Consider the following 144179-nt stretch of genomic DNA (forward strand, 5'->3'; position numbering starts at 1 on the left):
ACACACATGCATATGTTTATACGCACTCATATATTTATCTATATAAAGAATGTGATTTTATCCCCAACATAATGCTGAGGAATAAAATCACATTCTTTCCTGCACTGGATAATCATCTGTCACTTTAATCCTGGTATCAGGTAAGAGCCTTTAATTATTGATTATTGTCCTTTGCCAGATAAAAGTACTGTATATAATAAGAGTAGGAATAATCTTACAGATTATGTGAGCCCTCTCCTGATCAGCATAGGATTACCCAGTACAGGCAATTCTTCAGTGATCTATCCTAGCTAAATTTGAGTGTCACTCTAATTGATTTTTTTCTCACAGGCTGTATTTCACTGTTGGTGTCCAACGTACCTTCCAAACTGTTTGTTCTGATGTTCGGTCTAAATATTCTTTTTTTGTGCCATGGGCTCACATACCTCCCACCTTACTCTAGGTCCCTACTGACAGACACACGCTAGAAATCTAATTGCCCTGGGCTCTCCTAGCAGTCAATGAGACAGTTCCAGAGGATGCAGAGGTTGTAGCTGAAAGTTCCTGCTCTCTACAAGCAATATTACAGCAACACTTCTAATTCAGGTACCTCACTGGGGGTGAGCAGAATCTGGGTCTGAAATATCATCCCCCCTCCTTTAAATAGTCACAGATTATTATCTTGTGATTTAATGCCTCAGCCTGCGGACACTCAGAAAACAAACACATCTTATGACTGAAACTCCAGCTTTTTACAACATTACTCTTGTTGCGTTTCTCTGGGCTATTTCCTGTTCTCCAATATACTTCTAGTACCATAATGTCCTTAAATTATTACAATTCATAGGGTATACCAGCAACACCATCTTTACAAATGTCACCAAACATTAAAAATGTTACTTTGCATGCATTTTATATTCCAAAATCAGATATAATTTTTTGTTTACTAACTGTGTGAACTAAGCAAATATACATCTTCTGGAAATGCTAAGTCTGCATGTTATTTCCTGGACCTGCCTGGTTTACACACCACCTCTCATCTTCATGTCTATGAATTTCATTTGTATCCTATTAACTTCCTCCTCTATGCACCAAGTAAAAAAGTACCATCTCCCGCAGCCCACGCGCCAACAGGGAGTTGTCAGAAGTCCTCTCACCGAGGATTCCCCTTTGGCCATCCTCTCTAGCAGCTAAGGAGGCACCTGTCAAGTTGAAAGCAAGTGTTCTGCATGTTTCTGAGCTCGATTTAGGATGTGCATTGACCATGATTTGTCTTTTGCTTCCCACAGATGGTTTAAAAAAGACAACTGGGAGACACTGGGGAGGGGGTGTTTGCTGCAGAAAGCAATTCCTTCTCTTATGTCACCATATTTTGTGTCACAGGACAGACACACTGACATACTGCCCCTTATTCAAGTAGGACAGGCTTCTTCATTGGCACAGTTTGAGGTGTGTTTTGACACTATTTCTGCCTTTCCTCATGTATTATCTAGGAATTCATTTTGCAGTGAGATGCGGCAAGTAACCCCAGTGGGTTTTAAACTCTCATCAGTGCTTCCATGCTGAAAGTACTAATATAGGTATTAAGACTGAGCAGAAATAAAACACTTTCTAATCAATAGAAGCATGCATTTTTATTTGATGCCTTATTTAAAATAGGGAATTTTCTAGTTTCTTACTAACAGCAGTTAAAATGCCTTAATAACAGGTGAAACTGGAAATGAGGTAATGTACCTTGATCCTCAAGCAGTGAAATACTGCGGGGCTGGCTTTTAAGCTAAGACACAAAGCTCCTATTAGGCAAAATGTCGGCATCTTTCAAAAAGTATTGGCAGCATATGGAGTAACTTTCTTCTTGATAAGGACTCAACAGTGTTACCAACTAAAGGTCAACATAATCTTAAACCACACCTTAGCACATACCTCATCTTTTTGTCTGCTGAGCCTACAAATATTGACACATTTAATGTTAAGTTTTTAGGGGTTTAGTGACTAAAAGTTAATAGTCAAAGGGACTATTCACATGACTGAAGTTAAGCCTCTGACTATGTGTTTGAACTGTCAGGACTTTGCACATCTTTTGTTCTACTGAAAGTGATAAAGGCAAATTTTTTTCTCATGCTTGAGCTGGAAATCCTAAACCTGTTTCCCACTGAATTTTGTCACAAGGACATTTTTAATGTGACTTTCTAGGGCTTATCAGTGTCTGTGTGCAGAACCAAAAATGTCATATACAGTATTTAAAATGCAGAGATAATTGAAGAGAAGGTGGCTGAAAAATCATAAAATAGGGAAACAAAACAAAGACCTCACAGAAATGGAAGAATTAAATTTACTGTTATTGTGAATGAGTTTGTATGTTCTTTAGCAGAGAAATAATATAGTATAGATGATTTTTTGTTATTGGAGTTACATACCAAGTGACTACTCATAAAAATTGTGTTTACTTCTGCTGTGCTCATGACCAGTCTGTGCTTGCTTTCAGTAAGCAGTTCAGTTACACTAGGACTAATGCATCTAAAAAACAAAGTTGAAGTTTGCTCAAGTACTGTCCAATAGAAAATTCTAGATTTCTGCAAATACTTGCTTCCCCAGAATATGTTTTAGATGGGCAGAAATAGTGCTGACACAGCCAAAAGGGAGATAAAAATTAGATACAAAAGATTCAGACAAATAAGTTCAAGAAGAATTTCTCTGCACCCTTCACAATTAGAACACCCTATCTGCCTCCAGTTACTGTGTGATAATATGACAAAACTGGTATGGCTGTGCTAAATACCAACTAGGCACACATCCTGCTTTTCCAAAGAACTCAGCATCAAAGAAGCCTGTCTCTTTGGGGGAAAAAAATTAAAATTATTTATTCCTAGCTTGAGATTTTAAAGATTTGTGTCTTATCACAACAGACACATTCACCCTGATCATTCAAGAAAATCACATATAAATTGCAGAATTTTTAGACATCACAGAATTCCCAGTGTAGTCAGGGAACACAAAGCATGTTCTTAAACAAAGCATTTTCCTAAATGCTTTCCTCTGTTACGGTTTGGATCAGTCAAAAGAAAACAATTCCACACAGTCTTTGCGACTGAGAACTACAAACTAAGAGCTCACATTTCCAGCTTTATTAAACAGTCTTATGCAAATCTTTATGATTAAATCACAAAAACTAAAACTAATCTAAAAAATGGTTGTCTTGCTACTTTGGTCATTGGATTTCAGAGGGGAAAAAAAAAAGGGAGGGTCTAGCTAACTGCTGCATCATTTTCCATTGATTTGATCATCTATTTTATTTAATCTTCAGGATAATTATATATACCATTTGGCTGACTAATCAAAGATTAAATAGTTAACAATCTAAGACCTGTACTCTACAAACACTTAATTAAATAAAATGATATCACACTACAGTGGTGCTGTATTCATTACAGTTGTAGGTAGAGGTATCCGAGAAATACTTTCCAGAACTTGATGCTTCTGTAAGATGCAAGTTCATCAGTTGACTGCGAACGCAAGTGAAAATGGAGAAGTAAAGGAGAGTAAGATGATAACTGTGATAAAATCACGGTGGTCTTTTCACTGTTAACTCATTAGTCATGGGCTGGTGAAGGGTTTACTTTTAACCCTCGCTCTGCAATATAGTCTATATAGTCCTGCACATAGTCTATGCACTTATAGTCTATAAAATTTAACATGATGATAAAGCTTCTAGAAGTCTTTCATAAAAACTAAATTTGAATGCAATCTCCATTAAAAACAAGACTACCTACATGGCCACAATCCCCAAGTGCAGGTAAAATGAATATTTTAAAGCAACTTTTCCAGATGATCTAGAAAGATAGGATTTTGAGTATACTGGCATTGGAGTAGACATGACTAGTCTAAAGAGAGCTGATATTTTCAAAAAGATCGCTAGATTTGTTGACTTCTACAAGCATTTATTTAATAAAAACTTGTGAAAAAATTTCCTTTTCCCAAACATTCAACATTATTTAATAAGAATTAAAATACGGCATGAAAAATGTCTCAGTAGGCGTTTTGGAATCAGTAAACTCAATCAACTCAACCAACCAGCCAACTAAAAACAAAACAAGAAAGGAAGATCAAGACTTGGCTTGAACTTTCTAAGAAAATGCAGAAGCAGAATTACCATATTTTCAGAGCTGAAAGGTGAGAATTTTCTTATGAGTACTTCTCTAAGAAAGAAGAAAAATCTGCATACATCTTTGCAAATCAACTTAGGGACTACAGTCAGCAACATTAATGAACAGAGAAAAGCCTTCTGTCTAAACCAACAATGGTAGCTTCTTAAGAAAAAATTTCTTTTCATTAAAGTTTTAAAAAATTTATTTATGAAGCAGTCACACAGGATTTAAAGCACACATCAGACTGATTTGTCATAATTCTGACTGTCTTGAGTAAAAACCCCATAGTATTCCTGTTTGTTGGCTTTAAAATTTCTCTGTACAAAGACATAAACTACTGCATATATGAATGCATACAACTGTGTAAAATAGTAAAGGAGCCAAACAAAGAAAATATTAAAATACTGCTTTTTTGGTACCCTTGGAGAATCTGTGGTAGTAACAAGGCTTGTTGTTTCCTGTCTGAAGAAATATTACATACATGGGAGACAGATCTCTAAATATTTACACTGTGAAGATCTTGTTCTCTTGCACTAGCCTGAATCATAAGATTTTGAAGTTGAAATAAGTGTTATTTCAGATATTCACTCTCCCTGCCTGGCAGCAAGGACTGCATCAATCTCATCTGTGCTTGCTCATTTGGGAAGCATGTATTCAGGAGATGCAATCCAAAGGGATTCCTCTATCCTGGCAACACTGCAGCAGTCTACCGTCTCCAACCGAGGTAATGATGGGATTGCAGGACTGTCTGCCCTGTAGTCATGAGCAGTGACCATGGTCAGCAAGGTGCTGAATCCATCCAATGATGACACAAGAACCTCTGCGTCCAGCTAGCTGGTCAATATGGTTAATTAAAAAATAGCAGGTGGACCTGTCTGGAATAACTATTGGGTAATTTCACTTACTGTCCACCTGTGGTAAGTTGTGTGGTGGCTGAATTTTTAAATATTTGGTGTTTTGTAAATCAGGTATATGATGAAATTTCTTTCCCCACTTTGAACAACTAGAGAACACAACCCATAATAATTATAAATTTCAGTGGTTTAATTTTAATTTCATAAACCTTAATGAGTATGAAAAAAATTAAAATAATTAATCTGAGAATCCCATTTGCATGCTTAGACTGAGGTTTACAAAAAATGAAAGCATGAGAAGTAAGTGTATACCTAAAGAAAACAGATAAACAAAGACAAAGGGTGTAACAGGGAAATGTTCATATTTACAGCACTAAAAATTAATTTCAAACATACCACTTCAGATGTGCTATGTCTAGTCTAGACCATCATTTGGATTGTTAACCGGTCAGTGACCACTTTATGCAGAAAAAAATAACACTGTTATCTAAATTTCATTTTTTCTTCAGTTTCCCTTGTATAAGAAGAAAACTATATACACCCCATTGAAAGAAACTTTCATATGCTGTACTAAAAAGCAGCCCCAAAGACTACCAACTATTTAAAATGAACGTAAGTTCGTTAGTGTGGGCAAAACAACCAATTCAGCAATAACAATACTACTATTTTAATTTTTTTTCAGGCTTGCTGATGTCGATTAGGTGCATTCAAACTTTGCAGCTCAATCCTTTTTGACTTGCTTTTGCACAAATTTTTAAGGCTAGAAAGCAACTAATCTGTATTCATAGCCTACGTGTTTTAAAAGTAGTTGGACTCTGTTCAAACATTCAAAAAATCATCTTTGAGCTGCAGCTCATCATAGAAGACTTAATTCCTCAAGGAAATTGTTCTGGGAAAGTTATAAGCAGATAGAACAAGAATTTATAACGGAAGTTGGCTTGCAATATCAAGCTCTTATCTAAAAAATGTTTACACATGTGAGTATCTCATTAAAGACAATCTAAGACTTCAGTAGTGCACCAAGCACCAAGATACAGACAGACTGTGGGCACCTTTGTGATTCTGTCCTGAAATCTGTGAGAGTTACACAAAGAGTTGGAGGGAGCTCACATTCAGCCAGTATTATCTTAAAATATGGTCTTCTATCTGATTATCAGTTTTTAAAAAATAATATTATCTGGCTCTCAGAAAAGGCAGAATCTTATTTAATTTTGTGTCAATTGCTCTGTAGTGTCTGTCAAAGGCAGTACAGCCATGGAAGAAGCCAGAGTTGCAAGTCTACCTTTCAGGTACCTGGAGACTTGAGCTGAAAGTCTGCATTCCAGATAAAAGGAATTAGGCTGCAAAAGGCAGAGTTTTCTCGAAAGCCACCCCTATCCCCCCACCAACTGAGAGCTAGATAAGCCAGGTTAGGAGGGAGAGGCAAGATGGTACGGTGAAATTCAGTAACAGGCAGCAAAAGCTCTCACTATGTGTGTGACCTTGAATCCTCGCCCTTTTCACAAAATGGAGCAAGAAAAGCAGCTTTTTAGTTCCTCAGTGATTAAACACCACACACTAAACATGGGAGACTCAAATCTCCTCTCTGCCTGAAGGAACTAACATTTACATCTCCCACAAGAACTCTCTAATGACTCAGCTATATGATATAATACCTTGGATTCTCACAACTTTTTTCTTGTTAAAGCTCTACTACTCTTCCTTATGTGCTTAAATATTCACTGCAGCAAAAGCCAAGCCCTGTGCCCTGTTGACTGTCCTAATCAGCAGGCTTCATAGTCAGATTACAACATTAGCCAGAGCCCATCAAGTCCTGCAAACAGTTTATCACTCCATGCAACCTAGGGCAGTTTCAAAGCTGTGATTTAAGACACCTCCACCAGCTCATGGCTGCCTGTGTTTGGAGACAAGGTCGTGTTGCCAGGAGGTGGGAAAAGGAGCTGCTCTTCAGGTACAATGCATACCCTACTACCAGGCTGCTGGAGCAACAGGGGAGAGGGTGCAAATCTGTCCCCCTCTCTGTAAGAACTCGGGACACCCAAGCTATCGTGCTCTGAAAGCACATCTGGAGAGAGTTCTACTGATAAGAGAGGGTTCCACTGATGGGAGAGGCAGAGTGACGCTGATGGTGCAGATCCATCAGGCTTGTGTGGCCATGAGATATCTGCCAGGTATCTCTGCAAGCCAACAGGCATAAGGATGCGAAGGAAAATCTCCTGGCAGATATATGTGCATCGAGTGTCTCCAGAGATCAGATGGCTGTCACTCCACAGAGAGGAGAAACTCCATTTGGGGTGGGATGAGAGCAGCCCCACAATGGCAGGTGTGCCAAGCTTCGCTGCCTGACTCTGAGGATGCTGGCACTGAGACATCGAGGGAAGGTCGGCTGATTTCACCTCAATCCCGTTTAGCAACTTAAAAATACTTTTGAACAGCACCTTTTTTTTTGGATCAGTGCTTCGGAGTGGTTCCTCTCGAGCTTTCATCAGCTCCCGCACACACATACACAGACACACACACACGTAGACACGCCGCTTGTGGATGCAGATGAATGATTCCACCTGACCCGGCCGCCTCCGGGCATCGCTCTCCCCAGCACCGGCGGTGCCGAGAGCGCCTGCGGGGTGGGCGGCGGCCATTTCGGAGCCTGCGGGGAGTCACCGGCGGCGACCCCCGCCAGGCTGGATGGAGAGGGGGCACGGAGCGAGCCGCCCGAGGCACAAAGGGGAGGGCCGCCCCGAGCAAGGAGGTGCACGCGCACTCCGCTTTCCTCCCCGTGCGCGGGGGGAAGAAGCGGGCAGGAATATTCTGGACCGAGGGAGGGGAGGAAGGAGAAGGGGCTGAGTAACTTGAATAAATCTGCAGCGGAGCTGAGGAGAGGGGGAGGGAGGCAGCGGCAGGTCATGTGAGGCACAGTCATGCTGCAGGCAGAGAGGGGGCACCTAGGGGGGAAAGGACACGAGGCAGCCTTGGGTGGCGGCTGCCCGCCATGGCCGGGGCCACAACCTCGCCCCTTCCCCGGCCGGGGCACCCCCTCCCTGCCCGCGTTCGGCGCCGCTCGCCCATTTCCGCCACGCGAGCCGAACCCCATTTCCGCCGGCCCCGGCCAGACGGGCTTTATGTCTGCTGGCGCAGCGCGCGTGCGCGGCGGCCGCCGCCATCTTACGTTGTCTCTCGCCCGCCCTCCCCTTTGGCGAGCTCTCCCCTCCTCCCCCCCCGCGGCGCCTCCTCCAGCGCTCCGTGAGGAGACGGGGCCGGCACGGCGAGGGAGAGACCCGCGGCGGCGGGGAAGCTGGGAGTAGACCCCGAGGGAAGAAAGGACGGGGCGGACGCGCACGCGGCAGGAAGAGGATAGATTCCAGGCGCGGTTCTGCGGAGGACCAGTGGGTGCCGCCTGTTATAAAGGGGGAGGAGGCGGCGGAGGGGGAAGGAAGAGCGTGCGGAGCGGAGCCTCCTCCAGAGACAGCCAGACACAGAGGGAGGAGAGAGAGAGGCTGCCTGGCTGGCTCCCCCTTCCTCCCTCCCTCCTTCCTTTTCATGGACTCTCTTGTCGGGCTGCTGCTGCTTTTCTTCCGTCCTTATTCCATTTGTCTAATGCCCAAAATGATTCAGCTCCATGGCTGCCACTGACGGGGATGTCCCTGCCCGGCTCAGCCTGCCGCTGCCGCCCTGCTGTGCGCCAGTCCTGTACGTATCCGCGCCTTCCTCCTCCTCCTCCTTAGCAGCGGTGATGGCGAGGGGCGCCGGCCGCCTCGCCGGGCTACCCTGAGGGCCCGCCGGCTGCCCTCGCCCCGCCAAGCCGGGGAGGGAGGGAGGCAGGCAAGGAGGGCGGTGCTGCCGGCGAGCCGCGGCGCCCGGCGGAGCCTCCGCGGCGAGGAGGAAGGGGCTCGCCCTTGGGGTGGCCGGCTGGCTGCTCCCCGGGAGAGGCGAGTCGGGGGGCTGGGGAAGTGTGTGTATGGGTGGGGGAGTAGGGGGCGGCCGAGGAGGGAGGTGGTGGTGGAAATCAAAGGAAGGGGGGGCGGGTAGGGAGAAAGAAAGTGAATGGCGGAGGATAGAAAGTGTCACATTCAGAGGCGGCGGAGGACCGGTGCTCGCCCCCTCCCTGTCTCGGAAGGGAGGAGGAGGAGGGGAGGGGGTGGTGGTTGGCGGTGCCGAGCCGCCTCAGCCCGTGCGCTGCGGGAGCCGGGGGGGGTGGTTGTGCGTGGTGGTGTCTCTCTGCCCTGCCTTAAGCGGAAAGCTAACTGTGTGTGTGTGTATCTGTGTGTGTGTCTGTCTCTCTCCATACCGGGGGATTGCTCTCTTAAAATACACCCGATACAATGCACCAGCCTGACTCAGCCGCAGACATTAGTGCTAGGAAGATGGCGCACCCGGCGATGTTTCCTAGAAGGGGCAGCAGCAGTAGCAGCGGCAGCAGCTGCGTTACTGCTCCCACTGCACCAGGTACCGGCGTTGGGAGCGCTGCCCTCTCTGCTGAGGATTATCAGCCGCCTTTGCTGGTCCAGCCACCGCCTCCATCTCCTGCAGCAGCTTCATCATCGGGTCCACAGCCGATACCCCCTCCTCCACAAAGCCTGAACCTCCTCTCGCAGTCTCAGCTCCAACCACAGCCTCTTGCACAGACTGGAGCTCAGATGAAAAAGAAAAGTGGCTTCCAAATTACCAGTGTGACCCCTGCTCAAATATCAGCTAGTATGAGCTCTAACAACAGTATAGCTGAGGATACAGAAAGCTATGATGATCTGGATGAGTCTCACACTGAAGACCTTTCGTCTTCAGAGATCTTGGATGTGTCTTTATCCAGGGCCACTGACTTGGGAGAACCTGAAAGGAGCTCCTCTGAAGAGACTCTAAATAACTTCCAAGAGGCAGAGACTCCTGGGGCTGTTTCTCCAAATCAGCCTCATCTTCCTCAGCAGCATGCTCCTCTTCCTCATCATCCACAACAGAGTGTTGTGATCAATGGAAGTGTTCACCCCCACCACGTTCATCATCACCACCATCTTCACCACCACCATCATGGACACCATCATCCGTCGCATCCTGGCGTAGGTAGTGCCCCTATTTCTGGAGGACCACCGCCCAGTCCATCATTTAGAAAACTATCAACAACTGGAAGCTCTGACAATGTTATATCAACTGCACCAGTTTCTGCTGCATCATCCACTGGTTCCCCGGCATCTGCTGTGTCTAATATACGCACTACAAGTACTCCTGGCAATTTAGGTGTAAGTCCTGCTACTGGAACTAGTACCTTAAATAATATGGGTGGTGGTAGTTCTAGTGTGGCAAGCAGTGTGCTTGGTACTATAAATTTAAGCAACATCATGAGTACTGGTAATGTAAATGCTTTGTCTGGAACAAGCAGCAATGCTAATGTGAATATCTTGAGTGGTGTTGGCAATGGTACGAGTGCTTCCTCTAGTGTCATTAACAATGTTACTAATCCAACGGCAGGAATGGCAGTGGGATCAAGCCCACAGCCGGCTGCATCTGGCACCTCAAGGTTTAGGGTTGTAAAATTAGATTCTAGTTCTGAACCTTTCAAAAAAGGTAGATGGACATGCACTGAATTCTATGATAAAGAAAATACTGTTGCAGTTTCAGAAGGAGTAGCAGTAAACAAAGCAGTAGAGACGATAAAACAAAACCCGCTTGAAGTGACTTCTGAAAGGGAGAGCACCAGTGGGAGTTCTGTTAGCAGCAATGTAAGCACACTGAGTCACTATACAGAAAGTGTGGGAAGTGGAGAAATGGGAGCACCTACTGTGGTACAGCAGCAAGCGTTTCAAGGTGTGGGTCCTCAGCAGATGGATTTTAGCAGTGCTGCTCCTCCAGCAATTCCAGCATCTAGTATACCACAGAGTGTTTCTCAATCACAGCTTGCACAAGTCCAGCTGCATTCTCAAGAAGTAAACTATCCACAGCAGAAGCCAGGGGTCCAACCCCCTGCACAGGCCAGTCTAACCACTGTTACTGGGGTTCAGCCAGCCCCGGTTAATATACTAGGTGTATCCCCATCCCTGGGCCACCAGCAACCTGCCATTCAGAGTATGGCTCAACAGCAGCTGCCATACTCACAGCCAGCGCAGCCTGTGCAGACTTTGCCAGTGGTGCAGCAGCAGCAGTTGCAGTACGGACAACAGCAGCAGCAGCAGCAGCAACAGCCGGTTCCTACGCAGATGGCCGCAGGTCACGTTAAGCCGGTGAACCAAAACTCTGTCACGGGGGCTATGCCGGACTACATTCAACATCAACAGATCCTTCAGACTCCAGCTCCTGCCATGCAGCCAAGTTCTACAGGAGTAGGAGCTGGGCAGCCAGTTCCTGTTGCCCAGGCACAGGGCATGCAGCCTTCAGTGCAAGCACATCCAGCTGCTGCCCCAGCTCAGCCTGTTGCTCATGCTCCAGCAGCAATACCAGGTGTAGCTGCCAGTGGTCAAATGCTGAATGTTGGGCAGCAGGGAAGCGTAGCTGCTGTGGTGCAACCACCCTCTGCTGCAAACCAAATTCCACCTCCAGTTATGCCGTCAACTGCTGCTCCTCCATCTTCCCAAGTAGTGCAGCCTGTGCAGACAGGAATAATGCAGCAGGGATTACAGGCTAGTGCTTCAAGCCTTCCTCAGCAAATGGTCATTGCTCAACAAAATACCTTGTTACCTGTACAGCCGCAGGCACAAGGAGTGGAATCTGTAGTCCAAGGGATGGCTGGCCAGCAGCTGTCTGCGGTTAGCCCTATACCCTCAGCTAGTACTGTTCCTGCAGCAAGTCAAGCTGGTTCAGCTGTGCCTCCTGGCATACCTTCTGCTTCTGTAGGTTTGGGACAGCCACAGAATATAGCACAGGCTTCGGCTGTGCAGAATGGCAGTTTGGCTCAAAGTGTTAGTCAGCCTCCCTTGATATCAACAAGTATAGGTATGCCAGTGGCACAGAGTATGCCACAGCAGATGCCACTAAGCTCTACCCAGTTCCCTGCACAATCACTAGCTCAGTCCATTGTAAGCCAAATTGAAGATGGCAGACGCCCTACAGAACCTTCGTTGGTGGGTTTACCTCAAGCTGCCAATGTCGAGAGTGGTGTTGGAGCATCAGCTGTTTCGGATGGGGGTAGCAGCAACATGCCATCTTCTGCATCCCTCTTTCCACTGAAGGTGCTGCCGTTGACAACGCCTCTCGTAGATGGTGAGGATGAGAGGTAAGACTGCCTGTAACTTTATTAAAATATGGACTGTCTGATAGTTTGATTTGCAGTAACTTGGAGGTCTTGTTACAGCCATTTGGTGAAATGAAGCAGAGTGATGTTTCTGTCTAATTAGAAATATTGTTCCTCAGGTCCCAGCGTATGCAGGTATTATATTAAAGAACTAGTTTTTCTCTTGAGGGGGTGGGTTGTATTGATTATGCTTTGAAATTACTGCGTGGGTAAATGGTGTTTAACAGTCTGTGACAATGTGTATATTCCCACTGCACAGGGCAAGACAGAAGAATACTGTGGAATATGGGTATGCTAGTGGTGGTTATAGTTTGATTTTTTTATTATACTGAAATAATATTTATTCTTAGGTAGATTTTTTTTTCTTTCCACAAGCCTAGAGTCCATCCTGCCTCAGCTTCTCTATTTTAAGTATTGACTTTACAAAGGTTGAACCAGTTGCGAGTCTGTGGTGTAAGTAAAGCCTTCTCTTTGACAGCCAGAAGATGCTTTAGGCAAATGAGTATGGTGGGGAAAAGGAAGTTCAGCAACACTGTTGTGGCTCTTTAAATTGAACTTAGGCCACTTTTGGTCTTGATGGTTTTGCTTCAAAGCATTAATCCATGGTGAGAGCTGCTCAGGCCTGCAGAGGGATGGTGAGCCTTTGAATCTGGTGCACCAACTCTGTGCAGTCAGAGTATGAAAACTGCTCTCTTTCTCCCACCCTCACCTATTCAAACTATGGGTGTTCTCCCACCTTCTCATTTTCAAGTAAATGACCACTGGCTGGTCTTAACAGTATGTACATGTGAATAGTCTAATTTCTTTGACAGTGTGTGCAGAGAAGTTGTATCAGTTGTGAAAGGCTATTTTGTGTGCAGGTTGAAGGAATCCAAAGATCAGTTTTGAAGTGTGATTTTTTTGATATTAATTATGTGTGGAAATTCCTCAATGTATTGAGGACCTCTTATGATATGGGTTTGCAAGTGGACAGGAAGACTGGTGCTTCTCCCAAAGAACTTCTTGTGTAAGAAACTACAATAAGGGGAGAAGTAACTTTTAAGATAAATTTTAAGATAAATAAGCAGCCTTTGGAATGTGTGGGAGAACAGAAAAGAATATTAGAAAAACCACGCGTCCAGTAAGGAGACAAAATAAGACACTAAACACAAGGTGGGAAAAATGCCTTAGCAATGGGAGGTGAAGTACTTCTTAAATGTCTTCTTGGTGCCATAACTTAGGAGTATTGTCATTGGCCAAACTTTATTTAAAAAAATAGAAAAAATAATAATAATAGGTTGCTGAGAAAGGCTGGATTATTTTCCCAATACTGAAGATCCTAACTCTATCAGCAGTCTCTGATTATGTTGATCATGAGGTGTTGACTGCCTTAGTGACTTTCATCACGTCTATCTAAGATACCAGAGAACTATAATGAGTAGCAACTTGTCTTCCAGGAGTGCTAGGAGACAAGTTCCAACAGTTTCATTCTGATTATGTTTTTTTTAGTCAATAAGTACTTGAAGGTGGTAGAAGACAGACTGAGGTGTTAAAGCTGACAGTATCACCATTGTGCTGCTAGCACTTAGTTTTCTCAGAAATGTGTTTTGGTTTTCTTTCATTTGAACTTTCTAAACCAAGGCTCTAATCCATTTGTTCATGGGTCCCACTTGTCTTTGGTGGTGTGATTTGGTTTTGCTGTTGTGTGGTGTTTGTTTTAGTATTTTTTTACCAAGTTAAAAAACCCCCTTAGCTTTCAGGGGGATCCCAGCTGAGTAAGGGAATCATAAGCTCATTGATACTCAGTATTTTGGAAATGACAGCTAGCATGTGTCTGTACCCTGATTTTAAGAGCATATGTTAGCAGTTCGTCATGATTGGTAGTTTTTCCAGAATGTTTAAATCCCTCAGGGTAACAATAGCCAGAAATACCTTCTTCCTCTGTTATTTGGCTAGCCAAAGATCATATCCTTTCTTCTCCCATACACATCGCCTCTTTGTTCAATCTGTCATCTCCAGGTACACTACACTTTTGTTTAGCTGCAGTTGGAAAATCATTTAGATTCTTTACACAGAGCAGGATATGACTCTGTTAAATGGAGACCAAAAATAATTGTGGCTTTTTGCATTACAGTAGTGGCCAGGTCACTTTTGTGGACTGTCAGACAATTTACAGCAGCACTTCTCCCTGCATATCTGTATGTAACATTAAAAACATAGTGAGATTGCCTCTGCTTCCACTTCCAGGGGATCTCAGGACAAGGTACTTTCATTGTCATCTCAACTGGAATTTTGATCTGCAGCTTAGGCTTTGTTACTAACTAAAGGTAGTACAAGATACGTTATTTTACTTCTTTGACCATCAGATATCTCTAATTAGAGGTTTTTTCCTGGTTTGTTGGATTATACTCTCTTTTACAGGAGGTAAATGGTAGTGTGTTTTAAAAGTACATAAACATTTAAGAAACAGACATATTGTAAATACTTGTGTTTAAAATCCCAATTTCCCTCTGTCTCATCTGCGCACACACATCCATCACTGAAGATTTCTATCAATACATCCCAAGTGATTCTAAAGCTGGCAAGGGAAAAGGTAGAAGAAAGAAGTGAGTGATGACATAATTGGGCCAGCAAAGAAGCTGTAAAATTCCATTTAGTGTGCCTTTGAAAAAACATCTGACCCCTGTAATGCCTTGTATAGATTAACTCCCAGCTTTTCTTAAACCTGTATATAATTGCGTTTAAGGACGCACCAGTATCTTTAAGTCTTTAGTCTGTTCAGTTTTTAGAACACCATTTGCATCTCTTTCTATGTTTGTTATCAGGGCATGGCCTTTTAAATATAGACAGTGTGGAGTGTATCTGCTTTGAGAACCAGAACCTTTTATTTCCCCAGTGTGAATGACTTTTATTTCAAGTCATAGTGAAGATCAGAAAAAAGAGATACTAAAAATGAACTGCTTGTCAGAATGCTTTGTGGAAAATTAATTTGGAAACTTTATTTATTAAAGAGAGGATACAAATAATACTCTGTATTTTCTGTATTTAAAGAGAAACAAAACCAAAACAAACCACCAAGCAAAAAACCCAAAACCCCACCAAACACTGGTAATTCTTCTGATTAGTCTTTCTTCGGCCTGTTGGGTATGCCATAGGTGTTTATATGTTGGTAGATTCGTCGTCTCTTTTAATTTTTCAGTCTACAAAAATGAAGATCAGGTTTTTGGTTGTTAAATATCTTTTTTTTTTGTTTAGCTTGAAGCATGATATGGCCTTAGTGCGTGATTCTCGTAATTTCTTGGATTTGCAGCAGTTACCTTGATTTATTCAGTTCAGTTATTAAATCCTGTCAATTTTAGACGTGGTCTTTTGAGCTTAGTATTTCATCTCTAGAAGTGTAGAAGAGGATTTCTTTTATTTTTATGCTTTTGAAACTTAAGCATGAAAAATGCATGTTTATATCACAATGAATTTTTTTATGTATTTATACTTAGTGTTTCAAAATAAGTTTTACGTCTTTGTAGACAATGCTCTATGCTTTACTATGCTATAGATGCTTGGAGTAAGATTTTGTACAGACATATTATTCTTAAATTGTCTATAAAGTGAAAACGTAAAAAGTCAGTTTATCTTACAGCATTTATAAAGGCTGCTGTAAGTGAATTTAAAAATAACTTAATCTGAAGTGTTGTTTATCATTACTAAAAAGCAGATTTTGTGAATGAAGGATAAGAGAACTAATAACTGCCTCCCTGTCCTTGATGGCATTTCCTGTAGAGTTGTTTGCATTCTTTAGGCTGGTGCAAGTTGTGTTCAACTGTTTTTTTCGTTTCATCCAACAGTGAAGCAAAAGAGAAAGGAGGAAAAGGCCATGCTAAACACATAAAAAGTATTCTTTATTATGTAACAATCTTGTAATTTTTTAAGATAAATTTTTATTAAAAGATCCCTTTAGAAATGTTTTCTGTGTGGGACATATGTTTTGGCTTGTTACCAAGTCTGTGGAGAGGCTGGAAGATTAGAGTTGAACGTGAGAACTGAATGACCTGTGAACAGCCTTTGAGAATCTCTGGTAGTAGCAATAGTCCTAGATTGTAAAGCAAGAGTAAAGTCAGGAAACTGGATTAATTTTCATCATGTATGCAACTATGTAGTGGGAAGGCTGATCAGGTACAAGTGAGATTTTTACAGATATAATTGAATACTTTTGGAAGATTTTAATAAGTAGCGGTGAATGAACGTATTAAAATAGAACTGCAAATTTCCATTATATTTTTGATGTGGTAACTTTTGCATACTTATTTTGATTTTGTAAGCAGTTTTAGAGTTTATATGGGCTTTTTCATTTACTGAAAGTTTTGCTGCTCTGTGTTTGAGAATGGGAAAAGATACTTTATGACAAAGGATTTAGGGTGGATTAGCATAGATTTATGGTGGTATTTTTTTTTAGTTGCATCCTAGGGGCAGTGTTATTTTCTGTTTTGCAGATTTTAAACTTGCTTCATAGTCTTGTCACCATTTTGAAAACTGCATGATTTGAATTCTAGGAGATTGACTGTTAAAAAAGTCTGTTCATATCTTCAGTGTAGCTTTTAAGGAATTTAAGAAAATTGTTAACCTCAGTAATGGCAAGTCAAATGAGTAAAAAAAGAGCACTTTGGTGAAGAAAATGTGCTTGCTGTTGTCATGCTGACAAGTCCAGTTTCTCATTTCATCTGATTAAATAAAATACCTACTGTTGGTGGAATTGACTTTGTTAGCTCTCTGCTCTGAGTAAAAAACAATAAGGAATTTAGGGTCTGCACCTTGTATGTCTGCTGACCATCTGTATGTGGCAATACCTGTTTTGATGGTTCTTTTCCTGATGTCTTTTATAGATGCATTTTCTGCATGCCATGGTGTCCTTTGAACTAAGGACTGCTACAGTGCTTGGCATTGAGTTGTCTTTCAAGACAGGAAGGACCAAAAGATACCAGAGGATTGTAAAAGCAGTAATTTAGCACTTAAGATAATTTCTCAGCATCTGCCTTATCTCTCCAACTGATAACATAATTTCCAGAAAACGTTCCTTAACACTACAGTTTTGGCTACTCTTTGGAGCAGTGCATAAGTAATAAGTCATCTATATATGCGTATGTCAAACAAACAAGGTTTTAAAATATTTAATGTTGAAAAGCAATCTTTGTTACTGTCTCAGGATTTGCATTCTTCACAGGCTAATCTGGAAATTAGAATTAAAAATACTGACAAATGGATTGGTAGTGAAATGTTTCAGTCTTCAGCAGTTACTGTGATCTAAATAATGCACAACAGAGTTGTGACTATAACTGTTTGTGGTAAGCTGGTAAAGAAAGGAGAATGGGAGGGGAAAATAATAAAAAACCAAACACCACCACCCATCCAAAAAAACCCAACCCAACATAGCAAACCCCAATATGTTAACATACCTTGCTTAAGCATAAGTAAAAACGTGTGCAGTTAGCACACCTATGCTACAAAAAGACCCCCTATAACTTGTTCAGTTTACAGAGGGTAATAAAGTAAATAAGCCTTTTCAGACCTGTCTCTAACAGCTTAGGAAGCAGATCAAATTGTAAACAGTAATGTATTGCTAGTATAGGCTTTTAAACAAGAAGCTATACAAACATGAATATCACTGATAATAGCAAGTGTATTCTCAATATGACCTCTTGGAGAATAATTTGTGATATGGGCTTGCAGTTTGATGTAGGTGAAACATAAAAATGACTAGAAAAGAATAGTGTGTCTTTGTTCTCATTGATTAAATGCACTGGTTCTTTTGCTGTTCTCTTGATTAATTTATGAGACTAAAATGTACTGTGTGTAATAGATATTACACTTCAACAAATGATTGAAAACTTCTAAAAGTGGGCCTATACCTTTCATTTAGTGCACTTAGGGCACCAAAGACAGTGCTATTAAGCAAAAACATTCTTCAACAACATGTTAAGAGGGACTAAGGGTAAGATTATTCAGTAAATTATGTCATGGTAAAGATCACCGTAAATAACAAACTAGTTTATTCTCAGCATGGTTGTACAGGAAACCATAGCCTAAAGCTAAGATGAAAAGAGCTCCTGAGTGACTGGAGATACCACTTTATTTATTTAAGCCTGTTTTAAAGCATTCAGAATTAGGAATTGCATGATTGAAGTGCAGCATAATTATGGTATCAAATTGGAGCACCTGATCATCCTTCTGGCTTTAATATCTGGGAACACTTTAACTCTTGTTCTGCCTTTGGAATTTGCTAACAAAGATAGTAATTGTGCTACAGTCAGTGGTGTAAAAATCCTTATCAGCTCATTTTGTACAAGCCTCCAAATGCCTGTTGTGCATTGTCAATGTTGGAAGCAGGATTTGGTTTGTGATTGCAGTTATATGCAAATTCTCCATCTTCCACTGAAGCTGGAGATCAGTTTTCCCAAGAGAGAGATTTAGAGGTTATAAATGCTTGGCAGGCAGGGATTGTAATGACCCCATACATGCCAATGGTGGGGCCGGGGATAGTTTAGGTATTTTATCATTGTTGGTTACCTTATGGTCTAAATGACTTGCCAGTACTAAATGAGGACTTCTGACTTGGGTGCTGTGCAGAGGTGAAGAATGATGCTCATCGCCATTCAAACACAACATTATGCTTTAATAATGGGAACTTGTTTAATTTTATGAAATGTTTTACACTTGCAAAGTCAGATCCTTAACACGTGTTTTGGTAGAGTAAAAAAGTTACAGTAAAGTTGTTCACCATTTTTCTTTGAGCAAGCAGTTAATTCCTTTAAATTATTTGGGCATTATTGTGTGCCAGAAATAACTCATGATTTTTTTTTTTTCCTACTTCACTCTGTGTTATGTGGATTTTGTTAATTGTTTGTCCTTTGCGTTTAATGTTATATGATACTATTTTGAGGTGTTGGTGAGGCTTCATATATTCAGTACCTTTGACAATTACAACATATATTTAAGAACTGTAGGCATTCAGGCTTGAAGTTCTTGTCCCCGTTTCTGTTTCTTCTTGCAGTACAGAGTTGGGGATGGTCCAGAACAGTAAAAGTAGCTTTCCTTTGTTCAACAGAGAATGGACACCTAAACAAACTACTCTTTATAATTAGCCTTCCTTGCTGGGGGTTGTAGGTGTTGTACAAACTGAAATGAGTACAAAATTTTGGAAATACATTAGAAGAACAGAGTAGGAAGTAAAGTAGTTGGAGGTTTTGGTTATTGTTATGGTGTAGAAATTTAACACACTTTTGAAGCTTACTGTAGTCCTTGAAGAGCAACAAATGCAGGTACCACTGATGTTTGGTTTTTGCCTCAAGGAAACTTTCTGAAAACAGCTTTGTATGTGTTTTACTTAAACTTAAGGGGTATCTTGATCATCTCATTACATACTTTTGAATAACAGATTCTTCTGAGTATAGTGGAGAAGTGCCATTTTATAAATGGCTAAAACAGGCAGCAGAGGATCTTCTCTAAGTTTACACTTGATGAACTTATACTAGATGAATGGGACCACAGACTTAAAAAAGTAGGCAGTATTTCTAGTAAGGTATAGATTGGATAGCAACTAAAAGTTGGTTGTAGAGTGTTTTATAACCTTCTGCTTTAGTGTGTTAAACGAATTGGCCAGCCAAATTGATTGAGGTCCTATGTGACTTAAGTATTTTTCCAGCCTTCTGTTTGTATGTCTTTTTTTTTTTTTTTTTTTTTTGTTATGGTTGTGTGTGTTTGGTTGTTTTAATTAGCATCAGGAAGTTTTCGGGGCTCTGATTTTTTGGTATGTAATTAATTGAGATTTGAACTTCTCCAGCAGCTGTTTAAGCAACAGTGTCTACGTACTATGCTAAGTATTAGGGACAGTGTTGAAAGCTGCTGAAAATGTGGATCCACATTCAACAATAGTCTTAGTGTCTTAATGCATTTAATAATAGGATGTTGGTTTTTTTACTACTGTACTGCAGTGTGGTTCTTAATGATGAGTTACACAAGTAACAGTAACAGGACTGCGCGCTGAAATTATATGCTTATTTCTGTATCCCCTGTGTTACACTTGTTTCATTTCTTCTGGTAGCATCAGAAGGTGCAAATCAAGTGTAAGATACACTATCTTTTTGCAGACATTGTTGGTCTTTTATTTGTAGTCTACTGTCTTGCGGGTCAATAACGGGCCTAGTTATTGGTAACTGAGTGTTAATCTTCTTTGGTGCTTACATATCTAGTCAGCAGTCCTTTTAATTGCATAAGTGTTAAGTTTCTGAATTTAGTATCTGTTGAGACTTGCTTGTGCTTGGTTTAGAAGTGGTATTTTCCTTTAAATTGTTGTAGACAAATGTAAGTTATAGAAATAACACTGAATGTTTTTCCAGTAACTTTGAACTCTGTGCAATGTAGAGGGATGAAATCCCTGTCAAGATAAGCGAAAACTTAAATGGCTTTTGAGCTTCCTCTGGCCTTCATTTCACCTAATTCCGTCACAGTTGTGTATAGATGACAGAGATGATGACTGACAGTCATAACTTACATACAAGAAACTGTGGAAATAAAAAAATTCAGAATGTAACCATACTAAATTTGTGTTTCTATATATTTAGTGCTTTTGTAGCTTTTAAGGAAGATTGTGACTAAAAATTAACCCAGTAACTCATGTATGATCGCTTTGCTGTCTGTTGTGGCTGCAGTTTTGAAATACTTCTCTCTTTAAAGAAAAACAAGCAAAAACTCAGGCGGAGTCTGAATAATGAGTGACTTGTTTGGCATATATTGCCACTGAGCTGGGATAAGCAAAGGAAAAAAAAAAGTAAAAGACTGCTGTAGATTTCCTGGAATATTATTTTCAGCTTGGTAATTTTACTGGATGTATGTGTGTAGAAGTATCATAATGTGTTTTTGTACCATATGAAACATTCCATATTTTTCTGAGGATGTCTGTCTGTGGACTATAAACAGCATTTTAATTCGTACTTCCAGATTGAGTCTGACAGACGTGGAATGCTATTTTTTCCCCTTTAGGATTTCATGAGGGATCATGCTGCAATTCCTGCTGTATAGGGGAAGCAGAACGACTTGAGATGTTTCATGGTTGTCGTGTGTGTCTGTGCGTGTCAACTTGTGCATGGTATTAATTGTCATTGTCCCTTGATGTCGCTTGCAGTAGAGGATTCTCGGATGCTGAGAATCTCCAAAATCTGACAAGGATGGATTTTGTAGTAATAGTTTATATTTAGCATTATGGTTTGTTATAATCTGTTCAGTGAAAAATCTTGGCCTGACCTTAACTTGAAATGTCTACTGAACATCTTGATTAATTTTTTTTAAATCCTTTGGTCTAAAATCCTTAATGCTGTTTATCTGTATATATGCAAATAAGAACATATAAAGTTTTTTTTTTTTTTTATAAAACAACCCTAAACAAACTTCCTGGTGAGAAAATGAGCAATTGCTGCTCTTACAGCTTCATTTTTTGCAGTCTTACAAAATAAGACCAAGTGAAAATAAAATAAAAGGAACCATGAGTTAATGACTATGTGCTTTAAGTACTTGTTAAGTAATTTACTGTTGCACTCAAATGAATTCAAGGTATAAATGTACCTCTTTAATCTGTTGAATGAGGTTATTATGTTAAGAATGGATCAGCATATTGCACTGCCAAGTGTTTCTTTAGTAGTCCTAATGTCCCAAATTGGGTGAAATGTCAAATTACTCATAAATGCTCAGGGATTGGTGTAGGATGTGTGTGTGCCTCCATGTTATTTTCTTTCTTTCCAAGTGTATGAGACTATTTCCAGTTCTGTAATTGCTTGTGAAAAAGAGGAGTTTCTGAGCCTGTATTCGATTGGAGAAGGAGGAGGGAGGGAAGCTCTGAAATGTTCATGATACTTGTTTTGGTTTTCTTTCTCGTTTTCAGTGAGAAAAGGGATTTTAATTTTTGAAATACTGTCAGGCATCCATGTGTCAGTCAAGCATATGCAGTTGTTGGCAATACAGCCTCTTATTTTTGGGATAGTAGCTAAAACACATAATTGTGTATTGGTGCTCTGCTTTACTGACTGCTTTATAACGAGAAGAGATGGTCCTGAAGGACTTGGTGTCTGATGTTCGGGTAACTTCTGAACTGATTTTAAGACAGTGATGCTTTAAAACAGGCAAAATCATAAATGTTTTTAGTAGTTTATGGAAAAACAGAGCACCAATGCCGTATAGTGATCTGTGTGTTCCTGTAGAGATGTATGCTGCCAATAGGGAAGTACATCATCTCTGCAATACCACTGCATGGAAAACTGAGTCACCGTGTCATCATGAGAGCTTGGGTCAGCCTCTTTGTGGGGTCTCACTGGCTGCCCTTGGGGCATCTGGATTCTTAGTGCTGCTTGGTGTTGGAGCATGGTAAAATATTTCATTGGAAATTAACATGTAAATGGAAGATAATGATTTGCATGAAAGCATCTCCGACTTCTAGAGAGTAGTGTGATCTGTGGAAGGGGAAAAAGAAATAGTAACATATTATAGCACTCATTTGTGGTTATCTTCACTTTTTGCATTTGTCTGACCATCAGAATACAATCTCTGGTAAACTTGAATGTGTATGTTTACTGTCCAAATACTTAAAAAATTTAGAACGTGTTTTTTTAGTTCCTTTGAGTTTATGAGATAAGTGTTTTCTCTGAAAGCATCACAAACAGTTCTGCAAAGAATTTTATAAAGGACATTGAAATTGTATGAAGTATTCATAGGTATTTTCAAATAAAGGACTGTATTGATATTTACTAATATTTAAGTGGTTAAGCATGTGATCCTCCCTCTTAATACTTTTTAATTGGGGAGACATTTAAGGAAACTTTTTTTAAATTTTATTTTAAAAAAGTTTTTTCCTATTCCAACCTCTGAATCTGATAGACTGAACCATTCTTAATGTTTCAGAGCATTTTATGAATATCTAAAATGTTCTATTTATTTTTATATTGCAAGAACAACAAGGAAAAACCTCAAACCCCAAAATATTGGGATATCTTTTTGTTAAATGATGGAGTTGTCATGATGTGTTAGATGGAAGATCAGGTCAGATCAGTGTCAGGTTCCTGCAGTTATTTTAAATGCCAAACACCCGTCCTTCTAGTATGGCTTTAAAAATCCTATGATTTAGTGAATTTACAGGTACTCTTTAGAAATACTTTCTCGAAGTTGCTGTCAGATAGCTCTGGAACAGAAGTACTTTGTGATAGTAACAGACCTGCTATCTGTGATTTAAGAAGTTAGTTGATGCCTACTGGATTAGGTCTGTAGCCTAATCAGGGAAGTTACAAAATCTTCCCATGCTTTTGTAACTGTAATCATTGGAGTCACACAGATTGCATTCATCGAATGGTATTGCCATGTAGCTGTGCACAAATTGGCATAGGCAACTTGGCACTCTGAGGTCTGTGTTCAGAAATGGTCAAGGGTAAGTTTTGGTTGTCTGTAGTAAATTGGAATATGTGTATGTAGAGCTTTTATAAATTATATGCTAGAATTTCTTAATGCCTTTTCTACTAAAAACTTTCTTAGACACCATTCTTAAAAAATGTAACTGTAATGTGAAAAACCACATGATATGAAACGAGTAGGTTCTGTAGCATGTTATATCCTAAATTATATACTCTAACCTAAGATGTAAGTTATTAAAATGGTTTGTTCTGGTACAGAATCTGTTCCTGTGCAGAATCCTTCAAGCATGATAGGTAAACACTAGGGGTTTTTTATTTTTGCTCATCAGTTGCATGTTTTCCACCATTGATTTATGTTGTCTGCTTCTAATGAAGAGACAAGATTTAAAAAACAAAGCCCCTTCAGAAATCATGAGGTTGCTGGAAATATCTGCATTTTGTTTCAGAAATAAGAGTTGAAGCTACTTTTGGTAGTCTCATCTGCCTAAAGTGACCACAAGAGAAATGTACCAAAAATGATTGCCAATAAAAATAGGCTTTTTTCTTCATGAAAAAAGATCCAGCCATGTTTAAATATTATTTAATTATAGCGCCTGTCAGTGAATGTGACTAGTTTCTGTGAGATTGTTCTTCAGTGACAAACAAAGGTTGTTTTTAATCTCAAACTAGTAAGAAATGGTTTGGAATGCTGTGTCTAAAGAGACTTGCAATTTTTTTTTGTGAAATAAGCAGTTTTTCTCTCTCTGAGTATTGATATGGTGGGTTGAATTAAGATTGGACAGATAGGATCCATTAAAATTAGGACTATTCAGTTCTGGCTTTTCTGAAAATTAAAACTGAATACAAGTTGTGTTTGAAACATGGCAATGAACACTTAAAATGCCAGCATGGCTGCTGTTGACTTGGCAACTTTGTTTTCTTGAAGGAAGATCGAGTTAATTCATCTAATCAAGTAATTGATAGTAGTAATATAAAGAGCTGCTGAAGAGGAAGCTCTATAAGAGCCCTATGAAATGGAGAACTTGAAAATCCTGAATAGAGGTTTACATTTTGGAGCACTTTGCAATAGAGATTCCAAACCTTTACCTACAAGAGCCTTCTGAACCTTTACCTACAAGAAAGGTGACTAGAAATATATGCGTCTCTGTTTCCTTCAATGTAATTTCTTGGGAAGTGGTGGAAGAGTTTACTCTCTCTTAATGATTCATGGCCAGAGGCCCACTTCCATAGGAAGAAGTGACTAGTAGAGAAGCATTTGGCCTGCTAGAGTGGGTTTTGTGGAGTCTGACTAGTATGACCAAGTGTTGTAGGGATGCCATATATCCTTGGAAGAGACTGTTTTAATTGATGCTTAACTGTTGAGGCCAGGACTGTCCAGATTTATAAGCAATAGAACCAATTGTTGGATGCTAATAGTAGATTACCAGGTTAGCATGTTTTATGTGTGTGCAAATTGCATTTTAAGATTTCCTAGTGTATGTGCTTTTCTTGGTGTGAAGTATTTGTATTGTATCATCACTATATTGCTCTGCTTACATACGTAAGTACAGGCTTCAGAAATTTGTTCTCTTCCTTTCCTGATAATGTTGGCAAAATGAATGTTACACTGCATGAACTAATGCATCCTGTTCCTAAGTCTGGAATGGTGTCTCTTACAGTTCTGCTTCAGCATTGCATCCTGTGCTTTTTCAATTGTCCAGTTTGGTTCAGCATGCATCTCTCTCAGCATTTGCTGCTCTTTGCTTGAGAACCATTTCTGATGAATGATAAATACTTGGGAAAATGAGGCTCTCTGTTGGTGAGTCTTAAGAGCAGAAGCAATAAAAGGGGTTAAGAAAAAGAATGGTATGAGCGATTAACTAAAGTTGGTGCACTGCTAATTCCTCTTGTCAGACTGTGGGAAGACCTCCATTTGTATTATTTTTCCTTCTTTGTTTTCCTAGAGAGTCAATCCTTACTGAACCATAAGCCCTTTCTATTGTCCTTGTAGACTAGTTTTGCTCGCTCCTAACATTTGGTGTTAGAAGGAGGTGGAGCCAGTGTCAGGGTCAATGGCTTTCCTTTTCTCTTACGTCACAGATACATTCTCCAAGTACAATGGAGCGTCTTACCCTGGTCATATTTGCCTTCCTAAGGATTTTTCACACTTACCCACTATTACTGTGGTGAATTAATGTGTTTAAGAGTTCCAGATCTCTTGCCAAATGTGCCAAAAGGCTAATTTGTTTTTGGTGTAGACAGATGTAAGCCCAGACCATCTTGTAAATTAAGAAGGTACTTTAACTTGAGTCTTACAAAACAAAAAGCTAATGAGTTAAGACCTGCTGTGACTCTGGAACCCGTCCTACAAGATCTCAAAATTCAGTTGGGGTGTTGTATTTTTTTTAAATGACAAAAGATAATCTACAGGGATTAGAAGGAATTCAAAATGAAATGACCAAGTAATACCTAAACCAAGAAATAAATCTCTAAAGCTGAATGATAAACCTACATCAGACTTATGATTGAGACCATGACTCACAAGGAGCCTTAAAGATATGATAACATATTCACTTTTTTGTACTTTACATCCTGATCTAAGCTAGATTTATAGTTTAGACCTTATGTGCCCTCAAATAATTTGGGAACAAGAGACCATGGGTAAAATTGCCTTGGCTAATATTAAAAATGATTTTGTCTGTGGAGCTCATTGCCACAAGAGTCTGTGGAGGCCTAGAGAAAAAAATATGTAATGTATGTATTGTTATGTAGGAAACGACACAGAATTGTAGTAGCACATGGCTTCAGCTTTTAGGATGAATTCTAGGTAATTCAGGGGAATCAAGTGCATCTTTTGAGATAGATCTGCTGTAACTTCTACTGTGACCTTTTCAGTGACTTTTGGAGTACCTGGTGCTGGCAACTATTGAAGACAGGATACTGCTCCATACTGTCTTACTCTATACTAAACTAAAACTTAAAATTCTTTTTATTTGAACTTTGTTGAAAATATCGTCAAAGTATGAAGGCAGGAGAGAAAACTCAAAGTCAGATGAAAAAACTGAGGTGGAATGGATGGAAGGAGGCCTTATGACTGCTGATTATAGAAATGTGAATGATCACAAATGATGGCGATTGATGCCATGGCTGCTAAGAGCGAGCCGGGATGCAGTGGTGTGTTCTTGAATTTACAGAGTAGCAAAAGTTCAGAGGTTGTTGCACATTTAAAGTAGGGAAAGGTGTAACAACTGCCCTACTCTAAGTGTAGGTCAGAAATTAAGATGTCATGTAAGCAGAAGCAAGATATTGTTTCATTAAGAACAAAACCACTTATTCACAATCCTTATTTTTCAGGAAGCTGTTCTTGTGCTTGAAAAATGTAATGGTCAGCACAGCAATGGCTTAAAATAGCATTTTGGATGCTATAGCATTGGCATTAGAGCCTCATTGGCAAACATCCAGGAGGCCTGTAAAAGAAGATGCCTTAAATGTTAAAGCTTCAAAAGTTTCTGTTTAAATTTTGTTTAAATTTTAATTTCTGTTTAAATTTTCTTAAATTTTAAAATTATATGCCTATTTAACAAAATACTTGAGATTAAGCTTAAAATTCTTTAAAAACACACTAGATAGCAACAATTCTTATTGGCAACACAAAATAATTAAATTGGTTATAGGAGTGCATGTAGGGTAGGTAGCTGCAAAGAATTACTCAAGCTGTACAGAGTAAAGTGGTAGCTGCACCAGTGAGGTGTAAAGAAATAATTTCAGCAATTAGATTTTTCAGTTCTCCCTGCTTGTGTATTGTTCAAATTCTTAGTTATATGTCAGGTTGCACTGCAGGGCTTTCTTTGTAGGCTAGTTCTTTCTAAACATGTAAGTTTGTTTAATGTTATATGTTTCTAAACATATCAGTATGGCTAGTGGTTACATGATGGAATTGTACTGTGTTGTTTGTTCTTTTGTAGGACACTGCTGGTACTGCAGAAAGGGGATGGCCTTTAGCAGCCTCCTTCCCTGTTTCTCCCAGTCATTCTTAGTAGTTACATCCCGCCTCAGGGAAGGAAAGATGCCTTCTGTTGTAAAAACCTCTCTTAGTGTGTCTGGATAACTCTGTTAGCTGTTGCTAATGAATAAATAGCCAAATAGCAAGCATTTCATATTACCAGGTTCTCACTTTTACTGCTGCCTGGAAAGGACTGTGAATAAAAGATGTTAAATGTTTCCTGTGCTTCCACTTGTAATTCTCTCTGGTAAGTGCTGTTACCAAAATTGCTCTGAACTGTCCTCAAAATAAAAAAAAGAATGGGACAATTCAACTTGATTCATGCCTGTATGGTCATGTTTGCAGTCAGGGCACTAAGAGTTGTTTTTTAAAAGGAGTGCTACCAGGACTCTTGAGATCTCACATGACTTTTTCAAAACACACCCTCATCACAGTGCTCGTTTTTCAAATGTTTTCAGTAAGTAATACTAAGGAGGAATTTGACTTTATGCTACTAATAAATTCTGGAGCCATTTTCTAGACCTTCCAGAGCTACTGGCATATCAGATGCTCTGCAGATCAGCAAGCACGTCAGAGGTCACTAAACCCTAAAGGAGACAAGTAATCTACTTAGGGATTTTTTTATTTAGAACTTCTAGGTTGTAATATATTAAAAATAGCTTTCTTTTCATTGTGTCGTTTTTCTGGTTTAATCCATCCAACAGCAGAGGAGCACGTTTTTATCTTGTCTAGTGTGAGTAAATCAGTGTTTTGGGGTTAATGAATTTGTGCTTGGACAAGGCCTGAATGTGCTCCCCAAAAGAGTACCATTGTGGGGAGGACTTAGGTGGAAACCTAAGTTAAGACAAGCCCCAGGTACTGGATCTGCCTGTTTCTCTCCTTGTTATGTGGCTGTCGGCTAAATATTAGTATTGTGTTTGATCTGCAGCACCTCTTCCAGGAATCTTAATTCAGAAGCTGGAGGAGTCTGCAGACTTTTCAGGGATTGTAATTGGTGTTTGTAGAGGATATTTGATTAGGTTTTGAAGTGAGTGTACTGTGGATTATATAGAAATAATGCAGTTATCCTGCAAGTTAACAGTAAAATGAGTAATAAATTTAGAAATGCAGGAAGCTTGTTTATCTCATTTTAAATATAAAAATGTTTGACAAAACGAATGCTTCTTTGTAAAAATAATCGCAGTTACCGAAGTCAATAAATTACCCTGGTTTGTGTTTGCTATATAAAAAATGTTATCTCAAATGTTCCCCGTTTGCTGCCACACCAGGTAATATTGGAGGGATTTACTCTGAAAATACAAAATTCAAAAATCTTGATGTGTAATATATTCCAAGTCTTCACATGGCATATATCTAACATGTGAGACCCTTTAGAAAATGTGGGTTTGCTTTGTGTTAGTGTCTTGGCATTAATTTCTTAATCCATTTTTTTCTTTCTATAACCTGTTTTATGTAGTAATTTCTTCTATACTGTCTTTCCACAGTCTTAGTGAAGTGTCTTGAATATGAAATTAGAATATGCTAAATAACATTGTATAAAATAGGATTAGGCAAGTCCTGAGCTTTACCATTCAGGAAGTTTTTCTTCCTCATGCTGGATAGTCTGTTTTTGAACTTTGCATCATCGTCTGGGTGATATTGTAATATGCTATGTTTATGGGAATGCTAAGGTGATGAATTAATTGTTCAGTTAGTTTTGAATATCTTAAATTTCTCAGAAAATAGGTGCAGAATTGTTGGAAATGAAATAAAATACCTATAAAGAAATAACGACTGAAATTCTTATTATTCAAGTCCTTACCATGTGGCACATCTTGCTCATGTCTACTGGAAGAGGGGCAAACATGAGCATTTTGCGTTCTTGGAAGACAAACTGCTAAAGGTTGAGGAGAGGGGCAAAACTACATGTGTAAACTACTTATGTGCAGCTTTACTATTAAGAAAATGTACCTGACTCTCTCTAATACAAAAGCTTCTATTATGCAATGAGTTAGGATTTCAGTGTAAGTGTTTCAAGTATGCAGTATTGGTTAATAGACTGTAGGGAGAGATGGAATTTTTTTTCTGCTGGATGAGGACTTAAGGTAAGGTGCTCCTGATACTCTTCTTTTCAATTACTTAGAACCAAGAAGTGTGTTGACTCTGTTTTGCCTTTGAAAAGAATTGTCCCTACTGTTTGTGCTTTAGAAACAATCACGCTCTTGTGATTTGGGGTTTGAGACTAATGGAAAAAAATGATGAAAAGGATTGCTGAATTCTAAGTGTTTAGATACTTTGGTTTGATTAATTGATGTGCCTTAAGTAGTTTTAAAAACTGTATACCAAGATGGTACTGAAGTTCTTTTAAGCAAAAAAACCCAAAAGACAAAACCAAAAAAATCCTGTAAGTAGAGTGAGGATGAAAACAAAGCTCAGAGGAAAAAATAAGGAAGCCAGAACAGCTAGGTGCATAATTTGTACTGTATAAATTGCTTTGAAATTGGTGACTCCTAATGTCAGTGCTCTTAAAAAATGCAAAAGGGTATAGAAAGGCTTGCATATTATGTATGTATCTTCTGAAAAGCTTGTTACTCTTACCAGTAAGTTTCTTATTTTAAAATAATATGAACTGCTACAATCCAGAAGCTTTAGGAGATATCAGATGGAAAAGAACAGCTGTAGAACTTCAGTGATTGTATTTACCAATAAATGTATTACTCATATGAGTCTGAAAAGCAAGTTTTTTTGCATTATTTTAAACTCATATGGAAAATATGAACTGTCCTGAAGGCTTTGGGATCTGATTCAGATACTTGTGTAATGCTTATTTTCTCTTCTGTTTTGGATGGTCTGACCCCTCCTGTAATTTAAGCTTTCCAGTTGTTGCAGTAAAGAACCTGACATTGCATTCCTGCATCAAAACAAGCTGTTAAATTCTTTTATTTGTTCCAATAGTTTTTGTCCTCTAAAGGTTAATGTAATCAGTTGAAATAATTAGCTGTGTTATAGAAAGCCTACTTAATAATTAATAAACTCCCATTAAACCTGAGGTTTAATGCATGGAAGTCCGGCTGAAGGGAGATGAACAAATATTTTCCTTAACTTTTTAATTGATACTTGATAATTCTTGCAATCCTGCATAGATCTAGGAAAAGGATTCTTAAGGTATTTGGATGTGATAGTTAATTCTGTGCTGTATTTAGGCAGGATTAATTTCAAAGCCTTTGACAAATGCTTATTATTTCTAGATATCTGGTGCCTATTTTTCTCTGTAGGAAAAGGAAGAGTGATGTAGCCAGAGAAGAATTTTCTATTAGAATTTACTCATAGTTGTCTAAAAATCCATTGAGATTTTATACTGCAACAGCTTATTAAAAGTGTTTTGGGTTTGGTTTTTTTTTTTTTGTCTGAATAGCTCTCTAAGGGAACATTAGCAAGAGAGAAGGAAGTGTGAATTGCTGTGGTTTTGACACAGAGTTGATTATATTCTTTGAACTTTTCATCTATCTCTTGTAAAAATGAAACTCAAAAATAGGAATCTGGATGTCTTCCTTGAGAATTTTATTTCTCACAAGTTTAACTTTTGAGTAGCTTTTGAAACTATTTATATACTTAAGGTTTTTATTAATGTAACTTTAGTGGAAAGCATATATGTAATTCAGGAGTTTTTATTGAAGCCACTGAGATTATTAATGAGTTGTGTTATATCTCTTCTAGTCTATTTGCAGCATAGTGTTTTCTTTATCATTAATGTGGCCATTAGTTTATGAAAACTAGAAGAGATGTCTTAACTTAAAAAAACTTCTTTGATGTTTAAAACCTTATTTTATAATACATAATATAGAAATGTAATGTGAAATGCCCATGACAATTTCAGTCTTTGATCCGGTTTAAATAAATCACTGTCTTTAATAGGTCCCACATGACTGACAGTGTTTACTTGACAACTAGGGAGGTGCAATTTTGTCTCCTTAATTCTTCTTATGGATTTGAGTTAGTATTACTCAACACTAACTGTCACAATAACAGAAAAGAAACAACCAAAAAAACCTCATGCTAATATTCATGCTTCAAGATGGGTTACATTATTTGCTTTCTTGATCTTTTGGTTTATTTAGTAGTCTTGGCATTTACTCTCTTCAGTCCCATGTGTCCCAAAGCATCCTGATGATAATCTCTTGAAGTCAATCAGAATAGTGTCCCTGAATATTATTTTCTGTCTTTGTTCTTTTTGGAACTTGCTCTTTGAAGCTTCTGTGTCCGATCATACTTTTTTCCATGTCTTTTGGTGTTTCCTGGGTTAAGTTGTGCAAACAGAAGAAAATTCACGTTTCCTGTAGCTGTCTCTTGGCTGTTCAGTTTCAAAACAAGTAGTTAGAAATAAATAATACAGCTATTGGACTGTATCAGTTGGAGAAGAATTTAACATCTTCACAAAACGTTTTACTCTTGAAATTAAAACTTTAAGATGTCAGGCTTTTGCTGTGATGCCCTAATTTTGTTGTATGTAGATTTTTAGTTACAAATCAATAATAGATATTTCCTGCCAGTGAAAGAGTGATGTATGGCCTGGAAGAGGCTCTTGACAAAGAGAAAGGCTTCCCCTAAATTGGGAAATATCCAATTGTGACAGATGTGTAAACAAGAAAGTTTACTGATTTGATAATCAGGTGTCAGAATGATATGTTAAATATAGTTACCTAATGCCTTGTGGCACATTGTGCTTCACTGAATGTGTGATGGTTCCTGTAAAGAAAAAGTCTGGGTTTTTTTCAAAAATTAGTACACTAGTCTCTAAAATGCAGCTTCTGTTTCCCATAATGAAGTTACAAGTACCATTGCTACCCACTTTTTAAAAAATAGCCAGGAGGAGAAGAGACTGATCTGTTAGTTGCTAGCCCTGTTTGTTTCCAAGTCTCAGAAGCTGGTACACTGGAACATCTCGCAGCTTGCTCTTCTTTTGTAGCTTCTTTTTCCTTTCTGCTAGCTGGCCCTGCTGGGAGCAGTGGGGTTTGGACCAGGGGGTCTCCAGAGACCCCTTCTAGCCTCAACTAGTTGGTGATCCTGTGCAAAATTCACTATACATCTATAAAATTGGTACCAATGATTGTAAAACAGGAACTGAAGATGGTGCTTCACTAAAACGGATAACATTCTTCCTCCACCACAGAACTGAAACCAAAGACCTTAAATATCTTAGGTTGATGTGCAGACGGCAAGCCTGAGTTTTATTAGTCCTCTTAAGCTTGCAGTTAAGTCTTGGTTCTCTAGAGCACTTTTAACTTATTTGTGACAGACACCTGCATTTTATTTAATTTTTTTCCCCTAAGAACATTTTGCAAGAAACTTGATGTTGATGCTGATGCTGCTGTAAATTCCAGTGTCTGTCTTATTTCAAACATCTTGCTTCCTTCCTAATGTCCTTTTACCTTTCTCTGTTTGCTGTCTGTATCTTTGCCTTTCTCCCTGACCTGTTGGTTTGCTTTATTTTAAGGCTTCAGATGGGATGTTTTGGAAAGGTGAAAGGCAAGGCAGTGTGGGGAATTCACAGTAGTATTTTATCTCTGCTAAGCCCAAGTTTATTCTAATACATTATATGATTGTAAGTTTGACTTAAACATAGCAAGTTTTCAGAAACTGTAGAATTTGTGTACAATTTTATATTCCAAGTGTTGCTATGGTGAATTTATTTTTAATGAATTTAATTCACTATACTGTAATTTGAGAGAGAGAACATTTAGCTTTCTGTAAAGTTTCCATAAGGACCTTGAGAACTTGCTGTTCCTTCTGTAATCTGTAACTAATGCCTGCCTTTTTTATGCTTTGTTGTGTGATAGCCATATCATGTCCCTTTCTCTGGCTCCTCTAGTCTTGGAATCCACAGTGCTATCAGCAAAACTGCCATGAGTTCAGCCCTTTAGGATTGAGGGATTTTTAATTTTGTTATGCGTATTTTGGGGGAGACACCTAAGGAAAGAAAAAGTCTTCGTTTTATTCCCGTGTTTGAATTTCTTTGTACTTGTACAGGGGAGCATAAACTTGAAGTAAAGAACTGTAAAGTTTGGCAGAGTATTGCAGGAGAACCTGCTGTTGTCTGTCAGCTCTTCCACTTTTTGTAGTATACTGTGAACCCGTTGCTTTGGGCAGCAACCTACAAGCTTCTGGAGAGCTGTCACCTTGTGCAGGCTCTGATACTCCTCCCAGAAAAAGCAGCAGCTGGATAGGCAAGATCATCACACAAGGGGAGGGACATCCATTGGACTTGCTGCATTCATCTCTAGCTTTCAGGGGTTCACTAGGCCTAATGAGGTACTTCAGACTTAACTGTTTCTGGATGTTCTAGCTTGGGGAAGTTTCTGTTCATCACTTTCTTTTCCTCATTTTGTGTCTTGTGACCTAGTAGAGAATGTGGCATAAGTGCATGATGGAGTGCAAATAACATGCTTAGAGTATCGTTATTGTAGTAATTCAGAACTTGTTAGGTTTTTGTGTGGTTTTACTTTGGCCAGTAAGCAGACCGGAGTGGATGTATTGGAGCCAAGGAAATGGAATATGCTTTTGAATCATGGTTCAGATTTATTCTAACCATTCTTTTTCCTGTTTGTTGAATTGCTAAATGGCTTTGGTAGATAACTTGAGGCAAAACAAAGGTGGAGTAATTGCAACTGCATGTCCCTCTTCAAACACCCAGCATGTGCCTGATGATTACCTTTTCATGAACTTCTGTGAAACTTTTTAAAAATGCTTGGACGTTAAGAATTAAAACAAACAGGAGAGGTGGGTATTTGTAAGTCTGTCTGTCTTCCCTTTGCCAGGTTCTCTATTTTGGGGACCAATGGTTTCATCATGACATCAGAAGTTTCACAAATGATAAACCTGTTTTCCCATCATGTGTTTTTAAGATATATTAGTGTTATGGCTGAGAAATTACCAATATTTCAGATGTCATCCCGAGTGTGCCTTGATGAAAATGAAAGCAAGTCTAAGGATCAAGTTAGCATGAGAAATAAACCAATGATTCTAACTTCCTAACTGAGTTAAGTTACCTGACAAATCAGACTCTAAAATGTTTTCTGAGGTTGTAAACTATCTGAAAACTGTAGGAAGACACTTCTTTAGATAAACAGTATAGGAACTGGGGAAAGCTCAGCAAAACTGCCTAAGACATTCTGTTGCATTTCTTCTGCAGTGTTGAGAATTCCAAAATTCTTTTTTAACTAGCCTTTTAGCTGAGCTTGTTGAGTTCTGAGAGAGTATTGCACTACCTTTCATAAATGTCTCATAAATGTGGTTTTGCTTCTTTGGAAGTATTTCAGACTTTGGTTTGTGTTAGGTTTGTGTTAGATGAACCAAAACCAAGGCATTCCATTTTCTTTTTTTTTTTTTTTTTTTTTATAGGATTGTGTTCTAATTAAAACCACTTTGATTTTAGTTGATTCTTTATTTCATGCTGTTTCTTGAGTGATCCTTATTCTAGCACAGACTAGGTCTCACTTCATATTTTTCTAAAACACACTCATACTGGTGGTCTCAAAGGAAGAATCCTACTGAAACTGGGACAAGGATACTTCAAACTGGGCACTCAAAACCTTTTGCAGTTGGTGAACACATTCAAAACATTTGTGCTTTGGTTGATTAAAGAGGAAGGGATTTCTAAAACGTTGGGCACTTAAGAACTGGGAACTTAATGTTTTTTCCCCCAGTATGTGCAAATTAAAACAAATGTGGGGAACAATTACATCTGTTGCAAAATATTCTTGACAGAGCCTAATTTGTTCTAAATGCTTGATTGCCAGCTCTGGTAAGTGCTGATGTGTTCATTGATCATCCAGAAAAGTGCATGTGCACTTTTAAAAGTTAAAATTAAATTAAGAGTTAAAATTAAGTTTTAAAATTACATTAAAGTTATGAGCTGTAAATTCAACTATCAGGCTCTTTAAAAAACAGCATAAAAAAGCATGTAGTGGTTGTAAGTTTTTAAGACTGAAAACTCTCTTTCAGAGAATCCTCTTGCTTTGATCGTTTTAAACCTAGATACAATCTGATTTTTCAAAATTTTCATTGTAAATTCTTGTGCCTTTTTTATATTTGTTTTATTGTGTGTCTCTGTTAGAAAAGTTTTGGTTTCAAGGTTTAGTATCTGTGATGCCTTTTCAGTATTTTGCACAGTGATGTCAAACATTTTTATACTGTCCTTCATATGGCCTACAAGTAGTAAAATGGAAGTAATGGCCAAAAATGTTTTTGCCAGCTTTACATATTATTTAGAAGGATAGATTTTAATATTAGCAGGTCTCTTGTCAAGTGTAGTAATCCTTGCTGTTAATGAATGTTCCCACTGGTAGATGTATGATATTGGAAGGGTCTTAAATATTTGGCAAAAAAGGTAGCATTGAACAAAATTGCATTGGAACAGTGTTTAAAAACAAACTAAAAACTATATGGGCTTGCATCAGACTGTGAAAGAGAAGCTGAATTGTACTTAAAAATAGCATAGCTGATGCAATAGTCAGGCTAATGTTGAAGCCTAAGTGTTATACCCATAACATTGGCTCCAGTCCTGCCAATGGCTTCATAAATGAATAAAGTTAATGCTTCAAGAGCATTGAAGTCAGTGGAGTTCAGTCCTGTCAGTGGTTCTGCTACAAGGGGAGTGTAGGATGTAGGAACTAACCTTAAAAGATTTTACTTTAAATTTGTTTGCCCCCTGGGTATTTTCGTTTAATATTTGAGAAACAAACAAAAAGTTCCCTGAATACTGGAGTTAAAAAAAAAACCCCAACACTGTGTGTAGGACTTGCAGAGATTTCTATCGGAAGTCTCTATGACTGTGGCACTGCAGTTACCCTTTTCTTATTGCCATGCTGCTCTTCCCTTTGTCCCCAGTAATTTGATTTCTCCTTGTATCGCTTCTGCGTTCCCCACTGAAGTTTCCCTTTGTGCATTTTGGCTTGCTGAGTGGCTGAAAAATAACCAAACCCTGCCTGGGCTACTGCTCTCTCCACTCGAGGTGTGCTACCTGGATAGCTGGTTGTTGTCCATCAGAATGAGTAATGTTGGGGATGCCTCTTGCTGTCCCTTCCCTTGTACTTGTGGAGGCAAATACAGGGCCATGCTGATTGTGGTGGTTTGGGCTAGGCCTTCCTTGGTGACTAGTTTGTAACCAAGGAAGGGTCCAGATTTACCCAGTATTCCCTACGATTTTTACGTAAGCCAGATTATAAGAAGAAAGGAGGAGAGGCCTTCGTTCTCTTTCCTTCCGGCGGCTTGGAGGTGCAGGTTCCCTGCTGTTGAGTCTGCCGTGTTGGGGAGCGAGGCCTGGTTGGGCCTTGTCGACCTTGGGAGACAGAGGTTGCCGGCGATCGTTCCGGAGCGACCCTCGGTTGTCCCAGGAGAGTAGTGAGCTATTTCTTTGCTAACTCTTTTAGTGGATAGATCTTGGGCCGCTAATTGGGATATTTATATACATAATATTTTGGTTTTGTTCCTTTTCCCTTCCCCCTTCCCTTTCCCTTATTTTTAATTGTATATAAGTGCAAATATATTTATATATCTCATCTTTGGTTGTCTCTCTCTCGTTTCGGGTTTTCTTTCGTTTTTTTTTTCTCCCTCTTTTCCCTGAGGTTTGGGGGGGGGGGGGAACTCTGGTGGTAAGGTTTGGAGACTTGGCAGGGAGCCAGCTTCAAACCATATCACTGATCTACTCCATTGTTCCATTCTCCTGTTTTTGGAGGTGTCAAGCTGGGTTTAAGTTGAATAGGGGCTTCAGAAGTTGTTTTGTAGGGAACATGCAGCAGAGATACTTGTTGGTTTGTGTTTTTTTGTTTTTGTTTTTGGGGTTTTTTTTGTGTTTTTTTTTTTTTTGTTGTTGTTTTGTTTGTTTGTTTGTTTGTTTTATTTTGGTTTTTGTTTTGTTCTTGAAGACCCAGTCAAAACTGAGATTAAATTATGTGTACTGGGCAATAATCTTATTGAGTGTGAGAGATTTATCATTGCAAACTGTTTAAATGTAATAACTGGAAATTTGTAAGTTTATGGAGTTCCAAACTGTTTATGTAAACTAAATAGATTTCTATTAACTTAGTAATTTTCTGAACAAAATTAATAATTCTAATAAAACGTAGAGACAAGTTAATTGTTATGATAGCTATGAACCCTCTTTTCCTGTAACTTGTAGGGTTTTGCGTTGATCGCTAACTCCAGTTCTGAAACAGATTGCTAAGTTTGTGTGAATTCTGCTTCCTCATAGTAACTCTGGTTCCTCCCATTGGATTGTGTACTTTATGACTAGGCTGCGTGGAGATGGGTTACTGACATCCTTGTCCATAGTATCATGTTTTTATTTCAGACTAACTTTGTATACACTACATATACATAGTGCAAATGAATGGGTAGTGGTAGTTTAAATCTGCCTTAGGATAATTGGAAAACAGGGTAGTGAGATGATAGTGACTTCTCTGACTGCAAGCTGCTACACAGGCATAATTTTTTTAAATTATTATCTAGGACACTACTCAGAATAACCATTTGCTCTGATATCAGTGATGAAGAAGAGGGAAGGAATATGTGTTAATGCATGCTGGGGAATGGGTGGGGAAAGAGAAGATGGATTGGTAGTGTGTAGTGAGAAGAATGTTAAGGTTTACATTTTGTCTCTTTCCCTTTAAAATACTTAAACTTTCTCAATAATGTCTTTTACCACTGCTTATTAAGTTGCAGTTAGATTCATAGAACTGTAGAATGGTTTGGATTGCAAGAGACCTCAAAGATCATCAGTTCCAATGCCTGTCATATATTTGCATATTTTTTTTTAATCTGTACTCAGTATTGTTTTGCTACAGTTGAAAACTCTAGATATAGTGGAGTTCAAAAATCTGTACTGTGCAGTTAATGATTCATTTTCTTAAAGGCCAAGGTTATTATGGTTAAATTATTGGCTCTTTTAGAACAGTCTGCCAATGTACATGCTTCTGACAGTGATCAAGGGACTCCCCTGGAGCTGTGGAGTTATACCCTTTCTCATGTCCTCCTCCTCAGCCCCCCCAAGTGCTCTCTGCCCCCACTTTGGAGTTGGGAGGCATCGTCCAAGTAATTTTCACTAATGCAGAGTATATGTCTCATTGCACTTTATTGTAGTGAGCCATATTAAGTATGAAACCAAATTATTATTTGGTTGTGGTACTTAATGAATCAGTATTTTGTTGGTGCTTTTGTCTTTTCTATGGCACCCTTTTTTCTGTCTGTGTATTTTACATGTACAAGAGAGAGCAAAAAAATTAAAAGATTGAGTCAAGATACATTGCCGGAAAAGCATAGGTTGAATATGCTGTAATTCTGAAATCTGCATTTAATTCATCTGGGGGGGAAAAAAAGCTTAATGCTGTACTGAAGTGTGACGTTGTGTGCTCACCCAAGTACTTCTATAGCTTCTCTTCAACAAAGTTGTGCAGTTGCCTATTCCAAGTACCATTAGAATGCATATTTTTGGGTACCGTATATGATTCTTCTGTTATGAAGGCTGCTTAGATATATATGCATGCTTTATTTTATAAAATAGAATGAAAGAACTTGACTGGTAAATGGAAATTCTCTGATGACTTGGAAGAAGGATATTCAAACATCGCCCAGCTAGGAGTAGCAGACTGTTACAGTAAGTCACATCTTGATAGCAGTTGTGTTTCTGTTGGACTGAAGTCTACAATAAAAGCAATTAAGAAATAAAAGAGTAGAAAATTACTTGATGTGCATGTGTAAAATTATATGTGTAAAGTAATAATATCAAAAAAAGGAGGAGCAAAAACACAGCTACGCAATATTAAACTCTGGCCTAGTTTGCTAAATGCTTGTGGGGATTTCAGTTATGCAGATACTAAATTATGAATTAAGAATCATTTTAAACTTGGGGAAATAGCTGTTTGGAAGAGTAACTACACTTAAAAAATACAGACTCATTCTCAGTTGCATTCTGTAGAATGTAGTGCTTAACTACAGCCTCTAGAGAATGGATTTTGAACACGTGCCGACAGTTAGAGTTTACTAGGCATCTCTGCAGTTTTCTTTATGTTGGCTGTGTCAACCTTTGTCACATGCACTGTGGTTTCCTTTTTGTACATTTTGGTAAACTACAAGATGGAGTTTGACTTAATTTAAGAGTATGTAGAAGTAACAGCAGCATGGAATGTTTGTGAGGTTTTTTTTAATTTTTTTTTTTGGCAGCTAAAAAGCTATTTAGTAGAAAATACAATACTTTGAATATAATATACAGCTAAAACCGGATAACTTTAAACACAGATCTCTCCAGTCCTGCTGCAAACTAATTTTAGAATCTCGCCTTTAAAAGAAAATGGAAAGAAAGGAGACATGTTGGACTTTAATAACAGAGTTGATCTTAGGAATTTACAGGCAGAAAGGTTTTATTAAATATAACAACTCTTCTGAGGAAACACTGACCTTTACATTTATTTGGTGCAGAAATCAGATCAAGCAACTAATTTCATGGTAAAAGAGTCATGTCAAGAATCTCTCTGTTGTATGTTGTCTTACTTCAAAATGAACTATGCACATTGTAGATACCAGTCATATACAGAAATGTTCAGTAATGATCCAAATGGTGGTGATTTTTTTCAAGAGAATTCATAAGTCTTTTCCAACCGTAATGATTCTATGGTAGCGTCTCGTGTGTTTGCCTGAGTGCGTGGGAAGCTATTTTTTATCTGCCCTGGATTGTGGTTATTTTTGTCAATGAAATCTTGACTCAAGTGAAGGAAAGAGGGTCCTGTGACATTCAGACTATGGTTAGACACTCTCCAACACAGATCAGTCAGTGGGGTAAGTTTCTATTTTGGTACAGATGTTTGATGTCTTGTCTTTTTCCCTGTTCTGAATAATTTTGTGAAAATAGTAAGCCTAGGCTAGGAATAGTCTTTTTGTGGTTTTGTATGTATTCTTTTATGTGTGACTTGATACTGTTTTTTTGTTCTTGCACACAACCTAAACCAAATACTAATATTTCAACAGGTACAGAATGACAGTCAAACACTGCACACGGGTATGCCTGTGAAGAGGCACTGCCAAAGTTAATCGTGTCTAGTGCAGAAGCTGGGAGTTCTGGCTGATCAAAGCACGTAGGTGTGAAGGTGCTTGCATGGAGGGAAGATAAAGGGACAACTCAATGCAAACAGTTTTTACTTAAGCAGAGCAAAATGATACATTTCAAATGGCGTTTACCTCAGCTGACTGATAAACATTTTTAAAATAAAACTTGTGGTGGTCTTATTTAATACTGAAATGTGGGTGAATTTGAAGCACTAGTCCAATAAGGAAAGTTAAGTCAGCAATTCTTCAGAAAACATTTAATTAGCTAATGAAAGACAGCATGTTTTCTATGGTGGTAGCAGTACAAGATAATCTAGAGTACTTTTCTCGTGTACTGTTAACACATACTAGGTAAAAATAAAAAGTGTAATTCTGATCTAAAACATCACTGTCTGCACTGAGACTTTTTAAACTTGTATCTTGAACCTAAGAGTCAGACTATATATTGCAGAGCTGTTATGGTGTGCTTGCACATCACTTGCAAGTCAACTAAATCAGTTTGTCTCCACTCTCAACAACTCATGCTAGACAAAAATAAGCCTCAGTTGCATCACAAACTTCTAAATGCTGAAGAACTAACACAGCTTACAATAGCATTTGACATCACTCTGTCTTAGCAGTTAACTGGAATGAATTTTCTAGTAAATGTTTTGTCTGTAGAGTTCTTACTGCTACTGAAAATGAGGAAAGGATCAAGCCTGTTGGTCAGAGTGCATACTAAATTTATGAACTCCAGACCCTTTGTAGAAATTAGGATTTGGTATGGAAAGTAACCTAGTAAGTGCTCAAATCTGAAATGCAAGTTTTGAGTACTTTCCAAAATAAAACTTTGTGAAACCAGTGACTTTAAAAAAAGTAGGTCCTTTGTTTAGCTTTTATTTACCAGTGTGTCCACATTGCCCTTTGTTAATATTAATCTATTAAATATATATTGGAATAAATAATTGCATGAGAGGGGCTTTTGTGCTGTATTTGAGTTCTCCAGAGGTCCCAAACACCAGAGGAAAGTCATGGAGGAGATGATCAAGGGTCAACACCTACAGGGAAAAACCTTGAACTGTTCTCATCTGAAGATTCAGATTAGACCTCACCCTACCTCTACCCCAAAAACCCATAAAATTAGGGCATCTGGTGTGCTGTGGCTGTTGAACAGTAGTGGAATAACTCCTCTTAACATTCCTTATGTGTGGTATTTCCACTTCCAGGTTCTGCAGATACACAGTCTGAAAGACTTTGACCAGAGAAGTGTAGGAATTATGTGAAGATTGAGAACTCAGTAAGAAAAGTGGTGCTTAAAAAAAAAAAATTGTTTAAGAAATTTGTGTAACCTAATTGCTTGTAATTGGAATCAAATTAAATTAAACTAGCCATGTATTAAGAACTACAAAGTAAAGTAAAAAGGCACTGTTCATACAAGAAACTACAGGTTTTATGTGATTTTTTCCAAGTTCAAGGTATACATAAATACTGTAACCTTTACTGCTATAGTTAGCTTTCTTAAGCAGGAAAAGTGAACAAACAGGCATCATATGATGTCTTTAAAAAAAAGTTTTCTGTTTTTTTAAAAATTTTTTTTAAAATATTGGCTCATGCACTCTACCCAGAAGCACAGAATTTCTCTAAGAGTGAAAGAAGGTCTGTTTTTATGACAGAAATGTATGTTGGTGCCAGTGAAGTCTGTTAATCTGATTTAAAACATGACTTAGTTAGGCCAAAAAAGGTTTTCTCTCAACTGTACTTGGCACAAAAGCTGACAAGAAATAAAAAGCTTGTTAATGAAGATATTTAAAAATATTCTTGCAATCTAAACAGCTTTTAAAAGGGCAGAATAATTATAACATTGTTTAGCAAATACCCATTTCTTTAATTGTATAAAATTGATGCATCTATTAATGGGAATTATTTTTACAAGGTAGTATTTTCTATAATGAACTAATCATTCAATTTTATGCCTCTAGTGTTTTCCTGCTGTTGTATATGTGCCAAGAAATACTGGCTGTGTTTCTCAAATATGTGTTGCTGTGATAGCTATATATAATTTCACAATTCTTTGTCATGCTGAGTTCAGAAAAGCCATAGCTTTTTGCCTTTCCTAAACTGGCAGTAGGAAGGGTCTTTGAGGGATTGGTACCTATGCCAGTCTTGAGTAGGTATTGTCTGATGCCTTGTCTGATAAAGTAGACAGTGCTACGGCCCTCTGGCTTTTAGTAGGCCTTTAAAGAAGTTGAGCATGAAACATTTATGGAGAGAGGCCTGATGCTTTAAAACACTTTCTGAAATTTAGAAAGTCAAGATTCCTACCATTCTGTTTGTTGGCACGTTTAGCTTTGAGTGAAGGGTTGCATGGCAATCTTTCAAAATCAACACTTTGACCTATGGTTTTGCTGCCTTTTCTCCATCTTGGGACTGGATAACATTATCCAGTATAGTTATTATTATGTTCAATGACTTCTACCCTCTCTCCAATCAAATCTCCTCCCCCCAAAAAAAAACCCAAAACGAAACAACAACAACCCAGAAGTTTTGGAAAACTAGCGTTTTTTCTTAGTGTCAGTAGCTTGCAATTTAAACAACCTTATATCACTCTTGTTGATACTTTAATACACATGCTATGTTGGTGCTAGTTTCCAGGTGAAAGATGTTTTACTAAAATTTGCTGTTCTTCTAATATTTATTTTGAATAACAGTTCAACTGGATGGTGGCGCATAGATTCTGCGGTGTGTTTGCAGTCTGCACATATTTCTAGAGGTATGATTAATGGCAGCAGGACAATAACTACTTAACCTAGACTAAGTTTCATTTTAGGAATTGCAAAAAGTCCATGTGGCTAGTTGTACCTTAAATCTAAAAAAATTGCATCTTGCTTTAAAGTTTTGATTTGAAAGTCGAGAAGTATTTGATCTGACTGCAGGTAACTTGAATCAGGTATGTCAATTTGTGTTTTGTTTCCATGTTATTTCACTTGGATACTGCAGTTGTTGGAGCTGCAGTATTAGAAATGAAAAAGTATTGTTGCTTATATTCTATACCATTTACCAAATATGGAGATTCAATTTTTTGCTTGTTTTGCAGATGGTATTCTGTAGAATTTACTCACAATTGTTTAAACTTTTCCTTTCTTGGCTATTGAGCTTCTGCTCACTGATGCAGAAAAATGGAGCTTAGTCTTCACTCATGAATTGGCCGTGAAACATGCCCTGTAGAGAAGGAAGGTGGAAGAAAGCACTAAAGGGAGTTTTCATCCCAAGAGTGTTTATCAACAGTCAAGTCACTATGGAAAGGCATTGCAGAGATTCCTTTCTTTGGCCAAAGCAGATGAGAATATAGATTATAGGATTCCTTACTGTCTTCCACATGCTCACAAACAGAACTACCATTGCCTTTCCTGACTTTATCTGTATCTGAACATCATTGACATGTTGTTCTTGTGTCATCACAGCCATAAATTCTTCCTGCTCCAGCTAAAAGGATCCTATCAGAGCCTGCTCTTGATGTAAATCAGCAAACTTGACAATACAATGACTGAGAAGAGCTGTTGGATATTCAGCTGCTTAAGATAGTTTAACATCTCAACTTGGTAGCATGAATTGCTTCTGGTGATTGATGTGAGGCAACAAAAAAACTTTCCCCAAAATTCCTGTAGGAGGGATTCAGGTACTTTCTATGCTCTTTTCCAGACCTCTTTTTTTTGTTCTTTTAAATCTTCAGAAGAGCAAAGGAGTATTCATTAACATTTCTTATCTCAAAATACAGGAAGATTTTGTTTCAACCTGAAATACATACATGTATGTAAGAATCAATCAGGCTACTGGTTTTGATAGCTAGAACACAGAAGTTACCAGCCTTGTTTATTCTTTACAGTTCAAGACAAGTCTGTTCAAAGGAAAAATTACATACAAAAGGATAAAAATTAAAATATTCTCCTTTTCTTGGAGAGATACCATGATCTTGATGTAAGAAGAGGAATTTAAAAACAAGTCATTCCTAACAGCATGCTTCAGATTGATCTTCCAGAAACTGTTAATCTGTTTCTGTAAGGAAAACACCAATAGATGAAGTCCTCATAATGCCTTTTTTTTTTCCTTAAATTTCACATTGGATCTTTGTCTCTGCTGCTTATGAAGAGACATGACTCAAATAAGACCAAGTACTCCTCTCTTCTACGCTCCTGATCTCATACAGTTTAGTATATTGAAGGCTATCTGGGGTCTTTTCCCAATGAGCAGCATCTTCTGCTGTGAAGGAGGTTTTCTCACAGAGGCCTTGGGCAGATTCCTGTTTGCAAGAAACCATGCTGCTTCATCTGAACTGATTTGCTCTGATACCTTCTGTTGCTTTGAACTGGAAAGGAGTATTGACTTCAGAAGTATTAGTAAGCTTCAATGCATCATCAGAAATTGAGCCTGTAGTGCTGTGTATGGCATTGTAATTATGACTTGTAAGTAATTAGTATTAGCAACTTGCAATACCTTGAATCTCAGGGACTTTTCAAGTTATCTGATTAAAAAGAACATTCTATTCACAAGAGTCTTGTAGAAGAAATGTGCTTTTACTACTATTGTCCCTTCATGACATTTTTCTTAGCCAGCAAGCACAGAGCAGTAAAAACTTGGATTCAACATAGTCTGTTTATTGTATTTTCTCTTTCATTTTTATCTTGTGTCCTCTCCTTTACTGGAAGAAGGGAGTACAAACATCAACCTGGAGACATCTCTTGGCCAAGTACATTTATGTGTTTGTTCATCAGTTATTCTTTCCAAACAAGAAGACCTCCTTTTACAAAAACATGCATATGGGATGAAAAGACTGAACCTGACTCTCTAATCTTTGAAAGATGGTCTGAAATAATCAAAAAAGCAATGGCTTGTCAAATGGAAAGGTATAGGAACACATCTTGGTCTCATGTTGTTGAGAAGTCATGAAATTCCACTCAGAAACAACTAATCCTATTATTTGTGTGAAACACTCTATTTAGAATAAAACCTCTTACCGTAGATTGAGATACCATCACCATATTCAGTGTCCTTGGAGGAACCAAGAAGCAGAGTATCCTTCTGCATGCACAGGCAGTTTCTCTGGAAGCAGTTTGCTGATTTTTCTGTTTTAATTACTGTAGCTTATCAGGGTCTGTCCTTAATGGCTTTATCTGTCACTTTAAAAGAAAAAAAGAAATCCTGTATGCTCCTCAAACTGCAAAAATTGCTGTGGTTTTAATGACAAAACCTAGCATTTCTTTCCCCATCTTCTTGTATTATTTTAAGCACAATGAAAGAAAGCTTCTTTGAACAGGGGAAACTTGTAATTGAAGAACATGTGAGGTACCTAACCATATGAAGCTATTTTGTTTAGGTGTGCGCTCTAAAGGAGAGGATCAAGAAACACCACTAATTGCCCCAAAATGAATTAAGTGAAATTGCATCAAACATAATGAGTAATGTACCTTCTTGGTTAACTATTGGATCATGCTCTACCTGGTGTCTTAAGAGCAAAGAAGAGCACTCTAGGTAAAATGATGGTACCTCATCTGAGGCACACAGCTCAGTGGCTGCCCTACATGCAAATGCCGTACACTGTGCTGTTGTGCAGAAGGTACTGTAATGGATAACAACCAGTAAATGCATATGTGAGCAGCTGTACATATAACTGTTTTCAGTCCAGTGACTTCTGGTTCTATTTTGTTGTATATTGGCTCCATGATACTGATAAAATTTCACAGGAGACTTAGCAGCTTTCAGTATTTGTGAAGAAAATTTCAGCTCTCTTATGCATTATATTTTTGTTGTTCAAGTAATGACAGTTAAGTCCTGGGACATCTAGGTTTTCAGGGAAAAAGAGGAATATTTTAGAAATCCAGAAACCTGATGCAGGACCTTGGGTAGGTTCTTAGCTTCCACAGCAGTCATCATGTGCCTGGGTTAAATATGAGTTTGTCTTAACAGCATTAAACTGCTGTCAGTGTTAGATCAATCTGATTTTGCAAATAAAGTAGAAGACTTGAGATTGGAGTAAGGCCTTTACAGAAGAGTTGGGAGTGGTGTTAGGAAGTCTTTGGTGAGGGAAACATTCAGGTAAGTATGATGATTTTTTTCTTGAAGAGATTATGGGGAGACGTTCACTGCTTTGCAATAGATGCCATTTTTAATTCATTGAGAGCAAGTGAACAGAGGAGAGATTTGGATTTTTTTCCAAGAAATGAGCACTTAAAATTTTTTTTCACCCCCACCTACATCTACTTGCAACAAACTGAGAGAACTTTCTGGACAAAACATCTTATGATTGATCTCATCTATTGGTAGATGTCTTAAAAGTCTTGAAAGTTCACAGCTCAACACTATGGGTTTGGGGTTTTTTTGGCATCAGAGCATGAAAACACTGCATGTCTAGTACCCATCTCTTGTCATCCTCCCCTATTGCAGTGACTATGTGTATGTCTCTGTGTGGCAGAAAATGAGGAAATGCAGGTCATTATCCAAGAAGTTACCAACTAGCACTTTTCCTTCCCCTCCAGTCCTTCTGCCTCCCTATCCTGGAAGTATGGAGTCCCTGCCTCAGCCTACGGCTTCATTCTTTTTCCAGCTGCCCACAAAAGTAAAGAACCAGTGTGAGAGTTTGAAGAAAGAATCCGCTCAGAGGACTGAGTCTCAAGCAAAATCTCCAGGTTGCAGACTCAGAAAGAAACTTCCTTTGGGGAAGGATCTGCTTCCAGGATTTGCTCGTCTCTTTTTCCTTGGGCAAACAGAGTTCTTGAAGCAAACAACAGGGTTGCAGGTAGGTAGGGCCCCTTTGAACTGCCATCCGCTCAGGTGTGAAGGATGGACTTTATGGTGTTTCTCTGTGCATTTTTTTGTTGATGTTGCCTTCCACTTCTCTAGGCTGAGAGAGGGAAAGAATGTGAGCAGCTTAAAGAAAAAGTGTGGGGGAGAGAGAGAGGAGAAAAAATACTCTGAGCACTTGGAAAGAATGTTCTTTATGCCTCTGTATAAGCTTCCTGTCCATGGGTCATATTTGTACTTCAGTTCTGTGAAGCACTAATGACATTCTTGGTGTGACCCTTCTCTAGACAGGAAACTACATCAAGTAGAAACTGGTGACTGGGGCCAAGATAAGGCCAGTGACTGTGTATGGCCCCATAGCCATGCAATTTTCTTCTCCTCCCTGTCTCTTTACACTAGTGCTAGGTTTGAATGTGCTGTAAGGTGGAAGCTGCCCAATCAGTTTGAAATCTGACTGAATTCCCAGCACTGAAGAAGTTCTCCAGTTCTAAATGTGTAAATACATTCTTCCTTTTGAGGAGCCTGTGGCTGCTGGGTTTGTAAAATCCTGTTCCTTTGTCCATGGGAAGGAAAGAGACTGGAATACCCTGATTTAAGGGGATATGCTGCTAACCCACATGATCAGCAATCCCTCAGGCCCAAAGAAAGGGAATCAACTCAGGTAAATTCTGCTTTTCTCGCTTCATGCTGTGCCGAGTGACAGCCTCTTCCTTGCAAACATCAGTAGCCCACAGTCAGACCTTTTTTTTTCCAGCTATGTTGTTGCTGGCACAGGAAGTTTATTCTAAATTCCCTTTTGATTTTTAGCAAAAGGAATCACTTGAAAACTGGCAATGAAATTCGAAGGAGATTTTACCAGTTCCTCTTTGGTGCTGAGTTGAAGTCATTTGGAACTATGTTACGTGCATTATTACTTTGATACATCTCGTGACTCTTCTCTCCCTCTTCATTCCCTCCAAATTGCTTCAGGACACCTTCTAACCTTTATACTGCATCACAAGCCTTCAGCAGAAGATCTTGACAGCCATTTATGTTGCTGGAAGATGACTGGGTTTGGATCTTGGCCTTCCTTAAGCAGGATCTCCTGACAAAAATGGGAAATGACTCCTTTTTCCATCACACAGAGCCACCCCAGAAATGGAGGCCTAGGCAGAAAGTTACTTCTAATGCATTGTTCTTTAGGAAACGTTTTGCCTCCCACGTTCCTTTTGTTACAGTGTCATATAGATGACTTTTATAAAACCTAAACATGGCATCTTCCTATCTGAAGATAAGTCAGTAAATCCAAGATTAAGAGTTTACAGGTCTAATAATGTGATCGGATCTTGCTGTCCCTTCCATAGGAGATGCCACGTGAATCTGTGAAACAGGGTTCTGCTGTGGTTAAGACTGTTATATTTGTAAAGCTTTTTCTACTTACATTAAAATGATTAGAAATAATATTAATAAAGCTTCTTTTGAAAATGCTGTTTAATTAGGCTTCTACCTCTCCAGGTCTACTTAAAAATAAATTTAAGCCAAAGTGTCACAATGGGCAAAATGGGAAGTAGTGCATCTTTTGAGGTTTCCTGTGGTTTTATGTTGCAAAAAGGTATGTTGGAAGTGTTGAGAGCTATGAAAGTGGAAAAAACTTAACTTTTGCTTTAAGAGTGAGAAGTTATTTGTTAGAAAGCAGAAAGCTTTCAGTTGTTTTCTCCCTAAGGTATTCTGTAGCTGAACTTAATTAAATATCTTGGGAGATCTCAAATAAAAACCTTATGTTTGGCAGTAGTGAACAACACATGCACATGCCCATGTACTTTTGTTGTTCTCACTATAGGAAATTAGTTTTGAAGACTAGGACTGACTTTTAATGTTTAGATTAGGAAAGGGGAAAGTTTTATTCTTGAGCTGAGTGTGAGAATGGGTGGCAGGAGTGTGAACTAGACCCTCTGGCAGTAGGTAAAGAGCACTTTTATTTTTCTGTTTTCTGCTTCTGGCAATTGGAGTAAACTAGTCAGATGCTTGTGCTTGAATCCAATTAATTTCTTAAATCAGTTACCACAAAACATTACTTTCTAACTAATGCCTAGATCTTTTGTTTTATTCACTAGCTTATTTAAATTGTTGAATAGTCTTAATATAGCCTTGAGGCTACTGCTTCATGGCAGTTGTGACTTCTTACTATGCTGGAATGCATTGCAGTCCTAGTACATTCTAAAAATAATTGTTCAGATGGTGCTGTTTAAGTACATACTTATGTAGTGAGCCATTTTCACTGAACTTTCTGAAATTTAGCTTTCTGTTGGATGGCTTTTTAATATTTTTTTTTATTGTGAATATCAAACTTCTTTGTCTTGCTTCTTCTGTGGTTATCAAGTAAAGTGCTGAATTTATAACATGGTATTTTTAGAAACTGATAGTCTGATGCATGTGTTTAACTATGCAACCACAGTAACACTTGTGAACTTAGAAGTTTAAAAAGAAATCAGTTTAATGTATCGAATTCAATTCTATTTTCTTATAATATGTGGAAATGTGTATGTGATGAAATTAAAATTGAGTAGTTGTTATAGGTACAGACATGAATTGTGTGCTGAACAGGAGTAATCTAGAAGTCAAAAGCTGAACATCTGTGAGTCTCAGAAATGAATACTAACATCTGTGGCTAGAGATCTGTGCCAGCAGTGCTTTTAGTTGAAAATACCTGTTTTTCTAACTTCTAGTCCAATTAAGGTCTGATATCTTTTATGCTTAATAGGTGTACTTGCCTCAGCCACAGTTTTTGGTCATTTTGTTCTGTAGCAGAAGGTAAATTGAGGACCATCAAATACTTACGAATGCTGAATACCTACAGTAAAGTAAAACAGGGGCACTGAGAACTGTTTCTCATGTTACTGTCTCAGTTGCTAAAATGACTTTACTCTTTCCCATCACAATTAGGGGGAAAAAACCCAACAAACACGCCAAAACAAAAGCAAAAACCAAACAAAAAAGCCTCTTGCTATTCTACAGTTAGTATTTTGATATTTCCTGTCTATCACCTTGTGTTAATGTGTTACTGTCATGCTCTGAGTTTTACAGCTGGAATCCTGGGTTCTTGATACATCTTTAGAGCAATAACTCCTGCCTTTGTGTTATTAAATAATAAAGATGTCTAAAACAATTTTCTTCTTGTTTATATTGTACTTAACATAATTGTATGAGTATTAAGTGACTCTTTGGATAAACTCCAGAATGCCAGCAAACATGGAAAAACACTGTACAGTTTTAGAGGTTTTTAATCACCAGTACTAACAGAATTTCACAAAATAATTTTGTAGTGTTCCTGTTTTTCCTCTTTCTTTTCTCTTTAAGATTTCCTTCAGCATTTGAGCTACCTAACTCACTTCATGTGATCCTTAATATCTTCTTGACCAGATGCCAGCTCCTCCTCAGATTCAGTCAATAAAATCCTGTTTTTTGACAGCTCTTTTTTTCCTATCCTAGAAGACCTATCTTGTTTAACCTGAAAGTTTTGCTTTCCTCTTTTCACCTTCTGTCCACCCTCTGTGGCTTATGCTGCAGCTCTTTCTCTGTTACAGGATGCTGTGAGAGTGAGGAAGTATTTTGTAAAGATCAGGAAATTTGGGGGGAAATCTCACCGATGTTGCTACTTCAGCCGGAGCTGAACTTGTCATTTGTGTGAGAGATGCTTTGTAAGTTTAGTTTCAGGAAGGGACATGTATCAAAAGGTATTCCTTTTGTAAACCAGCAAATTATGTTGATTTTTATAAACAAAAAAAGTGAGACTAAGAAGTGTAGGTTCTAGGTGTTGCTGTCCCCTTGCTTTATAGGAAGGGAGGTGGTAACAAAATATCAACAATTTTCTAGGAGTTTCTGAAAGCCAGGCTGGTTTCATTAGCAGTGGTGTGCTCTAAGTTGGATTTTATTCTTTCAGTCCTGTTTGTAGGACACTGGGATTTGAGCAGGTAGCAGTGACAAAAATATTTTTTCTGATCTTATTTTTAATTGAGGAAAGGAGATTCATACCTTGGTTTACCAGACCTGAGAGAATCCCTGATCTTTGAAAGAATGACCGTGATTTAGGGGTCAGTTCAGAAAAAGTGTTTCTGATAGAAAGCTGGAAAAAGGCATTTTCTGAAAGCAGTGGTAAGAAATGATTGAACCCTTCCAGTTTTGTTTGTTGCATGGACTTTATGAAGAATTGGCGGCTGCACGGCTCCTAAGACAGGTCTGTAAGTTGATGTCAGCAACATGAGGTGAGTTGATGGGTTGTTGCAGGAATTGTTGGGTTTTGTCAATCAAGCTGGGTTGTCTAAATGTCATGGAAGGCATGATGAATTAACTATTCAAAAAATAGTTTTGAAGACCATACTAAGTTTGTGATTCTTTTGCTGATGACAGTGACACTACCTGATCACTTGTAAATTTTTTCAAAAGAATATAAATGTACTGTTCTCCTGAACTGTGCTGTATCATGTTGTTTCGTGTCCTTGATCTGCACTCAGATGAGGGGCTTTCCTTTGCTCTCTCCCTGGTAGAAACTGGAGTTTCTTGCTTTTTCTGTGTACTGGTGAAATGGAGGTCAGGAATATGCGTGGGTTTTAGGCTACTGTTACAGAACAGTAAGTGAAGAAATCATACCTTGCACAAATGGTATCACTTTTACAGGGGCACTTTTATCCTGATGGAGGATTGTAGCAGATTGCACAAACAGTTAGAGGGGCATGTGGCTTGGGGTGATTTTCTTATCAGTAACTACTTCAACAATTTCAACAGTATCTGACCTCCTCTTACCAAATTCTGTAATTCTGAAGTAAATGACTTTTGAATAAATAACAAAACTTTTATGGTTATAATTGGACTTAATGTGATCATAATTGACTTTCAAAAATAGAAATGTGGTTTATACATATTTCCCCAAAATTTAGCTTTGTCCTGACTTGAATTGAGGTTTATTCACCAAATGGAATTACTTTAGAGCCCATATTAAAGCACACTTGTCTGTTTGAGTGTTTCAGAGGAATTTTTACATACCTGCTGCTGGCATGCATTTGTAACTTTTCAGAATAGTAAAATTTGGTATATTTTTTAAAAAAATGTTTTCCTGGTCTCTGGAAGTACTTTCTGTTAGATGAGAAAGCATGAAAAATTAATTTGCAAAGTCTTTGTGTGTATAAGCGATGGAGAGATGAAATCAGACTGAAGTATGTAACAGTAAATGAAGAACAGCTGACATCAGCACAACTCCTGTGTACACATGGAATGTTCCTCGGTGACTTCACGATTACAGTGAAATTGAGGCTTAGATAGATACTGGAGTAGTGCTGGAATTGGACTAGTAAGCAGCCAGCTAATGTAGGTACTCTCCCTTATCAAGCAGTAGACTTGACAGAAAGCCATCTGAAGCAGCTAAGCCTTTTCCCCCCGCTCTAAGCAATGATGGTAGTAAAGTCTGGACTCACAGATTTATAGCTTGTGGTTAGGTTCTCTGGTGTATAATAAAGTACTTTTATTATGCCTTGGGCACTGGTTGTGTTTATCACCTGATGGTATCTAAAACCTGAATTAATGCTACAGCTTTTTTTAAGGGAAAAGTAGGGACAAGTTAGAAGGGCTCCTGGACTTGTCCGTTTATTTGTATGTAACTTTTTAAGAGCGTGTATATCTTTGGCAACTGGTTGAAATTAGAAACAGGTTAAAAAAATTGATTGGAGTAGGGACATTCAAAGAAAGAACGAAGTTACATTAGTTTCTTTCCTAATAAAGAGTACATGTAAAAAAGAGAACATGCTACAATGAACTTTTTACTTTTCTTGTGTTAATCACTGATCAGTTTTACCTTTATAGTATCCTAGAATACAATTAATATTTTTCATAAATTGCTTAATTGATGTCTGAACTTTGTAAAGCCATATTTACAAAGCACACAAAGTAATTATTTGATTTTTTTTTTTTTTGAACAATGGTGCTTTGTTCTGTTATGTATTATGCTGAGGGTGTTCCAAGAAGTGATTTCTGTGTTATTTTTGTTCCCTTTATACTTGTACAGGTGATATCTTCTAGGAATCCGTTCCCTTGTATTAGTGTTAAATATTATCAAACTTTTTTAGCTATTCTTCCCTATACTTGCATCTGCTTTGGAGAGTTTTCCCATCTATCCCTTTTGAACAAGTACACTAGTCAGGTCTATCTGATACTTCCTTTTTAACTAGCTCAGAACTGGTGTTTTTAATAAAGCAACTTTGCAAATGAGAATGGCAAACAGTAATGCTACATTGGTTCAGACAATAAATGTTTAAGAAAAATCAAGGAAACTTTCGTCCCCATGTCAGCCCCGTCATTGTTCTCCAAAGATACATGTTACTTGGAAGACTTGACGATATCTCCATGGCTTGCAGTCAAACCAGTGCTTCCAGTGTGGCAGTACTTCAGCTACAGGGCATTTTGCTTATCTGTCCAGGTAATGTTAACACCTAAATTCCTTCTGTAGTTGAACTCAAGTTATTGTTTCAGATTAATCTTCTGCCTCCTTCAAAGACTTTTTAAAAACTGTAATCTTGGTAACAATGCAATAATGATGCAAAAGGCTGGCTATGCTCCTTGCCCATTCCTTACGAGTTTGCAAGTTCAACATTTTTCTACAGGCTTTAACGCTATGTATGAATGGATTTATCCGAGATAAATGTCAGATCTTCACTTCCTGTTACACTTAAGCAGTGAATGGTTTGTATTGCCACATTTTGTCACCCTGGATTACCATCTGGTTTGTGTCCCTCTTGAAGCACCTACTGTTTCAAAATCTGGCTTGCTTTATGAGTCAATGTACTTTCTAAAGAAACTCTCCTTTCTGCCTTTCTGTAGATACCAAATTATACACAAGATGTTATGACTTGACTAGCTGTTCACATTTGGCTCTTGGCACAGAATGCAGACTTATAGATTGGAGATATTTGAGAACTACATTGTGTAAGCCCTTCGTAAAGTAAATAGCCCTGTCGGACATGGGCATGTGATACTCAGTTATTCTCAGGTCATTCCTTCTTAGAGCTTTGTTTTTATGTGGATTTCACTGGAGTAAATCATGTAGTGACTGGCTTGCTGCAGGGCAGATGTTCTTGTTGTTTGCAGGAACTTTTTTTTTTTCTACACCAACAAAAAAAAAATACAATAAAACTGCCAGAGTTCCATATTTGTTTCCCCCTTCTTCACTCCTGTATTTTCTCATTAGCTTCTGGTACAATTAAGAGACTTTATTTACTTAGCAAACTCCCTCCACCATTTGGAGAATCCTTGCAGGTTAGATAAACCTGGAAAATTCACTGCTTTCAGTATGATCCATAACCTAATTTACAAAGTACACTAATCTCAATACTTAATAAAGCCTTGACCTATATCAAATATAGGAATTTGTCTTTTAACCTAAAATTACAGCAACTGAAATGTGCTATGAATGCTGGTTTAACCTTCCTCCTCAAACCTAAACATCAGTTTAGTCTGTATAAAATTCAGGATGTAATTATTTTCTCCCTTTTCTCTCTGTGCCAAGAAGGAGACTTGGCTTATTAAATGAGACCCATGGATGATGTTTCAGTACAAACATAATTAATTTGGTTTATAAGGCAAGGGTTTTTATCTTCACCCCAAATGAACCTGAATTCCCTCATTTGCACCTAAAGTTAAAAATTTTTCCCTCAAAATTCTGACTTAAGCATAGGCTGTCATACAAAGATTTTGTTATGACAAAAGTCCCACTAATGTAGAGTTTTGGGACTAAAATACAGTATAATATGTGATACAACATTTCTTTTTAACATGGCACAAAAATAATTATCTTCAGAGACTGGGGACTGTACCGTGTTGGCTTTTTTTTCCTCACAGCTTGAGGTGTTTTAGAAAGGAATAATTTGTACTTGTGAAGACCACCTATTTTTAATAAGCCCTCTTCCCCTGTTGCTTTGTTCCTGTCTTATTTAGTGCACTGAGCTTATTTTTTTGACTGGGTTTTTAGTAGTGTCCTCCTTCTCTAAAGGCAGTAGGAAGATTTGTGTGTGTGTGTTAAATATTTAATTGCTTATATGGTGTTTTTTTACTATGCCGTTAGCGACAGCTTCTACTGTGAGTTTGTTAGCCTTTTGCTAAATGAAACCCTTCTTACACGTAAGGGAACTAGACACAAATTTTTAATGTTTTATATAAAATGTTATGCTTTTGTATATAGAAGTGGTGAATTAAATACAGATGTCTTAAAGAACTGCTTCATAGCGCTAGACACTCATACTGACCTTTAAAATGAAAGCTAAAACAAAAAAAAAGCTCAAACTAAAGCAACTAACATGACTGCCTGCAGATAACAGACTAAAATAACAAGTTCTGCAAGGATTCCAGGGGAAGCTATTCCAATGGTTATAAGGAGGTCGGGTTGAGGATGCAGATGACTACTTTTAAAGTGAGGTCATTCAGTGAGAGAGGATACTGTTTTTTGTAGCTTCAAAACCATTACTCTTGGTATCTTTTAAAATGTTCATGAAGTTAAAAGCATGGACTTGTGTCAGCTCCAGACTCCTGCAGCCTGCAAGAGCATAGGGTCTAGTTTTCTGTGGTGCAAATGAGATTATATGTCTATGTCTGTCTATAATATCAGCAGATACATATCTGTGTCTATATTTCTACAGACAGAGCATGTTGGTGTGGAATATGACTTTTGTAAACAGCTGTGGGGAGTCAAAACTTCCATTTCTTCCTTCTGACTTTAAAGACCATCAAACCCAGCATCTACTCATTAACTAACTAAAGGCTTTAAAATAACTTTTTCCCTTTTAAAACCATATTACTATATCACATTTATCTAGTTTTTGATGTTTCTGCACTAATGTGTAATGGTTTTGTCCTCACAAGGAGCAGTGATCAGTTCCTCCAGCAATGGTGCCCCTCTGTCATTAGATAGGGCCGTAGGAATATTTTTTTTTTGCCATTTGTTACTCTTATGTGCTGCTTTTTTGACTTGACCTGAATGCTGTTGTTCTGTAAGGGCAGTGAGGTTTAAATGCTGAGCACAGACTGATTAACAAGGTATTAAGTCAGTTAATTCGTTCATTTTTAAATAAAGTATTAGCATGGTTTTGGTGGTCACTGATGTGTGCTGTAAGTTAAAGAGATGGCTTATGTAAGCAGTGTGGATTTCTAAACCATTTGTGGTGTTTGGTGGTTTTAGTTCTCAATCTTAAATTGTGGAATTTAAAGAAATAAGTTGCTGAATCTGCTTGCTTGTGGTAGCTGTTGCAGTAATGAACAGGTATCTTACTAGCTTGTTTAAAGATGAAGGTTGTAAATGAATTTAAGGGTGTGCAAGCCTAGTTCAGAACAAGTATTTGTAAATGTGGTTTCTAGAAGGCATTTCTTTGTTTTACAAAACAACACTAGGTTTACTTAGCAAGAGGTGGCTTTGCCATTCCCATGGCTTAGTACTTGAACGCTAGCTCAGAGGAATCTGGAATAAAGTGGTCTAGGGCTAGAGGAAGGTGGGAATCGTGTCCTCTGGAAATGGTACTGAACTAACATGACCAACTTAATTTTTCAGTACTTTCGAAACTTCAGAATGGTGGACTTTGAGTATTTCTTAGTCACAACCATAACAGTATAAAAGATAAAGATCAAAGGTCCCACTGGAGGGGAAAAAAAATTGGAAATCCTTTTTGCTTTAGAAGTAGATTCAAATGCTGACTTGTTTCTCTTCGTGTTGTATTTACAAGAGCATCAACTGAAGATTTCTATTTTGCGAAGTTACTTTTGAGTTCTGAGGCCATCTATAGAAAGATTTTTCATAAAAAAAGACCTTTCACTCATCTAAGAATTCAAGAGAAGTCATTAATACCACTCTCAATTTCATAGAATTGTAGAACATCCTGAGTTGGAAGACACAAGGATAGAGTCCTCTGTGGAGAAGGTATAAGAATTCTGTATGGCATTAACAGAGGACCTGTCTATGCAGTGCAGCCTCCTTGAGAGGTGACTACTGAATTTTTGTGGAGATGTTGTAGTCCTTATGAATAGGCAGGTACTATGTAACAGTTACCGACTTGTGGTATCTTAACCTTTCAAGAATCTTTGTTTTGGTTTATGCACTGTGAGCTGATGTGCCTTTGAAGGGCATGCTGGTGTTTCTGGTAGACATAGTCATCTACTGTATTTGTCTTGCAAATTACAGGATATCTTCCAACTCTAAACAGGCTTATTTGATATCTTTCTTGCTTGGAACGATGACAGTGCATAGGGCACTGCTTTTTCTCCAAATGCTGTGTTAAGCAGTTGTGCTAGTGCTGTTAAGAGGGTCTGTTCTAATATCTTACCTGGAGATCTGGGCCATATTAACAGCTTTTGGATTATGCTAAACCTGTTTGTTACAGCATGTTAGAATAGATGTTGTAGTTTGGGGCACGTGTAGGGAGAAGCAAGATACAGACTTTCAGGAGAGGCTAAGAGTTCCTGGGAACTCTTAATGATTATGTAGGACTTGGTACAATAAATACAAGTACTCCAGATTTGTCTTGGCACCCCCTTCAACTTTGTATGAAAGGCCATTCAACTTTGTGTGAAAGGCCATTAGTCACATATCTGGAGGCCAGAATAAGAGAGAGAAGTTTATTACTTGCAGATGGTGCTTCACAGGCAGAAATAAGTACTTTCTGCTCGTGTGGTTACATGTCATAACATCTTATGCAGCCTGACTGTAACTTTTGAATTGTGCTAATGCAAATCTGAGGTTGAGGTTCTTGTTTTCTACCAATCCTTTTCCTAGAGCTTACTTTGATGTTACATAGACCAATTAAAAGTTCTTAGCAGGTTAGTTTTTACAGTAAAGGGATCACAATTTGCTGAAGTCATTCACTGCAATCCTGTTTGACTGCCTTTTAAAATAGGACTGAAAGTGTAAGTAAGTATAGGAAATGATATTTGAGCTGTAAAGACTTTGTTTTCCTTTCATCATACGTATACTTTGAACTTAGTATCGCACTCGTCATTTTGCATGAGAGTGAACAAAGAATAGTTAAAATAATGTTGATGTAACAGACACTTGGTGATGTTAGAAACCTTAACAGTTCGAGGATTTTAAAATTTCGGTTTCTCTGATCATCAACATAGAAATTGATAAAATTCTCTTATTTTTGTAATATTTCTTTCTGAGAATTTTAGACCATGTGTAACTATTACATGTGTCTAACGATAACTTCTTGAAAAGGCTCTTTTCATGCCTTCATGTTATGGTGATATCCCAAGTTCTAGCATAATTGGATGTGTCAGGACTTAGTGTTAAATTTCGTCCATCTTGTTATTTTGGTAATGGCATTAAAATAGTACAAATTTGACACTATCACATTCTAATATTAAAATTATCCTAATCTATTAGTACATGAGTAGTTATCCATTGACACTAATGGTGAGTGCTTTGTTTCCATTCACTTTATTTTTAATATATTGAAAAATAATGTGGTTTTATGATACAATTTAAAAATCCATGACTGATATGAGTAAGCATATATAATATACTTAGAAGGGTCTGTTTGTCTTGTACCATTTCCTTCTGTATTCCCTGGCTCTCCCTGGAAAAATTCAGAGTTGTAGTCTCTAGAACACTGTAATTTTAACCCAGAGACAGAGCTGATGTGTAGTCCATTATCCACAAAGAGTTCAGGCCTGTACGATGCCAGTTACTGTCACTGTATAAATATTAAATGTGCATTGTTTTATAAAACTATTTAACCTGAAGAAGCTATTATTTAATTATTCTACTAGGAATGTCTTTTTCCTAATGCAGTGCATGTTAAATAGACATTGTAGGGCTGGAGAAGTCGGGAGTTGTGTCCTTTCTCTTCAGCCTTATTCTTTCTACTTCTAATTCTTGCTGTTAGCCAAAATTTTTTAAGAGTATTGCCTTGGAAGTTTTTTTTCCTTTTTAAAAGGGTAGCAATATTCTTCTGTTTTGGAAACCCACTTTGTGGGTAGGACATCCTTCTTGCCACTTCTTCCTCCCTTTGCCCCAACTGTTGTCATGTTGACATTGCAAGCAAACTGAAACTTCCTCTCATGTTAAATACAGGAAAGAGATTCTCTGTCCTAGAACCTTCACAAACTGTGCTAAGAGGTCAGTGTTTATGTAAAAGCAGTTTAAATCCATTGTCTGTCTTCCTGTGCGTGATTTTTTGCACTTATGTCCATGTTGAGCTTTAGGCTGCAAACAGCGATGCCACAGCTTCCTCAGTAATAGCACAGGTGAGAAATCAATAATGATGAAGGAAGGATCAAACCAAAAAATACAGTTTGTTAGGAATGTCTGGTATAACCTAAACATATGGCAGTGTGGGTGGCCATAGACTTTCTGAAGCTCCATGCTTAGAAAACCTGCCTAACAAATATTCAGATGATTCTGTAGCTAGTAGACCATTGAATTCCAGACACTTGGTAATGAGAATTTTTGTAGTCTCACCCACCACTCCAAATTTCTGTCATTCATCTGTCTATTTTAAATGTGTTTCTTGTGGAGTATTTCTAAAATTACCCACTGTTTTGACCTGATGAATGGGAATATGTGAGCTCTTCCTCCTTCTGTTCAGCTGGCGTATGGCTACTTACACCATTCAAGTGAGGTGGTGCTGTCTTGCATGGAGGAATGGGGCATTTAAAGTGATGTGCTGACTCTTAGTGAATGTTTGAGCTTTCCACAGCAGTGACATACGGGTTAATTCATCATTGTAGTCTTACTAAGTCAGATTTTCAGAGCCCCCGACTGAAATCTGGCCTTGAAAATCTTGCTCCCCTACAAGAGCCTGCTTTGCTTGCCCTTAGCGGGCTTGCCTAACCATGTTCCCTCACTCAGCTTGTCTGGCCAAGCTCATTGCTCCCCTAGAATATGTCTATCTGTAAAGTGTTTTGCACAAAGCAATGAACCTTTTAACAGTGAGACTTGAGGAGGGCAGCATTGGGTATAATTTGATAACAATAATACAGTAACAGTAGCTGTTTTGTCAAATTGTAAATTGTGTCATTGGGATCAAATAGTTTGGAAACACCAAGATTTTGATTCAAATAAAAGCAAAGCTTGCTTTTCAGTGCAAATGGAAATGGAAAGGGATCTGTAAGAGTGCCCCATGTACTGGTAGAGGAGGACACAATTAGGCTTACTGGAAAAGGCAGTATGTGGGGAAGCAGTGGAAGAGGGTGGATTTTCACTTGTAACATAAGAAAACCAGCCCTGATTCCTCTTTGTTCCTCTTCCATTTTCTGACTAATGCTTTTTCTTTTGACTTGTTCTTCTTTCTGTACATGAACAGATTTGTGTCTTTGCAGCTGCTGTAACTGCTAGGTGAGGAAGGATGAGTTCCCTCCCTCATCTCCTAGGCATAAAATGGCACTTACAAATTCTGGATAATGTCTTCAGTTTTGCTGCTTCTGCCTTGCCGAGCTGCTGTCTAATTAAAACTTCAGCTTCCCTGTCATCTCCCATACAATCCAAACCTCCCATATTTTTTAATCTCTTTACAGTTCAAATCTTTTAAATACTAGTGGTGAATGAGGTTTTTTTGTCATCCAGTGATTTGATGATTTATTAAAAGTTTAAATCTGTCAAGTGTTAGGTGTGTAATTCGGTGAATTGTGAAGTAAAAGGTTTCAGAGTCATTTGTTTGCTGATAGACGGTGCTATGCAAATACTGTATCGTAGATCATGCAGTTGCTTAGCAATAACATTAACAGTCATGAGTGTTTATAAAGCAAATATAATATGATATGGTCAACAAGGTACCTGGTGCTTTTTGTATTACTTAAGTGTCCTGATAACTGTTGGAAAACGTTTATTAGAGCTTGCTTACACATGAGCAAGCACCTGACACTTAAGAGCAACAACTTGAGTCAGTAAATCTGATAAATGATATGCCTTTTTTAATCTAAAACCCCACAACTTAAAACAAGTGGTGAGCATGATGATTTTTCCAAACACACTAGCTTTGAACTTTGAAATGTTATTTTCATGGCTTTGATAAATACTCTTAGAATGGCTTTGGATGTTCAGCCTGGAAATATTAAGGTGATAGGTTATGTGATTTAAAAGGCTTGTCTCCATGTGCACAGCAAAGCCCTGAGGCACAGCAGCAGGCGGGGGAGCGCTGGTAACCTTGTCAGAGAAATAAGCCCCCTGACCTGGCTCTTGCCAGGGCTGTCACTGGAGATCATCAGCCCTCAAGAATCTGGGTGACACTTGAGTAAATGGAGGTCAACTTGCAGACTGGGAAGGGGGTAGACACAGGTAAGAATGTTTTGTGATTGTACATGGCTCAGAATGGGATGCTTGGGGGAGGGAGCAAGGTTGACGAAAGAAAGGATGACAGTGATTTTGTGGGGAATGAATAACCATGGGAAAAATAGAGAGCAAAAGGATAAAGTGAGCTGGCTGTGTGTAAGCAGGTGGCTGGTCAGTATGTTTGTCTGGCCATGCCCTGTTCTCACCAACACAGTCTCATTAAACTCTAATTGTTTAAGGGTAGGGGGTTCATACTGTGTGTGCCTGTGGGGGTCTCAGTGCCAGCAGCTCGAGTCTGACCGTGGGTCACGAGGGCCCGTGTGCTGGGTCAGGTGAGGGTGTGCGTGCCGGAGTGTGGTTGCTGGGGACTGTGCAGCAGGACTAGCCAGGCAGTAAGAGAAGAGACTTGGGAATGGTCATGAAGTCCCGGGAGAACATGTGTGCATGTACATGAGACAACTGGTGGAGGTGGCGAGGGGGGGAGTCCAGGCCAAGTTCTGTAGAGACTCTGGGTTCTGACCAAGCCCCCCATTTGTGCGCGTATTTGTGCATGAAGTAACCAAAGGCCTACAGCTCTGGGGACCAGCTGGGTAGACGGTCCAAGGCCAGATTCTAGGATCTGTAGTGAGTGTCTGCATGTTTGTGAGGGAGTCTGAGTACCAGAATGTGGAGTGGGGCCTCAGGGGCTTGTGTGCCTTGTGCTGGCAGCTGGGCAGACTGAGGGTGAGGGGCTAGTGGTTAGGGAAACCGAGAGCAAGCCCAAGACCAGTTACAGGGGCTGGTTATATTCTGTGTGTGTGTGTGTGTGTGTGTGTGTGTGCACATGTGTACATGTTCTCCTAATGGACTTTTACCCTGACCAGAAAGGAGCCCGGAGGAGGATGTTGGTGCTGCCTGTGTTTACCAAAGTGCTGAGTTTGCACTGACCTGTGTTGCCAGATGTGTGTGTGCGCTGTGCATGTGTTTTTGTGCTGTGCACGTGTTTTTGTGTGTGCCTGTGGGGGAGTGTGTGCTCAGCCTTGCTACTGGACTGGACCTTGGGACAGGGAGTTGGAGCTGTGGCACTTCTGTTGGGCTGCTGGATTTGGCAGCTACTAATAAAGGGATGTAGGTCTGAGAAGAGATGCCGAGGCTCTTTGAAAAATCTTTCCTTACTAAAACTCAAACTGAACATCTGAGATCATCTACTTCAGGAGATACTGATTCCAGTTTTCAAATGTCCTGTGCTGATGAAATGCATAAGAGAAATTGCAGTATAAGGGAAAATAATTTCAGTGTAAAGGCTTACAGGTACTGGGGCTTACAGAAAGTCAGAAGTCTGAGATTACACCATTTATAACTAACTTTGAACATATATAACTTAGAAGATAAAACTTGATTTAAAATACAACTTCTAAGTAGGCATATGGTGTAGGACAACAACACTGTTCCCCCTCTAGACCTCTACTAAGTGGATTTTCAGATTGTTAATTAAATCTTTTTGGTAGCATATTGTAATTTATTTATTATTGTTGAACTTCGTTTTGAGAAAATTTAGGCAAATTCAGGGTCCTAGGTCTGACCTTGAAGCCTTTTCCATGCATGTGTACCCTAAAGCAAAATGCATACAAGCAGCATGTAATTAAGTTCCTGGGATAGCTCTCTCTTTTGATTTAGTGGAGGTTGCAAATCATATTAAACCTGTAATAAGTTTGTCTATAATGACTTAAAAAAATTCATCTGAATAAAAGCCATCATTCATAAAACCTTCTAGATACTTGAACTGTTATTTAGTAATACTGTCTAAACTTACGCAAGTTGACAGTTTTTTAAAAAAATACTTTGAATTCTCTCAGCCACATATTTGGCTGGAGGAAATAGCTACCAGTCAAAAAAATCAAAACAGCCCTAATGCAAAAAAACCAGGAAAAGTGGAAAGATACTTAAAGCAATTCTGTGAATAAATGTTTGATGCTCTTGTGCTCTGTGGAGCTTCAGATACTTCACTGCAAGGCTGTTTCAAAATGTCACAAGCAGTGTGTAAATAGGTTGCTAGTATATTCAGCCATATTCATGTACCCAGTACAGATATACTTGTCACTTTTTTTATTTATTTTGTTTTTAATATGAGGTCAGACCTCTGAAGAAACTCGTATTAGGCATTTGGCATCATTCTAAGGTCTCATCTGTTTTAAAGCAACTGATGTAGGGGAAAATGAGGAATGGTTTGCTTCATGTGTACATACTGCTAAAAAATCGGAATGGCTTGTGCTATTTGGGGAATGGTATGCAGCCTGGTAGCAGAAGACTGATGTAACACAGTAGAAAAGAGAGTTAAAGGTCTCTGATATCTTAATGTGGAATAAGTTAATGCAATATATAAAAGCTGAGGGGGTTACTGAATCTGGAAAGAATGATTTAATTTAAAATATGTAGGTTGGAATGCCTGCCTCACGAAGATGGAAGGAAGCGTCCTCTGCTGAACTTAAGATAAAAGAATTTAGACTGAGTTTTTAAAAATAAAAGTGCCTCATCTTTAGTATAAGTAAAGAAAAAAAAAACACCAACAGATATTAATTTCAGCAGAGGAGTCTTTTGGAAAGAACATGTTATGCAAACCAAGTTTCCAAGGAGTCTAGACAAAACAGACTTTAAGACCTGATATGCAAAATGATTCATGTTCTAGTGCAATTACGGGGTGGGGTGGGGGGGAATGTATTATCAATAAACCTAGTGTAAAGGATTATTCATCTTTGAAAAAATCTTTTTGTGAGGGTTTAGGAAGATTGACAGTCAGCCTTGTGTGGCACTAATGTATTGGAAATAGACTTTTTTAGTTCAGATGAACTGTCATGTTCTGGATCTGGCCGTTGAATATGGGTCAGATCTTTGAGAGCTGTGGGAAGGTCTGAGCTCTCAACTACAGTGGACTGATAAAATAATTCTTGTGTCTGATTTTGGATTTTGTTTGTTTGCTGAGGATCATAATGAGCACATGTCCTTTCAGTCTTTGTAGATTCTTCCACTATGGATACACTGAGCTTTTCATTTGTGTTTTGTTTCCTAGCTCACTTAGCAGGTGACTTCCTGAGATGTCTCCTGCTCATCATTGGCAATTGAATATTGTGGCTCCATTATAGGATTACATCTTTGATTCAGAAGTCATTAGCTTCATCCTCTTTGACCACTAAATATGGAAATAAATGTTTTCCATTTTATGCTCTGTAAGCTTCTACAAGATACAACCTGACTTCTAAAGCATGTTAGTATTTAATAATAATAAAAATGGGTAGTTCCCTTACCTGAATACTTAGAGAAGGACTTTTTTTTTTTTTTGTCTATGTAATGTCTGCTTACTGACTAGTCACTTTAAAATGCAAAACACTGGGGTATGGGAACAATTGTCTGCAATAATTCTGGATTCTGTTTCATGATAATATTTTCCCTTCTACTTTGTTAACATAGTTTCATGCCTATTCCTGCCTTCACTGATCTTATAAAGCTATTGGTTTTTTCCTATTCATGCTTGCCAAAAAGTCTTAAGCCAAATTAGTTGATGAAAATGTCTCTATTCTGCTGATGCTGAGTCAGAAGTGTTTATTTAAAGATGATGAATTTAGTAATCATCAAACCATGTTTAAATCATCAGGAATGCTAATTATAGATAGTCTAACCTATATTTCTGAAGTTCTTAATGACTGGAAGCCCAAATCCTTCTTGCTTAAGTTAATAAATGCATTGGTTTCAGTTGGAAATGGTGACTATAATGCACGAAAGATAAAGGTAGTAATTATCAAGATGAAAACATGAAACTTGTTTCCCACGAAATAGAGAAGACGAATGAAGTTCTGTTTTTCCATGCTCTTTAGGGTAAGAAAGGAATAAAATCTTTTGAGATTCTTTTAAGCTGTATATATAATTTTGACTATTTTGTATTGATGATTTCCTGTGTTTTGGTATATTTTGAATATTATTCTGCCTTTCTAAGTGTTTTTTTTTCCTTAATTCTCATGTCTTCTGTTGTCATTTTTATTAGCTAATATTTGAGGATCATACTGTTGATTATGGCTAGCACATGTGTTTGAGAGTCAATCTGAGAAAGAAAACAAGTCTTCCATTACAGCTTTACAATTTATTCAACACTTTATTTCCAGTAAGTATTTATAGTGCTAGTATCCAGCAATAGATAGAGGGGCTTTCCATTAAAAGCTGATTCTGTGATGCAGCTATTTTAGAGAAGAATGAAAAATTGTCTTCTGTGCATAGACAGGGAGACAATTATTGAGCTTGAGTCTAAATTGCCATAATTTAATTTTTGTCCATTACATCTGATGAGGAAATATACAGATTGTTGTGCCTGCCCTTTTTTTTAATCTGGAAATTCCATTTTCTTAATGATTGTGAAATGTAATGACATTGTAATGGTCCTGCATGCTGATGTGAAGCAGCACTATTTTACTGAAAATAGAAGCCTCTTATATTTTCAGAGACCGAAATACCATTGTTTCTGGTTTTGTTTTTAAAATGGATGGGAACCTGGGTACTACTTAGTAAGAATCTATGAAAAAAGGAAAGAAGATGAGATAATTTTAATGTCTGACTAATTTAGGTGAAGAATCTGTCCATAATTGTACATTACTTGCTTTCAGAAACTGATCACCACTTCCAGAGAAAAGTCCTGTTTAGTTACAATCAGTTAAAAAATGATTTAGTGCAGCTTCCTAATGTGGTATCGTTTGAACTTAGTGGACTCTTACATGTTATGCTAACTGGTGATAAATAAAATTAATGCAGAGTAGGCAAGTACAATTACTCGTACTTAAGTTACTGTTAGTATGTCTGTATTCAGGGTGTTTATGAATGTTGTTTCATCAAATTTTAAATAGAAATAATGAGTTTGATGGGCTCTACTAGTACAAAACAAGACATTAAGTGCTCTTTATTTTTCAAAGTGTAATGTAAAAAAAATATATATTTCACTATAGACAAGATGGTTGTGTTTTAGAGGCTGGGAGAATTATTGCTTCTTTGACTTTATTTTTTTCAGTATAAGATTACAGTGGCTTCAGGAGATATGGTGTAGATGGCATGTGAGATCAAATAATGCTAAATTTGCAAAATTGATATTTCTTACAAATGCTGTGGGAAATTCTGTGCTGTTAATGAGGTTAGATTCAATAAGGCACTATTACTGATGAAAGGCAGACTTACTCAATTGCCATGGATTACATTATATGCATTGCTAAATCTCTCCTTTCTGCACTAACCTACTCCTCCCAATTTAGTTTTATATGGAGGCATACAAAGGTAAGACTACCTTAAGATGTTTCAAGTTTCTGAAAGCTTTGGGAAAGAGATAGTTGTGACTCCCCTGAAAAGAATGTGTTTTATCAGAGGTTTTCTTTAAATCCTCTCCAAGACTCAAGCATCAAATATACACACATTTTCTGATACCAAGTGTGAGCCTTCTCATTTAGTGCTGAGAAGAAAATAGGATTTTTATCTTGATGATGGGAAAAACCCAAGTCTCAGCACCTATTATCTAATTCTCTTCAGTGAGTTCCTGTTGTGTCAAATTACCCGTGGTTTGTTGTTTTGTTTTGTTTTTTTCTTTTTTTCTGTGACCTGAATCTCTCAAAACTTTGTGACAGCAGGGGATTGTCACCTCATTAAACTTGTGTATGGCTTCAGAGCCAGGACAGTCAGTGTTTGAGAACAAATGAGTCTGAGCATCAGAAGAATGTTTTGTGCCTGTGTAGAGTCCCAGTTCATAACTGCCAAGTTTAGGCAACTGCTTATCTTTGGGCTATTCTTAACCTCAGCAAACATGTATTGCGAACATTTCCAGCATGTCTCTAACCTTGCTGTTAGAGTTCAGTCTAGAGTACAACTTAAAAAAACCAACAAAAAAGGAAAATTCCATCATAACTTTGTGACCGTCAAATTATTGGAACAGTAGAAATGTCAGTCCTTAACTGTTAGAAGCTATAGAAAGACATTTGGTGTGTTTACACTCAGCAGTCATTGCAGACAAGGGTGCTTGAGATTCAAAAAGTAACTGGCTCTTAACAGACTTCAAAAACGCTTAAAATTGTACTTACGCAATACAGACGTTTTGAGAATAATGTTAAATGGGATGATGTAAGGTTAAGATATGTCTCCAGTTCACTTACACAGTCTTAACATTTCATGTAACCTGCTTGCTTTGCTTTTCTCTCACATGTAGACAGAGGCCACATTGATTTCTGCAGCTGTTTCTGTTCTCCTTTTCTTGCTGTATTTTGCTTTTGAATTTTAGAAGTGACTGTAGAGAGCTGTACCCACTGAGCTACCAATTAAATACATATCGTTTGGGCTTTAACAAACTGCTTATGGTGGCTTAATTCAGGCAACATTCATCTAAACACTTGGACTGAAACAGTGGTTCAGTGTGATAAATTTTGAAGGAAACAATCCCAAGATACGCAGATGATGAACTTTCTGGAAGTGGTCATTTAAGTATTACAGAACAGCACCAAAGCATAAAAACATGCCTATAAATCTGCATGAGTTTTATAACACGAAGTTAAGACCAAAGTATTCTAATTTTTGCCTGCCTTTTAAAATTTTTTTTATAATACGTATATATATATGTATGCACATATATGTATTACAGATGTGGCATTTTTAAAATGGATTCTACTTGGCATTAATGTTTTGTAACAGTCTCTTGGGGTACTCATTTAGGTAGCATCTCTCTTGTCAGTTTGGATATGGCCTTCATTCAGTGCTGTCTGCACCCTGGATCATGACATCGTACCTAATTACAACAGAATTATTTGTGACCATTGTTTTTAAATATGTAATTGGATCTAATTCACATGATCTGGTAATACAGTTACTGTGAGTTCTTGAGGTTTTGGGGTGCTACAGAGCTAGAACCTAGTCGTATTACATTTGCAAGGCAAGAGAGTGGAGTTTCATCTGGGACATAAAGCCTGTTGCCTTCTGCATGACTAATGTATTTGGTTGTCTTTTCACTATTATTTTTCACTTTGATACTCTCCCTTCTCCCCCTGCCCCAGTTCAAATGTAATTTGAGCATTTATGAAAAGGTTCCATGTACTGAGTTTCTTGGTGTCTTCAGCTGCTGCCTTAATTACCCTTGCCAGCAGAAGTCTGAGAGAATGGGACTTTCCTCCTTAAAAACATCCAGGAGGGAGGAGAGTTATACTTTTTATTTTTTGGGCTAGTATGATCTTTTATCTTAAGCTGTCATAAGAAAATGAGTATGACATACTAAAGGTTACTGCTGTTGGAGACTTTAGATTCTGGTTTGATCTCCAGCCAAGAGTGCAGAAATCAATAGCTGAAGTAATTTTTAAAATATAGCTTAATATAAGGTATGTTCTGAGGAGTTGCCTGCTGTACTTTTCTAACTGTAGTTTTGACGAGCCATACTATTTTCCTGGTTCTCATATCCTAGAGATGTAATATTTTGGAAACTGATTGCTGGTTCTTCCAATACTCTGTTCTTTCCCTTTCTGCTGTTTCAAGAAATAACTTGTGCTGTTTTAGTTGAGGGTGGGGGATCACAAATGTGTGGCCTTTGCTGATCTGATTTGCAAGGTCTATATGAAGTTTGCACCATTTTTGGTTACTGCTCTTCAGCATTCCTAAGGTCTAGTCTTTTGGATGGCATCTTCCAACTTGAGGTGGTCTGTCAGGATAGTGTTTATGAGCTTAGAGCTCTGTATGTTCTTGTTTAATTACTTCAGAAGGCAACCTGATGTAATTTTGAAGCTCGACCTTATTTAACAGAGGTTAGACTAGATGAAAGCCAAAGGACCCTTCCAGTCTAATTTTTTCTATAATTTTGTAACACCTATATCATACTTAAGTTGTTTAGAACTCTTACATTTTAGCTACTTTTTTTGATTGCTTTTTTCTTTTTATTGGACCTGGTGTGTTATTATTTGTTCCCATATGTTGAAGGTAGAAACTTTCAATTCTCTAACTTGTAGAACCTATAGCAAAAGACTTTTGGTCAATTAAGAATACTTGCCCTTCAGTATTCTTCCTGTGCATCCTGCCCAAGGTCAATTTGAAGAGATTTTTCTCATGCAGAAAACTCACTGCCTGCTTCACTTTTGTGTGAAGCACTTTCTACTTGAGAAGAAGTAAGATGATTTGGTGAAATAATTGAATAAAACATTGCTTTGATAATTAGGAGTATAAATATGGGTTTGATCAGATAACTCGTGGAGTCTACGTGCAGTATTGAAACTTCCATAGTAGACAAAACTGCAGGTTGGCACAGTAACAAAAGATTCAGACTCTTTGTGTCAAATCCTGTTATGACAGTTGATTAAATACTAAATTTGGAAGGATAGGTTGCATAAAGTACCTGTTTTTCATTGAGTTCACAATCTTGCAGGCACATCTTTTTCTGCAAAATACTGTGTTCCAGTACATATGTAGGTAAGCCAGCGAGGAGGAAGGTGAGGTGGAAGTGGAGGAGTGCAAAAAAAGTCAAGGCTTAATCCCTTTTTTGTGTGTGTGTGATTACCTTTGCCACTTCTTCAATCACTTGAGTTTCTGAGCATATGGATTTTCAGAAGAGAGTTGGAGTGATTGTTTGAGGTGAACCCAGATCTTTTTTAATGATGTCTTGTCTTACAAGCTTTCACACCGCAGGGCTAAGAAAACTAACAATTGTTTCCATTAATGCTTGACCTGGCAATGTGTATGTTCTGCCTTTTCAGAGGGAAGGCCAGCGTTACTAACAAAACAGTGCTGACATCACTTTTATACTAGTGATGCTTTTGGCAGTTGGAGAACAAGTCTTTGCCATGTTGGCTTCTGCTCTGTTAAAACAAACAAACAAAAAAAACAAGGAAGGGAAAAAACAAAAAACAATTCCTTCAAGTGTTTGTGTGTTCATAAAAAGGAAAAACATTGAGTTGCATATTCACCCGCACTGAAAATGGTTGCACGGTGGAGTACACTCTCTTTAAACTTCACATTTTTCATGAAGAAACATTTTAAAAAAACAAACAAACATAAAGTCTGATTTTTAAGAGTATATTCTAGCAGCCAGAGGTCTTGGAAATTAAGACTCTAAAATCTTTGTGTTCTAATATGCCACCTCACTTGCATGCCCTGGGTACACACACTTGTGTTTTCTTAAGCCAGGTTCAGCAGAGATTGTTTCTATTGGTATTCCTGGGAATAGTGGCAGGATTTGAGTGCACAGCATCTCACTGATTTAGTATTTGCTCAGAGGTAACCACCAGCGAGCAAAGATGGACTGGGTTGGAGGTGAGAGTGCCAATGACCCTTTGGCAGCTTCAGCTAAAACAACTGTTTGGGTTGGTTTTATTTCCTGTCATATGCTGTGAGGCTGGCCCAGAGGATCAGTCTTTTCTCAATAAAGCTGCAATGCTTGTGGGCATGTGTATGTTGAGGACTGGTTAGTGACCTTCTACCAAAAGGAAGGAGTAAATTTAGGGGAGTTTTCAGGAAGACTAGAGGGAATCTAGTAATCCAATTAATATAATTAATATGAGGATTACTTTAGTTTGAGAAGTTACATTAGTTTTATAGTGGGGAAAAAGAGTACTGTCAATGCAGTGTTTTGAAATGAATAAGAGATAATTCTCTTATACATTATGCCTCTGTGAATTGAAATGATCTTTTTTTTTTCTTTCTTTCTCATCAAGTGTGGTTTTTCTGGTGTGACACCAGTATCTTGCTACCTTTGGCTTTTTTGCTGATGAGAGAGGGGAGAGAGCACATTGCTTTAGCTTAACTTGTTGGCAGGCGTGGTGTACTGCAGCCTCTCTGCTGTGTTCTGCAGGTTACCTCTCCCAAGAAAAATATGATGTGCTCACAGTCTGATTTAGATCAGTGTCTCTTTCTGCCTCTATTCACAAGCAGGCTCCAGCAATCAAAGCTGGGCTGGCTTCCTGTATGTGGAGCACCAGGGAGATTTGTCTGGGCTTCCCTGCACATACATAGCCGTAAATATTTACTCAGAGGGAAAAACCAATACAGGTTTTGGCCCCAAGCTCATTTTAGACCTAAAAGTAGTGAATGACTCTGAGGGATGCCCTGGGAAAAGTCTGATGGCAGGGTTGAGAGGCACCCTGTTTTTTGGGGCAGTAAGTGAGAGGAGATGCTGGTGGGAACATGTCCCAGGGCAAAGGTTCCCTTTCCTACGTTTTGGTAGGACTCTGTCCCTGTGAGCTTCCCCGTGCCACATTCTTCATGCAATGACTCTGTAGTGAAAGAAAACTACTAGGTGGGGATATATAAAGTGGTTGGAGGTGTGTGGCCCAGGCCTATGGGGATGCATAGCAGCTGGGGACAGGTGTGTCTGGCAAGTCCTGGTTTCCCATATTTGGGCTGTGCTCCACCGTCATCCAAGAACCCGCTTTTCACTGTCAGTCGGCTTTTATCTGCTTCGATGCTCTTATTTATGTACCCAGCCTCTGTGTACAAACGAGATACTTTTGTGTCTGTGCTTGTAGCCATTATCTGTGTGAATGCAGGCTAAATCACCCTGTCGCGCCTCCGTTTTCAGGGAGATAAAGCCGTTTTCTGTAGGAAGGAGGGAGAGGGACCGTGTACCGCTGCACCCCGCGTTATTCGCGCGCCTCCCGAAGTGTTCGTGTATAACCTGCGGCGGGTGTGCGCTGTCTCTCGGGAGGGATCCTCCGCGGGGCCCTGCAGCGGCCGGGCCCGCAGCGCTCCCTGACGGCCGCACCGGGGCAGTGCCGCCTTCCCGCGGCTGGGCGGACTGTCCCCGCGGCTCGGCGCCGTCGGGAGGGACCTTCCCCCGCTCTTCCCGAACTCGTACCCGTGGGGCGAGTGGGCGGGGGCGAGCATCGCCGCAGGGCCCGGCGCAGCGGGGCGGCGGGAGCCGCGGGTGCCGGCGGCGTCCCCTCGGCGGGGCCGAGCGGCGGGCGGAGCGGCCGGCAGGTGTCGCGGCTCAGCCACCGCCGCCTGTCCCGCCGTCCCGCCCGGCGCGGGGAGCGGCCGCGGCGTCCTGAAATAACCGGGTCCGGTGGAGCGCCGACCTCCGGGGGTCAGCCTCTGCTGCTGTGGATTTTGCCGAGTTAATGTAAACTGCGTAAATAACTCGTGTCTGCAAGTCGGAAACGCAGCTGAATCCACATCTGAACAAGCTAACAGTAGTTAAGGTTAGTGGGGAGCGGGTTAGGGGAAGGGACAGCGATGCCCCACAGGGATGCAGATTCTGATGGCATACGATAGGCATGAAATGGTACTCAGTAAGTTAGGCAGAGCTTTCCAGTGACCTTATATATGGATTTCCTGGGAGGATGGAGTTGGTGGAAGTAACTAATTGCATTGAGGTTGCTTTTGCGTTATGTATCATAGTGACTATTTCACCTTCTTATAGGTTGATTCTGCAGAGTCCCGGTCTGGTGATTCTTATTTAAATTTCACCTCTATTCAGCTTTCAACTTAAAAGTTGTTTGGAGGTAGACTTTTTGGGGAGAAGTTGTCACCAGGGGCTTGCCTGACCTCTGTAAGGGCTAGAGGAGCCCACAGACCCCAAAAAGAGGGAAGCATCAAAAAGAAGAAAAGGCAGAAAAAGCTTCAAAGCTGCCAGGGCTGGATAATATTCAGCTGAGTCTGTAGTGTCAGCAGTGTGGTGTATTGGAATAGAGTTTGTTCAGGTATGGTACTCTCAAGGCATCCTTAATTCTTGTTGTGGTTGAATAACTCCCAAATTGTGTGAAGCTTGGAAGAAGAATAGTGAATGGTCTGTACTTGTATTTACACTTTATTTTTCTTGTTTGAGTCCTCAGCTAATTATCAAGGGAGGCTTTTCTGTCTTAGTGTGACTGTAACATATAATTCCACATATAAGGAGCCCTCCAGGGGCAGGGTTGGTGGCGATCATGTTAAGCCTTCTGCAGTGAGACTGGGGACCTTCTGGTTATGCAAGCATTGTGTACTTTTAATTCCTGTTTTTGTGCACAGTGTGCTGTATGGGAAGTTTAAAAATCTGTGTGACCTTTCTGGTTTTCCTCAAGCATTTTATACATGGTCAAAGGATGGCTTCTTGTTGTTGTTTTTGGAATTTTGTTTGGTTTGGCTTTTTGTGTTTTGCATTTTTTAAAGCTGCATTGCTATTTTAGGTGCCTGTTTGTAGTGCTGATGTCAGTGGCAGCTTCCTCTTGCTCAAAGTTGGTGCAAAAGTAAAATAAAACCAGAAAAAAACCTGTTTCATGCATTTAGAGGAATGTTTATTGCAAAAATGGATAACTTGTGGTTTATAGTTGTTGTATGGAAATCAGTGTTTTATAGGCGGGTGAACTATTATATAATAGGGGCCTTGAAGGAAAAAGCAGCCACCTAACTGTTGAAGGGAGTCTCAAATCAGCATGAGTAATCACTTGCTTTAAAACCCAAAATGTGGAATACCTTTTAATTCTGATGGAAACTTCCTTTTATGCGTGAGTGGCAATTTGAGACTGAAAGTTATCTAGTTTTCTCTTAATTCATGTTGGTGAGAAAATAATTGTGACAAATGCTAAAACAGTTAAGATGATAATGTTTCAGTTTCTTTTGGTACTTTTTGCTTTGCAATTGAACAAAGCTTCAGATCCTTAAAAATCGTAATGCAAGTATTCTTCTTTATAGCAGTGGGAACTGCTAGATATTGAGCACTCTTTTCGAGTTGAAATAAATGTAAAAATATCTGAAGCTATAGTGGTTTTAAGGTTAGTCTGTGCAGTTTAGGATAATATATAATGGTTTTTCCTCTTTTTTTTTTTTCTTTACCTTGTTATTTCTGGCTTTCCTAAAGGTGTCATATTGATCTTTTTGTGTGTGCTGTGGATCTCAGCTTTCCTTACAGTGTGGTGTGCTAGAAGACTCTTTTTCTGCATTCTCTACAGAGACAGCTGTAGCTCAGATGAATTATGCATGCTTGATATCCATTGCCTTCACCCGTTACCCATCTCTACCTATCATCTTATGCTTCCCCCACGCTTGGAATGTCATTGCCAACTGCGTCTTCTGGGAACAGGGGAAAGGGGAACACCTGGAAGGTTTGCTATGTGCCAGTTTACCGAACCAAAGGGAAAAGTACCAGAAAGGACAGAGAAAATAATATAGGAGAGGTGGAAAAGGAGAAATGGATGGGCTCGGAAGCCAGAACGAAGCACAGGAACAGAAAAGGTGCTACTACACTTCCCTGTAAGGCTCTTAGTTTGAGTAACCTTATGAAGTCAGAATACCAGTAAGTCCTGTGCCTAATGGACTTTAGCTACTAGAATTCTCTTAGTCCACTGAATTGATTTTGGTTTTCTGTGTGTGTGTGCTTTGTTTTATGAGCTTCCTTTTTAGAGTTTGGATTATGCTGGCCACTGAAAAATCTGCTTTATACGAGGGAAGGATATTTATAAAGACCAGCCTTAGTTCAGGATGCTCCTTCTTCTGGACTGCTTCTCTGATTAGTAGATGAAAGGCAGAGACCCCTGCGTGTACTGTACTCTAGACATCTAACCTTGCCTATGCTAAAGTGAGCTTTGAGAAATAATACTTGATATTCAATATGTGAATTATTTTCAGTAAACTTGCAAGCAGACCTCTTTTTTAACTATGCACTTATCTTGACGGGTGCCTTTGAATGGACCAGACACAGTTCCATCTGACAAATCCATGACTCAAGTAATACTTTTTGAATAAAATAATTGGATAATGCTGTTATCTGTGTCTATACCTCTTTGCTTCTTGGCACAAGTGATTCATTCACTTCTTGAGTAACCCTGAAGTAACAGGTTTAATGTTAACTGTACTTGCTGTTGTGTATCTCTTAATATATATGATAACTTTGATTATAATTTTGCTTTTTCCCCCCTCTTTTCTGCTGTCCTTTCTGCCTGCCTGCTTATCTTCTTTGGAATGTTGTTCTTCATTTTCTGTTCTGATAAACTTCTGACACAGGTAAATATCAGTTTATTTGTATCTGTGTTTACCGAGCATGCCCTCTACTTGGCAGTGTGCAATGAATCTTGAGTCAGACATGCCGCATAGCTGTAGACTGGGAAAGGGAAATCCTACTGCCATGATGCATTTCTTTAGAAAAGTTAATTACCCAGGAATATTTATTTCCTTATCTACTTTTCTTATTCTTCCCTTTCCTTTAACAACAATAAAATATCCCGACAGAAAATAACAACAAAATTTCATATTTGCTTTTTGGTGGTAGCATGTCCTGCCTGGTGTTTCTTGGAAGACTTTATGCTGATAGTGGAATTGGCACGTGTGTGTAAGGAACAGCAAAGCAGCCTAGAATGAAAAATGTTTATACACTCTCACTCTTCCCACTTTGCCAGTCACTCTTTTCTGCCTTCACTTTTATATTATTTACATGGTGTAGCAGGTGGTAATACTTGGTTTTCCATCAGATGCAGTGTGAAGGAGAAGGCAAGAATATGTGGGCAGGATGAAGTAGAGAACCTTTCATGGCAGTTAGTTGGAGCCCCTTGTAAAATACAGTAGTGGAGTATGTGTAATGGAGTGAGGGGAAAAGAATGTTATTCAACTTGTTAATTGTGTTTATGCCTTTTATTAAAACATGGAAAGTCCAGCCTCTGTCAATGGAAAACCTGTTGCCGTGAAAGCCTGAGCTTTCACTGAGATTATAAGTAATCCAAAGATTACTTATATCTTTGGACTTAAATCAGTATGTATGTACCAGTAAAAATCACTGCAAATGTTTAATGGGATATTGAACTGTTGACTGAAGGAGAAAGTAATAAACTTTGATTTTTATTTTTTTTAATTTTTTTTTCCAAGTTCCTTGAAAATAAGAACTCTTGGTTCTTTTAACTTGATAAACTGATATTCAGAAGCCAGAAATACAGAGAGTTTTTGGAATACATTTAGAACTCATCATCCTTACCACTTCTGGTGCATTTTTCAGTGAACAATATGAAGTGTTATCCATTACTCATCATCATCATGGTCAGTCTTCGCGAACAAAGATTTGGGAAAGGTCTCTGCCCACATTCGTTACAAGTGCGCTGGTGATACAGGGCTTTGCAAATGCGGGTAAGGCCTTCGAGCCTGCGCAGTGGATTTTTTAGGTGAGACACAGTGTGCGCTGAACTGAGCCCACCCTTTAATCCTGAGGTTCAACTGCCAGGGCCGAGTGAGCTTGGACGGTGGCAGCGAGGTCCTCAGGACGTAGGTTTGTTTAGAGTGACCTTCTCTTAGATGGATGGCCTTACAGGGCTGACGAGCTCCATCTGCCCGGGTTTAGAGTTGTCCTTCTCTTCTGTGTGTTCTGGGGCTCCCCTCTCATCTCCCACGATGGCACTGTCCGCACAGGTGAAGCTCCCATTCTCTTACTCCTTTCCGTGCCCAGGGCCAGGCTGGGCCTGCGCCGCCGTGAAGCACGTGTTCTGGGGCCAGCCTGGGTATCCATTTCTAACTACAGCTGAAATGCACATAGGTCAGTAAACTGGCTTTGTGTCTGTCCGTCTACCCTCCCCGTTCAAAATGCCTGTGCTTCGAAGAGAAGCAAAAATAGCAGTGTCTTGTTTGCAGTTCACACGGGAGTGCTGCAGTCTTAAAAAATCCTCAGGCTTGTGGTGACCAAATCACTTGTGATTGTGGAAAGATGGATATAGGCTGGGTTTTTACTTTGGATGGCATTTAACCGACTACTCTGAAGGGCAGTGGTCCTGCTGGTTAAACCAAGGGCTGCTGCTTCTGCAGTGCTCCTGGCAGGAGAACTCCGTCAGTGGCAACACTTTTCTGCATGACTGCAAGAGACAGGACAGCACAGTTCGGGGCTTTATGCATCATTTTGGAATTAGTTACCCTAGCATTGTCACCTTAACCCTTTCCAGAGGGGTAAGGTGAACCACATAAAGATCTTGTCTAATGTAACTGATTTATTTGTGGTACTTTATGTTAAAACATTTCTTTAGCACACTGTATTTGGAGCATGAACAAGGAGAGAGTCGTCATAGGCTGGATGGTTTTGCTCATGTACACAGAGAAGGGAGATTGAGTTTGAAACTCTTATTTTTTTTTCCCTTTTTTTCTTCCAAAAGCTGTCATCACAGGACAGTAATATCATAGCATTGGGTTATCAATGGAAGTGTTGGTCTGCCAAGGGAAACTGCAGGGCTTTGGCAGCTGCTTGCTGTAGATTTAGTTTTTTAATTCTTCCCTTCCTATATTTCTCTTTCTTTTCCAGAAAAGTATGGCATTTCCAGAAATGCTCTTTCTGGGATTTTTTGATGTTGTATTAAATGTACCAAAAAATAACATCTGCTGGTACCTTTCTTTTGGGTATTTTTAGCCCATAATTCCTTTATCTTCTTCACTCCCTCATGCAGTTCCTGACCGTTCTCTTTTTGATGCTTTGCTCTCCTTGCTGTTTGGCTTGTCCTAACTACTTATTTTCCTTGTTCCTTCCCTACTTCCACTTGCCTTTTTATTTCTATTTTTTGCTTCTTACTCTTTTGTCTTTCTTTAGTCCACTGATGTGCTTTTCTAGTTTCCAAATCTGTAGTTTGATGGTTTTCCTATGGTTCTGTTATTTAATATTTAATTTCATTATAAATACGTTTCCCAGTCTCATTAATAATAGTATATATAAAAATAATCTCTATTCCACTGAGATACACTCTTCCAAACCCTTATTTTGGTCTCTCAAATAACCTTCATACCTTTTTCACTCACCCGATTAGAGCAATTAAATTCAAGAAAGTCACTGATAATTACTGGCTCTGGAACTGAAGTCCCAATTTTTGGCTTAAGAGGGACATTTTAGCACATCTGCAATGTTGTCACATTCTGTGCTCCTGACTGATAAGAGAAGAAATGAAAATACAATCAGAAGGTCTCTGAAGAAAATGCTGTGTCAGAGGCTGCTAATTTCAGAATTGCTGGCTGTTGTTACATAGCCAGATAAGAAAATTGAAGGTGGTGACTTTCAGTCTTTTCTGAAATAAACATTGGCAAACACAAATCAATTTAGAAGAATACCAAAATAGATACAGGGTAAGAGTTAAATGTTCACAGTAAAAATAATGAAGTATAGGACTAGTGCTGTCTTCCAATGCCTGCTAAAGGAGCTAATGCTTAATGTTAGGATATTGTTGACACTCGAACTAATGTAGCCTAATCAGTCCTGGTGAGCCACTGATGGGACTCATTACAGGAAAAGAATTGTACGGTATCAGTGTCTCAGTAGCAAGGTATTTAGTTTGCCACCTGTGGTGTTATTTAGTTGATGCTGTTTTCCTCTCAAACCTCTGTAAGCACTTAAGTAGGTTTCACAGCACCATGGACCTTATCTGTATGTGAACAAATAACACAGAACACTTATCAGACCCTGAAGTTTCACTTTCAGCAGCAAGTTACACCTTTCTTTCTTCGGATGTTTGGCACTTGCCTTGTGCTGCTCCTGAGAGGTCCTGGCGTGGTCCAGGAGCCGAATGCTTGGGCCTGGTGGAGTGGCCTTCTCTTTTGAAGCAATGTATTCCTGGAGGGCTTTATTCTGGTTTACACATCAGAGAATCACTTTTTTAGCTAGATCTTGCCTTGCAGGGTGTCTGACCTTATTGAAGAAGAGAAGCAGGATGACAAAGCATTACTCCTCCTTCCATGGGAAAATATTTGATATGGTAGAGAAAAACCCAGCACCTCTGGTCTTTGCAGTTTGCTTTAGAGCATTGAAGGTCATGTTATAACTGCTGTGTTTGCAATACCATAAGGGGTTGGTTACTCCTTTATGAATTCATGCTTGTGTAGTGGCTCAGAGGTGATGTTCTACTTGCCTCCTTTTTTGAAAGAGGCTGACTTCTTAAAAATAAGACAGTAACCTTATGGCTCCCATAGCTTTTTGGGCGTGAGCTGCTGCTTGAGTACAGGCTGCTTTCTGGAATCCGAAAGAAAGGAAAATCTGTGGGAAGAGAGCTGTAGAGTTAAAAATTCTTCCTATCTTGATAATGGTTAGAACTACATTGTTCTAAATCTTTAATTTACTCCTTTAATATGGATGTCACCAAATGCCCAAGGAATGTCTGCTGTAATTTGGTCTCATAAAGTTCCAGTATTACTGAGGAAGAATATCCAAGAATAGCTGTAACTGGTTTCTATTAGCTCACACCTACTGATGGATCTCAGTTTGGAGGTTTGGGCAGGCCAGAGATTTATTCTGCAATTGTCCTGTGAAGGTTTTGGATGACCTTTCTCAATAGGAAGCTTTGAGTCTCACTTCCTGCTGCATTTGTCTGTTGAAATTAAGTTACCCTTAAGTGGGGGACTCCATTTCATGGGTCATGTGACAGGCAACTTCATAGTATTCTCAAGTTTTCTTTTGTATGCTTAAGTTAAAAAACACCAATACCACCAAAGACATGTTTCAGGAGGCAGGGTTTCTTCCCCTCTAGTCTGGCTGAATGCCTGCAAATCCTTCATCATTAGTTTTGTATTCTGCTGATGTAACATGCACAGTAGATTGACAGTCCCTTGCAGCAAAAAATGCTGAGCTGCTGTTACTGTGCTGTGCTAGTTCATGTTCATCAGGCTCCTCTTAATCAGAGATTCTGCTGGTTTGGGTTTCATAGGTGCTGCAGTGAAGGAAAGGAGTACTTGCTTTAGATTAGGATAACATAGCATAGTCATGGTAAAGAGATGCCTTATGTGTAGAAGTGGAGGAGATACTAGGCTTGTCTCCTGTAGGCTTAATCTGATTTTAGTCATTACCACAGTACAAAAAGCAGTAACCAGTAACTATTCTAATTGACAATATGTATTCAGTACCAATGCCCTTAATTACTTCTTCCTCCTCCTCAATATATTTTACTCAGTTTTTTTAATGTGTTTTGTTGTCCCTGTACTAACATAGTTCTACAACTTGAATATGCTTTGACATTGTCTGTTCTTCTGTATGATTAAATGATAGAAGTTTGGTGACTTCCAGTTAGTGATATGTAAAGAACTCTCTTGCAGATGGCTTACTGTGGTTCATGGAGAAGACTGACTCCTGTAGCTGCTCCTTCATGCTTGTGCTGGTTTCCAGGTGTTCCTATTGTGTGTTCCTAAATCAGGACTGCTTTTGAGATTCAAATTCATATCTCCTTAGAAGCCAGGGTGGTTGATGCTTTATATGTGATAATTTGAAAACTGTCTCTTCCCTGGGTAATTAACTCAGAATTTAACAACCAGAGTTTTAGAAAGTCCTCAGAACTATGTGACCGGAGTAATTTCTTTAAAGGAAAACAAATGGACCAGTTCTTGGAAGAAAATTATCTTGGGTCATTAAGCACTAAGTTATTCCTTTTTGTGCAGAAACTCCTCAAGCTGCTGGTTGCTGACACGTAGGAGGATACTGTAGGAAGGTTGCATTTATCTGCCTACCTTGCTGGGTTCTCACCTAAACATCTGCCTCTGGCCATGCCTGGTAGTGGCTCCCAGGCTAAATGGGTGTTTCAGATCCAGTAAGGTCTTCCCTGTATGTGTTTCTTCATCTTTCACACAGGGAGGATTTACTTTTCTGCAGCATATATAGGGGTGCCAAGATGAAAATAAAAATTGAGTGTAAATTAACAGACTAAATATGTGCAATTGTAATGCTTATCATTGTGTAACTGAAAGCCATACCTTTTATATCACTTGGTGATGACTCGGATGTTCAATTAGGATGTTAGTACCTAAACTTTTTTTAAATTGTTTAATGACAGACTGAAAACTATCTTCTCTAACTGCATTTCATGACATCTGTTCAAAATATGAAAATAACAAAAGTACAGCAGTGATTTTTGCTGCTAGCATTTGGAAATATTTCCCAATTTGTTGTCCACCTTCTTGTCTTTCACTTCACTGCTTTGGTTTTCATTGTAGTGTAGATGTCTTTCTACAACTTTTTGTGCTTTTTAACTTTTTTTGTTGTCAAAACTATTTCCTTTGACAAGTCAGCATGCATTGCTTCATTGAGTGGTTCTAATAAATATTTTCTGAAGTCAGATTTATTTTTTGCATGCTGTCATTGACTAGCAGCCTTGCAAAACCCTGTGCCAAAGCACTGCATAAAGATTGATTTAAGATAGGAGGGTGGAAGGTAACAAAGCGTTAAAAAAACCCTGTAGGTTAGGATGCAAATGGTATATGGGACATTGCTGGTAATAGGAAGTGCTGTAACTTGATATAAAGGTTTATTTGTTATATTTGTAAAATAGTAGTCTTGGAGGCTGTGCTGTAATCATGAAACAAACTTTGGAAATCTTAAGTCCTGGTGACTTATGTGAATTTTGGATAACTATTTTAGGAATTCTTTAACCCTTAAATATCTTAAGGATTGCATGTTTGGAACTTTAAAGTTTCCAGAAGAGTTGAATGTCTGGTATGTTTTCTGCTTTATGAGGCACTTATATGCACATCAGAACTTTAAATTCTTAGTTTGTTGCATCACATCAAAATTGACATTGTTACCATAGGGTGTTTTATGTCTGTAGTCTAAGGTTGACTTGCTGCTTTTTCTTATGGTGAAGTCTGCATTATTCAAACTGTCTCTGAAGTCCTCTGTAGAATGTGGAAAATGAACCTACTAAATGTTTACCCATGAAGATATGGCAGCTTACTCAGCGATGTGTGACGCGCTGAGGAATTCAGGCTGAAGTGCTACATTTCATTCAGACTGATGTAAACAGTAAATTCTGCTGGCTGAATGCCAGATTCATTAACTTACAGTTTAGATCTTAACTTGGGCTGCTGCATTTTTTAATATTTTTTTTTTTTAAAATCAAAACTGTCAAGGAGTACCACAAATTAAGAATCTTGAAATATGCTCCTCCTTCCCCTTTGGGCATAAGAGCTATGGGTGGGAGAGAACCTAGGTACCCTGATGCTATCATGCATGAAATCTTGGTTTTTTTTCATTAAATGTTAAAATTTACCCATATCTGACATTCTAATGTACCTGGAGTGATAATTCATCTGTGTGCAATCTGTCACTTTATATAAGAGCCAGGGTGGTTCAGGACAAAGGAAAGCATAGCTTGATGCTGAATTCTTGAATGTGGCAGGAGAAGAATGAAGATCCTTGTACTTCAGGCATTTTTCAGTTGCAGCTAGAGGCTATTTTTCAAAGCAGTAAAAATGTTCAATCGCTTAGTTAATCCAGTAGGCTTACAATATCTTTGTGGTTTTTATTGCCTGTAAGTTGTTGACTTACACATAACTGAGTAATCCTTTTAATTACTTGAATGCACTGTAACGAGCTTTGTCAAATTTATGGGAAATGCTTATGAGAAAAATCATGTAGTTATCGGAATAGCTGCCTCTGAAGCAGTCGTGTTTAAAGATTAATTTGTTTTCAGTCTGGTAACTGACTAAAAATCAGTTTGCTGATTTTCAAATCATTTACTGTTTTTTGTTAAGGTGGTGAGTGGAACTGATAAGACTCCTCTGGAGTACAAACCTCCCCAAGTAAAAAAGTGATGAATTTCAATCTGGTGCTTTTAGATCAGTGGTATAGAAACTATTTTACTTGACATAGCTAGAGAAGTAGCATCAAATGAAGCCTGTGAGTGTTGCCTTACTGTAATGTTGTCACCCGAATTGGGGCTGATGCATGAGGAAAAGTGATTAGTGTTACCAGAGATGAAGCATTTTCTTTGTGGGCCTAGCAGTGAACTTGCTCCTTTACTGAATATATTCAGCTGCTTCATTATGCAGTTCTGCATCATATATGCATGGCTGTGTGTATGTATATATGTGTGTGTGTGTGTTTGTATGTATGTATAATATTTGCTTTTCACTTTCTAACTGATTCTGACATGGCTTCTTTTAATAAGCAGAGCAAGATACAAGGATTTTAGCATAAACTCATGAGATGCAAATAGAACTATTTATGTGTGTGTGGATGTAAGCCGATAGTACAGTTATTAATCTTTCCTAAGTTTTATTCAGTGCTTAGATTTGTGCCCCTTAAGAAATTGCTTTCCCCCCAATGTAATCTAACACTTTATGATCTTTCTGGCTATACTAGAAATCTGGAATTGAATCAGAGGAGCATTGGAGCTGAGGGATGTATTAGTCAGATGTGCATAACTTACTGGACCATGTTTTTAACTCTCATGACACAGCTGCTAGCGTGATGGAGCTCCTGTTCAAAGGACATCTTGGAATAGGAAAGGAGAAAGTAAAGACTGTCTACAGGAAAGGTTAACATCACTACTTTCATCCCTTTTCCACTCCAACATACTTCAAAGTGTACTCATTGTTTCAGGCATCCTGGAAAACACCTGTGACCAGTGCACGTACTGTATGTGCAGTAGTTACGGAGAAGGATTGTCCTTTTAGCTGATGTCAACTGTGCAGCTTTACAGAGGGGAATACAGACAATAGAGAGGGCTAGAAGCATGTTAAGGAGGGTTAGGAGAATGGCAGCTTAAAATCTGAAGCCAATCAGCTCTGTTGCCGCAGTTCTGTGGGATACAGACTTAGCTGACCGTGACTGCTACAGGTCAGCTGTGTACTTTATAGAATGTCCAAGGGAAGCTGTAGCATATGTGATATGTAAGACAGTGTAACCAGTAGGATTCTTAAGGAATTATTATTGTACTGAGTCTCTGACTCTAGAAGGATGTGTAAGGATGCCACTGAAATTAAAATTTCTGTCTTGGTTCGGCTTTCTGTAATTGGTTTTGAGCAGTCTTCTAGTCAGCTTGATGCTTCAGCTCTTTAAAATAAGCAAGACTCCTGGCTATAAGTAATATGTCATTTTGAATATTGAAGTTATTCAATAGTACTGGGCTCAGTTGGTTAGAGCATGGTGCTAATCACACCAGGGGCTTGGTTTTGATCCCCTTAAGGGCCATTCACTTAAGAGTTGGACTTGACAATCCTTCTGGGTCCCTTCCAACTCAGAATATTCTGTGACAGTCTTAATAGTTGTTGATTGCTACTGTTGTTGATCCTTTTGTTCCTTACTTATTTTTCCTTGAAGCCTGATCTACCTCTCTCTTTTAGATGTGGTTATACCATGTAAATCTCCAAGTTTCCAGGATTTGCCCTGCTTTCAGAGTAAGCATCCCTCTTTTAGGGCCATTATACCTGTCTGCCTCTTCTCCAACTGCTCCGCTGAGTGGCCCCACCTCCGTGGCTTTTCAGTGGGAGCTAAAGGAGAATGCTAAAACGAGCCAACCCTGCTTGTTATCCGTTCCCATGCTGTGCTGAGAGGTGCACTTGATGTAATGAGAGAAACATTTATGGCAAAATGTAACTTGTCTGCTTCAATCTCCTTGCTGTGTCTTAAAAGGAACATTCTGAGCGTACAAGGCTCTGGGAAGAAGAAGTTTAGAATTCTGCCCTGCTTCACAGTTAATACATCTGATGCCCTGTTCAAATTATCTGAATTGCCTCTAGGCTTTGGGAATGGGGAACTAATCTCACTACATCCCTCATTCCCAAGGGAAAAAAAATGCATTTTTTTCTTTTGTTCATTTCCTCACTACTGCCTAAACAAAATATTCCCTGTTTGCGATGGTAGACTTGTTGGCTCTAATAAGTAGAGTTGATTTTACCCCTCCCTTCTTCCCCCAAGCCAGACTCCTTTCTTTTTTATTGTGTAATACCTACTTCCCTTGCCATCAGTTACCACTTCACTGCCTTGGCAAGGTGGAACAGAAATGCAGATAAGTAGTATATGGCCATGCTGTGAGCCAGCTGACAGAGGGCAGGTTTGGATTAGGTATTACAAAGAAATTCTTTGGTGTGAGAATGGTGAGACACTGGCACAGGAGGTCCAGAGAAGCTGTAGATTCCTGGAGGTGTTTAGGACCAGACTGGGAGGGGCCCTGAGCAACCTGCACTAGTGTAAGGTGTCCCCTGCCCATGGTGGGGGGTTTGAACTAGATGATCTTTAAGGTCCCTTCCAACCCAAACCATTCTATGATTCTATGAACTTGTTTGACCCTTCCATTTGGTTTCTTTCCAATATGGTCTTAGAAGGCAAATGTACTTGAGGAGACACATCTGGCATGACTTTAGCAGTCAGCAGTAAGTCCAAGTAACATTTGCTAGGTTTGATTTCTGGTTTTGCCTTTGCATTTTTGTGGTTGCGGTCTGATGAGAAGAGTGTAACATCAGTGCCCATGCACTTTTGTGTGGCAGGGGTTCCTGCGCACGTGCTGCAAATAGCTGGCTACTTCCGTAGTGAGGGGTTATCTCCTGGTCTCCAGCTTGCCTGTAGAGTAGGAAAGTGAATCTTGTTTGATTCTCTACAATGTACTGTGGGCAGTCAATTTTTCTTCACACTGAAAAGCATTTAACATGGTAGAGGAAGGAATATGTTTAGGTTGAAGCAATGTTATAATGGTACCTACGCATATAGGCTGATAGTTGCATGGTATGGAGTTACTATAATGCACCAAAACCTCCTTATGGTGATCTGTTTCTGTGAGGAAGAAAATGAAATAGTTGATAGATTTTTGGCTTGATACATGATGAGTTGCTATCTTTTTCTGGTCTGCAGAAGACTAACTAGATGCACGTCTCAAACTGTCATCACGGGTTCTTTTTAAAATAGCAGTCAGGAATAGGATTTGCCTGTGTAAAATTTTTTCTGGTAAACGGGGTACTGTCAATTTTGTGTCTAATTGGAACTGCCATTAAGCCCTAGAACTTTAATTTGAGAAGCAGTAAAACTTAAGCTGCCTTTCTCTAAGCAGAATTAGCTACCTGTAGTGATTAACATGTGCTTCAGAAAAAGCAGGAGCAGGCTGAATCAGCTTCAGAGTTGGTGAATTTGGCACTGCTGAAAGAAGATGCATTTGTTTGAGATTTGAAAACATAATCATGAAGATTTTAATCTCTTTTGATGCTTTATGTAACAGAACACCATGTGATCTCAGGATCTATGGTGTCGTCACTGTTCGCCCTTCTTGTTTTTCTTGATCATAACCAACCACTATTAAACTCGGCAAACTTTGAATTGAAGCAAGTGGATAATCTTTAACAGGCAAGGCTTTGCAATTCTTGAAAGTGCTGCAGAGTTCAGGACTTGTGGTTAATAGTGGAATGCTAATGCTGATCTTATGGCCACAAAGGACTGAGAGGTATTTCTTCCGACCCTCTGTCTGGGGGAAACTACTCAGCAGGTACTAAATAGATGCCTCAATGAAAGTAACATTTCTCCAGAAACAAGGTCCTGAACAAATAACCATGAAAGTGTTATTCTTGGAGCTGGAACAGCATCTGAAGAGGTATTTATATAAAGTTTTTAATATGTAGCTGCTTGATTTATTTGTTTTCCCTTTTTTTTTTTTTAATGGTTCCTTTAACTATTTTGTTGTCCAAGTACTTAAAAATGCTTCTTCTAAATCAAGGTGCTTGGCACTTGTTAGACCTATTTCAAGCTAGGAATATCATACTGGTTGAGAGTACTGTCATGCAGAGTTGTTTACTTATTCAGTGAAAATCTACATGTCTTGAAATATTTACTGCAGAATTTAAAATAATCCATATTATAAAATGTTTGCCATTACAGTACTTTTCTTTCCTCTTTTCAAAAAAAATGTTGTTCCAATTATTCCAAATCTTAAGTGATGTAATACTAAACCAAAAATGGGAATTTTAATAGGGTTTGTAACTTAGTTGATAATAAGTTTATATTAATTCAAATACTTTTTCATACATAATATACACTATCTTCTGTACTGTCACATGATTAAAGAGAATTTTAGTTAATCAGTCTTGTTAAATGTTTGGAGAGGCATTGAAATACAGCTTAGTCTTCTGCAAGTTTCATTTATTAACCTCCTTTTCCATATAAATAGTGAAATATGAAATACATGTTTTTGATGTGGTTCCTTTTTAGTGTTTAAAGTAAATAGCAAGTAACTTGGTGAATCAGAAGAATTATTTTACTGAGTTAAAAATACATGACAGTGGGGGGGAGGGAATTGCCTTGACTCTTCATGTTGCAGAGTTGTTTTTCTGTGTATAGAAGGCAAATACCCATCTGTGGGAGGAAGCATGGAGTTTCTGATCTCTAAACTTCTGATCTCTAAACTGGTGCTTTTGTTATGGCACACCCTTTAAATCCAACCCCCTTGATTCTATATAAATTTTGACAAATATCAACTAACACATATATTTAACTTGACATTTTTGTCAAGTTATGTTTGTGGTATTGCCTGTGGAGAATAGCTTTTATCTCTGAATGGTGCCTCTTCAAAGAATAAAAAATTATACATTGAAAACCTTTTTCTAAAAGCTCAATTTTAATTTTTTCAGTAATCAGCAGTTTCTGAAAACATGCTTGAACTTTTAAATGGACATTGAAAATTATACTAAATTAATCTGAATGTGTAAGGAACCAGTCTAATGGAAATATTCTGTAGTAGCAATTGATATATGATGGCAACAGGTATGTTATGAAGGAGCAGCATGTGTATGCAGCAGTGACTGGTGTCATCATATGTTACTGAACAAGAAAGGTAGTACTGAGAAGATTGTTTCCTACCATGAACCAAGTTATTCCATGAAACGTGTAATGAAAAAAATATGGTGGAGTAGATGTGTGATTTTCATTAACCTTTCTGCATTTTATTAAAAGGTTTTGCTGTAACTGACTTTTTTACTGATACACCTAGGAGCGTGTTGTGTCACCTCTAGTCATAAACCAAAGTCTGCATCTGTTAACATTATACAGAAAATGTTTACAATTTTTCCTGTAGTCTTATTCAGCAAGCTACTTTCTATTCTCGGTTGCTTTTGTTTCCTCTAGTTTCTCTTGCAGAGATGCTGCTTTTCCCTTTGTTGTTTTTCTGTGGGTTACAGTTGGCTGGCTGTCACGTCACCATTGCAAATGAAGGTTTAACTTCTCTGGCAGCTGTTCCTGGCTAATATTGAATACAGTTCTATGTTTTCTCCCAAAACTGACCCTGCTGAATGCATGGGTCAAATGCAAAGAAGCATTTACCTTTTTCTGGTTAGATGCAGAATTTGAGAGAGAGCATGCAGTTGTGTGTCGCTTTCTGGAGGAAAGAGGAGCACTTAGAAAAGGGATCCCTAATGTCTATGTGCTATTGGAGAGCTGTCTAGCACTAGGCAGCTGGAAATGGGGATATCAAGGGATAGAAAACCCACTATATTTATGGACTAATTGTTCTTACTGTTTTTAAAAGACAGGCTTTAATTCATCATTAGGCAAATATTAAATAGTTTTACTCTAATGTGAAAAAATAAAAGTCTAACAACCCAACCCCTGAAACCTATTCAAAGGTAATTTTTCACTCAAGTCACATCTTGATCCTTCCAATGACTTAAAGGATCCTTTCAAGTACCTTGACTTCTTTTCAGTCTATAACTAAATGTCCCCAACCCCAATCTCGAAATCGGCTCAGTGCTTCTTTTCTACCCGCTTCATCTTATCAACAACTTGTTTTAAATGCTGAGTTCTTCAGAAATGGGGCTGAAAAACAGGTTTGGGTAAACTAATTCGAGGCAGGAGCCTATCTGAGTTGCAGCAGGGCTACCCTGTGACTCAAACATTCACTTGTAAATATTTTTGTTTATAGTTGTCATGACTGCTTCTACTTGAGCTGCTGATTGATGTTGCTGTTCACCTGGCCAGGGCCTCTAGCAATTATCAGTAGCTGGGAAGAGTCAGAGAGGAATTCCCCTGTTCTGTACCTGGATGGGAGGTTGCCTAGAGTGGGTTTTAGAAGAGATGACTTGTCCTCTGTGCTTGATGGGACACTGCAGCAGTCATTGCCTGGCTGCATTGGCAGAGCTGGAAGAGGGGCTTTAAATCCTGTATCACAGCAAGGATTTTCTCTCCTTCCCATGTCTTGACAGGGTGTCACAGCTCATGGTGTTGATGCTATAGAAGAATGGCCACTGGGCTAACACCCTTTGTGAGAATGAGGAAACACACCTGGGAGCTGTTTTGGACTCCCATGCATTACTAAGTGGGTTACTCATCTCTGACTTCTGATACTGGAGTTTTTTGGGTTTTGTTTTTGTGGGGATTGGGTTTTGTTTTAAATTTTTTTAGGCCACAGAGGTTTAGGGTGTCATTGTAATGTCAGTGGTTTCTGGAGGATGAAGTAATTGTTTTTCAGAAGTGATACATACCTGGCATAATATATACGTGAGCTTTGGACCTTGTTTTGTACAAAAGACCCTTGGAACATCTAATGAAACATTTTAGGTGGATATCCACCAGAAAACTGGCATCAGCAGTTTTAGGGAGCAAACAAGACTGCTTCATAAACGGTGTGCCACTCATAAATTTAGTCGTCTCTGCATAATGACAGTTACCCAGATACTGATTAGGTATGGAATAATATGCTGTAATCTTTCCTTTGCAATGTGTATTAAAAGATTAAGAGTATGTTTTCTGCTGTTTGCAGAATGTCTACCTCAAGGGTGGCTAAATGTGCGTGGTGTCTGCCCCACGTGGCCACCATGGATCCAACAGCCTCAGGTACTTGCTGCTTATAAGCTAGAAGATGCTGTCCTGTGGAAAATGAGAGCTTCTTACTGCCTGAGGTTCCTTTAGAGGATCAGTAGGGTTACTGAGGAAGGCTGAATCACACTTGAAGGAGAAACAGGCCATCAGGATATTCGGGCTTTATGTAGATGACCTGGACCAATGCCAGCTATTCACAGTTTCTGGCCTAGAAGGTACTCCAGGGACATGTTCAAAATATGCTGAGCCAGCACATCTGTGTTCTGTTCTTTTTGGTTTGCAGTGTGGCAGGGTTACAAGAACGAAGTGTTGTGCTAAAGTAGGTAATACATCTCTAAAGCCAGGTCAAATTAAAATTTCGATCTGGTTGTCTTTAGGTAATTTTTAAGTTTTTAAGCACACCTCATTTCGCAGTCTTACATATTTTCCCAGGTATCTTGCGTTCTATTTCAAATCAATATTGCTTTACAATTTATTCCTTCAGCAAGGAGAGTGTAAATGGTATTTATATAGAGATACTGTATTGGGATTTCTGCGGTTGTGAGTCAGCAGGATTTGTGTCTCTTGATTTACTGAAGCTATGCCTGGATTAAGAAGCCTGTGAGTGCTTTCACACTCCAGAGTCGAGCTTTACCTGTTTTTCAGTGCTGTACAGAGTTGAAGCATAGGCATTCATCGAATTCCTCTCATATCCTTGTTTTCCCAGGAAAGGGGGTGGAGGAAGGTACAGGTTAGGCAGGAAATCATCCAACAAATGCTCGATTTGGTGGCTGATAACGGGGAACAAGACTGGGATACACTGCACTGTGCAATAAATCAGGTCACATTCTTACGTGTTTCTGGAAATTCTCCCCCTGCTTCCTGACTGGTGATTGGTTGGAGGTACATGGGGTTTGATTTCTATAAATTAAAATCTCCATTCAGGTATAAAAATACCTTTAAATACACTACAGTGAATTCAACCTGTTAAAGTGCAGTTCTGCTTCGGTGGAACAGCAGGTCTTGAATTTTCCTTATTTTTTTTTAGGTGGTCACCAAATGATAAACTGTGTGTTGAGGCATAACTAGAGTAGATTATTTTGACCACTCAGAGATTAGGAAATATGGTATTAGGAATTTTTGTAATATGCATGCATTAGAGCCAGAGGAGTTAATCTGAAAGTTTGCTTAATTGTTCATTGATACTGCTGATACCTGTCAAGCTGTGTGCCAGTGATTGCAGAGGGATTGAAATTGTGGGAATGTAAAAGGTCAATTGGATAGAGATCTGTTGTCTTAATGTATTTGCTAAAGAAGAAAAGTGGCATTGAACTCACAGCTTATCGTCTTCATTGTCCTACACGTGTTAACGAATTGCAGTGTTGGGAGTTTATTATTATTTAACAGAATGGGCTTAAAAATCGTTCTGCACAGCAGGGTGGTAATGAGCGATCTGCCACCTCACAAGCTGAGAAGGGGTCGACCTCCATCTGATCCCGAGGTGCTCATTTCCCACACGGAAGTCTTACTTTGTTTAGTTTCCTTACTTTTCTCTTCATCATTGGCTGTTTTTACTCATTTCAGTAAAAGCTGGGGTAGGGCACTTCGTTCCAAACTTCCTGAAGACCATAGGAACACGCAGGTTAATTGCAGAGGTTTTGGTTTTGTTCCTAGCAACTTTGAGTTGGCTTCTAGTCTGATAGGTTTCTGGCGTGGGAAATACAGGCATAATATTAAGTGTTGCACTGAAAAATGGCCATCAAAGGGCAAATGATATTCAGTGAGAAGTGTAAGCCAGCTGTTAATGCCATATAAATACTTTTTTAATAAGCATGACTAAATTATTAGCCAATCCAAGATTTCCAATATAGTTTCAAGGGGAACAATTAGAAAAAGGGGAGGAGGTGGGAAAAGAGGAAGGAATGGATTCAATAGTTAAAACAAACAAAAAAGGCACACCGGGTGTAAGCTTTACACCTGTGGATGGAGGGTCTGTGGATGGAGGAAATGGAGGGGCTTAAGGTCCTCCATCCCCCATTTCCACAGTTATCACCACTCAGTAAGACAGTATTTCCATTTTGTGGAAATGTCCCAGTGGGGCTCTGGGATCCACTGGGACAGCTGGGTCCCACTGGGAGCCCCAGGATCTCACTGGGATCCACTGGGAGCCCCAAGACCCCACTGGGAGCACTGGGATCCAACTGGAACCCTCCAAAAGCTCCAGGATCCTCCAGAACCTCCAGGATCCTTTGGAAGCTCCAGGATCCCCCAGGATCCCTCTGGGAGCCTCCAGAAGCTCCAGGACCCTACAGAAAAGTCACTTTTCTGCAACCTTAAGGAAACAGAAGATATTAAGAATTTTAAAAATAATAGAAGGTGACCCTTCTCAGTTACAGGTTAATTTGACTAGTTTTTAATTTGATTACTAAATCTCACTATGTGCTATCGAGGTAGTCTGGGGTGGGTGGATGTCAGTCATTATCCTGAAGTTCCTCCTGGGCTATTTATCCTTTTGGTCAGAGATGCCTTTTAATACAGAGAATTTCATCTTTCCAAACGCTCATCATGTCAATGTGCCAAACTCCTTCCTATACTTGCCATGTTCTTTTCTTATGTTAGCTGTAACTTGAAATGCTTCAGTGACTCTCTTTCCTCCCCTCTTCATTTAATTTTGGAGTATGTGCTTGAAAAATATGTTGTACAGTTACAACAAGTGGGATTAAATGCTACTGTAAGTGGTTTTTACCTTGAGGTGTTCTTCTTGCCTTTGAGAGAAGCATTACACTTGAAAGAGCTACACATGAGACTAGGGAATTGAACACACTTTATGAGTTAAATCTAAAATTATTTAAGCCTAATTTCACACAAAGGAAAAATTAATTTCAGCTCCATGCTTTGGATAGTGAAACTTAGAGGTTGTAACATTTTATCACTTTTCTATATATACTGATTTATGACACTAAGCATCTTTTCCCCTTCCATACTGGGGCAGTGTCAGCATGCAGAATGATACTGTATGCAGCTCTCTGGAGAAAAGAAAATCAATTCCTGGCTCAGATGTCTCACTTAAAACTTTCAGGATGCTAACATGGTTGGTTGATTTCTTCCTTTGCGGTTCTTGCTCAAGGGCACTTGAGAGGATACTGAGGAGGGCTTTTTCACTCTTAATGAAGTTAAATATTTTTCACTTACTCATTTTAAGGTTGGATCTTGTTGGATCATGTGCTTCCCAAGCTACATGTTACTGAAAATGTATAGCTCTGTTAAATTTAAGTGGAGTAGCATCTGGATGTAATTTCAGGTTTTGAGTTATGATAGACCTCAGTTGACTCTGTGGGGAGACTTTAAAACTCAATGGATATACATAGAACAGGGTCCTTCATCTCAGCTACATTGCTAGATGGTTATCTGTGGATGATCTCAGGAAGGGGGATGCCATATATCCCTCTCTAAGCATCCAGATTGCTTTAAGATGGCTCATATTTCCTTGCAGAGTTCTCTCTGACCAGTAAAGAGTGGATCCTCTTTGTTTGGCTACATCCAGGTACTTGATATGGACCTAATGTTTTGTTTTGTCAGCATTTGAATTGGTAGAATCACAATATTCTCATTAAAAACAACTGAGGTTGACTTAGCAATTAGTTGCCTGTCAAAGAGAAAGAGGATATCCTCAGAGGAACCAGTGAGAACTGCTCCTTGTTTGTCTTTTGATCTTACAGGGTTATCTTCTTGCTTTAAATGCAGCCTTCTGTCTCTTGTGTGGAGCTCACAGCATGATACTTCTGTGTATGCACTGTGATTAGAGATGCTGTCAGGTTATTTCCAGAGCCCCACTAGGGTGTATGTATTCTTTCCACTAAATATTTATTTAGTTATGCTTGCACATCTGGAAAAAAAAAAAGAAATTATAGCACTTCATTTCACTAGTGTCTTGCATAGTTTTCCCTTTTATGTTTTTTTTTTTTTTTAAATCGAACTAACCCCAAATTTCTAGCAAACTAATAAATTGAATTATAGATGCAAATAACTTAACTATAGGGGAGGAAAAACACACATTTAGGAAAACTGATAGAGTAATATCTCATAGCAAGAGCTTCTTCAATTTAGAAGTATGTAAATTGAAATTTGCAGAATTCAGTCTAGAAATGAAATATATGTTAGCCTTTGGAGCTGAGCAGTAAGTTCCCAAGGGTTTGGTTTCTTTAAATCAAGATCTTATCTAAAGATTTGGGACTGGAAAAGGAAGTTGGCTGAGATTCTATGATCTTTATTTAGACTATCTGACGTGGTGGGCTTGTGGGGGTGTGTTTTTTTGATGGTGGTTTTCCTTTTCTTTCTTTTTTCTTTTGTTCCCCCCCCCCCCCTTAGTCTGCTAAAACATATATATATATATATATATGTGACTGACCATGGGGAAAAAAGTTCCCTGGACAGCTTCTCTGGTTATATGCCTTTACTGAGATGAAGAAAAAAAATTATGGCCTATTGAAATAAATAAACATTTAGTCCTTGATGTCAGCTGCAGCCAGAGTTTTCTCGGTTGGTTGTTAGCTTGGAGCAATTTTGTATAAATTGGATATTGGCGGGGAAGGGGGGGGGGGGGAAGAAGATGTCTGTCAATACACAGAGTTTTGAATTTATGAATTTTAAGGGAGAATAATACTCTGCCATTTATTCACCATTTTTAGATGCCAAGTGAAATGCACAGTCAGATGGAATCTAATCACTGTAGCCTTTTCTTGAGGAAAAAGCAGATTTTAATTTTAACCTCTTCGGTACTTGTTATTCTGTAGTTGGGAGTCCACAGCCTGTCTATAGCATAAGATGAAAGTGTGCTGTGACAGAAATTGCTGTTTTCTGATATGGTTTCTGGTGTGATGTCTTTTTGTAACATAATCAAAAGACAAGATTTATTTTAAGTTCAGGAGATGCTTGTCTAGGACTTTTAATGTTACAATCTGAAGGGAGCATACTTTGACAAGACACTTGAAAGATATTTTTTAAGTGAAAGAGTATTTTAACACACACAGAAATATGCGAAACCAGACTTGCATAGAGACAGAATGACTCTGTGCTGCAGCTTACCTTATTACGTGCTTAAGATGAAAAGCACTTTTCTCAAGTGCTAAACAGGAATAAATTGAGACAAGAGGAAACTATTTGGTGGGAGAAACAGTTTTTAAGAACTGAAACACTACAAAAGGTGACGCCTACTAAAAAGTCCTTGATTACCGTATATGGAGGATCAAAGGTGCTGGTGAGATACTTCTTTGCTATATTGTAGTCTCCCCTGCTGGTTTCTCAGTAACCCATCTCGATCTTCTATTAGTTTATGCAGTTTGTGAACACCTGGGGTGCTCCATAGACATGCAGGCTTCCTAAGTCTGTGATCCCGTGTGAGTGGACTCAACAAACGGCCTTCGTTGCATATCCAGGGCTAACGGGCATAAATTTGTCTAGCGAAGTGCAATCCCAGAGCGGCTTTACAGAAATGGGGAATTCTGCAGCCCTTCTCACCTCTGCTCCCAGGAATGTAAGCTTTTGCAGGAGTCTAAAATCTTCTATTATCTGTTAATGAGGTGTTAAAAGAGGTGGTTAGAAGGTTTTGAGTCACAGTAGACATCTTGACGCCCTTCTAATGTGAAATGGAGTTTGGAGGACTATTTTCCTTAAATCTTCCATATACTGTTTTATTTCATAAATGAGATATTTTTAAAAAGCAACATCAACCCCCCAACCTTTAAATATGCAGTTCAGTCTCTGTCCTTGTCAGGCAGATAACGTGGTGTTGAAATGAGAACGTCGGAGATAGTGGTGCTCTCCCCTCCTCCCCAGAAACTCACCCCAGTTTCGGGGATGAAAGTAATTAATGTCGTGGGGTTTTTTATTTCCTAGATGATCCGAGCGCTTAGACCTTTCTCAGCCCTAAAGGGACACTTATGGTTTGCTTTTTTACGGAGTGGGCAAAGCAGAACGTGCATATTAATATGCAGTCCTACTTACGCAGCTGTGATAGCTTTCTGTTGAATCACAACTCTGCTTGTAGGCATCTAAAAATAAATGACAGCTTTTGCTAAAAGCCCACTGAAGTTAATGGAACATGGTTACTGAGTTTAGTGGGAATTTGATTTAGGATCATACCTGTTATCTCTTTTTCGTGAAGATTAATATAGATTAAAGAGGGCAGTGTTATTTATTGTTAATTTAGTCTGAGAAGTGTGTAATTTTTCTGTATTAAATGGACTAATGGCATTCGATAACTATCAGTCATTATGGCAGCACCAACAAACATCTTAGAAAGCATCCATGACATTATTTTTACATGTATAAATGAAACTACATACAAATGTCTGCTATCTGTCTTGCAGCACCTGCAACAGGTGTTTGGAGGGTATGTCTGTTCAGACCTGTGAGTTTGCTGTCTTCAAGTTCTTTTATAAGAACCTGATTAGCAGCGATAGAACTTATTTATACCTACTCTACCCCTGATTAAGAAGTTCCAGGGACAGAGATTGCCCCAGAGGCTGTGTCCAGCTGCAATATCAATAATTGTCCTGACTAACTGCCATGGGGAGTTGTTCAGGACATTACTGATTTTCAAGCCCAACCCATCATAAAACATTAAATTAGATCAAGTCTAAGACTGAAGCTAATACAGACTCCAGTACAGATTATGTGGTTCTGGATCTGTTTATCGAATGCCTTACTTGATCACTGAATACAATGAGTACTATCGGGTGTAGTAAGTAACCTCTGCAGAGGAAGTGGTTGAGTGAAGTGTTGGTACAACACATGGTTACTGGTGTTTGTCCATCAGGAGCTGGGAAGCTGGAGCCTGATGCATGTGTTCTAATGTGTTGCTTCCAGTTTACTCGCTGTTACACGTTTGTGAGTCGGTACAGACAAGGTTTTTTTCTAAAAAACTTCCTTTAATTTTCAGCCTGTTTTGTGCTATCTTGTGCAAATTCTCCAGATACCCCAAGAGTTGTGCCCTTGGAGGATGGGAACGCTATGTGGTAACAGGAAAAGTGTGGCTATGAGGAACTCTTATTCTTAAATGTGACCTCCCTGTGAATAGGATTAGTTTGTACTACTCTGCTGGCATTATTGAATGAAAGAATAGTAGTCTAGGACAACATAAATAAACTAAGAAGGATGATGCAGATACGCAAATGCTAAATTTAGTTTTAAGATGATTACTCCGTGCCTCCTGGCTTTCCTGCTTCTCTGGGAGCAACACCTGTGATGTATGTGACTTGTAGTTCTTGGAGAAGTTTACTATAGAGAATGGAAGAGGTTTTTGACTTTATTTTTTTTGCGCCTTTAAGTACTGTACTGACTCGATGAAAGTGCAGGTCTAGAAAATAGTGGTTTTAGAGGTTGGCTGTTTCTTGTGGCAGTATTTTGTGTTGGCGTAGTTTAGCATTGGGTCTCTTTCTAAGCTATTACTGGTAGAGAGGATCACTTGAATGGGCAGTGACTGTAGTCGCTGTGTTCCATGACATGAGAGCATAACATTTGTTGAGAAAAACACCAGTTAGGTGGGGGAAGAATATTTTCCTGAATTATTAATGCATGTGCTGCTGCAACTTTTAAGACTGTAAGTGCCCTTATGGTGCAATCTAAAGATAAGTGAAGAGGCATTTTCCTTGTTACATTGTAGAATAGTGTCAGCTGGCCTGCTAGAAATCCACAGGTTTGTGCTACTTTTTGTAGACGATCAGTGGCTGAAAATTTTTTTTCAGAAGTAGTTTTATGGGCACGTAAGGTGTGTGCAAGGGATAAAGGGGGATCTTAGGAGTCTAAAGCAGTTGTACCTGCAGTGTGTGAGTATCCTGCCTTTACTGCCTTGCACGGACGAAGCGGGCAGAGCTGCCGGGTGTGGGGTTTGCTTTCCGAGACTGAAGTTTGCGGATCTCGGGCGGAGGCTGCGGTTCGGGTCGCTGGATAAGCCGTGGGAGCCGGCACCAGGAATGTCCCGCTCTGATCTGTCCCCGGGTGCGGCGCTGCCGCGCGCCGAGAGGTGGCGGTGTCGGCGCGGCCACTGGCGGCCCCTCGGCGCGTCCCGCGCTCCCGCCAGGCCGTGCGGGGTTTCCCCGCCGCTCCTTGGCCCGATAATAACAATAACAATAATAATTATTATTAATTATTATTTATTATTTATTTTTACCTCCCCCTCCCCCGTTTGTGCGGGTGCGGGTCGGCAAGGCGGGCGGCGCGCCGGCACCCGCTGCGCCGGGGTTCGCGGTTGCGGGGGGACGGAGCCTCCTCCCCGCCAGGCCCCCCACGCGTGCGGGCCCGTCCCGCGGGGGCGCCGCCGGCCCGGGGAGGGGGGGCCGCGATAATAAGATGCGGCGGCGCGGGGCGGGGCCCGGGCGGCGCAGCCAATGGGAGGCGGCGCCGGCGCATAAATGATGGGGGGGGCCGGGATGCCCGGGTTTTGTGCTGCGCGGCGGAGCGCTGACCCCGCGCCCAGCCGGCCGAGCGCAGCCCCGCACGGCCCCGCAGGGTCCCGGCCCCGCCTCGCCCGGCGGAGCGGCCCCGCACGCACACACGCCGCCGGGAGGAGCGAGACCTGATTTTTTTTTTTTCCCCGTGGAGCGTTTCTGGCCGCGGTCGCATGAATGCCCAATGTTGTAGACCGGTGGCAATGGATCTAGGAGTTTATCAACTAAGACACTTCTCGATTTCGTTCTTATCGTCCTTGCTGGGCACCGACAACTCGTCTCTGAGGCTCGACAGTAGGTAAATAAGTGTTGTGTCCGAGCGGCTGTGCCGGCGCGGCGGTGGCGGGGCAGGTGAGCGCCGGGCTGGCTCCTTTGTCCGGGGGAGCCGCAGCGGCGGGCACCGGGCGCCCGCCTCTCCCCCTGGAGGTGCTGCCCTCCCCGGCGCCCAGCGCTTCTGCCGCAGCCTGCAGTCGAGCTCCATCTTTGTGGACTGTTGGGGAACAAAATGTAGGGGTACTTGGTTTGGCTGCGGGCGGGGGGCTCGGGAGCTTCACAGGTTGCTTTGCTGCATTGGAGCATCCCGGTGAGGCGGCGGCAAGCCAGCGTGAGGATGACTTTCTCAGCCAACTGGCTACCAATGCCCGCGTCTCTTGTCTCTTAAATAATTCAGACGCTGCTAATGTTTTTTTTTTTCTCTCTCTTTCTTTCTCTCTTGCAGCTCCTCTGGTGCAAGCGTAGTAGCTATCGACAACAAAATCGAGCAAGCGATGGTACGTACCGATGGGGGCATAAAACCTTGTTCGTGTTTGAAGCAGTAAACAATATGGGGATGCGGCGGGCGATGGTTAACCCGTGCGGGGACACAGTTTGGTAGCGGGACCGGGGAGGGAGGGGGAGACACGGGTTTGGGTTGAGAGGCTTTTTTTTTTTTCGTCTGCGTGTTGTTTTGTTTTTTTTTTAATTTATTTTTAATTGATCAAAGGCTTCCTGCGGGGAGGAACGCGCACGTTTCTGTATCGATGCCGCGGAGGGAATGACGGCATTGCGCTTGGCTCCTGCCTTCCCAAGCGATTGATCGCGGCTCCATGCGGCGGCGGAGGGGCGCTGCTGGGGCAGAAAGCGGCGTGTGTTTGTGGGGTTTTACACCCCCAAAGAGGAGGCGTTCCGGGGCACTTTTCATTTTATTTTTTTAACTTTGCTCCAAGCGCAGGGGAGCGCAAGCCAATCGAGGGCATCCCCCTCGGGCTGTCTCCGGGGCGTTCTCTGCTGTCATGCCCTTCTCCCGGCGGGCGGCACGGGCATCCCGGTGCCCGGAGCCGGCGGCTTTCCCTCGGGGGCCGCCGCGGCCGCTACCCCGGCCCCCGCCCGGCGCGGTGCCGGGGGCCCGGCCGCCCTTTGTTACTGGAGCGGTGCCTGGAGCCGCTCTCCCGGGAGCCTCTCCGGCTGTTGCTAGGCAAACTGCGAGCCTTTAACTCCCGGCTATAAATAACTCGGCCGCCCATTGGCCGCGCCGCGCCCTGACGTCACCCGCGGCCGCGCGCGGAAGGCGGGAGGGAGGGAAATGCGGCAACCTGTGCCCAGAACTGGCTGCAGCCGGCGCGCGGGGGGCGGGGCCTGGAGCCGGGGGCGGGGCCTGGAGCCGGGGGGCGGGACCTGCTGCCCTCCCCGGTCCGCACGTGTGTGACAGCCCGGGCCCTGCGAGGGACTGACCCGGGCCGGTGCCTTGGCTGGGATGCAGAGCTGGGGCACACTGGCTCTCTGCAGAGGGGGATCCGTTGCGTCTCTGGCTGGGCAGAGTGGGAGCCTGGGCCTGACGCTGGGCTGCTTTCCTAATGCACCCGCTCTCTTCTGCGTTTCAGGATCTGGTAAAGAGCCACTTGATGTACGCAGTAAGGGAGGAAGTGGAGGTCCTGAAAGAGCAAATCAAAGAGCTGATCGAGAAGAACTCACAGCTGGAGCAAGAAAATACTCTGCTAAAAACACTTGCCAGCCCAGAGCAGCTTGCCCAGTTCCAAGCACAGCTGCAGACTGGTTCTCCGCCTTCCTCTTCCCAGTCACAAGGGACGACACAACAGCCTGCTCAGCCGGCATCACAGGGTTCAGGGCCTTCAGCATAGCTCAAGATGTCGTTGCCATCGTGATTGCTGGCCTCTGGACTGCCCAGAGCAAGAAGGACTAGCAGGAATCTGCTACAACCACCCTTCATCCATTTCAATGCATATTGCAACCCACACTGGGGACTCCATGCCCTGCACACGTCAGGAGAGACTTCTTCCCCCTGTATTATGCACTTATCTGTCTCCCTCTTCCCTCCCTTACCCTTTTGGCTTGAAGGAGTCTTTGTTCTTAGATTGGTTGAATAAAATAAACTTCTTCCAGAGAATTAGCACAAGTACACTGGGGACTTGAGCAGCTTCTGCAAATGGCTGAGAAACGAAGCTGCATGCCTGAATTTTTTTGGTTTGTTTTTAAATCTTCCACTCATCCAGTGATACAGCTGATATGAAGTGCTTTTCAAGCTTGGAAACGTGAAGAAATGGACTGGAGTAAAAAGTGGTAGCTCAGTCCCCTGTAGTGCATTGGGGTTCCAAAGTGTGGACTGGTGCATAGGATCTAAGAGGAAGAGGGAGAAAGGTAATTTCAGTGTTTAACACTTAATTGTCACCTGAAACCTTAAGTGCAAATATTTGCACCGTTTTCTGAAGCAGTGGACAGGTGCATAAAGCTGTATTATATATAGAAGACAGGTAGGTGACATACAGTTGTTGGGTCATAGGATAATTACAATGAAGGTTAATTGCCTACTGTATATTTGTGTATTTAGTGTAATTACTTTGTAAAATAGAAAACTGTAACTATTTAGGTTGTACAGATTGAAGTTTAGTTGTTTCATTGGCTGATCTGAAGAAGTTTGGAAAGTTGTTTTTTTTTTATGCTACATAAATAAGAATGCACCTACGCAACTGTTCAGAATTTGACAGATTTATGCTGTTTGTGTAACTTCTGAAGTTCCCTGGCTGCTGATTATCTTGAAGTAAATCATTGTTCATTGTAGTTTGGTTGAAGATGGGAAAAAACCACTCCAAAAATTATCAAGCCCTGCTAGCAATGAATTTAAAAGAAAAAATTGGATTTCCCAGTATGGATTTTTTGCATATGATGTGTATAGTAGTATGCATATGTTTTTGTGCATGTTCTCTACAGTTGTAACACGTCAATGTATTTAACTGTTGCACTTGTCAACTTTGAATAAAGCATACAATGTTGATAAATCACTGTTTGTATATTGTACTGGTGTTAACTGCAGTCACTTTCAACATGTTGCAATGCGGTTTTACATAAGCAGTGAGGTCAGGAGGCCAAAGCCGGGGTGCAAGATGCTGCCTGTTGGCTTCAGAGCTTTAGTTTCAGCTGAAAATGCTGCTCCTGCTTTCCATAGTTCTTAAAAACAGAGAGATCGTGAAGTCAAATGAAGGAGGGAGGAGCAGGGGGCCTGGCTAAGCAAAGCTGCTGGTTTTGGGTCAGTCCTGTGCAATCAGGACTGTAGGAACACAGACATCTGGTATATGATCAGCTATGAATATATATGTAAGTTGTTTCCTACTGGCAAACTGGCCTTGCTTGGGTACTGGTCATCCCATGCTGGCAGCAGCTCCCACACCCTTAATTCAGGGCGATGAAGGCACTGAGCACTGCAGCTTCCCAGCGGGTCAGCCTGTATTAGAGTATTATTCTGCCTTCTGAGAAATGTTGAGAAGAATTTCCAGTTCTGTGTGTAGGTAAAACTTTTCCTTAAGTTTGGAAAAAACCACTTTCCTCTTTAATAATGATGATTAAACTGAATCTAAGCCTACAAATGTCCAGGTGAATGACTAGATAAGATGCGATTGGATCGATAAGCTGCAACCAGGGGAACAAAGGAATTTGCAGTTTTACATGGTTGCCTAAAATGTGAATACAAGGAATGAGTTTGACTTAAAATGTAAGGGTTAGTTACAATGGGGTTTTTATAGGGTCATATGACTGCTCATTCCATGTAATGAAAATCAGGAGATGCTGTTCTTGTAGAGCTTCATGTTATTGAGAGTAATCGAGTGTAGCAGAGGAAATAAGAAGGCTGAGGGTTCAAAGGTAGGACAGGTTACTTGTTTGTGTAACTTGTAGCTAAATTCTTGCCTTTGGTGGATCCTCATCATGTAGCAGTTCAGGCAGGCGCTGCTTAGCTGGATCACAGCATAAGTAGTTGAATTACTCTTATTGGGAGTGCCATATCCAAGTGCATGCGTGAGTGTGTCTCTGTAGGAGTGTGAACTTGAATTCGTAGTTTGTGTTCTTCAGATTTCAGTGTACAATTTAAGTGTTCTTAATGAGGAAACACCAGAGAGAAATGCAAGATTTTTCTTTTTCGTGGATTAAGCTAAAATTAGAAATTGATGATGGCCTTTGTGGCAGAACAGCACTTGAATTATTTGAATCTGACAAAAGGAATGCTAATTTTGGTGCATTTTAAAGGGCTTAATTGTCTTCAGTTGCCTTTATATTCTGACTGTTTCTTTAGCTCTTCCAGGCCATAACATTGTGAAGATTGACTTTTTCATATAGTCACACAGATTGGCTTTCTTATCCACCTAACTTACCAAAATTTGCAAAGAATTTTTTTTTGTTTAAAAATGAAAATGACCTCTTTGATTATTTCTTCTACTTTGTTTGAAGAGCTGCCTCAACGTATTCTAAATTCAAGATTTTTTTTTTAAACTGTTCTTTAATGAAGGATCTGGAAGTCTTCAGATTTTTTGTTAGGTAATACAGTAATATTTTTAGTACACTGTATTAAACAGTGGCAAATCAGTGTTGGCAAATCTGATAATTTAGGTACTGGGTAATTTTAAAACTATGGAGCTGGTTCTTGGAGCTGTTTATTTATTGGTAAAGTTAGTCTGAGCAACCTTTTGTTGCTGAGATGATTTTAGCAATAGCTCTGTCAAAACTGCAGCCTCTCCATGAAATGGATTCAAATTGACTAAAATTGCACTTGAAATCCAAACAAAGAGTAGATGTTTGTCAGTTGTGTTGTAATACTTCTGGAATGAATTGTTTTGATTTTTGCTTTTGTTCTAGAACATATAATTTTCCAGAGAACTTTTAAGTCAAATATCAGTGGTCAAAGGTGTCATCTTTTTCCACCAAAATTTTTGTACAAATTCTGAGATGGTCAAGTTTTCATCCACGATGAGTCATTAACTGTAACCTCTCTTGTATATGTCAGGCTTTTTATTGTCTGCATATCTCCAATTCAGTAACTCTTTAGGCTGTATTCAAGCCATCTGTCATTTAACTTTTTGTTGTCAATTAGCTGCAAATTATCACCAAGACCAGGTTGCTGTTTTTTTTTCCTCTTGTGGTTTCTTTTTTTTAACCCAGTAATTTTTTGGCAAATAATTTTAAGGCAAGTCCAGGTTGTTCAGATTCTGGGGACTCTGTAAATACTTGTGTGTGCTGGCTGTGGCTGGGATAGAGCTGATTTTCTTCACAGTACCCGATATGGAGGCTATGGTTTGGATTTGTGACCAAAACAGTGTTGATAACAGAGATGTTTTTATTATTGCTGAGCAGTGCTGATACAGAGTCAAGGCCTTTTCTGCTTCTCATCCCACCCCACCAGAAAGTGGGCTGGGAATGAACAAGGAGCTGGGAGGAGACACAGCCAGGACAGCTGACGCAGCCTGGCCAAAGGGATATCCCATATCGTGTGGCCTCGTGCTGAGCACATAGTTGGGGGAAGAAGAAGGAAGGGGGGATGTTCAGAGTGATGGTGTTTGTCTTCCCAAGTTGCTGCTACACGTGATGGAGCACTGCTTTTCTGGAGATGGTTGAACACCTGCCCGTGGGACCTGGTGAATAAATTCCTTGTTTTGCTTTACCTGTTAAACTATCTTTATCACAACTCACAAATTTTCTCCTTTTTCTGATTCTGTCTCCCATTCCACTGGGGGAGAGTGAGCTGTTGTGGTGCTTAGCTGCCAGCTGGGGTTAAACCACAGCAGTCATTTTTTGTCACCCAATGTGGGGCTCAGAATAACATCAGATTTGTTTGGAACGTGCCAGGTCGGTTTTTATAGCTGTTATTGCTGTTTAACTGTTAATTGACAGGCTCATGTTTCCCATGGAACTCGCTTGCCTGGCTGTATATTAGAGTCTAATGGTCATTAGTGGCTGCTTGCTGTGCTGCTGTGCTGGTTATCACCTTAGTCTGCTGTGTCTGGGAACATTTTGATAACAGCCATGGCGATGTTCTGGGGCTGACAGATGGCCAAGGCATTGCTGCTGTACTGGACAGGCTAGAACTCCAGTGTGAACTTGAGTTGAAAGGACTGTAACCTGTGGATGAGTCCACATGGGAGCAGGACACCCCGAGGCATCTGTGGCCCTGGATAAGCCCATGCCAGAGAAGGTACAGTTCACAGCATCTGTATCCGTGGTTATGTCTGTGCTACAGCAGTGTACCTCTGCAGGGACTGTAGCCCAAGGATAAGTCCATGCTGGAGAAGGTACACCTCAAAGCATCGGTGGCTTGAAGTCACATTGGAGAACCTCAGTGTGTGTGGCTGTGGACAAGCCCAGGACAGAGCAGATGCACCCCTGGGGTAACTGCAGTCACAGGTAAGGCCATACTGGAAAAGGTTTACTTTTGTGGGTAAGCCCATTCTGGAACAGGTACATCTTTGAAGGCATTGTGGCCCATGGAGAAGACCATGCGACTGTGGCTGTGGGTAAGTCCACACCAAAGAAGGTAGACCCCTGAAGAGACTCACATATAAGGCTTCACTTGGAGCAGGTAAACTCCTAAGGGGCTGCGGTCTGTGGAAAAGTCCAAGCTGGAGCAAGGGGAAGAGTTAATTGCAATTCTAAACCCCATAGTCTGGTCCAAATGGACCAGGGGTGAAGATTGTAATGGAAACACCCTGAAATTGTTGTAACTTGGAATTTGAGTTGTGTGTTACAGGAATTACTACAGGAAGAATCACCTGAACCAGTGGAAGACAAGTCTTAAAAGAAGCAGTGCAAGTGCAGCAGTGACCTGACCTGAGCTGGTTTTGGTGCCCAGTAACTCCACAGAACACACCACCTCTCCCATCCTGAGTGACCACCATAACAGATGGAGACCAAAGTCGTGGAATGAATAAAATCAATGGACGCTTTGTGGATGTTTGTGGATGCTTGACAGACATTTCACAGGGGTAGTCCATAGACTAAGGGAATAATACCTATCTGTTATATCAAAGGATGATGAGTGGTGGTGGATAATGAGGATGTATTGGATAGTGTGGGACCTGAGCATGATGTAAATGGTATGGAATCAGGAGTTGAAAATATGCTGGTTTTGACTGTTGTCGAGCTAATATTCTTCATAGCAGCTTGTGAGGGGGTTCTAGTTTGGATTTGTGCTGAGAACAGTGTTGATAACAGAGAGATGTTTTCCTTACTGCTGAGCAGTGCTGACACAGAGTCAAGGCCTTTTCTGCCTCTCACCCCATGCCACCAGTGAGGAGTCTGGGAAGGGATACAGCTGGGACAGCTGACCCCAACTGACCACAGGGATATTCCATACCATATGGAAGAAGAAGGAAAGGAGGGATGTTTGGAATGATGGCGTTTGTCTTCCCAAGTCACTGTTACACGTGATGGAACCCCACTTTCCTGGGGATGACTGAACACCTGCCTGCCCACAGGAAGTGATGAATGAATTCCCTGTTTTGCTTTGCTTGTGTGCATGGCTTTTGCTTTACCTATTAAACAGCCTTTATCTTAACCCATGAGTTTTCTCACTTTTCCGATTCTCTCCTCAATCCCACTGCGGGGAGGTAAGCAAGTGACTGTTGTGGAAGGAAGGAGAAATATGCTTCAATAACATGTCTGGAAACTGTCCAGAGAGCACCCAGACAAAACCTCCCAGCAGCAATGGAGCAAATACAGTGCCTTAAGAGATGTCTCTCCCTAATTCTTATGGAAAACAATCAATGCCTGGGAGGCAGCTTCCTGTGTTTCAACTAGAAAAAGAACATCACGAGGCTATTTGGGAATTACCACCCTTGAATTTATTTATCTCAATACAAAGAATTTTAATTATTATTTATTCCTTGTAGGGTGGAATAGCAGCACTCAAGCTTGCTGACTGCCAGCATACTTGTCTAGCTTTAAACGTGCTATTCACAGAACCCCTCAAGCATCTTGAGTACCTCGGTAACAGTTTATATCTTACAGATGAGACATTATTTCTTATTTTTCTCCTTTCTCTTTAGGATTTTGCTTTTTAACTTCCTGGAGAATTTTCTGCTGGTGTAAACCTGAAAGAAAGTAGAAATTCAAGGAAATTACCCTAATTCCAAGCCTTGCTGTTGAGTGTTGCTTCAGATATATGAAATTAAGTGGAGGATGGTTGTTGGAGGGAGCTCCTGGGAAGTCTGGAATGAACTCAGACATTTGAAATGCTTGGCGATATTCTGAAAAACACCTGCCACTGGCCCGATTCTTTTCCTGCGATGAGTAAGCAGACTCTTCTGACTGTATTTATTTACTATGTGCTGAGCTAGGCATACAAACGGCCTGTTTGAAAATCCCAGGGCAAGGAGTTTCCAGCAGACACTGACACCTGCCCTCCTGAATTGGGGTCCAATTTCCAACAGGAGCAAAGCCAAGCTCAACAGCAAAGTTAAAAGCCAAACCATGAATAAACTGACTTCCTTGCATTGTAAATACATCAGAAAAGGGCAGCAGTTAGAAAGGGAAAATGAGCAAAACTCTGATTATTTTCCCCTATCTGAATCCCAGGGGGGGTGTCTACTGAGATGCCCCCAGGATAGTTGTGCTGTGCCAAGAAGCAAGAGAGTTTCTGTAAAAGGTAGCCAAGAAGCCTCCAAACTGCTGCTCAACAGGATTTGGATACAGTGTAACAACTGGCTGAGGAAAGGGAAAACAGGTCTCAAAAACCTTGTTCCTGAGCTTAGCCAGATTCTTAGGTCATCTCGAAGCTGAACTTCGATTCTTAAGCTGCATTGGGTGGGGGTGGTTTTTCAGTGATGTGTATGTGGTAATACATATTGGATGTGGTTCAAGTCATCATGAGAAAGTAGCTACAGGGGAAAAAAAAAGGGAAAGTCATAATACTCCAATTTACAGTCTTCTAGTTTGGGGAGACTGAGAGCTCTGTTAAAGTTCTCCCTCTTTGGAGCTTTAAAGGCACTGTAAAATCGTAAGAGGTTGAGATCTGACAAATGCAAGCTCAGGGCAAATCCACCTTAATCTTGAAAGTAACTAAAGGATAGTGAATAAAACTTGTGAGCTTTTGAAAAACAAAGTCAAGAATAACAAACCTCTATGGCCTTCAGAATGGATAGTAGATCTGTTATTCACCAGAGAGTATGGGAAGGGATGGAGATGAGCTTATTTGTGGATTATTTAAATTACTGTCAGCTGCTTTCAATATACAGTCAGGATCTCTAGGAGTTGGAAGCTGAGTATCTGTGCTGAGCTCTCAGATCTCCCCCCCCCCCTCAAAAAATCTTGTTATAAGTATCTGCCTGCATTCTGCTCCCTGTGGAGACTGCAGTAAATAGCCACTCTTCCTTCCATTAGTTTTATTACTGAGAACCAGCCTGTTCTGCCTCTTTGCTGCTGCTTTAATTGAAGCTTTGCTACCAGATAGCCATCAGAAAAGACATCTGCAATTCAATTAGATATGTGCTTAAACTCACGATCTCCAATCTCTGTGAAACCGGCCGCTGCCAGACTGCTCTCCATGGGCTCACGGGTGTTGCAGCGCTCTGCGCTTCTGCCTCCTGCTGCCGGCTCCTCCTCCTCCTGCCCTGCTGGCCCTGCCTACAGATGCTTGAAGTGAGGACCCGTTCCTCACAGCAGGCTGGTAGGAGTTCATTTCTTCTTTCTTGCAAAGCAGGAGAGAAGCTAGAAACTTGGTGACACTGAGGAGCTGTGGATCCTGCTTTATAATGTACTAAAAGAGGTGGCTGCAGTCACATCTTTCCGCCTTGGGAGATAGGATGTTAAGGAGCTCCAAAGGTGCTCCGAGGTAACTTATTGCATCTTTTGCATAGACCTGAAAGCATGATGACTTGATAGGAATGTCCCTACCAAAAGAAGTTGGACTTTTTTGCTAAGTTCAGCCTCTGGTGCCATAAGTGCACCCTCCCTGGTGCCAGCTGCTCCAGGGCTGCCATTCCTGCTTGCAGTGACGCTGTGAGGTGACTGAGATGAGGGCCAAACACCTTCTGGGCAGGCCAGACCACTGAACCCCTGCAAGGAACAACTCTTTGGAAATACTTCCATGACCCTAGAGGTATATGTAGCCTCTAAGTGATGTCAGGCTGGTCCCTGACAGAAACCACAGCCTTGTTTATAAATATTCTAAAAGGATATTCTGAAGTGCCTTAGTGGTCTTGCTTAAAGCATTTCTATGAACTGACTTTAAAGGTTTGCAAAATCACAAGTGAAAGCAGTCAGAAGTGAGGTTCACAGGGGCTTCTTTGTAGAAAAGATGCAGTTGATGAAAACCCCAAATCTGAAGAGAAGTGAAAAGTGAAGGTGATCAGGGGGAGTGGATGTGGCTTACAGCTCACTGCAAGCTTCCTTGCCTTCAGGGAGGAGTGGCCCCCAGTTGATAGAGGACTGAATACTTACCTGGGATGGGAGAAAAGGAAATGAGGATCAGAGCAATACAGCTGAGTGTAGCCTTGATGGGTTGGGGTGCTGTACCTGTCTGTACCCCCAAGTACAGGGTTTAGCAAAGCCTTGGTGAGCACCCTGCAGCCATGGGCTTTCTCCACCTGCCTTTCACAAGGAATCTGCCCCAATGGTGACAATGAAAGTGTTTCAAGTCTGTTAGGGAAGGTAAGAAGGGGATGGAAGAGTAAGTACATGTATGTGACACAAGAAAAAGTCTCCTAGACCATCTCCCCATCTCCATAAGCTTTAACTTTAAAACCAGTGAGTAGTAGTGGTAGATGAAGTTTAATTGTGCTCTTAATGAACACCAGGTCTTCATGTAATGAGTTCATGTAGAGGATCTGAGCCAGGTCAGCCTGTTTGCTCAGAAGGCAATTACTCCTCTGTACCACTTAAGTGCTGTAAGTGGACTTGGGGCTTTCTAAGGAGCAGCAGCAGTTGTATCACCAGGGCATGTGAGGAAAACTGAAGCAGCTCCACATGACAATAGAATGCAAATAAGTCAGAGCTGGGTGTGCTCAAGTAGATGTAGGGTAGAGAAAGTTGATGGGAGAGGCTGTATCCTGATGTGACCAATTGAATGCCAATACCCGCATTGAATATGTCAGAGCTAGGCACTGATTTTACTCCAGCCCTGGACTGCTTTGGTGGCATTGGTAGCCAGAAAGGTCTAGAAGCAGATATCAGGGCCAAGTGGCCATGATGAACCATATGCAGAGGAGAGGAAATTTGAAAAGGTTTGAAGAGAGCACCCCTTTTCTTTTTTCTTCCTCTCGCAGTATTGTCATTTGTAATATATTTTTAATTAATAAGGGAAGTGAAATCTTACAGGGGAGGGAAGGTCTAGTACGGGCCCCTATCTGTTTTAAAGAGTTCACAGTGAGGAAGTTTGGGGCTACTATTCTACTGGAGCATCCTCAACACTTATGGTGTTTTAACTTGCTCCTGGACACTCTGGGTTTTGGCAGAACAGAGGTATGTGCCCAGACTCCCCAGGCCATCCATTGGATCTGTTGGATGAGGAGGTGGAAGGCCTGTAAGACCAGGTGATGAGAGCTTTCAGGTGGCTGATGCCCACCCACCCTTCCCTTGGGGAGCTGTGGTGCTCCTCGTGAGGGTTAATGCCCCCAGCTAGTGCTGAGGCACATGGGGCAATTAGAGGGCCGCACCTCTGCACCTTGCAACCCAGAGGAAAACACTTCCACTTTCCACGGCACTCTTATTTCATCTCAACATGACTGCTCATAGGCAACCTGGAGGTAAAATTAACCCGTACCACAACTCTGTTTGCATTTCACCACACTGCTTCAGTGGCAAGTGCCTCTTTCTTTTAAGTTTTCTTTTGGGAATGTGAAAATACAGATATGAGTTGTTGGTAATTTAGAGAGGCAAGAGCTCTCATAGCTACTGTCTGTTTTTTACGAGATGGTTAGATCCTTTGCCTTTTCTCAATATATATTTATGACGGGCATTTAAATTAATCAAGAGGAATGCTTAAAAGAACCCTAACCTAAACTCATCATCATGGCTGGGCTTTGTGAACGAAGATTTAGGAAAGGCTTCATCCACATTTGTTACAAGCACACTGGTGGCTAAAAAGACCAATACGAGACAGGCATGTCCGGTTGCAAAAGGCACAGCAGAAAGACTCCTTAGGTGGTAAATTCTGCAAGACACGGTTCTTTCTGCGTTATCTTTTCTCCTCAAGAGTGATCCTGCATGTGTCCTCGAAAGCACATACTTGTGACTGCTCCTTGTTCTAGAACAGACATATTAGTCACATATTCTGACCAGTGGATGTTTAGGATTGTACAAAGGCAGTGTTGATGAAAGCGTTCTAGGAGTTGCAGGTGGTGGCGGTAGATGACCCATGATTCAGATCCATATAGGAGAGTAGACAGCACTATGGCTCTGTAAACACTGATCTTGGTACTTTTCTTCAGGTGTTTATTTCGCCAAACTCTTTTATGGAGTTTTCCAAAAGCACTATATGCCTTTGCTAACCTGTTGTCTATCTCTCTGTCAATCTTACCATCCGAGGAGATGAGGCTACCTACGTAATCAGACTGCTGGACTGATTTGAGCTCTGATTCGCCAATGGTGCTGACAGGTCAATCTACCGACAGGTCACTCTGACCGCATTATCTCCCTACGCCTTCCACTACACAGCAAGCAACACGTTGTCCTCTTTAGTATATATACCCCAACTCTCCAAGCTGACCTTGCTGAAAAAGATAAATTTTACACCAACCTGCGCCACCTTAACCCAAACTAATGTGAATAAAAAACACCTTGCAGGAGGCAGTGGCAATTCTGCACATGGTAATTTTCGATGGTTTTGATCATGAAAATCTTACCCTAGTCCATCCCTGGGGGAAGAAAGAGTCCTTTCAGCCTGGCAGTTCATCACTGTTCCAGCTCCCAGAAGACCAACCAAGCTAGGGGAAGGTTTAAATGAAAACATGTACACCCTTTTTAGTTGTTGTATATGAAAACTCTCAGACATTTAATTTCCTTTTTCTTTTTAAAAAGAGAGAAAAGAAAACAACCTTTATTTTTGATCTAAATTTTCACAAAACTCCATTTCTATCTATATTTAACTATAAAGTATGCCAATGAGGCTAACTGGCAGCATCAATACAGACATAGTATATATCAGCTATCATCTGTGTTAGAAGTAAACCTTCAATATCACTAGTTTCTGATGACCTTATCATAATGCCATATAGAATTGATGTTCCCATTAAAATATGAGCTCCTGAAATAATGCTGCTCCTATGAGATTTGTATCTTCTATTAAGAATGAGTCAGCTTCTAGCCTCCTGTTTCTGGGTAAAAACGCTGAAAATATCAGTGAGCTGCAATACACCAAACTAGATATCAGAAAAGATATAAGAGGAGAAAAAAATCCAAAATTTTTTCTTAAGATTAAACAGCATATTTTGGCCTGATGTTCTGGATAGTTTGAGCCTGACATTCTGGATAGTTTGACAACTCTGAAATCATGTTGGAGCAAACTTGTTATTCTGCCCCGACAGTGACACAAGCTGCCTTTGGTGCCCTGATCCTGCAAAAAATTGATTAAGCTTTTGGGGTTAAACAAATACACGGTCAGTCTTCTTGTTTCACAAAGTGGGTCTGATTTTTTTTTATTGATGTATGACAGTTTCATGGTATTTAAGCATATGCTGGATTTTTAACCTTAAATACCCTTTATCTGTTTTCCCATCAAGGAGCATTTTTGTATTCAAAGTGTTTTATCTGGTGACTCATATTATCTGCAAATAATCAAGCTGAACTACTAATTGCTTTTGAAGAGGGAATAAAGGATGACATTGTTCTGGATCATCAAAAGCAATTCAATCTGTTCCTAAGGCGGGAATAAAGGTTTACAAAAATGGGGAAGGCAAAGGGCCTCTCTTTCAGCTGTGCAGATGGGCGAGAAGCAGTATTCAAGTTGGGGCTGCACAATTCTACAGCTCTACTGAGCCTCTTAAAATTAGTGTTCAGTTCAGAAGCAACAGTGTTCATTTGTTCACCCCAAAAGACACTATGGAGTTCTTTTATTATAGCTTTTACAACCTGGACAGTGTGTGGCACCAACTGCTTTGTAGAAGATTGCTTCTTTGGAGCTCTCACAGACAGAGCCCAGGCAGCCAGGGCTAATGCCCTTCTGTGCCCGGTGGGATGGCCACTCTACAGCCATTGTTGGCTTCTCACAGTGGCCCCAACAGTGAGGGCAGGTCTGTGAATCCAGAAGTCTCTGACAAAAGGTTTCCTAAAGCTCAGGTTGTGTTTTGAAGGGTCAAGAGAAAGCACTGCCTTTTTTCTTTTCCAGAAACTGCTGGCTGTGTCAATTAGACTGAAAAATAGCAACAGACATTTCCAACAAAAATAACCAGCTACTGCAATGATCCCATCTCTAGTCCCCTACCTATCATCTTTGTAGGACTACATCAGGAGCATAGGAAATGGCAGGAGAACTGTTTGGAAAACTAGAATAATAGAATAATAGCGTTGCTGTTGGTTGATTTGTAATGCCCAACTCAAACCTCTAGTCTCCCAGGCTCTGGATTTCTGACCTTTTCTCTGAATAATGATTTATTGCAGGTTAAGATACTTACTGCTGGGTTGAAATGACAAATGTACACAATCCTACAGCTTTTGTTTCCAAACAAGCTGCATTTAAAAGGGGAAAGGAGGATCTAGGCTCAGTTGATCTAAGGCTCAATTGTTTCTTGAGCAGCATTTGTTCCACTCATGTTGGAAATTCATTTTCAGGGCAGTGACACCTGCTGACCTGAAGCATCAGGGGAGGAAACTAGACCTAAACATGAGGTGGCCCATGCTTGGTGTCCAATGGTACTGTGCATACTGACACAGAACTCTTACGTGCAGCAGCCTGGGCTGTGGTCAGGCACACTCCGTGTGTTGACGCTGCACCAGTGCGTGGTTCTGTTGCTACAAACAACTCCCTGTGCTGAAATGCCTGCAGACTGCTGCTGCTGCCTTGAGTCTCCTCCTGACCTTGGGTGGTGTGATAGGAGTCCTTCAACCCCAGACTGATTCAAATGCATACTTTGAAATGAGGTTATCTGGGAAGACAAGGACTTTCTCCTGGAAGGGTTGAGCGCTGTACCTCCGATGGCATGGGCCTGACATAGAAGATGATGATCTGCACCAGCACCACAGCAAATGCCATTGCTGCTGTGGGTGAGGATACAAGACCAGCCTTGGGCAAACCTGAGACTTGTTATCTCCCTACCTGGGATTCATCCCAGATAATTACAGGGGTGTCATAACATAAATGTAGGATGACTGAACCTTTAAGGGACCTGTGGAGATCACGAGATCCAACTTCTTGCTTTAAGCAGGGCTAATTTTGGCATTAGAGCAGGTCACTCAGGGCTGTGTCCAGCTGAGTTTTGGAAATCTCCAAGGATTAAAAAAACCACAGCCCTTCTAGGCAACCTCTTCCATTTTTTGCTATGTTTGGGGATTTTTTTCACCCTAATACCCACTCAGACTTTCCTTTAATGCAGCTTTTGTCTGGGCCCATGAAGTTCCTCACCTCTTTTAAGCATTAAATAAATTGCAAGTTTCAGATGAGGCGTGCCCATCTTTTCCCCCTGGTAAGGCAGGCTCCCCTTGTGCATGCTGCTTTCCTTCTACTATCACTTATCCTGGGTTGCGGACACCCCCTCCAGCTACTGTGTCCATCGGAGATAATTAACCCTTCTGCAGCTGTAGCTGTACACATGGAAAGCTAGAATAGCTTTTGTTGACAATTACTTTTAGGGGGAGGAAGAGGGTCTGGTTGTTTTTACCTGCTCCACCTGCAGCTCCCATGTTTAGGGGCTGCACACGAATGCCTAGTCCCTCTGTGGTGTCCAAGTGCTTAGCATAGTTGACTAGGGAAGAGCTCTTTTTCTCTTCAGGATGCAAATTAAGATAGCAATTAAAATGTGCGTAGCTGGTGGTGGTGGTGGTGGTGGTGGTGGTGGTTTTTTTCCCAGTTTGTAGCTGCAGTATTTGTGTTATTGGAAAGCCATGGGCTCTCTGTGGAGTCATCCTGCATCCTGGGATAAAAGGCAAATGCGTATGGGTGTCTGGTGGAAGCAGTGGGGAGCAGTGCATCTGAGAAACATGGATGAAATAATCAAGCAATTAGTTTGTTTAGGAATGACAAAAGAGCCAGCAGGTGATTCTTTTGTTCTCTGCCGGGGACAATGAATTCTTGTCTATAAAAAAGACTTTCAAAAAAAGCTTTTTAAGTGGAATCCATCAGAATTTTTTCAATGGACTGTTTTTGACAGAAGAAACTGATTTGTTGAAATGAAGAGGATTACAAAAAAATAGCCCAAAATGCTACAAAATGGTCACAAATCTGTAGAGGAAATATATAAAAGCAATGCTTTCCATTAGCAAATTGTTAATTTTAAAAAAAGTCTGGAATTTCACAGTTATATTTTAAAGTTATATTTTCTCTAGGGTTCTTTTTTAACATCATGGCTGACATGTCATGAAATCATCACGGCGCGTAATAACATCTTATCGTTTCTAGCTCAGTGTTGCCTGTTTGTTGTAGTGAAACAGTTTGGCACCTGATCAAAGTGTTTCCTGCCTCTCTTGTAAAAAAAATAGTGTCAAACTTGCATTACAACACAGACAGGAGACACTTTGATCTAGAAAAGAAAATATGTTAGTGTTTACTAACTGGCAGATGGTTTTAATAGTTTTAAAATGAAACAGAATAAAAAAAATAAGATATTCTTATATAATATGCGGCACAAACAAAACACCATTAAATTGTATGAAAAAAAACCTAAACCACAGATAAAAAGCAGGAAAGAGCATTTCTTAAGAGTGACTTTTTTTGGTGAGGGTTTTTCCTTTGCCATTTGCTTTTGAGCAGGCTGGGTTTTCCAGGTGCTGAACCTGCCCCACACTCTACTGCCAATATGGGGGCATGGAGCTGGCAGGGTTGTGAGGCTGGAAACCCCTGGCTTGTTTAAAAAGAGAGATGAGGTTGACCAGTGTGACAAGGATGACTCTTGTGTTGTTGCCATTGGCTTGTTTAGTGTTCAAAAAAATTCCAGATCAGCAAGAGCCTATTTTTGGCAAATACATTTCTTAAGCGAAAATATAACCCAAAAGAGCAGCCTGATCTGGAGCATAAACTTGAGACAGTTAGCTGTGGTACATGGGGATCTGTTACAGGAATCAGCGTGCTGAGCTCCAGGTCTGACTCAAGCCTGATTCTAGCTATTTGGGAAGTGGGTGCCAATGTCACATCATATGTGTAAGCATATAACTATTGTTATTATTGTTATTATTATTATATTAATTCCAGCATCAAACAGATCCATATGATAGTGTATACACAGTGAACAGTATCCGGAAACAAACACAAACATAGTCATCACATAAAGGCACCCTGGTGAGAGTGGAAGGAAGTAAGATCAGCTCTAGGCTGGCTTACCAGTATGGTTAAAATCAGTATAAAGCAAAAACGTCCTTTTCTGTTGCAGGCCCATGCTGTTAGGTAGGTTGGTAAAAGCCCAATAAGGGCTCCTGTTCCCTTCTGATAACTCATCCTGCCCTGTTTTGACTGTTGTCCAATAATGTGAAACCATCACTGCTGATCACAGAACCATTTAGGTTGAAAAAGACCTCTAAGATCATGTAGTCCAACCATATAGCAACAGCTGAGCTTGCAGCTACCCATGTCCAAAAGTGCTGGACATGTGGGGGCAGCTGCCAGCAACATGGCTGGCTGGTGGTGGGACATCACACTGGCGTCCTAGCATGGGCTTCCAGCTGCACTTGCATCTGCCAAATGTGCTTCAGCCTCCTGCTGCTGTGCAGACAGATGAGAACACCTTCAACAGTGGTGACACTGCACATCCATGGGATGCCTTTCTCTCCTGGGCACTTTGCAAACCCTAATTTAACCCTGAGTGGAATATACAAGCTCTAGTTGTAAATATTTAACAATTAGCTAGAGCTGAGTGGGTCACTCCACTTCCTCAATAGCCAGTGGGAAGGAGGAGACACCTTCCTCCAGACCTGGATTATGTTGCCTCTGGACGGGACACGTTGCCCTCATATTGACCCACAGCAGAACCTCGGCTGGTGTTTAGGCAGAGATGCTACATGTCAGGATGCCTCAGAGGAGGGGCACCTCTGGTTCACTCACACCATCACCAAACAATGCTGTTTGGTCTCACATCCCCTCTGCAGCCCCAGCCAAGCAGCACCTGCTCTGGATGCTGGTGGCTTCTTCTGGCAGTAGAAGCGAATTAATTAAGAAAGATGGGAAGACTGACATTGTATCCTCATGTGCAAGAGATACCAGGCCTTGCTCAGTTTAGGAGACAATGTAGCTGTCAAGAAGATGCCTTTCAGATGTGACATGGCGTGTCAGGAGTCTCCACTGGGGAAGGTTGTCAGTCATGTCTGGTGGGAAGGCAAGGCCATCACATCCTGCAATCAACTTTCCTGCATGGGACCCAGGAGCTGTGAACCCAAACCCCTGCCAAGTCCCTGGGGATGGCACGGGGAGAAGTTACTAGCAAGGTAAATGTTAGGTTAAATACCAAGGTGTTGCAGAAAAGAAACACCAGAAAGTGAAATGATGGATGGTGCAATAAGAAAAGAGAGCTACAAGAAAGCTGGAGAGGGACTTTTTACATAGGCATTTAGTGATTGGACAAGAGGTGATGGCTTCAAACTGAAAGAGAGTAGTTTTCGATTGGCTATTAGAAAGGAATTCTTTATCATGAGAGTGGTGACACATTGGAACAAGTTGCCCAGAGAAGTTATGGATGCCCCACCCGGGGAAGTGTTCAAGGCCAGGCTGGATGGGGCTTTGAGCAACCTATTTTAGTGGAAGGTGTCCTTACCTATGCCAGGGGGAGTTGAAACAAGATGATTTTTAAAGGTCCCTTGTAACCCAAACTATTTTATGATTTTATGAAAGTCGAATTATGGGCAAAAGCTCTGAGATTAGTGAAGCTGTAGAAGCCAACCTGAGATGCAGTTTGTGTTTTTCACCTTTGGTATTTAGAAAAGGCTTTCAAGAACTAGCTCTAATACATATAAGATACAGGCCTGTGCATGTAACTTCTGGGGTCACTTAGGGTCCTCACCAGGAAGAAGTGAGCAAGGAGAGGATGTGAACAGCTTTAGTGACAAGTACCAACAGAAATGTAGGAAAGCTGTTGCTCTACTTGTGGAGGTGACAGGCTAGGAGCAAAGGCCTGAAGCTGAAGTAGGAGCACAGTTCAAGGTAGGCCTTGAGATAAGAGCTGAGCAGTGGGGAGAAGTCACCTACTGGGGTGAAGCTGCCTGGATTTGCATGGAGCTCAACAAGCGATTCAGAAATGGATTCTGCTGGCAGGAAATGTTTGTCTAAACACAGCCCTCCTGGCCATCTTATTAATGAAAAAAGTTGGAGCTTCTGAGAGCCAGCACTAAACCTATGTCATTATCAGTGCTGTGTTTTCAAAATGGGTCTCCAGATAATGAAACTAATTCTGTTTCTCAGGCAAAACAGAAATCTTTGTGTGATTTGCTGATGGCTGTGTGCAAATAATGAACCTCCCTCAGGGTTCGATACTACAAATGTTTTTGCTCAGAAATCAATCCATTGATTGAAGTGGTCATTTACAGCTAGAAAAAACTGTGTTGTCTCTCAAATCCATCCATGAGCTTCAGGAGACGAGGCTACCTACTCAGCTGTGCACTGTTGACTTGATCTCAGTCACAACACGCTTCAACTCCTGTGCTCACTGCTTCCTCCTCCTCCTCCTTCTTGGCATCCTGGTACTCTAGGTTCTCTGGTGCAGAGTTTGTGCTATTTGTTCCTACAGGACTGGGTTAGTGTGACAAACATGCAGGGAGGAAGCACAGGAGGCAGCATTTGTGCTGTCTGCCTGAGGATGCTTGAAACTGCTGGGCACCTTGTTCTGGCAAGGAACAACAGTTTGGAGATAATGATAACTTGTCAGATATGCCTAAGAAGCTGTTCATGGTTTTTTATTTTTTTTTTTAGTCTTTTCCCTCTTAGTCAAAGGTCACAGAGCCAAAAAGCTACAGCAACCCTGATATGGCTGTTCTTAAAGCTCAGGACTAAGTACCAATCCCAGCTTGGCCAGACTTTGCTGAACCTGTGCAAAGAGATAGCCTTACACAATGATTTGTACCAGCACACCTGTACAGAAACATCATGTTGGGATCTGTTCAGTGTGATCACTGGAACATGTAAAAAACAAATGCCTTCAAAAGCACTTCAATGTTTGTGAAAGCTTGAGAGGTTTTGAAAGGCTTGTAGGTACCAACAGAGTACAACACAGCTCAGGGACTAGATGCTCACAGGCCCCCATCCCTGTCTGAGAAGATGGCCCAGTTAATCCCAGTTAGAAGTCTCTAATAAGCTTGTAACCTAAAACAAGAAACAGAAGAGCAAATTTTGTCACCTGGACTCACCCAAAAGTCTTCCCTTGAGGGTGATTAAAGCTCGTGCAGATAGCAGTGATAGTTGCTACCCTCCCTCACCAGATGCCAACATGCATGAGAACAGCCCCCAACAACCACCCCTATGCTGTCCAGTATCTCATAAGCTTTCATGTCCATACATGTTTTCTAGCAAGACTTCACAGCCATTAAATATTGAATGCTGAAAGTTTGGTGAGGAAAGGCAGCAAAACAAACTTCATTGCATTTTCCTGAGTTTTTTCCGAAGCCATAAACACAAGTTTCAGAAGGAACACTGCCAGGCTGGTGACTGCTTTCTACCCTCCAACTCAGCCCCCTGCTTCCCCTCGCTGCCCACCCTTTGGAAGCATGTTCATACCTGGTCTGCAGACAACAAAATCAAAGAAAGACAGCAGCTGGATCATAGAGGGGACTTCTGTGGCCTCAAAAATATGGGTGGGGAGAGGGGAAAAGGAGTTTGGGGTTGTTAGTGCTTTGCTCTCTTGCTCTGCTAGCTTATGTGAAAACACATACAGAAAGACAAGATAAGGAACTCTGTGGTTTCATCTTCTAACCTCAAACAGCAAATGCTCCTCAAAAACGGTTTACTATGTGGTCATGTTGCTTCAAAGAAAGGATAAGAAGTCCAACTGAAAAAACCCCCACAATATAGTAATTGAAAAATAACATTTAGTCACAGAGAAGCTGTAAATAAAATAGAAGATGCCCCGAGATCTGAACACTTCAACAACTCAATAACACCTCTCTCTCAGGAAGATTCTACGTTTTCTCTTGTTGAGATGCTTCAGTTGCTATTGATACAGGCAACTCCTCCCAACAACCAGCTGAATTGTTCCCCCTCCCCCACAAATCACATTAAAAGAGATGCTTTTCAGCATGTGCCAGGACTATCCTTATGTGAAATATGCTAAGATGTTGCAACTTCTATTCAGTTTATTTTGAGTTAGTACGATGAAGCAGCACGAGGCAAGGCTCTGAGGCTGGGGACAAACATAGAAAGGAGAAGTTCATTATTGTAATTTTGGACTGCTGAGTTTCATTTTCATGTGTACTGCTAGCATGATACCACAGAACAGGTTGAATATTTTAAAAAACCCCAAAACATTAAATACTAATATGTTAACTATAACACTTACAGCTTCACAGAAAAAACAGATGTTCTCTAAATGCAGATGTTGCCAGGACTGAAATAACAGCTGGCATATACTGATAATTACTCATTGGACTCATTTAATGGGTAGAGCTTAACAGCAGTGGAGCAAAGGCTGGGTAACAGACTGACTCCTTGCCCCGGCTCTGGAGAGTATCTGAATTTCTACTTTGGCTTCCCTTTCTTCTTCCTTTTCCTTGCCTTTTTTAATTTCAGCATCATCAATGTCTTCTAACAGCCTCTGTTTCTTCTCCCCTGGCCCTGGGTACTCACCCCATGGAGACAAGTCCTGGGGCAGGTCCCTGCTGGCACCAGGGGCACCTTTGGCAACACTCCATTCCCAAGGCAGCCATTGAGCAGGGAAGGAGGTTCAGAGCATCTGAGTGGTGTAATCTACATTAGCCCCTGCTGGGGCAATGTGCCTACCTGGTGCCAAGTGTGACAGCTGAGCTTCAAACACAATTTTGGTGCACAGAGTGCAAAATCCCGATAGCTGGCACAATGCAGCTCGGCAAGAACATCCCCTTACCCCAAGGGGTGAGACCTGGAGCTTCGTGGGGCTGTGAGCAGAGAAGGCGCAGGAGCAGCAACCTAGAATCCCAGGCTGTTTATGCTGTAAGTAGTAGCTCCTGCTGTTAGTCACAGGTGCTCACACATCAGTAAGTGGCAGGAGTGAAAGAGAAAAACAGACTGACTTGATTTAAAGTAAACATCAGAAAAACAAATCCACCCAAATCCTCGCTTCTTGTTATCAGAAAGGCACTGGGCTGTAGGAACACTATGTTTTACATTAGCTCATAATAGTTGACTTTGAGTTGCATTTTTTTCTAAGAAAAGCTAATCAACTAGTTTTTCCTAAGGACTGGAAAAACTAAGAGCTGTAACATACTTCTTTTAAAGTTAATATTCAGAGATGCGAGGATGATTCAACGCTAAAACTGGATTGTGGCCAAACGTAGATGAGGAGTCCCACTTCCAAGGTGTAGCAGGTCACTGTGCCTGGCCACTCATAAATTCCAGCTACGGGTCTCCGTCCTCCCCCTTGGGACACTAGAAAATCCCCTTCCCTCTCTTCCCAGGGGAAATTTCACTGCTGGGATGGAGGGCAGGGAAAAGAGTACATCTGTGCTTTGCTTTCCACCTATCTCCTTTTCTTGGTGGATTTAGTCCAAGTAAGAACTGAAAGGAGTTTTAAGCAAAGGCACACTAGGCTTGAATTAAAAGCCCTCCTTCATAGGCCAGCTTTTGGCTATTGCCTGCTTCAGCAGCCCAAGTGCTGGTGAGCTGGTAGGTGGGTGTTTGTGGCTCGGTGGACCCACTGTCCATGGAGCAGTGCCAGAGCCGGAGCCCAGGCACAGCTGCTGCAGCCACAGAGGGGAGATTTTGTCTCCTTTCAGCCACAAAGCCACCACTCCCCTGAGCCATCTGTACACAGATGTACACACTCACATAGGTTTTTATTTGCAGGGTGTTGTTTGATGCTTCCTCTGCTGGTTTCACTAGGTCAGAGGTACACTTTGCAATGAACAAGCAGGAGGTTTTCCTCCCTTTTGAAGAGAATTCCAGGGAAAAAGAAACCCTGGCTCCTCCAGGCTCCAGAGCAGCATACCTGAGTGTCCCTCGTAGAGCCCCGCTAATGCACCCACTACCCCCTGCACCTCCCGGACATTGCCTTATCAGGGCTGGGCTACCATTCGTCTCCAGTGGGTGGGGGTTTCACTGTGCTTTACACATGCCATCCAGATCCACTGTTTGACCATTAACCTTTTCTTATTTAATATATATGTTAATTAATTGTAAGTATATATTTATTATTTATGTTTTGTTGAGTATAATTCTATCACACCTTTTTTTATGGAGGGGTGGTGCAGAAGGAGCTGCTGGTGCTTGTTCCTCTGGCCCTTAAAGTGTACACATTCCCCTGAGCTACCTTGCACACCACAGGCTGTGGCACTGGGGGGCCTCATGGGAGGTGAGGACACTTGCCTATAGAGGCCTTGTGTGTCCCCTCTCAATCCCCAGTGTGTCCCCACTGTGTGATCCCCGTGCATCCTGCCAGCTGTGTCACATCATGCTTGGCCCCCAAACTGCTACATCTCCCCCATCCTACCACATGCTCTCCCTTATGCCCATGTATGACACTATGCCCTCAAGTCTCACTACCTCTCTACATGTGTCCTGCTGTCCTCCCACACCTGCCCTTCAATGTTTTCCTACATGTCCTGCCACACTGCCATGTGTCCATGTGTCCCACCATACCCCCATGTGCTCCTCTTTACCCTCATTGTCTCCTGTCCACCTCCCTAGTGTCCCATATGTCCCTCTGCACATGTCCCTTTTCTTGAGCATCCCTGTGTTTAATGCATGCTCCCCACACCCTTAACACATCCCACCAACCTCCCTGCATGTCCCCAGTGGTCCCCAATGCTTGTCCCACTATTCCTTCACCCCTGTCCTTTGCACCCTCCTTGTGTGTGCCTCATCAGCTCTCCCTGCTGCCCCATTCCTTACTGTCCCTGGGCAGTGGAGGCTGCTGTCACCTTGGTACAATGTGCTGTCAAACCCTGAGGTGTCACCTTCTGATTTTGGGAAAAGCAGCAAGGTTACCATCTAAGATAAAAGCAAAAACCCCTTTCTTCTTGTGATGGGCACTGCTTATTTCAAGCCCATATGAGTATAGTCTTGAGTGTTTTGGAGTAAATTGCCTGCTTGTAACACACCAATCAGTTCCAGCCAGGCAGCTCTCTGGCTACTTTGGTCTGGAGCTGTCTCATCTTTCAGGATATAACACATCCTCAGGAATTATTTCAAGCTGTAGCAAGAAAAACTGGCAAACTGTCCAGCTGCTTGCAGTAGCCCTGCAACAAGATCTGTGTCATGAAAGTATGGCTAAACGTGGCAGAAGAGAGAGGGTGCCCCATGGCATAGCTGCATGTCCAGGTGACTTCTGCTGTAACCAATGTAGGTTGTTATTGACAACCAGAAAGCAATAAACCTATTGCTACATGCTTTTTAAGCTAACTTTTGGCTGACAAACAAGAATACCTTCCCAAGGTTGGTATTCTGGTGTTTACTTTGGGTATTGACATTTCATACCCCATTGTTAAGGGCTGGGAAAAATTGTTTGAGATAGAACTATCTTTGTACAAAGGCATAGGGGTCTAATTTTCATATTATTTGTATAACCTTCTCATTTTACTGGTCATGGAGAGAGGAAGGCTACGTCCATGACACCGTGTGGTGTGGAGACCTCTCACCCTGGATGTGTATGGAGATGACCCTGTGGCTCATGGAGAAGGCTTGGTTGTGTGGATTAGACTGGTTTCACATCCAGCCCGATATCCATCTCCACATGTAACCAGATGCTTTGGGAAGATGAAGGACAGGGCTTGAGATGCTTCCCTTGCCAGTTGCTGAGATCTTTGTTCGCTTTCTGCAGGTTCCCTGTGCTTGACTTGCTTTCTTGACTGCTGCCGAGGGCTGAGCTCATGCTCTGGTGGATGCTAAATGCACGACCTGGCTCTTGACTAGCAGTGGTTTGTGTAGGGTCTGTGTGAATCTAGGACTCTCTTTCCCCCTTCAAAATATCTAGCTTTGCAGTTGCACATGTTGAATTTCATCTGCCCTTTGACCACTCACCCTGTCTGCAGTTCTCACAGTGTGTCCTTGTCCTCAGATAGCTTCTTATCAGTGGCAGACTCTCTCACCTTACTCCTGACCCCTTTTCCAGGCCGTTTACAAGGGTGCTGAGCAGCTGAGGTCACTGTGCAGATGCCGATGGAAGGTCACTGCTATCATGCTGCCATATGAGAACTGACTGTCTACTCCCGACCTCAGTTTCCTGTTTTTCAACCCACTATCTATAGATTGCAGGACCCACTTTATTATGCCTAAGTGGCTCCATTTCCTGAGGAGCTTTCTCTGCAGCACCATTTCATCCTGAGCAACTTCCTGGGCTAATGGAGCTGTTGTGCCTACAGGAACAGGTGTGCTGGTCCCAGCTTGCCTGAGCCTTGGGATGGTGGTACGTGTGTCCAGAGCCACCCCACCACTCCACTAGTGTCTTTGGTGGAAGCATACGTGCTTTGGGCCCCCCCTAGAGTCAAGGTGGGGGTAGAGGGGGAACTCTGGACCCTCCAAGGGATTCCTGTCATCTGGGGGTCCTGCAGCCACCAGGCTGCTGACTCAGAGCTGAACAGCAAACAGCAATAGTCTCTGCTCAGCAGAAGTCTGTAAGCACGTGTGGCTCATTTGGTGTATGCACGTATGCTACCAGGACCAGTATGGTTTCTGAACAAGCCCAGGTGATTTCACAGCTGGAACTGGGCTCAGAGCACATGTTTTTAACATGTTTTTCTTATGTGGTAGTGAGTCAGGTTTAAGACATTTATTAACTCTGTTCTGTTTCTCCTTGTTGCCATTAAACACTCAAGGTGCACCACCAGGAATTGCATTGAATTACCCCTCACTAGCAGCACGGGAGAAGTCTATGCAGTACCTATAGTAGCATCATGGAAGCACACACTGGATGGGCATAATCTGTTTCTTTTTCCACAACCCCAGATGACAAAAATGACACAAAATGGTGACAATTCTCTTATTGTTTTATTTCATGATAATTTTCTTCCCCCTCCTCTCTCTGCCCCACTGAGGGAGTTTGTAAACATCCTCCTGTTCACATTCACTGACTGTTACTGCAGGCTTTTCTTTCATGTGACAGCTTGAAAAAGGGATGTGAAAGCTTTCCTTCTTGTCTTCCTGGCCTTTCCCTCCATCATCTGACCTTCATGAATGCTCTCCAGCAAACAGTTTGCCTTTCTTGCATGGTAGAATCTGGAAATAATTGCCTGTGCCACAGCACTTATTTTTATCAAAAAAGCTTGTGTAATTGTGCTGTGGTCTTTGCTCCATGGTCCATTTTCTTAACTCAGAAATGTGCTTTTATTTTTTTTTTCACTATTGCATATATTGTCTATCTCCATGATTCACTGTTGCCAATAAAGTAGGAAAATAAGAGATAATCACCACTTAAATGCTTTAAAACTGATGCCATGTGTAGGGGAAAAAACCCCAAACCAAGGAAAAAGTCCTAGCATCCTCAGAAGGAGTGTGCATCAAATATGTTCTAGCCAAAGTACTCACTTTTTCTGGTCATATAAAAACTCAAGGTCCTGATAATCTGACAAGCCACAGTTTGAATCCCCAAACACAACTCAAAGTTTGGCTCACTTGCATCAGAGGCTCAGTAGTTCTGGTTGTTGCTGATCATTTGTTTGTAGTTGGTGTAGCAAGCTCTGGGAGCAGCAAATGTCATAATCCTGTGTCACTGTGTAGCTCCAAGGAGATTGCTGATAAATAACAGTAATATACACATACAAATAATGAATAGAGGAAGCAGAAAAACCAGACAATAATTGCTGTCGTGGTGGAGCTTGTTAACTAAAATCAGGCAGTAACAATTTTTGGGGGCGGATGCCACCTTTATAATTTCTGGGGGAAAAAACCCACCAATGTACATCTTTCAAAATATGTGCCCTGAAAAATGTGCTTTATGTGACAAGGAAGGAGCTGTAGATATGTGTGTGAGGCTTTTTTTGATGGTATCTAGGGTTTGCCCCAAGACTGACCATGGAGGACTAAACTGGCCCCATTTGACCTGGCTGTCACCGTGACCCAGTCCCCATCAGGGCCTGTTTCCTCATCAAGCATTGCTCCTGCACTTGCCTCCATGAAGTGATCCTAATCCAGCTGATTTGAAAGTCCTCCCTAAATCTGAGTCTATTTCAGTGTCTTGGGATGGCTCCCTCCATTTTCAAAGCCCATGAGTCCCTGCCCTGGGTGCCCTGGTGCAGCTGTCTGACTTTCACACCTTCCAGCAGAACTACTCCAAGTTTTGCTAAAAATGTAGGAGGTTCACAGTACAACTGAGTGCCCAAACCATTTCTCTAGATCCAGCATTAGCCAAAAGACAACCTGTAGCCAGCTACTTGGTTACCCATCCATGGTCTCTATAGGAAATTATTCCAACAGAAAAAATTATTCCAGCAGAAAATCCAGGTAAAGGAGCTACTTTTAAAACAGAGTTGACTCTCTTTTTACAGCTTGGGGTTGACCTAAAGAAGTAGGATAGCATACCTATCCTGAATACATACATTTTTAAGATAGAGGGGAAATCTTGGTTACAGTGAAATTTATGAGTCTTTTCCTAGGTTCGTGTTCACTACCCTGTGAGTCCTGTCTGAGATTCACCATCAAGCCAACATCTTCAGGTTTATCTTGACAGATGAACTTCACAGCTGGGGTTCATCAAGTTGACAACTCCCAGGGAGGGGTCCCTACAAGGCGGATTTTTGTCTCTGTTGGCTGGCATTAGTGTGAAGTCAGAGGAGTTATTCTCGGTACATACCGGTTTAATTAAAATTAGTCGTATCCTCCGTTAGTGGAAATTAGCAAAGAGGGAAATGTCAGGGAATTCCTTGCTGCTGAACTGTGGAGAAATATATGCAGCAATGGGATTCCCAGGTCCCTTGCTCAGCTAATGAGGTGCACTGCACGGGCTGGGTCCTCTCGGTTCAAATGTGGGATAATCAGTGTGGTCTGGAATTGCACTCCTGGGAGAACCAGTCCATCATGCTCCTGCACTGCAGCTCGAGTCTTCTTCCATTCTGAGTTAATAATAAACACAACCCAGCTAAGTGATATACGTGACACATTTATTACCATGTCCTTTAGAAGCAATTTCCTTTCTGCTCTGTTTTCTCACAGACAGCATAATTACCAAGTTAAAGAGAACAGAGGAAAAATAAAAAAAGAAAAAAGTTTCCAGACTTGATCTTTCCCAGATGAAATGACAAAATTAATGAACCAGTGTATACTCTTCAGAGCTGTAAGGAGATATACCTTAGGGTTAACAGCTGCATTTCAGCAAGTTTTCAAGTGAAGGAACACACTGAAATCAACTCCATAAAGGTACAGCTTAGCAACAGGAGATTTTCACATGATTATACTGAAGTCACTGTTTTGTGCCTAAATGGAAGGCAGGCATCATGAAATTCCCAGCTATGTTCTGCAAGACAAACCCAGCCACCATTCCTGACATAAGAGATTGCTCAGTTCTGTACAGAAAAAAATGAAAATTGAGGCAAAATCCTCACACTGTTGGAGCAGGTGACTATTGACTTTATCAAAGCCAGGAATTCCTAGTGTGTTGCCTTGTCTTGGCTTGCACAAGGGGAACACCATGGCTTTTTTGTTGCATGTTCTTCCTGTCCACTTTATAGCCCCATCACCAGGGAACCTGTTTAACTGAGGACCAGAAAATAATCCCTCTATGGCAAATTGCTCAGCAGCAGCTGCCCTAAACTGTCCTATGCATAGCATTTGCATAGATGGTGCTGCGTTAATGACTGGACTTGATGATCTTAAATGTCTTCTCCGACCTTAATGATTCTATGCCTCTACAAACCAGAAGGCAGCATAAGAGGAGCGTGAGTGAGGGTGTGCAGGCTCAAAAGCATGGCGGGAAAAAGGCCGCTGGATTTCTCTGCACCAGTGTGCCCAGTGAGAAATAGTTTCCATCCATGCTTTCAATCCCTTCTGCTCGGAAAGAAAGGACACAGCCCCAAGGCACGATCACTACAATGGGTTCTATGTAAGTTGCTGCTTATAAGCATTTGTCAAACTGCAGTGAGCGCAAGAGAGTGTGGCAACGTTCAGCAGGGCTTTCCATGGGCGATGGATTATGCTGGGAAATGGGCAGACTGCTGCTGGTTTCTGGCACAGGGAGGAAATCTAAGGTGCTTTTGTTTTAACTTCTAAAGTCCCAAATTATTTGGCTTCTGACATCCCTAGAGAGCCTGCATCAAGTGTCCTGGTCCAGGGGTCATTGTGAGCAGGAGCACTATCCGGGTGGCAGGACCTGGGTGTTTAATTGTACCTGGGAAAGTGCTCTTTGCTTCCCTGTTGGTTGGAGATTTGGAAGCTTCAGAGCATACTGCAAAGCTTACAGTTTTGTGTGAGTCTGCCCACTTCATATTAGCTTTCAAGAAGGGTAATTTAGCGGTAGGAAAACAAGGAGACAGAGAACGCTGGCAGGAGGATGATGTGGCAGAGCAGCAAAACACATGTGCAGTGTTGAGAGGCAGGCAAGGATCCCTCACTCACCCTTCTCCAGCACTGTCAGACGGAGGGCACTCCAAGGGCACCTCCAGACCAAGCACAAGGGAAGTCCCTTAGAAGGGTCAAACCCCTCTTCCCTGTGGAGAAGGTCTCAGGAGCTGGTTTTTGGGCCTCCTGTCCTGTAGGGCTGGTCTTGAAAGCTGCCTCTGCCAGGGCAGGCATTGGGATCCCCCTGGAGCTTCCACAGCTCTGACAACCCTGTTATGTGACCCCTCATGGCCAAACCAAACAGTCAATGGGTCTGGTGCCACAACACAGTTTCTGCTTCTTTCCAGGCAGCTGTCATGAGATTGGCTTGAATGGGAATGTTTACTACAACCAAGGGGAGAGAAGGACACCCTTGGGTCTGTGATGCTAGGATATCCCTGCGTTGTGGGTCAAACATAAAGAAGTAATTAAGTTTAATCCTTCCAAGGCAGAAATTATGGGCCAGATTTCAGCTGGTGTAAATCAGCATGGCTCTGCTGGGGTCAGTGGAACAAACTCATCCAGTGCCAGTGCAGGCTCTGGATTCGTGCCCGCCATTGTGTGCAGTCACAAACACTGCTGAGCGCCACGGAATTAGAATGAAAGATTAATAAAATCATATTTTGTATTGTCCTCAGCACAGACAGGCACGTATTGCTGGTGACTTTGACCCATGTTGCTTTCAAAACAGACTGTTGTGTATAGAAATTAATATGGTTACATGGTGAAAAGTATTATCCTCTGCATTATTTGTTAGTTTAGCCTTATGGCTAAACAATTCACTTCATTTAGCCTTATAGTTTTTATTCTAATTTGCACATGGCACTTCCAAGTGCTTTAAAACTTAGCTGTTCTCTAGATTATATTCCTGTGAATTTAGGAGCTGGTGCCCCTCAGGCGTTTGCCCACAGACTGCCCGTGATACCAGCTGAAACCAAGGGTGCCAAAGGAAGCATCTCTTCAGTTCTTCATTTCCTCCTGCAGTTTCTCAAGAATTCCTCTTTACTGACAAACTCTCCAAGACAAGGTTTCATTGCAATTTACAATGGCCACGGTCATTTGGCAAATTGAAGTCCACTCCTTTCCTTTTACAGTATGTATGATACTGAGTGAAAGCCTTAATATGCAGATTTTTTGTTTTGAAGTAGCATCTCAGGACTATATACCAGCCTAACATCCTGCTCCTTTTCCCCTAAATAAGAAAATAGGTTTTTCTAAAATCAAGCCATTTGCTGCCTATGGCTTAGACTCTGTCCCAGAAACTGTAATTGAATTTTGTAGGTTCTATATTTAACTTACTTGCTTAGGATATTAAAAAGATATAAAAGGATATCTTTTGCCTTAAAACCAGTAATAGTAGATTTGTTGTTTAATCATATCATACTTATGATTTGCAACAGAAGCAACTTTGTGGTCCAGATGAAGACTGGAGCAGAAAGAAAAGCAGGTCAAATTTTATTTCTTGGAGGTGTAATTGCAATTACTCACCTATGTCTTCTCAGATTAGAGTTAATCACTGGAAAAAATAAGCTGTTCTTTCTTTCATTGTTCCAGCTGGGGTTATACTGGATCAGTGTGACATGGTACATGTTCACTGCGCTTAGAGAGACATATTCTCCAGTGAAAAGTACAGAACAATTTCAGCAGACATAAGACCTTCTCCTGAATTTCCACAAGGACTGCAGATGCTCCTGCCACAGACTAAGTTTTTGCAGTATTTTCCTTAGAGAAAAATCAGGAGAATGGCAATTGTGATGTTGCCTTAGAGATTATTAACGCATCAATCCTCAAATGTGTTACTGCTTCAAATTCATGTCCATGGCACACCCAGGGTGGTTCACTGTGCCTTTCCTCATAGAGAAAGAGCCTTGCTAGGCCAGCTGCATGACAACAAAAACCTTAATAGGCACACTTTGGATATGCTAAAGAGTTGTCAAGCATCTGCAGATCCCTGTTGGATTTCTTCTAAACTGGAAGAGACTTCCCAAGTTAGGGGGTTTCCAGACAGATGTTTCTGGGGCTACCTTGGTTCCCGGCCTTTGCTGGGCTCAGGTTTCATCCGCTGCATTGCAGAAAACATCTTCATAGCTCAGACTGGCAAAGTTTGGTATCTTGTGGAGCAATCTTACCTGTGATACCTGTATTAGACATATCTCAAAGACACCTCTAATTTCTCCTGGAGCTCTTATTCCATGTCTTGCCAGTTAAGATGGATATTTTGGGCCACTGGGTCTGTATTGTATGAGTTACCACGGCAGATGTGTGAAGATGTGTTCCTTTGCCTGGAGTTCAAGGAGGTATTCCCTTGGTCTCTCTGTTGATTCAAGGACAGTGGAAGGAATAAGGATTGTCTAAACGGAAGTCCTATCTTCATTTAAATCCTCCTTGAACACTCAGTCCTTCCAAGAGGCCTATAAATGCTAACCTAACTGAAGATAACATCATTATCACTGCTATCAATGGAGTAACTCATCAAGTGCTGAAATAAATCACTTTCTCTGGGGATTACTGCCTAAAAGCCAAATGTAATCAGTAAAGCTTGGGTTTGACAAGGTTGTCACAGACAGAATTCATTTACTAATGAGTTGCAGCCGAATGTCCACATTGGTAATGTGTCTGTGGTTTTAATGAAACATTACAGAGACCTTTTTCTCAACATTTGTTGCTTGTTAGATATGCTGTTTGTCAGATAAGTCTTCCCACTTGATAAGCAAGTTTTTTCTTCCTCTTTCTCCAACTGAACAATATGTCTCTAAGCATCTTGCTTCCAAATGCTGTTTTCTAAAATCTTATTTGCTCCTTTGGAATAATGTACCTCTTCAGCCTGAATCAACATGCCAGCTATACTACTGCCCATCGATGGAGGGATACTGCTTTTTGAAGTGTTTTTTATGAAATGGTTCCTCCTGAAAAACGCTGAGTGAAAAAGAAAGGTGCTATCTGTTCACTGTGCTGTCAGGAAAAAACTTGAATCACCAATAAGGGTGGTATCTAAGCAACCAAATGCAGTCTACAACCATAATAACAGCACTTCAAAAGTAAATCACTCAGTCTGGTACATGCCCCACTCTCCAATTAATGGCAAATTCTTATCAGCTGTATTGTCTGGCAGACACACATTTAGAGGGCTGAAGTAGTTCTAAAACAACACTTCAAGTGGTAGAACAAAACTCAGAATCATCCAGATCTCCCAAAGTCTAATAGTTTTAAAGAGTTCTTGCAGAAAATGTCCTAAGGGTTTTAATGGAAAACACCAATTCTTACCCTCTACCCAATAGGATATTCCAGTGAATTGTGTCTCTGTTCAAGGCTGACTGCTAAAAGCTTCAGAAAAGATACTACCATAGGTTTTTGAATATTTTACCTAATTTTCCCCATAGAAAAGTGACCTAAGTACCACCAACCTAGTGTTTATTACAGTGCAGAAAACTCGCTCTTTGTGAGAGAATCATATGCTGCATCATTGTCTGCTCTATTAAGTGTAAAAACCAGTTAAAATAGGATCAAAATGACCTTTTTCAGTAGGTAATATCACAGGGAGTAATACAGAAACCTGTAAAAAATACCTTTCCCTGTCACAGTCCACGTCCTAAATCCGTCACTCCTCATCTCTATTCCCTGCCATGCATATTCTTTTCTTGTCTTACTGCTGAGAGGGTAATGCTGCCAGAGATTTGGTCCCCAATGAGCTGGTCTCAGAGGAGGTCCTGTCTGTGCCTGGTAGCCCTTCTCCTCTTCCCATGGGAAGGGATGCAGCCCCCAGTTTCTCTTAGCTTGGGGGGCAAACCACACATCTTTATCTCCATCTTCCAGGTAACTTTTAAAAAGCAAGGACAGATTCAGGGGGACTGGATGGGCCATGAAAAGGGAGGTAATGTTTTAAAATCCACTGCAGAAGAGAGCAGCCAGCAGGTAGTTTTTGCTCCTCATGCTTTTTGTGAGAAGGGAAAGGGCTGCAGTGACTGATTCTCAAGTGGTCCCATCAAGGACATGCTGGGTGCTGGGCACTGTGGCCGTGGAGCATTTGGAAATAGGAGACTGGGGTTTTCACTGCGGTTACAGGCATCCTTTATGGTTAGGGACCAGCAGAGAGAGGTGGCAGGGAGTTGGGGGAAGCTTGCTTCCTCATGTGCTGATGCATGGTGTTGAAAGGGTCACAAGTCCTGTGGTCCACATGGGAACAAGGATCAGAACTTCAAAACAGCAGATGTTTCCTGGGGGAAACACAGGCACTGTGGCCACCCATGAGCCTGAGTAGCTTACAAAGAACTTTTCGTTCTGCAGTTTGGGTCCTTTTAAGTGGCATGCTAAGATCTCCCCATAATTTCTCTTGGCATGGCTACGAAATGGGGGTGGAAATAATACATCTGCTCTTGTAGTATCTGGCACAGTGATAGTGCTGGACACCACTGAAATACAAGTAATACCAAACTGCTTTCAATATCATGCCAGAGGAGTTGTAGAAGCTCAAGGATACAGCAAACAAGAGTGAAAATATGGGTCTAAACTGGGGCAGGGAAAGACTGTGACTGTATTAGCTGCAGAATTCTCTGTGCTAACATACATTTGACAAATATTTAAAAAAATATAGGATGGCATCATAGGGTCTGTCCACATGTGAAACGCTTCTGACAAGCTCAATGTGTTTAGTTCTGGGAATAAAACCTCAATTTCTTTAGATGCATGAAAGAACCGACCTATCCACTTGCTCTCATGGAATGACATCTGATCAGAAGCCTCTACACGGGGCACCTTTTGGGGAGCAGAAGGTCCCTGAGCCCACAGAAGCAATCACATGACACTGATGTGTCTATGCCACCAAGACAATTCTTGGTGAAGGACTCAGAATGCCATTTAGGAAACAATGAGAGAGGGGGTAGGAAGAGACGAACCCCTTTTACAGCAAGTATGATGGTATTTTTAACTGAGTCAGAGCAGACAGATTTGGAGACTTGATGAACAAGCCAGAGGTTTGAAAAAGACAATTTTGGATACCTGCAGGTACTCTCATCTAATCCCAAAGAATTCTCCAGGATGATGAGAAAAACTAAACCAAAGAAATGCAGTGATGGGTTCCTCCCCCCCAGATCTATGTATTTCTTGTGTTGCCTGATTAAAGAGCATGTTTTTGTTTAGAAACCAAGATGAATCCTAGGAGCATTGAAGGTTCTTCAGTGTCTGAAAGGAAGGAGTCCAAGGAATGTTTGTTCTTGTGTAGAGATTATGTTATGTCTCTTTTATTTCAAGTCATATTTCACATGTCTATATGAAGAAGGGAAGCTCTTTAACGTTCAGCTGAGACTGAAGAAGGAGCTTGTGAGCATAACATCCTTGTTGACATAGCAGGGGACTACCATGCCTCTTCTGCAACTAAACTTGGGCCATAAAACCCAGTCTGGAGGGGGTTTTGGTTCTGGGTGACCCCCTGATCTGCACTAGAAGGAACTCTTGAGGTGAGAGTAAGTTGATTCATTAGGTGGTATTGGATGCCCTGGGCTCATGACAGGGGAGGGCCAGTAGGAGAGGCTGGGGTTGGAGATCCATTGCAGAGCTATCTCTTCTATTTTAGACCCATCACAGACATCCAAATGTGCACAAAGTAGTGGACTGATATTACTGAGACAGCCCCTGCCTATGTCATGTCGTCTGTGGATGTGTTCTCATGGCACAGGGCCAAAACACTGAATAGCAGCTGTGCCGTGGAGAAGGCACAAAGAGTGAAAAGTTCTCACCCCTAAACCCCCATCACAGTCAACCGTGTTATTAATTACCTGCAAGGAGGGAATTCAAAAGTTCAGAGGTAAAAGATCTCTGGCATCTCCACGGCTCTTGCAAAAGCAGAGTTAAGAAGCCCAGAACCTCCTTCTCAGGGCAGTTTGAGATATTTCTCTCCTTTAAAAAAAATGTCTATGTTGGCTTCTCAGCTGTACTTGCATATGGGGTACATATGGAGGAGAAAAAAAAAGCAATGACTGGCGCCAAATGGGGCCTGCTGCAGCTTTTAACAGTCCTCTCTGCTTACCATTAAAATGCAGCTTTGCCCAGTGAAAATGCTGCTTTATTGCTGCAAAAATACTTCCCAGAGACATGGCCCTTGAAGCACAGTAGGGAAACGTGACATGAAGCAGGCGGCTCCAGAGTGGCAGGCTGAGGGGCTGAACACAGCAGCTGAGTCAGGCTGTCCCACAGACACCCAGCCCTGCTGGCCATCAGCAGCATGGGGAGCTGCTTGTAGGTGGGCTGAGCAGTAGATGGGCTGGGGTTCTTAGGTGAAAAAGCAGCAATGGTGCACAGTTCAAGCTGCCCTGGCTGATGCCTCAGGGAATGGGACTATGCTAGGCCTCCACTCATCTGCTGTGTTCTGCTCCCCAACATGACTCCCCAGATGGTCATCTCTCCTCCATCTCGCCTGGACATTAAGTGGGGGCACCTCTCCAGCTCAAAAAGACTGCTTTCATCTGGGACCTGGCCCTCTACTCTTACCTGGCCCACTACTCTACTGCAGTACTGGCCTCATTTCCACGTTCCCCAGTCTGTGTGCATCGAAAGGCAATTGTACATGCTTGCTGCATCCCACCAGCAGTCCCAGTCTGGGGCCAGCTAGTCCTCCTGCTGTCCTGTATTTCGCATGACACTGCCCAGAGGGGCCAGTCCTGGTGGGGGCTCCTCTTCCCATCAGCCCTGGCAGAGAGCAGGAGGAGAAGTGACAGCCAAGACCTGGAGGGTGACACGTCAACAGGGTCTGGAAAACCCATTGGTTTTTTATGCCTGCGGTGGGCTATGGCTCTGCTGCTGTACCCAGGAAGTGGCTGGCAACTCCTTTGAAGCTGCCTGACCCCATCTGCCTACCAGCTACCCTTCCTGCTGTGGCTGCCCACAAAGGCATCATGGATAGAAGGCAGAATGGGAAGGATGCTGAGGCTCAGCATTTAGTGGGATGGTGGGCTGCTCACGGTGGGGATGGGTGATGCAGCATTGGAGACCAGTTTTTTTGAGTGGATGTTGTAAGCTAGGGCCAGAACACTTTGGGTTTTCCTACCTTCTTTCACAGCACCTGGTAGTTGCTAAGTAGCAGGCCTCTATTTCTGATCAAGGTGAATTGCACTTCAGTGGGATGCCAAATACTTGTGCAGACATACAGAAGCCATTTGGCTTGCAGCTGCATGAGGACAGGGCTGTTTACAGTATGAACCTGCATCAGGACAGTGCTGGTTTCTGCATAAACCTAAATCGCTGATTCAGAGATGTCTGAAAGCAGGGAACAAGGTATGGACTCACCAAGGGCTATGGGGTGTCTTAACCCTTTCTGCTGGTTCTTGCCAAAGCCCCTAGGAAAGAGAGCTCGTTTTTCAAGAGTTGTTTTCTTGCCTGCACTATCCGTGCCTGTTCTCACGCACTGTATCCATCTCACCCACCCAGCTGCATCCTCAGTGATCTATGATGGCTGTACGCCCTCTTTAAACGCAACAGCAGGCTGTGAAATACTCTGTTTTTAAAGCTCTGTCTTTTGCCTGCACCACATCTGTGATCAGTACACACTTTAAAGCTTCTTGTGTGACACTGCAGTTTTCTTCACCTAACAGGACACAGAGTAGATGGGAAATAGTGCATTAGATATCCAAAACCCATGTAGATGTGGTGCTTAGGGATGTGGTTTAGTGGTGGGCCTGGCAGTGCTGGGTTAATGGTTGGACTTGATGATCTTGGAGGTCTTTTCCATCTTTAACAACTCTATGATTCTATGGTTTGCTTTCCCTGTTTCAAATATATACACCTGCACTTATGCCGTAGGCAGCCTTTATAGTCAATACCTGCTCACATTATCTCTTCATGCCAAAGTAAGACTTGACTTCATCTCTTCCTGTAGCAACCCCTTGGTGAAGAGTTGAACTTTTTAGCAGCTAGACTCAGCTAAGACCAATTTTTATGAAGTTACTTCAGAAATCAAAAGTGAAATTAGAAGTTTGGTTAAATTGGGAAAGTACTAGTTGCATAGCATTAAGAGGTGGTGGGATTGGCAAAAAATTATAGAAAGAAAATAATGAAAATTCATGGATTTTTTTTTTTAAGCATTGTTAAGTTTTCAGAATATTTTGCCCACGCTCAAAGTTATCCTTCTGTGAAAAAGAAAAGGATCTCCTTTTTTCAGGTCAGTCTCTGGGAAACTATGAGAAACCATAAATTCTGTCACCTCTATCATGCTGAAATTTCTGTGGTAACCACAGGAGGAGATAGAGATGAAAAATACCGGGTTGGAATGGAAAGGAATGAGTGGCTGCTCTTGGGGTATAAGAAAATAACACAGGTGTTAAAGTGCCCTACAGTGCCAACCCAAACAAAGGTTGGTCTGTGCCGAATTTTCCTTAGAGTGACAGGGGTGTAGTTTCCAACTACAATGAAATTTCTTTCCATAAAATTTAGTTTAGGAATCAAGATTATGTTTTCAAACCGAAAAATTAACAAATCCAGGGATTTCTGGACTCATGTGCTTTGACAAATGAGGTCGATTTTAATAGCATTACCACTGAGTGGACAAATGGGACTAATTTGCAGGATGGTTTCCAGATATAAAAAAATTGTTGGTGATAAAGATTTATGGATACTGTGTTTGCTCTGATGAAATGCTTGGTTGTTGCTACTTACCATTTAATACTAGTTTCCCTTGGATTTTTTTCTTTTGTTTTCATCCTATGTCCTTTTTGAGGGCAGGAAAAGAAGACAGCAAATGGATTTAGAGGATGTGAGTGGGGTCAGGCTCTGCATGCACTAAAGAAACAACAAACTGTTTTAGGTCACAGACATTGTTAAATTGCACTCAAAATGTCCAGTGCTTTTGTTCCAGCTGATATCATAACACAGATATTTTGTTGTTTGTTGAATATGGAGATAAAGCTGAGTTGGTGTGGTGAGGATTGTCACAGTCTGCCTGGGGCACTGTGCCATCAGGAGATGCTTCAGACCTTGGCTGCCGTGCTTTTCTTCCTGACAAGAGCCATGATGTCTGCAGAGGTGACCAGGAAGGGGGGCTTGAGACCTTGAGTGTGATGGGAATGTCCTGACTTTGCTCCCTCCTGCTGCCTCCAAGGAAAAGAAGAAAAAAAGGTGTGCGGATTTCTAAGGCAAGGCATAACATCTGTTGCTAGACCCTTGGTGGGATTTCTAGGCTGTCCCAGGAGGGAAAGAGGTGGAAAGGGAGCAGCCTTTGTTGCCTCCTTGAGCCATCCATGCCTCTGTGGGACATGTGGGTTTTCTCTCTCCTGTACAGCATCCATGCTGTATAGCCTTGGGCAGTGCTGAGTTCCTCATAAAGGCCACTCATTTCAGAGGCAGCTTTGCATCAAAATGTTTTTAAGCACTTGGGGTTTTTTGTACACTGAAGTGGCAGTACTCTGTGAAAGCTTTGGTGGGCTCTGAGCTCATCTAAACACATTTCCATCAGCACCTGATACCAGGGAATGGCATCAGGTGTGTCTTGCTGCAAGCAGTGTTATAAACCTGGTGGTAGCAAAATGGTTCTCTGCGCCATTCTGCCTCTGGAACCTCTTGTCATGCACTGTTGAATGGGATGCTGAATAGTTTAAGTGGGATTTCTCTGGCTATTGAAATATTCTGACCTCTGAAGTGACCTTATTCCTCTATCAATGACTAATATGAGTGACTAATAATCTTCAGGTTTCTTTTCTGACTGCTCTTTTTAAAAAACAATAATTCCTGGGATTTGGTGTAAGGTAGCAACTGCAAATAGACAACATTTCTTTAGACATACCAAAATACACAAACAATCCCAAAAAATGTCAGAAGAATTGTCTGGGCAAGTAAAGTTCTATTGCTTTATGTAATGTTCCCTTTGTAATGTGGGTTTCCAGTTTCATATCATACCATAAAGAGCATATACCTCATGTGGCCTGCTGAAGGCTAATTTGTGTTACATGCCTTGTGTTCAGCTTTTATATAAAAAAAATGTGTGATCTGAATAATTTTCTGCCTCCTGCATTTCTTGCTTTTCTTCTTGCTTATTTTTGCCCTTAAAGATTCTTGGCATTGCTTTTTTTTGGGAGGTTACATAAAAGACTTTAACAACTGTAGCTGTTGTTTAAACATTAACTGCAGCAAAATGAATGTAACATCATCATATTACTCTAATAGGAGGTGATTTCCCTGCTTCAGAAACCAGAAGATCCTCATGTAGCATCTGGTAAATTAAAGTCCAGGAGGAAAGAAGCCGGCAAACAAGACAGAAAGAGCCAGTGTTTTTTTCCTTTTAACTGTTGGCACCTTCAACCACCACACCTGCTCCATGGCTGCAACATTTGATGAGCTGATTTGATGGATCTGTACTCTTGGGCTTATTTACATATTTTGAGTTACGTGTCCAAGGTCTAGGGCTGGATTCATCCTGTATCTGGAGCATCAGAAGTAAACATGCCGCTGACTAATTTCCCTAGTCTTTCATAACTGGGCATCTTTGGAGAGTGGTTCACATGTTGGGTAGGACATATTGTCATCTTTTCTAAAAAGAGTATGGCCAGTTTTGCAAAATGTTCTTACAAAATCATCTCTTCATTGAAAATTCAGGCAATTCAGGAGGTCTTGCCAAGGAAATGGACCTCCGAGTCACTACCGCAAAAGGAATCGGGCAGAGAAAACATTTCTGCCATTTGCCTAGCAAAAAAAAGATTTGAAAACAGTATAGAAAAGCATCTTTCAGTCTCATTGCAAAGGTGTTTTGTACCAATGAAGATGAGGGTGGGTGCTCAGTGACATTGTCAGATACCAGCCGGTAATGCATTTCTGTCAAGAATGGGAGTTGGCAAGGCAACACTTTTCAGATTCTGCTAAGTAGAAGCTCCTTTTTCTAAGCTGGCCATTAAATGCTCAAGAATCTAAATCTCCCTGAAAATCCCATTCCTCAGGAGTTAAGTTGCTTTTCAAAATGGTATTTGGGACCCTAAGCCATTTTTCAAAATGCCTTTTTGAAACATGTCATTGTAGATCCTCTTAGATGCTGCTTGTGACCAAAATATGTTGGGGAGGGGTTGTGATATCTGAGAAAATTTGATTATCAATTTTTTGAGCATGTTCTTAGGCAGACTGAGTGCAAAGAGTAATTTTATTTAGCTTGAAGTATCTGGTAAACATAAAGAGAAAAAGGGCTCTGTAGTTGGACAGGTCTTATCTCAGTATCTTTATTTACATGTTCAAAGAACACTGACGCAATTGAGCTACCAAAAGAACTGCTTTCCATCAGCACGGGAACAGGAACAAATTAGTCTTTAATAGCGTTGTGTGAAAACTATGGCAAATGTTATGTAAAACTGTGCAAAAAGAATGTTTGTGTTCTAGTTCCAGGTCATTTAGTGGGCAAAAAGAGAGACATTTTCTGTGAAATAGCCATGAAGTGGTTTATTATTATATAAGGATAGGAACTGCTAGATCAAACTAATGGTGACATACTGAGAAACAGATACTTCAAAGCAAAATGCAAGACATCCCAGTGTGAATAATTATGAAATAGTCTGACCATAGGGGAAATTTCTGCATAAATGACTTTAGTCCTAAAAGGCTACATGTTTGTATTGCTTCTGAAAAGGTTTTAGACTGATTTCCCACAGACATAGGGGTTATGCAACCAGTGTGCTGCCCAGCTGTGCAAATCTCTGATTCCCTCCCTCTCTGTCTACTCTCCTGTCTCCAGCAACCTCTGAACACATCCAATCTCTGCCATGTGGAGCAGAGCAGAGGAGGTCTAACAAATAGTTAATTTCCTACAGGTTTATGAATATAAGCTGCTCCCCAGTGAGGAAAGACAGGTAATTGTGCCAGCTCAAGGTGAGCTTACACCTCAATAGAAACCAGAGAAACCACATGGGAGAGCATCTTGTAAGTGGTCTTACTGTGGGAAAGGCTTCAACTATGGCTCTCCTTCAACATGAGATGCAAATCCTAGGTAGCCACTGGCACTGCTGGTGCCATCTCTTTCTCCTATTGATTATAAGTTTGGATATCCTCAGGATCTAATATAAATGTCTGATTCTTTGTGACTGAACATGTTCTTAGCTTTAACAACCTCCAGGGGCAATGAATGCTAGTTGAATAAAGTGCTGATAGGGCATTTCCTTTTGATATCAGAAACATACAGATTTCACTGTAGCTCTTCCCATAAAGCAGCTGGGCTTAATTAGGGCATGATGCTCTTTATGGGCCAGCAGGCTGACTTTTAAATTAATTAGAAGTACGTTGAAGGCAGTCTCTTGCCTCTTGGGAATGCTAGAATTGTTTCGAGGTGTTGAAACCTTGTCTCTGCCACACTGGGCTGTTTGACCCTTCTCTGCAGTCAAAACCACATCAGAAGATTAATGTTATCCCTCTCCTCAGACCAGGACAGGGTCATTCCATGGCATCCACCTTTTTTACACTGGGCTGTTGTGGAGTCCTCAGGATGAAGATAGTGTTTTCAAAGCCTGGCCATCTTCTCAAGGACCTGGGCCACATTAAGCTGTCTCATGCCAATCCATTCCGCTTTCACTGTCAAATGTCACATCTCGTACCACTTCTTCATCACCTTAACAGCAGTATGAAATAAATTAAGCCTCCTAGGAGAAGATCCACGGTCCTTGTCATAGTGCTCACATTGGCCCAGTTGGTGTTTAGATGTTGAAAAAGAGTTATGATGGGAAGTTCTACGGTGGAAAGGTGGGTCCTCTGAACTAGAAGGAGATATGTATATGTCTTTCCCACAGAATTCAGTAGCTGGTATAACATTGTTAATGGGGAAATTTATTTATATATATTTTGGCAAGTTCTCAATGTAGTCTCATTTCAATTGCAATTGCACAACTCTCTTTTTACTTTCCATTTTGTGCAAGGACCACATTGTTCCTAGGAGCAGTATTGTGAAGGCACTTGGACAGACCCACCTGTGGATTCCTTGCTCCTAAAATAGAATAAGCAAAATAACATCAATCTATATTTCATTTGGAAGCCCAAATGCTTTATAAGATGAATCAACTCGTCAGGGACAGTCAGGACTGGCAAGTAATATGTCATGTCTGAGACAGTGGATTACATGGTTCAGCTCCTTGACTGCAAATCTCAAGTATGCAGGAAAACATAGTGCTGGAGTCTGTTGAGGCAAGATATTAGAATAAGTTCAGAAATTCACACTGTGTATACATGTGTCCCCACAATGAGCAAAGCCATGTGTTCATTATGTTTTCTTGGAGATGTGGCTTTGATTCACACAGAAGTGCTTGAAAGAACCTGGTGGCCTGAGAGAGGAGCAGCAAAACATTGCAGATCCAAAGGGACACAGGCCCTGTTAAGTCCAAATAACTGATGGCAGTTCTTATCAGTTTCTTTCTGAAACAAGGCTCTGAAGAATTTTGCTTGGTCTTTTGGTCAAACAGCTGAGTGTTATGTGTTCTTGACAGGAAAACCTATTTGATATAAGATTGTGCTTCTCTGAGAAGCCACATCAGCATGTTATTTTCTGTACCTTTTCTTTGGCCCTTATACATTTGTGTCTGTGCATGCAATATGCTTTATGTTCCAGTCTTGTATGTCTACCACACATCCTTGTTTCCACCCTCCCACATAATCTGTTACAGAGGTGACATTTTTGGCTTTTAAGAGCGGTGTTAACAAGGATCAGATGCTGCCATCACTTATGAAAGATGTATGTTTCCTTTAACATTTATAGTATTCACTGGTAAAAAAAAAATATCCATCAGTGTGGACATTACAGTGAAGTTCTTGTATTTAGCAGGTGAAAAGCCAATATTTGAGCTGTAGTGAGATTTGCTCATGGAAAACCCCTGGAAGCTGTTTTTAGCAGCAAGGCATTAGTCACCCTTGGAAGGCTGCTAGCTGTTCTGCACTTCTGGCTCACACTGTGCCGTGCCACGCCACGTGCGAGGATTGCTTTGGATGCTGCACAGTGTTAACAGCCACTCCCACTTTGCCGCAGGTGTTGAGTTTAAGTGCACAGTTCCTGCTTATTTTAGGAAAACATGAGCTCATGTTCCAGACAGCTTTCTCTCCAGCCAGAAGATGTGGGTTATGGTCCTTCCCTGTTCTGGGAGACTGGGGGAATGGGGGTAATGCCCTAACATATGCGAGGAGCGTGTGGTGGGATTTCTTTTGAATCAATCTGGGAACATGGGGCGATAAAGAGACAATACAAGGGTGACAAAGGGCCAAGAAAAAGATGGTTTCCATGTCAGATGGAGATCAGGCAAAGAGGAGACAGCAGAGCAATGAGGTCATGGAGAGAGGTCTGAGGAGTGGAATCTATTAGATCATCAAAAGTGGTGAATTAAGTCATGCTGCACTATGGGTAAGGCAACTCCTAAAAAAAACATAAAGAGGAAAATACAGGTGATGAAGGAAGAATTCAGTTTAATAGACTGGAAAGCTGCCTTGCTTGCAGGGATGCCACCTCAGAGCAGTGACTCTCCTTGGGAAGAAGAAAAGCAGATGCTGCCTGATGGACAGTTATTCATCCTCTGCAATCTCCAGTTCCCCCCAGTCTCCAGCACAGCTTGGCCAACCAGGGAGGGGACCCTCGCTGCCCCAAGGGGAGTGCCAGATTTGGCTGGCTAGTGGAACAGAGGGAGGAAAGCTCCAATGAGGATGGCACTGTGCTGGCTGTGCAGGCATTGGGATGAACTTTGGCAAGAATTAGCAGAGGCTCAGCCAGGTCCCTTTCCTGGGACCAGCCAGCCCTTTCCTTCCTCTGTGGCTGAGACAGGGATTTGCAGAGAATAAAGGCTGCTAATACACAGTGTCATTGCTTTATAAGGAAATGTCTTGAAATAATACATACTTATGGCTGTTGTTGATGTCTTTATTTTATGGCAGTCTAAGAGTGTGTGGACTTGAATTGGATTCCAAGAGTTGAATTGGATAAACAGAGCTGGGAACACTTTTTCTGATGTAGGGTATTGAGTAAATATGAAAATGTTAGAAATGATACAGCACTTCATTTAGACATCTTGTGTTGAAACACTGTGCTGTGTTCTTTGGAGAATTTTCAGGGCCAGGTTACCCTTCATTCGTAATACCTAGAAAGTAAAACATGAAAAAGTATAATAGAAAAAAGCAGGTTGAATGGAGGGTCTTGTTTGATACAAGGCTATTGGGAGAAGGAAACTGTTTGTCTCAGTTGCTAAACTGTTTCTTCAGGTTTTCTGCTAAGGCTCTCCTGGGCAATGATACAATGGGGTCTTAAATATTGACAGGGGATCCTCCTGGTGCAGGGGAACCTGGACCTGAGTGTCTCCAGGATGAGCAGGTTACTTAGCAGAGGCTACAGTTGTGTTTTGAGCAGGCATGTCTCTCTGTATAGGGCCAAAAGCATGTGGGAAGGCACAACACAGCCGAGAAACTCTCTCCTCTGTTTCCATTTTGTGGCTTCTGCAATAATCTTTCCAAGGAACCTTGTAAACCTCTAAGTAGTGGGGTTTTTAAAACACTGCTGTTATAGTAATAGTTTAGTGCTGCCTCCTTTGTTATGTGCTAATGGTGCCCTTCTCTTAGGTCTACTAATAAAAGAAATTTAAACCTC

General features: G+C 40.8%; 1 protein-coding gene and 1 long non-coding RNA gene across 15 annotated transcripts; one reads left to right on the top strand and one right to left on the bottom strand.

The window, feature by feature from the left end:
• Window positions 1-8177: 8177 nt before the first annotated feature.
• TSC22D1 (TSC22 domain family member 1) lies at window positions 8178-101855 on the top strand. Of its 14 annotated transcripts, none has more exons than XM_051778677.1 (4): window positions 8178-8665; window positions 9307-12173; window positions 99302-99353; window positions 100443-101855. In XM_051778677.1, exons 2-4 carry the CDS (start codon window positions 9340-9342, stop codon window positions 100698-100700), a joined length of 3144 nt encoding a protein of 1047 aa, XP_051634637.1. In that variant the 5' UTR covers window positions 8178-8665; window positions 9307-9339; the 3' UTR covers window positions 100701-101855. The 14 variants fall into 14 exon arrangements, 10 of the variants coding, with proteins under 10 accessions (XP_051634637.1, XP_051634635.1, XP_051634638.1 ...); XR_007902979.1 differs by lacking the exons at window positions 8178-8665; window positions 99302-99353; window positions 100443-101855 and adding exons at window positions 39130-39222; window positions 40590-40696; window positions 41873-41906; XM_051778675.1 differs by lacking the exon at window positions 8178-8665 and having other exon boundaries at window positions 9298-12173.
• A 4935-nt stretch (window positions 101856-106790) lies between these two features.
• LOC127467148 (uncharacterized) lies at window positions 106791-113676 on the bottom strand. The gene is made up of 3 exons (XR_007902989.1): window positions 113445-113676; window positions 111678-111758; window positions 106791-106928 (listed from the first exon to the last, which is right to left on the bottom strand). It is a non-coding gene; the product is annotated as an uncharacterized LOC127467148 (long non-coding RNA).
• Between the last annotated feature and the right edge of the window lie 30503 nt (window positions 113677-144179).

This window comes from Manacus candei, unplaced genomic scaffold, assembly GCF_025592945.1.
Source record: "Manacus candei isolate 608988 ecotype Guabito, Panama unplaced genomic scaffold, ASM2559294v1 h1tg000014l, whole genome shotgun sequence".
NCBI classification, from domain to species: Eukaryota; Metazoa; Chordata; class Aves; order Passeriformes; family Pipridae; genus Manacus; species Manacus candei.

Excerpts from the sequence above, each read along its gene's own strand:
- TSC22D1 (XM_051778675.1), top strand. The coding sequence starts at position 9,298 with ATGCACCAGCCTGACTCAGCCGCAGACATTAGTGCTAGGAAGATGGCG. Across the intron at positions 12,174-99,301 it reads GTAGATGGTGAGGATGAGAG|CTCCTCTGGTGCAAGCGTAG; the intron begins GTAAGACTGCCT and ends TCTCTCTTGCAG. Across the intron at positions 99,354-100,442 it reads ACAAAATCGAGCAAGCGATG|GATCTGGTAAAGAGCCACTT; the intron begins GTACGTACCGAT and ends TCTGCGTTTCAG.